This window comes from Anastrepha obliqua, chromosome 4 (genome assembly GCF_027943255.1).
Source record: "Anastrepha obliqua isolate idAnaObli1 chromosome 4, idAnaObli1_1.0, whole genome shotgun sequence".
Classification (NCBI taxonomy): domain Eukaryota; kingdom Metazoa; phylum Arthropoda; class Insecta; order Diptera; family Tephritidae; genus Anastrepha; species Anastrepha obliqua.
Genome location: NC_072895.1, coordinates 40,026,086 through 40,168,837, shown reverse-complemented (window position 1 = coordinate 40,168,837; position 142,752 = coordinate 40,026,086). Strand labels below are relative to the sequence as shown.

At 37.1% G+C, this 142,752-nt stretch overlaps 7 protein-coding genes and 3 non-coding genes across 12 annotated transcripts; 4 read left to right on the top strand and 6 right to left on the bottom strand.

Moving 5' to 3' along the window:
• The first annotated feature begins 23,808 nt into the window (after positions 1–23,808).
• On the top strand, positions 23,809–27,018 carry LOC129245484 (antigen 5 like allergen Cul n 1). Its single transcript, XM_054883664.1, has 4 exons — positions 23,809–24,005; positions 24,096–24,245; positions 26,344–26,588; positions 26,744–27,018. Exons 1-4 carry the CDS (start codon positions 23,847–23,849, stop codon positions 26,994–26,996), a joined length of 807 nt encoding a protein of 268 aa, XP_054739639.1. The 5' UTR covers positions 23,809–23,846; the 3' UTR covers positions 26,997–27,018.
• Positions 27,019–37,805: 10,787 nt separating this feature from the next.
• On the top strand, positions 37,806–38,714 carry LOC129244097 (antigen 5 like allergen Cul n 1-like). The gene is made up of 3 exons (XM_054881715.1): positions 37,806–37,898; positions 37,988–38,379; positions 38,459–38,714. The coding sequence occupies exons 1-3, from the start codon at positions 37,806–37,808 to the stop codon at positions 38,712–38,714; spliced, it is 741 nt and encodes a 246-aa protein (XP_054737690.1).
• Positions 38,715–43,240: 4,526 nt separating this feature from the next.
• On the bottom strand, positions 43,241–49,346 carry LOC129244096 (antigen 5 like allergen Cul n 1-like). Its single transcript, XM_054881714.1, has 3 exons — positions 49,194–49,346; positions 43,571–43,965; positions 43,241–43,496 (listed from the first exon to the last, which is right to left on the bottom strand). Exons 1-3 carry the CDS (start codon positions 49,344–49,346, stop codon positions 43,241–43,243), a joined length of 804 nt encoding a protein of 267 aa, XP_054737689.1.
• A 5,460-nt stretch (positions 49,347–54,806) lies between these two features.
• LOC129246201 (protein PTHB1) lies at positions 54,807–67,936 on the bottom strand. Its single transcript, XM_054884801.1, has 10 exons — positions 67,489–67,936; positions 67,040–67,408; positions 66,866–66,973; positions 66,645–66,778; positions 62,444–63,111; positions 62,111–62,376; positions 61,820–62,045; positions 60,886–61,052; positions 55,692–55,821; positions 54,807–55,607 (listed from the first exon to the last, which is right to left on the bottom strand). Exons 1-10 carry the CDS (start codon positions 67,767–67,769, stop codon positions 55,080–55,082), a joined length of 2,877 nt encoding a protein of 958 aa, XP_054740776.1. The 5' UTR covers positions 67,770–67,936; the 3' UTR covers positions 54,807–55,079.
• Positions 67,937–72,095: 4,159 nt separating this feature from the next.
• LOC129243415 (helicase domino) lies at positions 72,096–117,863 on the bottom strand. 3 transcript variants are annotated; one of them, XM_054880393.1, is made up of 16 exons: positions 117,755–117,863; positions 100,695–101,484; positions 98,971–99,268; positions 98,405–98,699; positions 97,807–97,908; positions 94,448–95,332; positions 93,756–94,390; positions 93,097–93,680; positions 92,611–92,797; positions 92,404–92,540; positions 92,143–92,329; positions 87,571–89,772; positions 85,462–85,680; positions 78,307–78,342; positions 73,731–76,784; positions 72,096–73,010 (listed from the first exon to the last, which is right to left on the bottom strand). In XM_054880393.1, exons 2-16 carry the CDS (start codon positions 101,471–101,473, stop codon positions 72,549–72,551), a joined length of 10,062 nt encoding a protein of 3,353 aa, XP_054736368.1. In that variant the 5' UTR covers positions 101,474–101,484; positions 117,755–117,863; the 3' UTR covers positions 72,096–72,548. The 3 variants fall into 3 exon arrangements, with proteins under 3 accessions (XP_054736368.1, XP_054736367.1, XP_054736369.1); XM_054880392.1 differs by lacking the exon at positions 117,755–117,863 and adding an exon at positions 106,402–106,734; XM_054880394.1 differs by lacking the exons at positions 97,807–97,908; positions 117,755–117,863 and adding an exon at positions 106,402–106,734.
• LOC129246629 (small nucleolar RNA Me28S-Am2589) lies at positions 91,993–92,098 on the bottom strand. The gene has a single exon (XR_008582498.1). It is a non-coding gene; the product is annotated as a small nucleolar RNA Me28S-Am2589 (small nucleolar RNA).
• LOC129246628 (small nucleolar RNA Me28S-Am2589) lies at positions 98,804–98,910 on the bottom strand. Its single transcript, XR_008582497.1, has one exon. It is a non-coding gene; the product is annotated as a small nucleolar RNA Me28S-Am2589 (small nucleolar RNA).
• LOC129246631 (small nucleolar RNA psi18S-841/snoR66) lies at positions 101,572–101,701 on the bottom strand. The gene has a single exon (XR_008582500.1). It is a non-coding gene; the product is annotated as a small nucleolar RNA psi18S-841/snoR66 (small nucleolar RNA).
• LOC129243417 (DNA repair protein RAD51 homolog 4) lies at positions 107,285–108,948 on the top strand. Its single transcript, XM_054880396.1, has 4 exons — positions 107,285–107,710; positions 107,772–108,181; positions 108,248–108,373; positions 108,460–108,948. Exons 1-4 carry the CDS (start codon positions 107,457–107,459, stop codon positions 108,702–108,704), a joined length of 1,035 nt encoding a protein of 344 aa, XP_054736371.1. The 5' UTR covers positions 107,285–107,456; the 3' UTR covers positions 108,705–108,948.
• Positions 109,670–114,814, top strand: LOC129243416 (kynurenine 3-monooxygenase). Its single transcript, XM_054880395.1, has 8 exons — positions 109,670–110,048; positions 112,040–112,349; positions 112,422–112,509; positions 113,342–113,510; positions 113,575–113,826; positions 113,986–114,216; positions 114,303–114,464; positions 114,539–114,814. Exons 1-8 carry the CDS (start codon positions 109,959–109,961, stop codon positions 114,614–114,616), a joined length of 1,380 nt encoding a protein of 459 aa, XP_054736370.1. The 5' UTR covers positions 109,670–109,958; the 3' UTR covers positions 114,617–114,814.
• Positions 117,864–142,752: the final 24,889 nt, after the last annotated feature.

Below are 142,752 nucleotides of genomic sequence, written 5' to 3'. Positions count from 1 at the left end.
AACTTTGTCGACCAGTTTTTGAAGGCCAGCCAAGCTGTCACATAGTAGAGTTGTATCGTTGGCGTACCTGATGTTATTTATAAGGACGCCATTTACTTTGATACCAACCTCAATGTTTTCTAATACTTCCTGAAATATTCTTTCGGAGTAAATATTAAAGAGCAGTGGAGAGAATATGCAACCTTGTCGAACACCAAAAATGCCTGAACGGAATCGACTAAACCAAAATTGCACGTAATTATCATAGCTGTTACAGTATCGGCACCATAAATCCCATTCACAATTTCTGGGGCCTGGCTTGCATTTTCGGCTTGATTAAAGAAAAACTTTAAAATGTACCGAATTTTCTCTTTGTTGGCTTCCATTGTTAACACCCTGTAACTCACAGCTGAATGGAATCATAGATGGGCACACTGCATTATATACTTACTGCATTGCAAATAGTTCAGTAAAATTTAGTGATACTGAAATTTAATTTGCATTACCAGTAAACTTTTACTTATTACTGAAAAAAATTGCAGTCATTTTCAGTTTTTAAAGTCATGTAAAATGCCTAATTTTCACCCTGTGCTAGCTATTTTGAGCTATTTAAGGAGGGCAGCTCTTCCAAATCATATTTTGCGAAAAACTGAAATTATTTATTAACTTAAAATAAATGGCATATTAATATTCAAGCTTAAATGAGTATACAAAAAAATTTGTGAAATAAATAAAAACAATATGGTGGCGCTACAGCTACTCAAACGGGGCTCCTTTAATATGCGGCGTGGAATGAGCAGCCTGTTGTAATCAACTGAAATCAATCAGACAAAAATTTTTCATTAAAAAAGTTATTTCGCTTTGCACTTAACCATTTTTAAAGAAAAAAATTAAAATTTAAAGTGAAAAAGAAAAAAATTACACTTTTTTTAAACAAATGGATCAAAACAATATTTTTGTTGATAATTAATATAAAATTTGAGGTACATGCAAAGGCCAATATGTTAAAGAATATCCCTCTAAAATTTTAAGTTAATATCTTCATTACTTTTTGAGTTATATTCGACGGCGCGCAAAAAACGTATTTGGAGAAAAACGCGATTAAAGTTTTCGTTCTTACTCATCTTTCGTTCGACGCTCCTCACTTCACTGACTTTATAGGGACTTTTTAGACTTTCTATTAAGGGGTTATAGAAACTTGTAAGGCTGAAAAATCACGTTTTGTTTAGAAGTTTTTACAAAGAGCGATTTTATTAAACAAATATAATTTTTAATTATTCAAATAATGTCTACTTTAAAGTTAATTATAGCACGTAAAGTTAGTGAAAATATTGAAGTGCACGGCTCCTGCAGATGTTCCCCCAAGTGCCCTCCAAAAAAAAGCGTTCGGCGGTTGACAAAATATCTCCAGTTTGGATTATCTGAAATCGAAAAACCAATTAGATTCTTTTTGTGGGCAAATAAAGCTGGGTATTAATCGAAGGAATAGTCAAAATTTTAATTTTTGATAAAATGGCGGCTATAGGAAAAAAAATCGAATTTTCTACAAAAATTTTCGCGAAAAATTGCCTAAAAAAATAGAAAAAATCATCAGAATTCTTATTCCTTCGATTAATACCTGAAGAATATATCTGAGAAAGATTTGTTAAAATTTCAAGATGATCGGTTTAGCCGTTTTTGAGAAATCGTGTCCACCGACTTGATGAGAAAAACGCGTTTAAAGTTTGAAAAGCACTTTACATAGGGTAAAAATTCTTTGAAACGGCTTTTTAAATTTGCGTGTAACTTCGAAAATATTCACCGGAACGATATTAAATTTTCTCTGTGCATTCTTAAATATATATACATTAAGAAAATAAAATAAAAACAAAATCGATTTTTTGAAAATTCTAACTGTATATAACCCCTTAAGCCTAAAACATTCAAAAGGTATTATTTAAATTGTAAGTGAATTTTTAATGCAAAAAAAATAAACAATGGAAAATTTGAAAGTGTTGGATGAGTTGCCCTCCTTAATAAATCCGTGATGCCTTCATGGAAAAACTATTCTTTTATTTCAAGGCAAATTCTAAAGAAAAAGTACTCCAAAGCATAGATATAAAAACTTTTGCTAAAAAGATTAGCAGGTAATAGTGTTTTCGTTGTGCTACAAAACGTGGGCAAAAGAAGGCGTTAAGTTTATTCAAGTCCCAAAAGGTAAAAAAAAACTTGCGGCACTTAATTGCAACCAACCAGGTAGAAAAGTTTGCGTGCATCACTTTTAGGCAACGGATTTCGAGATCAGACCAGATCGCAAAACGACGAAGTTGTGTAATGATGCTCCTCCGATAGCTATTGAAATTTGGTATTCTTTTCTTATTTAAAAAGTGTAATTATATGTAAACGAGTTTTGATTTAAATCATATACTAATTGTCGTATGCTTCACCTGGAAAAATAGCTCGCCCATCTTAAAGAACGACTTGTGAAACTGAATAAATTTAAATCCAATTTCAGTCAAATATTTTCTGATTGAAAGATGAAAAAATTGAAAGACCCAACCAAAAAACCTCATTGGGCTTGGGACTATATTACAAATTCAATAACCAAAATTCGTACATGGGTTGACATAGGTCCTCAGAGAATAAGAAATACCTCTTTTTTGGATGAGACTTATAGCTTTCAAGACATACATAGATCATCGAAGCTGTAGTGAAACAAAATTATAATAAGTACAATTCATAAAATAATATAAAATTATTCTATGGTTCACATAAATCTTTTTTCATATTCTACTGTTTTTAGAAAAATAATCAGTGAATAAGTTTTTCCCAGTAGCTCCCGCATACCGATTGTTGTACCATTAAAACTTTTGAATACTAGCTCCAATTTTTTAGTAATACTCAGTAAGCTGATACTGCGCTTCGCCAAGCCTCGTCAGGGCATTTCATCCACCCATGTGAAAGTAGGCTCATTGGGCACATGTTCCATCAATTCCAGCATCGAACACATCTACGAGTATGTCGTCAGATTGCCTTATACACATGGAACCAGCGCTTACACCCTTTTTGGGTGTTTGGCCGAGCTCCTCCTCCTATGTTCCACAAATGGAGGGACCTACAGTTTTAAGCCCACTCCGAACGGCAGATATTTTTATGAGGAGCTTTTTCATGGCAGAAATACACTCGGAAGTTTGCCATTGCCTGCCGAGGGGCGACCGCTATAAGAAAAATGTTTTTCTTAATTTTGGTGTTTTTCCGAGATTCGAACCGACGTTCTCTCTGTGAATTGCGAATGGTAGTCACGCACCGACCCATTCGGCTACGGCGGCCGCCTGGTCGATTGACTAAGTAAATATAAAAACAAAACAAAGTCTGATATAACCAAAGTAGATAAACTGCGGGGAATGAGAATAATACCCTTCAATATAAAATTTCTGCTAATTCATTAATGGATCTGGACTGTATGGGCGGCAAAAAACCAATAATCCTTAATTCAATTTTTACTCTAGCTCTGTGACAGCCCTCGCTCCGAAATAAGTGATCAAAATTATCAAACCCCGCTCTTGCCACCACACCATTGTTGAGGAAGTAATTGGGCTTTAGAGTATTCGACAGAAAATTATCAATGAGTATAACAAGAAATGCCTCAACACTACCGGAGAATATAACGGCACTGAGTATTGCAAGAATTGAGCCATCAAACGTGGCCGATAGAAGAGAGATCGCTTTAACCTGAATATAGCAAAGAGCCACGGGTCTTGCGTCGATTCCTCTTTAGAATATGAGAGATTTAATGCGTGCTGACAATTGCGGGGTATTTTTCTATGCTCTCAAAGAAGGAAGATGTTGCTGTTTATGAATCCAAAGTTATTTTTTACGAGTAGATACCGGCGGTACTAGTACAAACGCGCCGTACTATAGAATAGTAAATCGATTCTTGTTTCATGAGTTTAAAACCCAAGTGAAAAGAATTGCATAAATATACCTTTGTTTTAAATTATGCATCTTCTATATCGTCTTGAGAAAGGCGAATAAAATTATTAACAGAATGGCATCAACCCGCCGAGAGGGAAGAACAAACTTTTCGAACGACTAACTCTAGCAAAGCAGGCACCCAAGTTGTGAACGCTGCTGGGCAGCAACAAGACAGTTCGCACTAATTTCTTCTTCTATTCATCTTTTTGTGCGCTTGATTGAACACTTCCTTTCTTTCCTTCCTTTTCTTCTTTCGCTGCAGCGCCAGTGGATACAGTTTCGGTCATTGAAATCCGCGCGGGAAGGTGACATACACTTAAAACTTAATTGTGTCCGCCAGTTATAAGATGAAGCAGAAAAAATGTTTATAAAGCAGATTATTTTTTCATCAATGTTTTATTTTTCGTAAAAAGTAGTGTAAAAGTGTAATGAAGCTTTTTTTTGTCGGGACAACTTGCAAGTGCAGCACTCAGACATAAATTAAGTCCATTGTACTGCACTTGGATTCCCTTTTAATTTTCTTTAAATCTACCCGACCTCCGAAGAAATCTGAGTAGATCTTGTGGTGCCAAGGAGCCAAGAAGGTCGTGCCAAAGACCTCAAACCTGATTCGACGTACAGGAAGTGGTCCGCCGTCTCATCCTCCTCTTCACAAGCTGGGCAGAGTACACTGTCTGAGATGCCCAACCTTTCCATGTGATTCGCCCACAGAAAGTGGCCCGACATAGGTCAGCCTGGATTTACAGGACTCGACTACCCCTGATGTGGTTGGGGGGCTTTCTAAGGCCATAAGCGCAGCTTGGCTGTCGCTGCAGACACATATAGTAATGAAAGCTAAGGCACATTAAGTTTAGGGGGAATAACTTAAATGAAAAAGAACTAGGCTCTGTACTTCCGAAAAGAAAACCGGGCGTTTGGCAGATTAGTAAGTAAATTGGACTCTACAATCCTCTGGTTGGAATATTTCTTTTAAAAATGCTATTAATAAAACACATCAGACATTACATGAGCGTTTCAAAATGGCTGATCGTAGAGAGTTTATAAAATACTTTTCTTCTTCAGAATGCGGGTTTGAATGCTTGGAAACAGACAACAAAAATGGGTAAAAATTGCATGCGATGAACAAAAGTACACCAAAATTTTAACTAACTTGAATGGACAAAAAGGAATTTTCTTGAAAAAGTCAAAATTCAACATTTTCTGTGACAATCTGTTTATGTGGGCATTAGCCAAGCAAGATAGTTAATCAATGCCCACCATTCAAGCCGCCGATCTGAGGCGACTTCCTCAGCCATTGTTGGAAAAATCGAAAAACTTCTTCTGGAAGATACACCTTTGAAAACGGTACAAAGCAGTCTCATAAATGCGCGTTTAGAACATCCGCAATGAACAGCTGATGAGTCTAAGAAGATTAGGGCAAAATAGTGCAGTGTAAGCTAAGACTACTTTAAAAGGATTCAGGGACTAAAAATAATCATTATTTTAAAATTTTCAATAAAGTAAATCAGAAGCTTCCAAATATCGTATGACAGTTTCAAATATATTTATATGCGTATTTTTTATGTTCTTTACGAATATTGTTCAAAGGATTGTAGGAATATGTGTATGTATGAGCACAACTCTAACACCTGCAATAGAAAGATTTCTCGACTGCCAAAAAATCTGCATTTAGACTGGGGATGACTGGATAATTCTCATAAAGGCTTTTTGGTCACAGTAACATACAGGACATAAATAGAAGGTCAGACTACGTTATTCCACAAGTAAACTTTTTGCAAGAGGCCTTGTTTTCTAGTAGAACAGAATGGCTGACAGAAGGTTTTAGGATCCGATTACCACGCATAGAATTTCCTTACAGATGGATCCCAAATGACAGAAGGAGTAAGAGCGGTTGTCTTTTAATCGCAGTTTGATCTCCAAAAGTCTTTCAGGCTTCCTAATCACTGTAGCATATTTCAAGCTGAGATCTATGCTGTAACCAAAGCAGCTGCATCAGCTTTGACGAACTTTTCTCCACTCGACACTCGCACAAACATCATCGATCGAAAGACAAGCTGCTATTAGAGCAATAATGGCTGTAATGACTAGCCCGGTATTCGTGTAACACTGTAGATCTAAAATGGATGAGGTCTGCGATAATAGGCATGTTACAATTTACTGGATACCAGGGCACAAGGGAATAGAGGGAAATGAGAGAGTTGACAAGCTTGCTAAGGCAGACATTCGCTTGCCTAGAATGAGTACCTCGCACATACCTATATCGCTCCCTTTCAGTTTTAAAGGTGAAACTAGACGATGAACTAACTCTGGAGGCACAGTCTATATGGGAAGCCTCGACCTCCCACAGGATTGTCAAAATAATACTACGAACTTGCAACACGAAAACAAACACGGGACATTGTCTCAGTCCATAACACGCAGTTACAATGGGATTGGTCCAGAACGACGCGTGTAACTTATGCGAAGAAGAGCGGTACGTTAGAATACCTCCTTTTCCACTGCCCTGCTCTAAGCAAAACTCGTTGCCACTGTCTGGAATCGGTATAGTTTTCATCTCTGAAGCATATTGCTGACAAAAGTTTAAACGGTTTAATAAAATTCGCCAAGACATGTATCACGAACTATGTTTAACACGACTCCAATAACACTGGTAACACCACGGGCCCTCGTGGTCTATGTGCGATCTATTTAGTTCAGCCAGATATATGTACCTAACCTACCCTATGAATATTTTACGATTTAAAATCTTTTGAACACAAAAATTTAACTCAAAAAATAATCACCATTTTAATGAAATATTCAAAAATAATAAAAAAAAATAGTATTTCTGATCAAGCAAATAACAACTCACAAAATAATTAATATTTCAGACCGGGAAAATAACACTCGCAAAATAAGTTTTATTTTTGATCGAAAAAATATAATTCGTTATATGATTATATTTTCTGAACAATACAATAAAACTCAGAAATGTAATATTATCATTAGTGGCTCCGATCTTGGTGCCCAGTCCACTGGGACGAGAGATAAATTACTCACCGAAACGACGACACAGTATAAATAAATGCATTGTTTCACGGACTGTATGGTAAGTAACGTCGTCCGCCGTCCTGTTTGAACCAAATGTTGTGGAGATCACGGGCTTCATTTTCCAGCATCAAAAAGTAGTTTATTATGGCACAATAAGGTTTGCCATTCACTGTTACTTTTACGCCCGCCTCGTATTTAAGGAAATATAGGCCGATGATTTCATAGGCCGCATCAAACGGTTTTTTTCTTAATGTATGGAATGATTGTTCTTGAATGCCTTCGGGTTGCTCTTCAGCCCAAATACGACCATTTTGCCTATTGACGTAGCTACTAAGCCAAAAATGGGCCTCGTCGCTGAGCACAATAAGTTGGCCTAAGCACGCGATGAACACTTTTCACAGAGCGTCGATTTTCGTAATACAATTGTTCGATTTGCAAACGTTGTTCAGAGGTAAGTCTTTCCATGATGAAATGTCAATGAATACTGAAAAAATTTATGTATGTATATCCACAAAATTCAGAGACCGACGTACGTAAACAGTTCGATTCTATTGATAGCTTGCTGACCACATTGCCTCCAAATAAAAACCGCATATTCTAAATTAGACCTAACAAATGACGTATAGAGTGACTAAAGGGTATAGAGACAAGAGAACTTAATGGTATCCCGCCTCATGAAGCCCAACAAAGAAAAAGATTTTGAAGTAAAGTATATATGGTTATTAAAAGAAAATTTGTTATCAAAGACAACGCTAAGGTCATTAAGCTCACCAACACACGTGAATGACACAAGTCCAGATACTGTACTTAGTAAACACAATGTAAGATGGTTTCGAAGAAGCTGAAGGAAAGCCAAAACAAGCTAACTATTTAATTAAGATTCTATGAGAAACTTGGTCGAAAAGTCGACCTGGAAACCAGCCGAGAAAGAGTCAATGCAGTATTCACAAAAAACAGCCAGATTAGATACTGTAAATTTGCTGGCAACAAACCCCATGCTGGCTCGGGCAAATTAAAGATTTAAACGCAAAATAAACTTTTGCATTGACCGAGTGCTCAAAAATTGTGGAAATAGTCGATAGTTTTAAAATAGGCCTTCCAAAATTTTTGAGAGGTAACTTTGAAATAGGCTTATAATTTCTAATGTATATTTAATTGCCCCTCTTAAAGAATGGCGAGAGCTTCCATGAGTCAATGAAACTCCCGACGATAAAGATTTGTTCAATATGACTTTCAGGAGATAGAACAAGGACGGACAATTTTTTAATCAAAACTGCTGAAAGTCCATCAGCATCAGTTTGAGAGGAAGATTTCAGTTTAAGTAAAGCATTACCAATATCCTCGGGAGGCAGACAAAGCGCTCCAAGGTTCGAGACACAATCTATGTCAGAAGAAAAGTCGCACGGAAGAACAAGTTTTTCATCAACAAAATTAGATTTAAAATACTCTGCAAATAAATTTGCTACTTCACTTGAGCTTCATGCTTGACTATTATCGAAAAATATGCCGGTGGGAACACTGGCACTACTCCTTCTAAATTTTATGTATTTCCGAAAGATTTTGGGATTTGTTTTAATGTTCAACGCAATGTTCTTAATATAGGTATCATAGTGAGTTTATTTAAATAGTTCGAATTCTTTAATGTTCGTATACATTTAACAAAATACAACTGATTTTTAGTAGATTTCAACTTCTTGAGATTTTTACGCTTTTTCAAATCCTCAGAATACCACAACACCAGTGCATATTGCATTAATATTCAAACAATCTGTTGAAAAATAATAAAAACCAACATTTTTTAAGTGTACAGATTTTAATGCCCGCAGCTGTGTATGCACGTATAGCTGTCCAGGCGGCAACTTGCTAAACTTGTAATCATTATGTTAATTAGTTCAATTTTTTATAACCGCTTCTAAGAGGTTTTTTTGAACTTTTGTTAGTACTTTTTTCGTTATCTTTTTTAACTTTTTTCCAGAATTTCATTATTTATCAGTCATTTAGCAAGCACACGCGACGTCGTTTTTTTCCACATTACTGGTCATCTTTCACACGAGCCACAATACTAGGACTAGGAAACGCGTGGTAGCTTTCTTTTATTTTTGCGATGCCTTCCCTCGAGCATTTCTCTTCTACATCCCAACCATTCTGCGGAGTGGCCAATGTCTAGTGTCAACTTGACGATGTCGCCTTCACACAACTGGCAGATATTTAACAACAGCAGCAGCGTAAACGCTCTGACGCTGATTCCAGACAAGTACTGGGGCTTTCGGATATGGAAAAAAGAAGCAGCCCGAATTGTCTATCGACTCGCAATTAGCAATTCAACAAGTAAATTTGCATATTCGCAGTGAGGCAACAAGAAAAAAAGAAAAAAACTAACTAAAAAGAAGAAAATTAAATAAATACAAAAGGAAAGAAAGCAGCAAGAAATGGAAAAAAGTAAAGTAAATATTGAAGAAATATAATATTATATTGTGAAAAAAATATTATGAAAGAAGCAGAGCTGATTCTACGCACCTCACCCTCTCCGCTGTTCTATTCAACTCAGAATGAGTCCAGTATTGGATACAAAGGGGCCCGAAACAAATTGATTCATCGCTGGCAATTATCGAATCTATCAGGTTGTGCATTTTTAATTTTCGCTATAAATTTAACATACACCCATTGTATAAATTTGATACTTGTCCGTGTGTGTATGTGTGTACATAAGTGAGTATATTATGGACATTTGGAGAAATGATCGTTGAAGACGGCTTGGCTACAAGCGAATGGTTCCAGTTGCATTGTGTACATTTGTATATATGTATGTATGTATGTTTGTGCATGCGTCAGCCGGTGAATAACGTTAATCTGATTGTTGATATGCAAATCCACGCAAATTGTCACATCACAAAAAAGTAGTAATTATTGTATAAAAGTTGAAATAAAAACAAAAATCATAAAAAATTATAACTATCAGCTCTGTTAGCGGGATTTGACCAAATTTTAGACATTTATACTTATAATATAAAAATCAAAGGTTTATATGTTGGTTGACTTATGGCTAGGCCAATAACCGTGTAAATCGCCGTATCTGCATTAGTACACGAACCAGAGAGTTTCATATGTAAATAGCAAACGGATTAGTTCAAAAGTGCTTAAATAGGCGTCCATGTGCGTAGAAAGAACTAATTAATCATTTGCTTGTGTAAGCTTATGTCTTATATATCTCTCTATTCTGACCCAAATTTATGCACTTTTGATATTCATAAGACCGATATGAGGGTGGTTAAAAAAGTTCGTGGAATGAAGAGAAAGTAGGAGGTGACAATTAAATATGAAATTAGTTTTCCCATTCTGGATATTGTCAAACTTTTCTTTAACCTTGGGTCACTAAACATTCGTCTAATAGGCTACGCACGCCTAAAGGTTTGCCAATTCGATATATTCCCGTCCCACCACTCCACTAACAGAACTTTCATAAATAGTTAATTAGAAATAATGTAATGTCGCTTAATTTACATTCATTGTTTGAAATAAAAAAAGGAAATATATAAATACTAGATTGCTCAATAAGTTTTGCGGTTCGATAAGAGATTGCATTGCTAATAGCCTAAGTTTTTTTTATTATGTTGGTACACTTTTCATTTTAACGTGAACGAATATGAAGTGAATCTGTGAATTCATTCTTTGTTTACAAGCCATTTAGTATCGACGTGTCACAGTATTTTCTAATTACCATAGAAAATTTCAAGGTTCGTATATTGATTAAATTTTTATTTTTGGAAGGTTTAAAAGCAAAGGAAATTTATGAACGAATGTTGAAAGTCGCTATCAATTAGTACAGTAGAAAGATGGCTGAATTTAAACGTGGTCGTACAAGCCTTGAAGACGATCCAAAAACAGCGGCAACACCAGGATGCGTAGAAAAAATACAGGATATCGTATTGGAAAATCGTCGAGTGACTGAAAGTGATTGAGTAGAAGCCCTTGGCATCTCATTGGGCAGTGTAAGCAATATTTTGACTGAAATATTGGGTTTCAGAAAGTTGTGTGCACAATGAGTGCCGCATTCGCTTACAATGGAACAAACCCACAATCGAATGCAACTTTTTCAGGAACAGTTAGATCGTTTTCCAGTTTTTGAAAGGATAAAGTAAATTTCGTGCATCGATTAATCATTATGGATGACACTTGGGTCTATCACCATGATCGTAAATCAAAACAAGAGGCTAAAGAGTGGTCTGAGCCCGAAACGAGTTCGTGTCCAAAAATCAGCAAAGAAGGGGTTAGCATTAGTTTTTCGGGATACGAAAGGAATTTTCTTTGTCGATTACTAGCAAACTGGTGAAACAATAAATTCTGAATATTATTATAACCTTTTAGACCAGCTGAAGAAAAAAATTCGTGAAAAATACCCAGTTTGCAAAAGAAAAAAATTATTTTTCATCAGGACAATATACACAAGAGTATTTTGGCATGTAGAAGCCTAAAAAAATTGATTTTTTCGATCATCTTAAGAATATACTGTGAAATTTTCATGTCGAAATTCTCAATATTATAGCTTCTACAGCCCACTAACTAGGTAGAGAGCGGTCCGCGCTCTCCTGTACCTCAAACTTGAAACTCAATTATCTCGAAACGACTTTTTTAAAAACTGCTCGTGTTGTAACCCAAAAAGTTATCGACCCATTTGTTTGAAGTTTGGTGAGGGCGAGGGCTTTCTGTACATTATTATCGGAAGGATAAATCTAAAATTTCAGATATTTCGCGTTGATAAATTACTTTTTGGGGGTTAAAAATTTCAATAAAATAGCCCTAAATTCTGATTTTTTTCAAAAGCTTACACTGTGCGACAGTGATTTTATACTTTTATGGAGACCTAGTACAACTTGTAGGTATAGTAAAACTAAACAAAATGGTATAGGAGAAATTTCCAATACACCTCCAAAATCTCGTTTTATGGCCATAAAACCGATTTTCAGTAGGTTGATGTGAAGAATCACTCCTAACTTCGCCAATTACCATCCGATTTCGAATTTGTTTTTTTAGTTCAAAAGAACAAAAACAAGCCTTTTTGACAGTGTGTTGACAATTTTTCTGAAATGACAACTGACGAGACTGTAGACGGAAGTATTTGGAATTTTTTTATTTTTTCTCTATTTTTTCAACTTTGACATAATTTTTACGATATTATCCGATATTACGGATTTTTTAGTACACCACTGTTATAGTAAATTTAATTTTGTGTCGAATGAACTATATTTGACTGTTGATTGAATTAAAATTAAAAGAGTTGTGTGAGTTTTAAGATTTTATTTGTTTTTTTTTTTTACTATTTTATTTTATTTAATTTTATACTTGTTTTTTTATTTTATAGGTTCATCCTTCAATATGCTATAAATAAAACAACCAATTTCATTTTTTTGTTTCAGATCGATAGATTAAGAATAATAAATAGAGCAGTTTGGGACCTCGCGCCGTAGGCTGCCGACAAGAAATGATCCTGAGCTGCCGTTTTGGAAGAAAAAATATGAAAAAAAAATTTTTTTGGTACTTTTGAAAGGTTAAATAAAGTTGTGTTTAAGCTTCAAAATAATATAATTATTTCATCACCTTTAAAAATATGTTTAAAAAATGAGCGATTTTGAGGCTTCTACCCTTAAAGTTCGAATTGTTGGAGCAGTCCCTAGCGGACTGCATCTGTTTCCAGATCTAAACAAATGAATTCGTGGAAAGCACTTTCATCAAATGATCAGGTAATAACAGCGGTGGAAGCCCATTTTGCAGCCTTTCCACATTCTCTCTTCAGGGACGGAATTATTGAGTGTATTTAAGTGTATTTAAAACCATAAAATTGTGTTTTTCTTATCGAACCGCAAAACTTATTGAACTACCTATAGTCTGTGAGGCGAATGATACGTGACAGAGTAGATTAGATTAGGTGTATTAATGAGGTTTGCGCTCGTCCTCATGGTCTTTGTGCCCTCTCTTATTAAGCTTAGGATAGAGTTGGGTTGGATTGAGTGCATGTACATTTCTTCTCGCTCCAATTGGCAAGATGTCTCAACCTTCTCCGCGCAAGAGTCCGTAAACCAAATCCCGATCATGACAGAGTAAAACAGTGGTCTATGGTTAAAATAGGTAAATAAGTAACCATCTGCATTTCAAAACAATTTCATCAACTCGTGAGTCGTTTTTATCTCTTATTGTCCACTGTTTTCATCAAAGAAGTGAAAGACTACTAAAATTTTGCGAGGAAAATCTTTATGGAGCATTTTAGCCCTCCATCGACCCAACAAGTTTAATATTTTTCAGATTTTTTAAAATAAAGTTCAAAATGAAATATTGGTTTAAGATGATCCGCAGGCATAAGCGCTATGCAATTTTATTATAGACCCTTAAAGACAATATTAGTGATAATTGTGGTTTTATACGAATTTTTTCAAATACTTTAGATCAATTTGGGGCCAAATTAGGCAAACTTCAATACACTATAAAGAAAATTTACGTTTACGTTTACGTTTAGTGACAAAACGGCAGGTGCACAGTGTATACAGTGAGACAAAAAGCCGAAAAAATATGTAAACTCGCTTATTTGACAATTCGTTTGAATGTATTGGTTGAAATTTTGCATTAAGTGTTATTAGTTTTAACCCGAACAAAATTACTTTTCAATTGTGGAAGTTTTGAAAATAATTATTTTAAGCAACATAAAAAATAATCTTAAAAAAGAAGTTCCGCGAAATTCGTATTCTTTGTGCAGAAGCACTAAGTGTGCTGATGTGATGCTTTGTGTGTCACGCGACGAATTTGCAAAAAAAAAAAAAAAACAGTCGGATATTGTGTGTCGTGTCTGCATTGCCGTCCACAGCTCACATTTGTGGGAATCACCTCAGTCTAAATGACTTTTCTGCTTCAGGCATGAAACGAATACGTTTGAGTCCAGACGGAGCACCAACGCCATTTCTCCCGCAAGCGAACTCAAAAGCTGAAAATATGTAAGAAGTATCTGTAATACAAAATTAAGCAGAGTTGGATAAAGCTTTATATTGCCACATATTTATAGTGTTGAAAACTTAGTATTGGCCGATCCCAGCATGGTGCATTAAAATATTTAGAGTTTTTAAATATTTGTAAGAGAAGATTTATGCTAAACCACCTCCTCTTTAGGACTCAAGATCCAAGTTGCGACTTTGTTCAGGTTTCTGACGACGATAAACAAATATTTTCCTTGCGATGTGGGTTTAATGGTGAAACACTTTTTCTCTGATCAAGAACACAATTCATTTCCCGCATAAGGAAGGTTCATTTCAATAAACTTGTTTCGTAAATAACATTAAGTATTATAAACGGCGCTCCCGGGAGTGTGTAGGTTCAAATCTCCGTGCATGAAACAGCCAAATAATATAAAAAGTGTTTTCTAATGGTGATCGCTCATCGACAGTCAATGGCAAACCTCCGTGTATATTTCTGCCATGAAAAAGCCCCTCATAAAAAACCATTTACCATTCGGAGCCAGCTTAAAACTATAGGTCCTTCCATTGTATTAATCACATCAAGACGCACACCACAAACAGGAGGAGGAGCTCTATCATACACCTAAATGAGTGTGCATGCCAATTATTTTTTTTGAAGTGAAACTTCTTTTGTCTCGAAGGATGAAACGCTGTGAGGAGTAAAACCATAGCGTTTCATCTACATGTGACGCTACGCCAGCGCCATCTGTTAAAAGCGTGGCGTGGATGAAACGCTGTGAGGAGTAAAACTACGCTAAACTACGTAAAACTCACGCTATGCCAGCGCCATCTGTTAAAAGACTGGCGTGGCGTGTCGTCGTGAATGTAATGCGGTCGTTTATTATTGCATTCTTATCGAATGTAATTTGTAAATATGACATTTGATTGACGGCCGCCGTAGCCGAGTGGGTTGGTGCGTGATCGCCATTCGGAATTCACAGAGAGGTCGTTGGTTCGAATCTCGGTGAAAACAAAATTAATGAAAACATTTTTCTAATAGCGGTCGCCCCTCGGCAGGCAATGGCAAACCTCCGAGTGTATTTCTGCCATGAAAAAAATCTGCTCATAAACATATCATAAAACAAAATGAAATAAAAGTATAAAAAAAAAAAAAAAAAATTTTCTTGTGATTCGAACCAAGGATTTCGGATCGGAAGCCCACATTGCTAGCCTCTGGGCTATCGCGCTGTGCTGTCGCCGCAAAATAATGTATCATAAATCTGTTTACCATACCAAAGACCATACACTTTGCGAACGCATTTCGGTGGAAACAGTTGACAGTTATCCCAAACACAATATTATATTAGTAACGCGAGACGCGTCATAGAGTGTGTGTGTAGTTTTGAGCAAATCTTACAAACATATTTTGTTTTGTTGATTGATTTCTGTTAAATATGGCATCAAATCAACAAAAACGGAAACCGAAAACAGGTGCTGAACGGCAACGTGAGTATTTGGAGCGTAAAAAATTAAGAGCTACTGTTGAACACCGTGACAGTGAATCCTCCGGTTGTACGATAAGTGATAATTTGTAGTACCAACAACAAGATGCGGAACTACCATTGATGCAGTATTTCATCGATACCTTGATAGATTAGAATGTAGATCATTTTTTACGTATTTCAGTTACCATAAAGCCCTTGTTTCATTTTTGGAAAACGAATCCAATAATGATAATGACAATGCCGAGAACCAAATGTAATTGAGTACAATAAATTAATTTCTTTTTATATTAAAATAAATAAATAATTCTGTTTAATAAAATTCCATTCCATGCTTTCCATGACTTCTGCATGCATTATATTGAAATAATAGTTAAATTATTGATTTGTTGATAAAAGAAGTTTCACTTCAATCGTGCGGGTTCCGTGAACTACCACACACTTTCTTTTTTTTATAGACGTCAAGACAACAATGAAATTCTAAAGAGATCCATGATTTAAGAAAACTATTGTAGAAAACAAATTAAGGTTGATCTTTACTCGATATCAAATATGGAAATTAAGAGCTCAAAGAATATTCACTGGGAAAATGAAAACATAAGCTCTGCTATCACCCTAAATGCGGCTGATTCTAGGGCATATAGGCACCTCTTAAACAAAGGCTTTTCACTGCACTGCCTCCCAAGAGAAAATGTTATATACATATGTTTTGAATTCGACGAGTCAAGTCAAGTCGATAAATTTACGAAATGACTCCAATATTTCAATGAAAACCAGTTCAGCACCGTTTCAAAGAGGAATATTTGTCACGAATACGTCACTTATAGGTTTATACTACTACGTTCAGCAAAAATTCTGAGTTCACAGAATTTTAACGCATAATTTGAACTAAGATGGCTTGAAACACTTCTTGGGCGTCATGAGGTATGCAGAAGGTCCTCAGCCACTTCAATTGAAATACGTTTGCGGAAATATCTGTTTGGTAAACAATTTAATACAAAAACACACTTATCATGTACATTATGATTAATTTTTTCTTTTAGCAAAAAATATCGGAATACTGAGTACAACGCGTAATGTTGAAGTCAATAAGACAAACTGACTTGACATTGAGTTTGACAATAACTCAAGGAGTTATATGAAATAGTCACTCATATGACCAATAAAAACATTAAAGACCGTTTGGAAGCCGATGAATTTAATTGATTAACCCAAATTTCAGACGAGATTGGATAGTTATGGATGGAACGCAGGAAAAGGGAGGACATTTTATCAAACCAAAAGCCAAATTTTAAAATGAAATAAACATGGAACATGTATTTTTAGAAATTAACGGAAACATGTGAAAAATTAGTGATGTATTGTACTATAGGAAAAAAGCAGCAATGTCACAATTAACATAAACATAGATGTAGAAAGGTTATTTTTTAGAAGCAGGATTCTTTTTCGAATCAAGTATTTTATTTGAACAAAGTTTTTTGAAGCAATAGCAAAAAACAAACGATTGAAGATGAAAAAAAGATTACTGTAAATAAAAAAAACCGATTTTCCCAACGCAGAGGATACCTTCCTTTTCCTCTACCACCACCAGCTGATACCGCATCGAATACTTCCAGAGCCAGTGCGTTTGTATTCATTCGCATGACATGACCAGGTCAACGAAGCTACTGGATCTTTATTCGCTACACTATGTATGTGCCGTCGTAAAGCTCATACAGCCCATTGTTACATCGCCTACGATACTCGCCATCGCTAGCTTGCAAAGGTCCAAAAATCTTCCACAGATTCTTTCTCTCGAACACTTCAAATTACGCCTCATCGGATATTGTCATTGTTCAAGCTTCTGCGGCATACATTAGGACGGGCATGATGAGGGCCTTGTGAAGTGTTAGTTTTGTTCGTCGAGAGAGGACTTTACTACTCAATTGCCTACTTAGTCCAAAGAAGCACTTGTTGGCAGGATAGATTCTTTGTTGGGTTTCAGGGTTGACATTGTTATCGGTGTTAGTGCTGGTTGCTAAATAAACGAAGTCTCTTACAGCCTCGGAATCATAACTGCCAACAGTGGCGTGGGTGCCGATATGCGAGTGCGTCGACTGTTTGTTTGTCAGGAGGTACTTCGTTTTGTCCTCGTAAGCTAGTGAGTTTTATTACAAACGTATTTTTTATATTATTTTGCAAAATTTTAATTGAAATATCCTATGTTATTCTTAGGTACTTTTACCCCAGTTGTTTCCTATAGGTTAATGGAAGCAAACCACTAACTGATACAAATTGTCAAATAAGCATATTGTCAATGGCTGGCTCACTGTGGGCACTGGGGACAGGTGGTCTAATAATCCACAGCTCTTCTTTTTCATAATTGCTATACCGAACTCTTGTCTTTTTCTCGCCCAGTCATTTTCGACTCTGTCCCTGTAATCTCACTATCGTCGCACATAGATTTCTATGAAAGGCAGATACATTTGGAGCAAAAAAAGGTATTAATTTTCGTTTATATTTTGGCGCAATTTCATCCACATTATGTTATAATATACTTAAATGTCCACCCCACCACCCTCAATAAAAAACATTTTTATGTTTTAATTCATACTAGCAAAATGAGAACCAAAAAGACATCATCATCATAATTATTAGACTCACAGTCTTTGACAGACCATAGCTTCCGCAGCTCCATTCCTTCATTAAACTTTATCATTAGTCAGCTCCTTCCAATTAGCAACGCTCATTGCCCTTAGATAATTTACGACAGAATCCAGCCACCTTTTCGGCGGTCTTCCTCTGCTTCTTTTTCCCACCGGTGTTCTGTATACGCTTTGCCTAAAGCTCCTTTTTTGGCATTATGCCAATATGACCCTGCATCTTATTCGTTGACTTTTTATATATCTGACTGCATTTTCTCTTTCTATAAGTATATCCAGCTTTTCGTTATAACTTATTCGATACACGCCATCTGCCATGCCCGTCGTGGCCCATCTGAGTACTGCTTTCCAAATTTAATATTTGTGTTACGTCTTAAGGGTCCATACCTCGCAACCGTAGGCGAGGCTTGGTCTAATTAGCAAGTTATATTTATATACAAAGTTTCTGCACTCTTGTTAACAGTCGCGATTTAAAGAGTTTCATATGTAGGTAGAATGCTTTGTTCGCATAGTATATTCGATCACTTAGGACCACAGATGTATCAGCATTGCTGTTGATGATTATGCCTATGTATTTGAATTCATCCACTCTCTCGATGCATAGTGAAGGGATTTCTCGGCATTGAATTCATTGTACCAACAAAAGATGCAGACATTTATTTAAATACCATCAATACGTCTGAGTTTAATCTAGCATTTGTAAATAATTAATAACACACTAACATTCATGCATTTGCATAATTGAGTAATCATATCAGCAATTATAAAAAATTGTTATTACTCCATTGTAACACTAATTATTCCACCAACAAACATCTTCTCGATTTAATTGCTTTCATTTTCCTCAACATACTCAGTGCAACATTATGAAATGTTTAAAAGCTGTAAATTCATTGATGCGCCACTACCGCAAAAGTCATCATCATTTACTAATCGGACTCATGCCCACCATTCAATGTTTACATAGCTGCGAGTATTTATGCGTTTGTGTACATAAATTTGCATATTAATTCATTTATTGTCTACACATAAAGATTATTTTTATTTTTCATTCATTCATTGAACAGGTAAGTGCTCAGCTAAAGGCTCACAAGCAACTATGCAAATGATGTTTGTTCATTTTAATGTACTGGATTACATTTATTAAGCACAAATCATAGTTCCGTCACATCATAGCCACTTGTGTGCATATTTATGTAGTTTGGTGTTGAAAATGCCATCAATATTATTGAGCTATTAATTACAAAGCGGACGTACAAATGTACATATATATATACAAGTATGAATAATATATAGCTATTTTGGTATAATCACTTGATTGCATGACTGTTGAGTGGCATATGCACATACATTCACACATGAATACATACAAATATAAATTCATGTTTGGAATAGTACGCAGGGTGCCTTCAATATTTTGCGCCTTTGCTACACTACTTGTGATGAGCTATACGAGTTTTCACTTACGAGCTTTATTTGCTCTTTATTTCATTGAGTTGAAAAATTCACCTCGCCCAAAAGGTGGAGTTAACTCATGAAAATTTTCGTTGATTTATTTGATTTTGAAGTGCATTGATCAACTTACCAGTACTTCGACTTTTGGCACTGAAGCACCATACTTAGCCACTGTGAAACAGTGGTACAAAGAGTTCCAACGCGACCGCCGTTCTATCAGGATGAACTTTGTGAAGGCGATCCAAAAACGTTCGATGTGGCAGGAGCGACAGAAATCTCCGTAAGACACCAAAATAAAAATAATAGAAAAATTTTCTTCTAATAGCGGCAAGACAATAGCAACCTCCAAGTGTATTTCTGAAATGAAAAAGCTTCTCATAAAAAATATCTGTCGTTCGGAGTCGACTGAAAACTGCGAGCCCTCCATTTGTGGAACCACATCAAGATGCATGCCACAAATAGGAGGAGGAGCTTGGCCAAACACCCAAAAAGTGTGTGAGCATCAATTATATATATACATTCTGTCAAAAAAACATATCGGGAACTATGCATTTAAAAAGCGCACGTTACACATATGTAAAAATTTTCTTTGCTGGAATATTGGTACAACTGTCCTCTGAGCGTGATCTGTCAATTAGCTTGTTTTTAGCATTTAATTGTATCAGTCAACCGCAGGTGTGCTCTGCGATTTTCACTATGGATAAAAATATCGAACAAAGTATTATTTATCTTAAATTTTGCGTTTTGAACGGAATTTCGTGTGCCGAATCAGTGAAAATGTTGCAGGAAAGCCTATGGCGAGTGTGATTTATCAAAAAAGCGGATCTACGAGTGGTATACGGTTTTGCAGAGGGCGGAGAAGTCGTGGAAGATTTGCGCCGGTCTGCTCGCCCATCAACGTCTTCAACGGATGAAAACGTCGACAAAATGAAGGAAATGATGCTGGAAAACCATCATTTAAGTTTGAGGCATGTAGCTCGTTCTTAAATAATGGTTTTTCAGCAGCATTTCCTTCATTTTGTCGACGTTTTCATCCGTTGAAGGCGTTGATGGGCGACCAGACCGGTGCATCTTCCAAATTTTTTTTTTATTTGCGGAGAGTACATGTTTAAAGAATACCGGCATGCAAAATATGCGTTGAGTTTCTTCGTTTGTGGACAAATAAGAAAAGGAACAGATTGAGGTACTGCTAAGGTCTGGAAAAATGGATTGTGGTGTTGGAGCTGGTATATATTCTCATAGACTTGGAATTGAAAAATCTGTGCGTCTCCCTAATACCAGCAGTGTCTTCCAGGCGGAAGTACTGGCAATTGGGGAAGCTTGCAGGTTACTAATCACGGATTCCTATCGCTATTCTTTCGGATAGCCGAGCTGCAATCCAGGCACTGGACGCGGCTATAACAACCTCTAAAGTGATGGAGCAAAGTAGGAATAGCCTCACTACGTTGAGAGAAAATCATAAAGTAACCTTAATTTGGGTCCCGGGACACCGACACATAGAAGGTAACGAAAAAGCCGATGAACTGATAAGAGCGGAATCTACCATGAATAGCGTTCTTGCAGTACCAGTACTCACTCCATTAGGTGCGGTCAAGAATGCAATTTCCCTAAAATACCTTCGAATTGCAGATTGTAGATGGAGAGACCAGACGAAATGCAAAATCAGCAGGACGTTATGACCCACCTTCAACCTCAAGCAATCGTCGACATTGATAAACATGAAACGACGGGGCTCCTGTAGACTAACGGCAGTCATAACTGGCTTTTGGTCTATCCGAAAACAAGCCGCCAAAATGGGCATCCCTCACACACATACTGTCATAGTTGTAAACAACCGGAGAAAAAAGAAACAATCTTCCATTTCTTCTCTGAATGCCCTTCCCTATGGAAGGACAGAATGTTAAACCTGGGCCAACCGCTGTTCCAGAGTCTCGAGCAATTGTCTGGCTTAGACGTCAACAACCTAATAAGGTTCCTAAACCGCACAGACTGGATATAGTCTTGCTGTAAATAACTGTTAAACAAGTTGGTAACGAGGATGTGGCAACAAAATCGTGCGGAAGCGCTAGTTGGATTCTGGATGAATCACCACTCTAACCAATCAACCAAACATGGTCTGGAAGGAGCCCATCAGCCACGATGACGATTTGTATTTTTGTTTGGTTAACATAACTGGCATTAACCGGAAAAATGGAGCCAAATGGGAATATCCTTGCATACGGTCGGCACATAGACTTACCTCAAGCTGATCCATCACAGGAGGAGCTTATACTATACATTTGAAAGCGAATTCTGACTGTAGAGGTAAAAGCTTTCATTGTGACCTGGAAATGCCAAGACTATTCAAGCAAGATGATTTAAACGAGCTTATCAGAGATCTGGGTCAATCAAAGTCTGTTTCTCAATTTTTGCTTTTAGGCTAAAGGAATTAAACTTAAACTAAAATTGTTCATCACCGCACAAGAGAACAGAATCTTCTGAAATATTTTGCTGAAGAAGATGACTTTGTATTTTGTGAAGTATACCTTGTGTAATGTGTACAATGAGATTACAAAATTTCATTACCAATTAGTGGCGTTTATTCATAGACTCATCAAAACGGAGTCTAAAATGCGTTCTGTGTCACAATGGGATGTAACATGACCATCAAATAACACTTTCTTCCTAACCACCTCGACTATTTCCCTGCCAATCTTTTGGAGCTTAGTGAAGAATATGGAGAGCGGTTTCACCAGGACCTTCGTACGATGGAGAAACGTTATCCATGCTCCTAGACGCATGAAGGCAGACTATTGTTCTGGCATTCAGAACAGCTATCTGCCTTTAGCTTCAATTTAAAAACTAAATAAATATTAGTGTTTTTTTTTTTATAAAAACACTTATGTGTCATATTTTTTAACAAGAGCTGATTTGAAATTTCAGTTACAGATTTGAAGTACTCATAAAAAATTGGACTAAGATCAGGTGTCATAACCCAATCAGCAGACATGCTGTTGTGCAGTGAAATGTAGCGGTTTTCTAAATTGGTTGAGATTTTCTTGTGTTCTTTGCTCGTGCATCTGTTGGCAGTTCTTACTTGTAGTTCCAGTCAACGAGGTTTGCAAAGTTGGTATGCGAAGTAATAGTGACACAATTTTTATGTTATCCAAATTTTTAATTCTGTTTTGAATAAAATAAATCAAAGTCTATTTTTAGATTGCTGTGCTAATATTTTCAATTTTACTTTTTCAAATTTATTTGACGACATCTGATAACCAGTCAATATTTACAATGTTTATCAAATTTGAGTTTACCCAAACTTATATATAATATTTTTAGTTAGTTAGCAGTTCGTTTTGTAATCTATCATCTCTTTACTAACAATGCAACTCCTCAATATTTTCCTCAATAGAACTCGTCTTACCTATTACATATCCGACGATTGTCATTTTTTATTTACAATACCATTTAATAAATTAAAAATAAAAATAAAAAAATAGAAAGACAATAAAAAGATCGATGGGTGTGCTAAGCAAGTTAGCTGGCAAAATGGCCAAATGGATAGGTTTTATGGAAAAAAGTTGGCTGATGGGTTGGTCACCTGCTTGAGCGCGCTCCCCCCCATATTTATGCAAAACATGCAAGCGTATACACATACATACATACAATTGTATGTATTTATTATAAACTTAAACGTGTTCTTAACGACTGATTAAATGAAATCTCTTCAGCTAATTCTAAACGCTTTGTTATGTGACGCAAAGCTGCGCGGCTTGAGTTTTTGATTCCTCTTTAGACAAAGTGTCTTCATTTTCAGATTCATTTTGATTTAGCCGCTCGATAAAGACGCATTTCGCATTTCACATTTCGCTTGGCGGCGCGTGCACACAAAAATACAGACATAACAAATTTTTCAAAGCTCATGATTGTAGAGAAAGCATTTCACATATAAATGAACAGAATAAATAGATTTTTAATAGCTGAAAAAAGCGCCCAGATCTAAATGAATATCGGCAAATATATAATGCAAGTGATTAGCAAATTCAATTTTTGATTTGAGTTGTGAATTAAGTGACATTTATTTTTTCAATAAAATGGGCTTTATCTAAAATTTCATGGAGTGACTTTAAAATTTTTTACTGGCTTTTTTATGATCGTTTGAAAGTCGTTAGCTACTTGTACCTACTGTGAAATTGCAGCACTTATATTGAAGAAAAAAATATAAAAAAATTAAAAAATATAAAAAAATAAAAAAATAAAAAAATTGTAAACCAAACCATTTCACGCTTATTTCACGGCTGACACTGGCAATTAGCGAAATGTCAACAAAACATAATTTACGAGTTTGTATACACAAGCGTCAGCAAATGCCCAAATGGCAGTGGCAGCAGCATTCGACGATCACAGCAACTCTGTCACTGTTATTGCTGCTACTGCTAGTAGGACATGGCGGCGCACAGTACTCCTGGTGTGATCCGACCTTGTGCGAGAAGGGCGTGCGGCATCTGGCCTGCCGCAATAACGGCGTAAGTGCCACAATTAAAAATTTGCTATAAATTTAATTTGCTATTTTATAAAAACAACAAAAAAAATACAAATTTTTTCTCACTCTTCAGAACTTCGCCAGCCGCTGCGCCGCCGATGCCACAGAGCTGGACATTTCCGATTATAAGGATCAATTTGTGCATGAACACAATAAACGACGAAATTTCTTAGCGCTTGGTCTGTTGCCTGGCTACTATCCGGCGGCTCGTATGGCCACTATGGTACGTATTTTCACATTTACTTTGCATAAAGTCATCAGCAGTATATCAAGAATTAAATAGTCAAAGAATATCGTGTGATTATAATGAGAAAAAAGTGCAAAAATTCAAGAATTTAATGGTTAAATGGTTTCAAATTAAACATAACAGTGTTTTAAAACAAAAGACTCAAGCAGCAAACCCGTTTCACTTTCATTTGCATTTGAAACGTGTGCGCGTCCAGCATTTGGTTCGCTAATTTAGAAGAGGTAACTATGAAAAATGGGAAAACTATAAAATCCAGAATTGGCCACACCTGTTTAGCTACTTTGCGCACTGTGCGCATTGTGTATATCTGCTGCAGAACGTTTGACGCGCTACTCATCCATATGCAAGCTATAAAAGTACCATTCGATCAGAAATAAATCTTTACTACAAGCAATCAAAGAATGTGTTCGTAAATGTCAGTTTATCTTTATATTGACTCCTTTCAATAAAAAAATGATTAATTTTATAATACTGGGTTGAGGTGGCGCTTATATGCATCAGCGGCGCTCTTAGAAACACTACCCTTTGATGCTTTGAATACTCTTTTCTTCTTACCTCCCTAGACTTGGTAAACAGAATGCAGGTAACACTACTGCTCGGCCTGCCCTGACTAATAAATGGCGTGATTTAGGTGTTGAACTTTTTGGCTATAGCACTCGGTCTGAATTCAACTAATCCTGCTAAGAATTGTTCGAATGAACCATATTTTAATAGGTTATTTAGTACTGAAATTCTAGTTAGACATGAGTGGGTTGACAATATACCTAGTCCGAAAAACTGCTTACGGTTCCTTACTGATGGCTTACAGCTTGACGATAAGGTTTGCTTAAGCGTCTAATGTAAGAAGGCGTTTAATGAGGAAACTCCCTGGTTGGGTAAACATTTAAGTACCTTTAAATAAGTCAATATTTATTCTGATAGCCAAGCGGTGATTAAATTCCTTGGTGGGGTTGTCACTAAATCCATAAATGGCGCTAGCTACTCAGTCAAGAAAAACCATCTCCATGTTAGTTGCGTTGATCACAGACCACTGTCTGTTAGTTCGACGTAATCAAAAACTGAACGTACTTCATTTCGACTATTGCAGAAGCTTCAAAACTGAGTCTATCAGGCATATTCTCTATCATTGTCCTGCGGGGCATGCCTCTAGGTCTAGACACTTTGGCACATCGTTCTTGAATAATACTTATGAGTCTAGGGATATATAAGTAAGTGTCAGCCAGATCAATGGGTTTGCACTTAAAACCAAATGGTTTATTGGGGAGTAACAGATAAATTGCTGCTGTGGTATCTCAATGGATAGGCAACGGTCTAAACGAGTTGGTTTCGAAACCGTCACTTCTATCTATCTACCTATCTGCCATGCAGCGCGCTTAACAATCGATTTATTTGAAATATTCAAGCCATCCATGACGCGATTTAGCCAAATGTATTGAGAGAAGCAGTCAAAAATTTAACTGATCGAGCGGACCATACAACTCGTAGCCGCGGCGGAAATAGTCTAGATATCATATTTGAAAAATAAATGCCGTGAAATGATCAGATTAGAATAAAAAAATCAACAAAACATTATTTCTATTTTGTATTATCATTTTAAGTTCTCAAGCTCTGAAAAAACACTCGATACTCCTTTTACATATTTGGATACACCTGGCTAAAATAATGGCTAAATCATCATCATCAATTCCTTTTCTCCCTAATGGAACTTAGGGACTCCGGTTAAATATATTCAGAAGTTAGTGAGGATGACTTACCCATTCATTTTATGAAATTTTGCATATCATTAGTCCATCTCACAAAACGAACGGGCTTATCTCCCTTCGTCCAATTAGAGTTACCAGCCTTAACGGACGGGTTTCAAGTCCTAATAACTGAGGAAATGGAGAAAAAACTTGAGGACTAAGAAGTAATATTAAAATGCCTACCCCGAAAATTTTGCCTCAATTTTTATGCGAAAGATCTAAAAAAATATTTGAGCAATATTTTATTTTTTTATTTTTTTTTACATTATTTTTCATATTCATTTATCAGTTCAGTGTCGTTGGTTATAATAATAATATTTAAAATATTTTAGGTTTGGGACGATGAGCTACAATATTTGGCATCACTCAATCTACGCACCTGCATACTGGACCATGATCCTTGCCATACAACCTACCGTTTTCAGTATTCCGGCCAAAATCTTTGTGGTGTTGTGCGCGATCGCAATCCGAATGTGAATGTGAGTGGAATAATCGAGGAAGTGATGGGGCTGTGGTTCAATGAATATCCGCTGATCGATAGCAGCTACATAAGGAAATTCAGAGTCACAAAGTACTTGTAAGTATTTGAGTTTAAGTTTACATTTTTTCTAAGCTGTTTGTGTTTTATAGTCTTTAATTTTTGTTTCATTTGTTTTTTCTGTAAATTTTAAAATAGTCCTTACTTTTTGGCCAATATTTATAAAATCCATATAATCTCTTTTTCACCCTCAGCGAGGACTATGGCCATTTTGCCGAAATCGCTGTCGATCGTAATACTCATGTGGGTTGTGGTATTATACGTTTCACCCGCCCCGATGTACCCTTCGTCTATATCTATAATATGGTTTGCAACTATGCATCGATTTACGCTCTGGACACGCCAGTGTACACAGTGGGTCAACCGGGGTCCCGTTGCTTGTATGGCAAAAATCCATATTACCCTGGTTTATGCTCAGAAAATGAACCAATCAATCCGAATTATTAAAATTTTTTATGGTGTGATTTAATATAGTAGTTATTTACTCGTATTTGTTTATGTGTAATGCTAAGTTTATTTTTATAAATTTTTCCAATTTTTATTTGTGTGCAGATAAAAGTGCAAAAATTAATAATATATTTTTAAGCCCTTTAGTTAAAACATTATTGTTTTTTCTTAATGTTAATATATATGTTTTTCATCGTATAATTGGCTCATATACACGTAAATTATGCATATCCAATTAATGCAGGCAAAACTATTTATAGTATTTTTAATTTTATTCTCTTCATGGAACTTGTTATCAATGAAACCAGTTTGCAATGAAAGTTGCCATTTTAAAAACGGCATAATTATTTAAGAAAATATTTGTTTCGATTAACTAAGTGACAATGCTTGTTAGCAGGTTTCAATGAACTACGAATTGGCAAAAGTGATGAAGAAGCAAGCAAAAACAATTCGTTTTAAAGGTTATTGAAATCAGTTGCCATATTGTAGACTTATTAAATATTCAATGTCAAGGAAAATAAGAAATAAAATTTGCATTGGCAAATATTTAATCTGCTTCGAAGGTATACTGCAAATTTGGATATATTTTATTTCAACGGATAGCACTGGGTAGGAGCCAAAAAAAGGACAAAAATGCAATTTAATAATTATGAAAGCGAAATAACTGTAGAATATTGGATCACCGGCCGTTTTGTCACTAAACGTAAAATTTTTGCTAATAGTGTATTGAAGTTTGAAATTGTATATTAAAGCTGAAGTCGCGGCCGTAGTAACCGAATGGATGGTGCGTGACTACCTTTCGAAAGTGCATAAGTTCGAATCTCCGTGCATGAACTACCAAATGATAGAAAAGTTATTTCCATGAGCGGTCGCCCCTCAGCATGCAATGGCCAACCTTTGAGTGTATTTCTGCCATGAAAAAACTCCTCATAAAAAACTATTTTCCGTTCAGAATCGACTTAAAATTGTATTGTAGATACCCCTATTCGTGGAACAACATAAAGACGCACACCACAAATAGGAGGGGAAGTTGGGTCAAACACCCAAAAGTGTGTAAGTGCCAATTTCCTATATGCATATATATGTATTGAAACTTGCCAAGTTGATGTACATATAGTAAAGGGCTATCAGATTGGAGTACCTGTCCAATAGGGGTATTTTGATATATCACAAGTGACTGCTATCAAACTTAACACATAATTTTTTCAGTATTCATTGGCATTTCACCATGAAAAGGCTTACGCCTCAACAACGTTTACAAATCATTCCATTCTATTACGATAATCGATGATCTATGAAAAGTGTTTATCATGCGCTCAGACCAACTTATGTTGCACATAACCGTTCAGCGATGAGGCCTATTTTTGGCTCATTGGATACATCAATACGAACTCGAATTCGGGCTGAAGAGTAACCCGAAAGCATTCAAGAACAGCCATTATATCCATTGAAAACAGCCGTTTGGTTCGGTCTATGGGCTGGAGGAATCATCGGCACATATTTCTTCAAAGACGAGGCTAGCACCAATGTACCAGTGAATGGCAAACACTATAACGCCATGGTAAGGACTTCTTCATGTCGGAAATGGAAGCCCGTGATACTCATAATATTTATTTTCAACAAGACGACGCTACTTGTCATACAGTTCATGAAGCAATGGATTAACTGCATCGCCGTTTATTATATTTTCAACAGTTCTATGTAAAAATTATTGTGACATCTTTCTGTAAAATATTTTAGTCCTCTAACTCCTCAATACATGGGTATTTTGGTATCTTTTGTGGGAGGGTGTAGAAACTACTCTTAAAAAAGGACGAAACGAGTTAAAATGTACTACAAAAGTATTTGCCATAAAGTTCCACTATAAGCCTCTTAATGCACCAAAGCTCAAAATTCAGGTCTAGAATTTTCAAAAAATCGATTTTTTTTTTGGATATTTCGAAAGTATAGACTTTTAAGAATATACCGTCAAATTTTTCGAGGGATATTCTCAGTACTTTCGATTCTACAGCTGTTTTATCAGGTAGAGTCAGATTCGTCTTACGGTGGCATCAATGGTCGCATTATCCACTCTCAAAACTTTAAACTCAATTATCTCAAAACTACTTTTTTCGGCCTGGTGTTGTCAAAAAAAAGAAATTTATTCAACTGAACCGCCTGAAGTTTTAATATGTTGTTGTTTTTTTTTTTTTTTTTTGATTAAAAAACTGAAAAAGAAAACGGTTTTAGAGTGTCAAATTCAAAACCGCGCCATTTTGTCAAAGCTTTTTTTTATTCTAGTAAGGGACATAGCTACAGTCATACTGATTAATAAGATTTTTAGTTTTTGTGTTGCAGATAAATAGAAGCGCCAAAATGTACAACAGCGTGCAGGTCCAATTTTTCGAGAGGGTCAACTTCAGAGTCATTTTTAAAATTATTAAAATTAAAAAAAAAATTTTCGTTTTTGTATGTAAAAGTGACTTAAAAAGCCCAAAAAATGTAACTATCGTTTTTAATTTTTTTTATTGTAAAAAAAATTCCTGAAAATGCCCTAAATTTTCGATCTCTAGACCACCGGGACTGATTAAACGGCAGAAATAAATCAAAACGTAAAACTCCATTTAGCAAAATTTTCACAACAAAGTGAAGAAAACATCATCAAGTAATAACTACGCACTATATCAAAAATTTAAAGTATTCTTTCGTAACATTTTGTAAATTCTATTTATAGAGTTAAAAAATTTTTTTTGTTCGCTTTAAAAATAAAACGCACTGGCCACCAGATGTAAAGGAAGGCCTAGGAAACGCTGGTTCGACTACGTCATCGGATTCATTTCAAGAAACTGTAAACACATAACTGGTGCTTGAATCGTGTAACTTGGTGACGGCTAGTTAATGAAGCTTAAGCCCACACCGAGCTGTAAGGCTGCCTGATGATGATGATTTTTTCGCTAAGTTTTAAGCTATAAATAAAAAACAAAGAGCGGCAACTATGATATATATATTGAATTTTTTTTTTACTTTCTGTATAGAGTCTATATCTAAGACACTGCTTTTATTTACTCTTCCATTTTTTTTTTACTTTTAACACCTTTGATGGTCAGACAATTCCATACAATATCTGCGCCACCTCTAAACTTCAGTTGACGTTCCAGCTGGGCTCCGGTTTCTACCCAAGTATGTTAATAACTGTGAACTATTAATAAAGTGAATTATTATGGTCCCATATGGCCGTATAACCTAGAGAAAAATTACTCATATAGATTTTCCTGTGAATATTTTCGTACAAATTCTACCTGGTTTGAAAAGGTATGGAAAAAAGTTTGAAATTGCTGCCACAATTGCAACGAATGAATAAAAAGTTTGCAGCAAAATTACATTCATTATACATAACTGATATCATATATTCAGGGTTTCTACTTCATCTTTCGCCGCTCGAAAATTTTACTTCAAGAGAGATTCTTTAATTGATTATGAAAATATTGTTATGCACAGCATTCGTTATTAGTCACTCATACGCCCCGCACATCACTTTTTATAATGCTTTGTGTGTACGCATGGCCATATACTAATATAATTACATTCTACTAGTTTTAATTTTAGCATAATCCCTCAATAAATTCAATAATAATAACCAGTATCACAATTCACGCTAATCTAATATAGTTTGAAATACTTTAATGCGAAAATATTGATAATGAAATTATTGAAAAAAAAGACAAGATAACTAAGTAACCAACATAAATTATAAATATACTTATAATAAATGCAAACTAGTTTTTACTTTAAATATAAATTTTTCAGCTGAGAACCAGTTTCCGATATGTGCTACATATTTCTTTAAAGCAATTCTACAATTCAACGGCTACACTTATCTGCGCTGGCTTAAGTTGTTCTGGGTCAATGTCATTGTGTGGGTGGGCATGACGAAAAGTGATGTCAGTGAACTGTTTTTATAAAAATAACCGTAATACATGTGCGATTTTCGCTGCACACCTTAATTGAAAATGTATAAATACATTTCACTAATTAATTAAATGTTTTTAATTTGAGATCGTAGAATTGAGAGAATGATTTTTTTACTTAAGCAGAGCGATAGATGAAGTTTCCATTTACTGTCAAAAAAGTAACAGGGAATTGATCAGTTAAAAATACGGTTTAATATGATTATTAAATTTCAAAAAAAATAGCATAAGAAGCAAACAACAAATAAAGAATTTTATCTGGCCTTAATGCGGCATTTTCGCTGAAAAATGTATTTATTAAAAAAAGTCATATCATATATATTTAAAAAATAAATCTTTGTTTACGCATCACGAACATGCGTCGTCTTAAAAGTGTATGCATTATTTCTAAAAAATTATTCAAAAACTGAAACAAAAACAGTAGAATCCAGGTTACGTCATCAAGAGCAGAAGCATTAAAGTGAATTTGCTGCCAGAATTGAAGTCGATTCAAGCAAATGCGTTTGGAAAATCTTTTCATTGTAAGAATATCCTTTGGCGCCTATTTTTAAAGCGCTACAACAAATTTGTAGGTGTATAGTAAATTGTATTATATTAAACAATTCCTTGTACTTTTTTGACAGAATGTATATTTCGAATAATTAAATATTAACTTAAAATATTTTCAATGCCATTTTGCTTTAATTTTTTTTATGCAGTTTCACACTGGATGCCAATGCCCATGCAGTTCAAACAGCAGCAGTGAAGTGCGGCGTGAGCTATATTCTAAGGGCTGAAATGTTTGTATAGAATTTGTAGTATATTGTATAATATTTAATAATATCAATAGAGGTCCAAATCAAACCATAGGTAATAAGTATTAGCGATAGTGTAATGTACAAAGGGACGCAAAATTAATCACCCTATCGGAATATTTATAATTCGTGTAAATGGTTTTGCACGGTAATCATATTTTGCACTTGTGAACAAAAAAGCTACTCATCACTCAAAATCATTGTTTTCTTTTGTATTTAGTAAAAAAGTTAATCAAAACAATTTGAATCATTTCTTTATGAAAGTGTTGTTCATTATGGGGTGAGGGAGGTGTTGCCTGATTAACACAGCCCAGATCCAATTAGCACATACAATCTATTTTGATACCCCACAGGTAGAACCACTGCATTTTATTAGTCGAACCATCTTGATTTGACTATGAATCGGCCTATGCCATCTACTTTCTTTTCTGCAATTACTTTTAGGTTCTTCTTCTTAATTGGCGCGATAACTGCTTACGCGATTTTGGCCGAGATTAACAAAGCGCGCCAGTCGTTTCTTTCTCGTGCTAACCGGCGCCAATTGGACACACTAAGTGAAGCCAAGTCCTTCTCCACCTGATCTTTCCAACGCAGTGGAGGCCGCCCTCTTCCTCTGCTACCACCAGCTGGTACCGCATCGAATACTTTCAAAGCCGGAGCGTTTGTATCCATTCGGACGACATGACCCAGCCAACGAAGCCGCTGGATCTTTATTCGCTGCGCTATGTCTATGTCGTCGTAAAGCTCATACAGCTCATCGTTCCATCGTCTACGATATTCGCCGTTGCCAACGTGCAAAGGTCCAAAAATCTTACTCAGAATCTTTCTCTCGAACACTCCAAGCGTCGCTTCATCGGATGTTGTCATCGTCCAAGCTTCTGCGCCATACGTTAGGACGGGCATGATGAGAGTCTTGTAGAGTGTTAGTTTTGTACGTCGAGAGAGGACTTTACTGCTCAATTGCCTACTTAGTCCAAAGTAGCACTTGTTGGCAAGAGAGATTCTACGTTGGATTTCAAGGCTGACATTGTTATCGGTGTTAATGCTGGTTCCTAAATACACGAAGTCTTTTACAACCTCAAAATTATAACTGTCAACAGTGACGTGGGTGCCGATACGCGAGTGCGCCGACTGTTTGTTTGAAGAAAGGAGGTACTTCGTTTTGTCCTCGTTCACCACCAAACCCATTCGCTTTGCCTCTTTATCCAGTTTGGAGAAGGCAGAACTAACAGCGCGGTTGTTAAGGCCGATGATGTCAATATCATCGGCATACGCCAACAATTGTACGCTCTTATAAAAAATTGTGCCTGAGCGATTAAGTTCTGCGACTCGTACGATGCTCTCCAACATCAGGTTAAAGAAGTCACACGACAGCGAGTCACCCTGTCTGAAACCTCGTTTGGTATCAAACGGCTCGTAGAGGTCCTTCCCAATTCTGACGGCGCTGCTGGTGTTGAGCAACGTCATCTTGCATAGCCGTATTAGTTTTGCGGGGATACCAAATTCAGACATAGCGGCATACAGGCAACTTCTTTTCGTACTGTCGAATACAGCTTGGAAATCGACGAAAAGATGGTGTGTGTCGATTCTCCTTTCATGGGTCTTTTCCAAGATTTGGCGTATTGTGAATATTTGGTCGATGGTAGACTTTCCAGGTCTGAAGCCACACTGATAAGGTCCAATCAGTTGGTTGACGGTGGGCTTCAGCCTTTCACACAATACGCTCGCTAGAACCTTATAGGCGATATTTAGAAGACTAATCCCGCGGTAATTGGCACAAATTGCAGGATCACCCTTCTTATGGATTGGGCAGAGCACAATTAAATTCCAATCGGCAGGCATGCTTTCATCCGACCATATTCTGCATAGGAGCTGATGCGTGCACCTTACCAGCTCCTCGCCATGTTTGAATAGCTCAGCCGGCAGTCCGTCGGCGCCCGCGGCTTTGTTGTTCTTTAGCCGTGATATTGCTATTCTCACCTCGTCATGGTCGGGTAACGGAACGACAATTCCGTCGTCTTCGATTGGGGTATCGGGATCTTCACATTCTCTATGACATGCGCAGCTGTCACTGTTTAACAGGTTCGAGAAGTGTTCCCTCCATAATTTAAGATTGCTCTGTACGTCAGTCACCAGATCGCCGTCTTTGTTCTTACAGGACAACGCCCCGGTCTTAAAACCTTCTGTAAGCCGGCGAACTTTCTGGTAAATTTTTCGGGCGTTGTTCCTATTGGCCAGCATCTCAAGCTCCTCGCACTCACGTATTTCGGCCTCTCCTTTCTTCTGTCGGATAATACGTCTCTCTTCCTTTTTCAGCTCTCTGTAGCGATCCCACATGGCTCGCGTTGCGCCCGATCGCAGCGTGGCTCTATAGGCGGCATCTTTTCTTTCTGCGGCAGCATGACATTCCTCGTCGTACCAATTGTTTTTTCGGGCTCGCCGGAATCCGATTTCTTCTTCGGCGGCGGCACGTAGGGAACGAGAAATGTTGCTCCATTGCTCGCGCAATCAATCTTGTCTGACGATTTTTGAATTGTTTATAGTGGACTTTAAAGCTATGATGGCTGCTTGACTATCTGAAAAAATACATATTTACCGATAGTTGTTGTGGATGGTTTCTAACTATCCTGCAACCTTCCCTTATCCCGAAAATTTCCAATTCCCCAGGCGAAAAACTTGGATGTTTCGAGGTCTTTCGAACGAACACTGGCGCCAATGCCACAGTTCATCTTGGATCCGTCAGTGTACAGTGCAGTTGTATTCTCTTTGACTACTGAATGCCAATCCCATTCTTTCGCATGTGGAACTTTACCTTAAACTTTAATCTAAGGTCTAGGGCAGCGGTAGTAAAGTCTGATGAGTTGCTATTAAGCCTTTGGCTGTCTAAAATAAAACTATAACCAAACATCCATTCTACTCCCAAAAAAAAAACGAACAAAACACATATAAATCCAATTTTCAAACTTTGAGCAAATTCATATACTTTATTTAATTTTAATAATTTTTTTATGCAATGATAGTTTATTCTAACATTTATTTAAAATTTAAAAATTAAAATTCTACAAATTTTCATCAAAACTTCAACCTTTTGAAAAATTTCGAGAATTAATGAAATGCAAATTTGAGGTGGCTTTTAAATCGCATGAACTTTTTTTGTTTGTTTTCCTGACTGTGTTTGGTGTTTTCTTTTATACAAAAAAGTCTCGAGGATTTGCTATAGATTAAATATATGAAAAAAAAATGTTTAAACCAACTAAATTTTTGTGTCACTTAAAAATTGCACTTTGTTCTACCAAAATGCACTGGGATGTGCACAAACCGCACTGGAAATTTTTCTAAAAATTCTGTTTAAAACGTGGACAATTTTGATAAAAATTTGATAAACTTTTTTTTATTTAAATTAAAATGGACTTTTATGATTTTTATAGTAGAATTAACCAAAACTAACTAAATAAACTGCTAAAACTTGTTGGCAAGTCCCTATGCTATAGTTATGAAACGCATTTTATATTATATTACCTGAAGATATTAAGCCTGACCTGATCCTCCGTTTTGAGGTGTGCACATGGATTTCTTGTTCTCAATTTAAATTTAAAAAATAATATGAATAAATACTTCTTCTTAATTGGCGCGATAACCGCTTACGCGATTTTGGCCGAGGTTAACAAAGCGCGCCAGTCGTACCTTTCGCGTTCTAACCGGTGCCAGTTGGACACACTAAGTGAAGCCAAGTCCTTCTCCGCCTGATCTTTCCAAAGCAGAGAAGGCCTTCCTCTCCCTCTGCTACCACCAGCTCGTACCGCATCGAATACTTTCAGAGCCATAGTGTTTGTATTCATTCAGATGATGTGACCTGGTCAACGAAGCCACTGGATTTTTATTCGCTGGGCTATGTCTATGTCGTCGTAAAGCTCGTACAGCCCATTGTTCCATCGCCTACGATACTCGCCATCGCTGGCGTGCAAAGGTCCAAAGATCTTCCACAGAATCTTTCTCTCGAACACTCCAAGTGTCGCTTCATCAGATGTTGTCATCGTCCACGCTTCCGCGCCATACGTTAGGACGGGCATGATGAGAGTCTTGTGAAGTGTTGGTTTTGTTCGTCGAGAGAGGACCTTACTACCCATTTGCCTACTTAGTCCAAAGTAGCACTTGTTGGCAAGAGAGATTCTTCGTTGGATTTCTAGGCTGACATTGTTATCGGTGTTAGTGTGGGTTCCTAAATAAACGAAGACTTTTACAATCTGGAAATCATAACAGTCAACACTGACGTGGGTGCCGATACGCGAGTGCGCCGACTGTTTGTTTGATGACAGCAGGTACTTCGTTTTATCCTCGTTCACCACCAGACCCATTTTGTTTGCTTCTTTATCTAGTTTGGAAAGGGCAGAACTATTAGCACACAATACTCTTGAACATCAGGTTAAAGAAGCCCCACGACAGCGATTCACTCTGTTTGAAACCTCGTTTGGTCATATTGAGCAACGTCATCTCGCATAGCTGTATTAGTTTTACGAGGATACCAAATTCAGACATAGCGGCATACAGGTAACTTCTTTTCGTACTGTCGAATACAGCTTGGAAATCAACGAAAAGATGGTGTGTGTCGATTCTCCTTCATGGGTATTTTCCAAAACTTGGCGTATTGTGAATATTTGGTCGATGGTAGACTTTCCAGGTCTAAAGCCACACTGATAAGGTCCAATCCGTTTTTTAACGGTGGGCTTCAGCCTTTCACACAATACACTCGCTAGAACCTTATAGGCGATATTTAGAAGACTAATCCCCCGATAATTGGCACAGACTGCAGGATCACCCTTCTTATGGATTGGGCAGAGCACACTTAAATTCCAATCGGTAGGCATGCTTTCATCCGACCATATTTTGCATAGAAGCTGATGCATGCACCTTACCAGCTCCTCAGCGCCTTATTTAAATAGCTCAGCCGGCAGACCGTCGACGCCCGCGGCTTTGTTGTTCTTTAGCCGCGTTTTCGCTGATCTCACCTCGACATGATCGGGTAGCGGAACGACAATTCCGTCGTCAACTATTGGGGTATCGTGATCTTCACATTCTCTGTGACATGCCCGATCTCAGCGTGATAGGCAGCATGAAAAAATACTACTCAATATTTTTCAAGCTTTAATTAATTAGTAAGAGTAAACCTTCCGATTAATTACGGTATATAACTTCATTCAAATGGCCGCACCTGCTAGCCCTACAATAGTACATCCTGTCAACCCAATTTCGCAATAAATTTTAAATGCTTTCCTACTCGGCAGGCTAGCCATTGCCGCCGTTTAAATGCAGCTCGTCATAGTCCAAAATTAGTTGAGACGCCTACTGTTACTTGTAAAATCAAAATCGTTGAAAAATATTTAACTACATTTTTTATATAAAGAAACCATCTAATGCTCCACCCTCCAATATATATTTCCCTTTACTGTGCATGCATATAAAATATGTGAATGCGTTGAGGTTTGACGAAGCTTGATTTAAATTGATTTCGATCAAAGGAAATAAAGAATTACGAGCTCATTACTTTCAATTTTTTGCACATTACAGTTCTCACGCTTTTACATATATGTACGGGTGTATAAAGGTGTATAAAGCAAGTATGCATGTATAAGTGGAAACGTAAATGTTGTAATAAAATACGAATTCAGCACGCGTTGAATTTCATATACCTCTGCCTCAAAGTTTCTTTACCATCTCACGTGCACCTGCGAAACTTCTCTCTCCTTCGCTCTTCGCTTTTTTAATTTCTTCGTCACCCCAACTTGCTTTTATTTTAATTGTCATTTATCGCCATTTTTAGCACTTTTATGAATTTTTAAGTATGAAAAGATTTTTTAAAGCCAACACATAAAAAAATTGAAGCTTTAGAATTTGCGCTCTTCATTTTGAGTATAAATTACAAGCAAATTTTGGCAATGCATTTAAACACTTTTCGCGCACAAACTTACGCAGACATCATTACCTTACATTCATAGTTTACATAGTTTTAAATTAAAATGCTTTTGGAAAATTATTTTAAAATATGTTTGCTAATTTTTGGTTTCGCTACTATGGCGGTGGCGAAATCAAGTAAAAAATTATCTTGGTGTGATCCGCAATTGTGTCCGAATGGGAAGCATCATATTGCGTGCGGCCATGATGGTGTAAGTATATTTGCATTTGTGTTACATTCAATCTTCCATGCATACATCCCATACATTAGTTAATAACAATTGTCATTCATCTTCGCCAGAAATTCACGGCCGCCTGCCCAGATGATGCTGTCATGATCGATTTACGTTCTTACAAAAAGGAAATTCTCCACGAGCATAACAGACGTCGCAATTTCGTAGCGCTCGGCGAGTTGCCCGGCTATTATCCCGCCGCGCGCATGGCCACCATGACGTGGGATGATGAGCTGGCCTTTCTCGCTGCACTCAACATGAAAATGTGTTATGTCGAGCACGATGATTGCAATAACACGCCACGCTTCAAGAGTGTTGGACAAAATTTATCTGGCGTGGCTTACGAAAGGGAGGGAGTTGACATCAGTGAAGTCATAAGCCGTTCGATGGGTTTGTGGTTTGGTGAATACCCGCTGATCAATAGTAATTATATAACAAAATTTCGGGTCACATCGAATTTGTGAGTATGGAAGATTGAAATATTATTGCGCATACGAGTCTAAACTAAGTTTTACTTTTTTATTATTTATTTTTTGTAGCGAAAAATATGGCCACTTTGCGGAATTTGTTGTTGACCGTAATACACATGTCGGTTGTGCGATGATTCGTTATACCAATCCTTCATTTCCTTTTTACCATATCTACAATATGGCCTGTAATTATGCCAGCAAATATGCACTGGATGTTCCGGTCTATAGCATTGGCGCACCAACTTCGGAATGTGTAACTGGCAGTAATAGTCAATATCCTGGTTTGTGTTCTGCGAAAGAGATATACAATCCTAACTATGAATAAGACAAAACATAAATAACTGAAATAGAAAGCTTAAATAAAGACTGAATTAGAGATTAGTTTAACACTAAACACAACTTTTTATTAATTTTGAAGTATCTTCGAAAAATAGAAAACTCTGAAATTACAGTTGATTTCATGTAAAATGGTTGAAGTATATTATATTCAACATGATCTTAAATATTTCTAAAAATTGGTTTATTTTATGGCTGATTATAATAAGAAGTGAATTGAAAAAAAAATTTGATAGTTTTGAGATTTATTCAATGTCGAAAATTTTTGTACGGAAGTCAAATATCTTCGGTTCTTTTCATAATTTGTTTACTTTTCATTTTTTACGATATAGTATACTTAAAAAGAATTTTTTTTTTTTTGGAACAAAAATTAAACATAAAAAAATTAATGTTTAAATTTAGTTCGAGTTAATCTTTCTCATATTTCTTTAAAATACATATTTAAAATTTAGTTTTGGGCAAAAATTATTATCATTATTTTTTCTTATTTTTCTTTTCGGATGAGGAGGTTTCTAATGCCTAATGCATAATTTAAGCTGCCGCCACAGCAATAGTATGTCCGGAAACTAAACACATCCCTCTCGTTTCGAATCGTCGCCCACCCTGGTGCCGCTTTCGTATTACTTCAGAGTGACATTATGTTTTCGTCATTACAAGGTCTATGATTGTGTGCCTGGGACCTTGTATTCAGGTCCAGCTTGTTCATATGGAGAGTTTTTTCCGCGAAACCGCTGATGGTTTCCCACGTTTCCTCACTGCTTAGCAACATTTTCAGTTCATGTTCCCAACGCTTGCTTTGGAAATAGGTTTGTTCATTGCATTTGTCGGCTGCATAACCAAGGTGTTTGCATTTCCCTATTTTGAACAGGTATATCTGGAAATACCCGTGCCAAAAAACATTTGGGTTGTATAAAAATTGACTTGCCCGAAGTTCCTTCTTCCTTAACAATTTCCCACCGCTTCTCGACTCTTTTACAGAGCCCGACAAGAATATTTTTACCTTCCTTTTGCATTTCAAACGCATCTCACAGCACATTTTATAATATGAAATTAATGTCGAAATTGGGGGAGTGCGTAGGTTCGAATCTCCGTGCATGAAACAGTAAAGTGATAGAAAAGGTGTTTTCTAATAGCGGTAGCCCCTAGGCAGGCAAAATATTTGTCGTTCGGAGTTGGCTTAAAACTGTAAGTCCCTCCATTTGTGGAACAACATAAAGACGCATACCACAAATAGGAGGATGAGGTCGCCCAAGCACAAACAGATGTGTACGCGCAAATTTTATATTTTTTTATTTAATTTGCCATGCACAAAACTTTGTCAATTAATTTTCAAGACATGAAAGTACACTTTAAATTAAAATAATAGTTTGGCCTCAAGTCAAATAATTCCGTACGAAAAACTTGAAGTGCGAAGCAGTTGTCTTCATTGAGACCAAACAATTGCGATATCGAGCAAAGAAGGTTAAAGATGAACTCTTGCAAGGGCATTGTTAAAATTTAAATTTTTTACTAACAGACATCATCAAAACAATATTAAAAAGAAAAATCAATGCGGTTTTTGAGCCATTTGAACTTTATTGTCCCAGAATTCAATGGGCTATAAAACGGCATACCCAACAATTTTCTAAAAAATTCTAGCTAAAACACGTGAATTTTTCATGGAAATTTGTAATATTTTTTTATTGGCACAAAGTTTAAAATTGGGGCCTATATGTATTTATAGGAAAATTTTCATAAAAAGATTATTAAATTTAAATAAGAAACAAGTAAACCATAGTGATATAGTTATTGAACGCATTATAAGTTTTTAAGCTGGATCGTATTTTAATCTCCCATTCTCATTGTTATTTTGTTATAGTTATAACTCTATGAGGATGAAATTCAGCTGCTGTTGTAGAATAATCAATCAAACACATTAAATTTGTATGAAATAGTTAGAAGAAAAGTAATTAATTACCTCACTCAACTTCAATAAACTCGCGCGACTGAATGCCCACTTTTTTACTGCTAATTCATACTACCGATTTTCTCACAATGGCAATTAATATTTGACAGATGCATAATGAAATAAATGCACAACAATCCAAATGAGTAGACAAACGTACATACTTACAAACTTACTTACTTAAAGCACTTAGCGGGCTTACAAATTTCCAATAAATCCTTTCAAGTTATTCCATCTTAGCTTTTGAAGTGTGGAGTGAATTAATTACTCGCAATTAATTGCATACTAAAGCGTATGTATGTATGTGTGCACACACGCAAATGCATACAAATGTTTATTTTTAACTGTATTTTTAAGAAGTGTTATTATTGCACAAGCAAGAAATGCATTAAGCACCACAAATGGTCAGTCACATTACAATTCGAACAAGCGTACGACTGTTAGCCTGCTAATAGGTATGTGGTTGTGCATGCCAACAAATACACGTGCATATAAAGTTAGCGTCAAATGAGAGTGCACACCACATATTGACAAGTTTTGACTATTTATTTTGTTTTTGTTTTGTAATTTCAATTATTTTTTATAGAAATATAGTTCATACTACCACAAAAACCATATAAAGAAAAGCATAAAATTTTGAAAAATTAGAAAATTTTCATCAACATTTAAAAATAATAATAAAAAATAGAAAATTTTCATCAAAATTTAAAAATAAAAATAAATAAATATAAAATAAAGTACAAGTTTCAAGTGGTTAAAAAATCGCGTTGATTTTTTAGAAGTTTTTCTTCTCACGGTGTTTTCTTCCGTATAAAAAAAGTGCAGTAGGCGTTAAAAGGAGAAGAAGCACAAGACCGCGACCGAAAGTCCTACAAATCAGTGTGATTTTTGTCGAATTGTTTTTTTTTGTAGTACGAACTTTATAAAAAAATAATTAAAATTAAAAAGCAAATAAGTAAATAGTTAAAATATGTCACTTGTCCACTTTCTTTTGACGTTGACTGTATGTAAACCTGCATACATATGCTGTTAGATACCGTCCAAGTAGGGAAATTCGTTGGTTCTGACCTCTCTCACTTCTTCTATGATCTTTTTCAGTAAAAGTAACTGCTTTCCATAGATTTCGTTGTTAATTTATTTGCCTTTATTTGGCCTGTGTCGGCAATTCTTCACCGTCTTATGAAATTGTGCTTCAGCAGCATTTTGTAATCAGCCAACTAAAGAACTGCTCACTAACAGTCTCAGCAGACGCTCCCCTTTCATTAGCTTGTTCTAATATCTACAATCCTCCACAGCCTTGTATGTTATGTCATCTATATTATAAAGGTGAATGATTGCACGCTGTCCGCGTATCACTACGAAACGACAACACCAAATGACGTAAAAATTTGTATACATTCATATTTTCACCCAATGAAGGTTATAGGCATGTTTTTATGATGGAACTTCCTTCCCACCACATCAAAAATACCTTAACGGAATCGGCGAAACTAAAATTACACCTAATTAGCAGTTACAGTAGCGGCCCCATGAACGACCTTCAGGCTTGCATTTTCGCATTTATCAAAGAAAAACTGTAAAATTTATCGAATTTTCTCTTTGTTGACTTCCATTGTTAACATCCCGTAAACCCACAAATATGGAATGGAACAAACAAAAAATAGCAAAAGGATTTTTTTTCATGTGGAATGTCCCCTTGACAACGAGCATAAACTTTAATTTATTTGATGGATAGTTTACGAGATATCGAACACTACAGCCATCTACGAAAATATAAAGGATTTCTTTTCCCCAATGCCTTAATCGTTAATATAATATATTACTAACCACAAGAACTGTAATGGTGCTCACACTCACCAACGCAGACGTACGCCCGTAATATAATATGTCCTTTCGGACATACATACGAGGTGCATTCAAAAAATATAGTAACTATTTTTATTTAACTCGAAAAATATTTATTTAATCATTTCCATATATTATGACGCCTTCAAAAAAATTCCACTCAAATATCAAAAATACTGGTTCAAAATTTTCCTATAGGGATGCTTCACTTTGTTAGGCATGCAGAAATATACTTCCTCTCAATGGCTTGAATAAATCTTCGGACGGATTACCTAGCAAGTGCCGGTTTAAACTTTTCCGGCAGGCATGCTTCACTCTTATAGGCGCGCGGGCGTGAGTGATTTTTTACACATATTAACGCGCATGCAAATTAATGAATTTAATTCCATATGCAGTTCAATTCGCGGCTTCATGAGCGCAGCGGAAGCGTCAATTAGCACTCACATTATAAGTCCTTATACTATACATGATTTAATTTCTTTTGTTTTTGTAGTATTGCTGTATTCATTTTACTTTTACATTCGTTTGTTTCCTTGTACCTTTTAATTGCTTTAAAACAGTAATTGAGCTTTAAGAGCGATCACCTTTTGTTTATTTACGGAAATCTTACGCCTAATGACTAAGCAACCGGGTGGCAAGTAAAAAGAAAACAGTTCATAAGAAATTCATCAATTTATTTGGTATTTTTTGTACTCTTTTCCAGGCGAGTATACAGCAGTGACTGATTATTCATAATTCGGATTAAATTTCTCTTTCAGCGCGCAGAGGCCGGGATATTTTGGATTGGGGCCAGTTGTACATTCAGAAGCGGGTGCACCCACACGATAAACCGGCGTCTCCAGTGCATACTTGCTCGCATAATTGCAGGCTGTGTTGTAGATATAGAGAAAAGGGTAGGTGGGATGTGTGTAGCGCGACATAGCGCAGCCGACATGTGTATTGCGATCGATCATCATTTCCGCAAAGTGGCCATACTTTTCGCTGTAATAATGTAAAAGAAAAAATATTTAAATACTTGATTATATTTGCTAAAGCTTTTTACTTTTATCGCTTACAAATTTGACGACACGCGAAATGAGCTAATGTAATTGCTATTAATCAGTGGATATTCGCCAAACCACAAACCCATCGACATATCTATTATATCCGTGACATTGGCCTCCAAGTCATGACGACGATCGACACCCGAAAGATTTTGTCCTACATTTGGAAAGCGATAAGAATTGTTGCAATCGTCGTGTTCTACATAGCACATTTTTATATTCAGTGATGCGAGATAAGCAAGCTCTTCGTCCCACACCATGGTGGCCATGCGTGCGGCTGGATAGTAGCCGGGTAGCTCGCCAAGCGCTACGAAATTGCGACGTCTATTGTGTTCATGTAGAATGAGCGCGCGATGTGGCCGCAGATCGTACAGTGTGGCATCTTCTGGACAATTTTCACCGAATCGCTGCAATAAGTGAAAACAGGGATTAATTAATTAATTGGCCGAGAAATAATTAGAATTGATAACTAAAAGAATTTTATTTTACTATTGCGTAGACATACGAGCATCTGTGATTCAGTTATTATTTCTACGGTTTTTTATTAGAAATTACAGCTTAGGCAGACGGCGGCGTAAATTTTTATTACCAGCGTAGTTAATTCTAATTAAAATCGTAGTGTGACAGACGATTGTTACGCGGATTAAACAGCTGATTTGTTTATTAGCTGTCCTGATACTAAAAAATAAATATTTATTTAAAAAAATCTTAAATTGCTATTTCTCAAACTGTTCCGCAAGGTCATAATGTTCCAGAGTTTTAATGCTGCAATGATTGTTTTCAGTCTTTCTTGTTGTTGTTTTTAAAGTTTCATTACTTTTCATTCACAATAGATATTAACTGTCATTTTTCGGCACTGTTGGCATCCTGAATAACCACCGTCGATTTAAGCCAGAATACAAAAAATTTGGCGTAAAATTTCATCGTCAACCCATAAAATTTGCAGTTCGTTGCAAACGCAAATTCGATTTAAGTAGTATTCAATTGTGTGCGAGGCAGTTTTGCTTATTACCATTGCCACCCAGATGAAAATGCGTTTCGTTGGGAAATATGATTTTTCAAGAAAAAGTCCTTGACCATTTCGAGCTGCAATATTTGCAATACTTTCCAACGTTTTTGAAACATAAAGCTATTCTTACTGACTTTCTATCAACATTTCCAGCAGGTAAAAACTGTAACTGTCAAAATGACATATGTTCCAAAAAACCACTATATGGACTACCCTGAATAGCAATGCGCATACTAGCAATAAACCAATAGATATCTCATATATTTGAAAATAATTTCTAGTGTATTAGTAAAGTCTAAACTAGCACAATCATCCTAATTACTGTTCGTTCCAACGAGAGTCGATTCTTCCTTATCGGAATGACCCGGATTTTTATCCGGCCAAGGACTGTCACTCCAGCAGCATTCTACGCACATGTATGGAATATTTATGCTACAACAACAACTGTTCTTAATGTCCAAAGATCTAATGGCTGTGGGGCCTCTACATTATTAGCGCAAAAGCTGCAGCCAGTAAAATAAAAGAAGTTTGAACTTTTTTCTCAGTTGAGAAGAAATCGGAAGCTTGACCTGAAACCATTGAAGAACAAACCTTATCATACACGCTGGTTGGTTCTAATAAGGCTCCTGCGCTAAATGGTACCAAAACAACACTCGCGATTTTTTCCGAGTTTCGTTTCTTCTTGTGCTAACAGGAGCCAGTTGGACATACCAAGTGAAGCCAAGTCCTTCTCCACCTGATATTTCCAACTTAGGGGTGGCCTGCCTTCCTCACGACTAAGCCAATGAAGCTTATTTATAGCTAATTTTATTACTCATTATTCTAAGAAAGCCGAAGACTCCAGTTGCCAGTGCTTTGGTTGTTAAGTATTATAATTATTTTACTTCCAAATAAATAAGTAAAAAATAAAATTAATCTTAGTATTTACAAAATTAAATTCGCTTGTGGACAGTCATATGTATAGAAAGTGTCAGTATGTTTGTGTCATCGGTACAAAAATGAGTTTCGAACAATGAGCCGCTATCCAATTTTGTTTCAAAATCAATCAAAAATTTGAATTGATAAAAAAAGTTTATGGCGATGATTGTCTATCTTGTGACAAAGTTCATGAGTGATTTACAAGTTTCAGAGATGGTTATGAGGACATTAATGACAATGAACACACGGGCCGCCCAAAATCAGTAGTCACCGAAAACTCCATCGAAATTGTTCGTACATTTATCAAAAATGAACCGAAATCATGGTTGAAATTCATAGAATCGGAGTTGAATATCTCCAAAATATCGATTTATCGCATTTTAACGCACAAGTTAACTGAGGACCAAAAATTGCTCAGAATTCAACATTCGAAAGACCTCATTAAAGAGGCGAGAAAAGACGATAACTTCCTTTACAACATTGTAACTGGTTATGAAACGTAGTTTTTCCAACATGAACCTGAAACTAAGTGTCACGGTGCCGAATGGAAAGCCCCAGATGAGCCACCATATATACATATATATATGGCGCGTACACACTTTTTTGGGTATTTTACCGAACTCCTCCTCCTATTTATGGCGTGTGTCTTGATGTTGTTCCACAAATGGAGGGTCCTACAGTTTCAAGCCGACTCCGAAGGGCAGATATTTTATGAGGAGTTTTTTCATGGCAGAAATACACTCGGAGGTTTGCCATTGCCTGCCGAGGGGCGACCGCTATTAGAAAAAACTTTTTCTTCACTTTGGTCTTTCACCGAGATCCGAACCTATGTTCTCTCTGAATTCCGAATGGTAGTCACGGGCCAACCCATTCGTACCAACCCACTGTTCACAAGGAGTTCGTGCCAATGCGTTTTGAAGCGTTTGTTGCATCGCATTCGTCGAATTCGCCCTGAATACTGCGAAGGAGGAAGCTAGCGCTTATTGCATGATAATGCATCATCTTATCGATCCACTCTTGTGACTGATTTTTTGACTAGAAATCACATTTTAACCATCAATCATTCACCGTATTCGCCTGATATGGGCCACTGTGACTTCCACCTATTCTACCTACTCTACCGTCCGTAGAGGCCATCCAAAAGGTTTGTACCGACATCCTGAAGGACATTCCGGTCAATGACCTGAAACACTCTTTCGAAAAGCTTTTAGATCGCTCAAAACAGTGTATCGAGACCAGATGAGACTATTTTGAATAAATAAAGTCGAAGTTATCAGAACAAAGCTCCTGCCGTTTCTATTTTAGCGCAGGCTGGTTTATTTTGGATTCCGCCTTATACATATCTCAGGAATATCGTGTCAAAATGTCAAGTCTATCGGAACAAAATTGACGAAGTTGTAAGTATTTGAACGTCTGGTGGTACAGTTGCGAATTTTAAGCCGTTTCATAATTACTTTTTATTTTACTGAAATTGAATGAGCTATAAACTGCGTACTCTAAAATTTTCTAAAAATTCTGATTAAACAACTTTTATAAAAAATTTGACATACAAATTTTTATTTCATAGAATTTGTTGCAAAGTTTGTGTGAATTTTTTAAGACGTAAACTTTTAGTTATATGGTGTATTTTATTGAATGAATTATACTTTTAATAAAATAACGCAATACGTTTAACATAAAAATACTTTTGAACATTGTGAAAATAACAATGTTGTAGTTGAAAAATTGCTCAACCAAAAATAAATTTACAAAAACATTACAAAAAAAATTACAAAGAAATAAACAAAAAAACCAACGCTAGTTTTTATAAATTACACTTCTTATATAAATAAATAGCAAGAGCCGTGCAAAAACAAAAAATATAATATATTGTTTGGGGAAAAAGAAACCCATTATTTTGTGATCGATATTTCGTAAAGTATTGATGAAAGAATTTAAAGTTGATGCTCGTTTTCGCAAAAATAGTGGTATTTTTCCGATTAAAAATGTTCAAAATTTAGATGAACATTTTTTAAATTTTTGTAAATTTTTATTAAACGGACACGTAAAGGACTGAAAAATGTTTGCGCTTATGGGAGGGTTGTCCGCTCAAGAGAAAAAAATTTTTTTTTTAAGATTTGTGATTTTTATTGTATATGGTTTTACCTTAAGCATGAACAATATTATTTTTAATAACAACAAATTTTAGCTCGAAAAATATTAAAAAATTTTCAAAACACAAACCTTGCCGATGAAATAAATTGTTTCCTCTAAAATGGAATGACCGCAAAAATTATGTGAGTTTTTATAAAATGGTAAACAGGATCTTACTTAAAATGAGAAACGAAGGACCAAAGTCAACTGCTTATATAGATGACCTGGCCATTATCATCTCAGGAGGATGCTTAAACATTATGAGTCTAATTTATGAAGGGGCACTTAAGGGAATCAGCAAGTGGGCAGTTGAATTGGGAATAAAAGATTCCGATCTGGACCCCACCTTGACTGGCTACCATCACATTAAAGGTTAAGACGTACTCTAAGTATCTAGGACCAATATTGGACAGCAAACTAAAGTTGAAGCTCAATGTGGAAGAACGATCGAAGAAAGCACCCAATGCCTTATACGCCTGCGGAAAAATGGTCGGTAAGAAATGGGGATTATCTCCACTTTCACATTAGATTTACACGGCGGTAGTAAGACCAATAATGCTCTATAACATTCTAGTGTGCTGGACAAATTTGAATAAGATAACGTACGCTAACAAATTGGAGAAAGTACAAAGAGTTGCAGAGTTTCTGTGTAACGGGTGCAATGCCGCACCACTCCTACAGCGGCACTGGACAAAAAACGTGACCGTCGTCCAATAGTCTTAATAGTCCGCAAAATAGTCCGCTCTTTGGCTGTTGACAATAGTACGATTAGGTCAAAGACCACATGGCCACAGACGAATATGCAGAGGCTTAAACGCTAACTCACACTACCTTATTCCTCAAGCTAATTTCAATAGCGAACCAAGAGTAGTATTAGAAACAGACGGATGGCGGAAGGGACAATAGGATGATTGAGCTAGGAACTGAGGAACAAGCCGCCATTTCCCCATTTACGCAGTTTGCTTAAAGACAAAATATAAAGTTCTAAACTCTCCTACTGCGGCCGCCGTAGCCGAATGGGTTGGTGCGTGACTACCATTCGGAATTCAGAGAGAACGTAGGTTCGAATCCCGGGGAAACGTCAAAATAAAGAAAAACATTTTTCTAATAGCGATCGCCCCTCGGCAGGCAATGGCAAAACCTCCGAGTGTACTTTTGCCATGAAAAAGCTCCTCATAAAAAATATCTGCCGTTCGGAGACGGCTTGAAACTGTAGGTCCCTCCATGTTGTGGAACAACATCAAGACGCATGCCACAAATGGAAGGAGAAGCTCGGCCAAACAACCAAAAAAAAGGTTGTACGCGCCAATTATGTAAATAGGTGGTTTCACTATGGTATGTGCGATCTACAGAAGCAGCCAAGTCCAACCCAACCTCTTACTAGTTATTTCTCAGTTCAATGTGAAGTCTTTTTTGAAGGTTTTTCTAATTTCTTTTTCACTTAAAAAAAAAAAAAGTACTTTACGCTGAATTGTTGTGCCAAAATTTTGCTCCTACTATGGCACCTTGTCACTGCATCCTAAAATCACTATTGACCACATACTTTTCCGGAATATTTATTCGCTTTTTACTCACCCCATCGTTATTACAAGCCACATGCCATTTGCCGTTTGGACAGAGCGTCGGATCACACCAGTCCAGATTCTCTGTTCCATAGGCGGAGGATATCCACCCAGATATGGCAACAATGAAGAGTAACCATCTGCCGTTAGTGTGTTTCGAAAACATTTTATTTGAACTCCAACCGCTTAAACCCATAATTTGTCTTTGGAAAGTGTTACTGAAAGTGCAAGTGTAAGTTTGACGACTTATTAAACTCAATTCGTGTTCAGCTCAAACATTTATACTCATGTAATCGAAATCGTAAATTGTGTACTTGTACGTTTGAGGTGCTAACGACATTTATGGCTCACGCAGTAAAATGTTGATTTATTTTTTTTTTTTTCGTTTGATTTTTATTTGCCATCTCACAGCAGAACCTGCTGTTTGTGGATGACACGCATGACACACTCTCAATCAATCGTCTATATCCTTCACTCATATTGCAGAACTGCATAGCAACACATGCATATCACACACTCATATAACTTGCTTTTTAAAGAGTTTTCAAAATGAACTGATTAAAATAAAAAATTAAATTTGTTTTTATCGTTAAATTATTTTAGTGTCAATTTTTATTGTAATTTGATTTTTCTTATTTTTCCGTAACGGATATACTCGTAAATTTGTATATATGTAAATATATTTTCTCAACAATTCTGTGTGCCCATAATTATTGACCAGGTTATCAAAGGCACAGCTGGCGATAATCGGGTCATAGTTGTATATATGTAAGCGAAACTACACTGAAAAAATAAAAAAAATTGAGAATAGCGAATTATTATGCTAGGTATGTTTTTGTTCTAGCAGACCAAGATTTATTTTCTATTGATGCCATACAGACTTTGATGGCATTCAGATTTTTTAACAGTTCTCGTAAAAAATCCAAAACAATTTTACTCTAAAATAAAATTTGTACTTAAAAAACCAACAGTATTACTTCTAAATTATGCATAGCACGCACAGTTATCACTAAGAAATATAAAACAAAAGTAATTTTCCCGGATTTTTTTTTTTAATATTTTATTATATTTTTCGAGCTTAGTACCTTATATACGTACTTACCCAAACTGCTAATTAGTGTTTTAAGGAGCCCGTGTTATAGATTACGCATGATTGGATTTTTAGCCTATTGATACTTTCATACCTAACATTGTAGCAGAAAACAGTTTAGGCGAATACTGAGGTGGCTTACGGACAGACAGGTCGTTCAACAACAGACCCAGTTTTCTTGCTTAAGCAAAAAATTGAGAAAATGCTATGATTGCAACACAGATATCCATCTGCTATTCATGGATTTCAAACAAGCGTTCAACCGCGTCCACTACTGTAAAATGTCTGAAGCAAAACTGGGCTTGAGCAGCAAACTGTCAACTTTGGTTATGGCCTCCCTGACAAACACTGCCGGAAAAGTAGTAGTCCAGCAGTCCGCCTCGCTTCCCTTTGGAGTCAAACAAGGGATCTCTTTCTCTCTCCAACCGTTTTCAACCCTCTACTGCATTTGCAATTAGAGATGAGTTAAAATTTGGCAATCTCTTTAGCCAATCCGCTAACCATTGTATATGCCGATGACATCGCGGTAATCGCGCGAAAATAACAAAATGCCTGGCCGAACTGTAGGATTCAAAATAAATGCAGAAAGAACCAAATATCTCAAGATTTCACGCCATGTGAAGAGAAGACAGCCAGAAGAATTAGTAATTGGCACCTACCGCTTCGAGACCGTAGATTGCGGCAGGAAATAGAGCATATTTTGCTCATACCATGCTATTAAAATCTAAACTTCTTACGAGAGATTGAAAACTACCGCTGTGCCAGCGAATAATACGACCAGTTTTTGCAGGCGGGCAATGATCTCTAAAGATGAATTGTGTCTAAGAGTATTGGCGCGAAAAGTACTGCGAAGAGTGTTTGCTCCGCAACGACTGCAAGATGGTATCTACCGGATGCGCTACAATGAAGAAATGCTGCACTATGTTATGGTGAGGACTTCGTGATATACGTGAATACCCAAAGACTGCGGTGGTTTGGTCATACAAGTATTACGCGCATGAGAAATCAGAAATCAATCGTGTCATACAACCCCTTAGCGCCTAAAGCACGAGGACGTCCAAAACTGACATGGTTTGAACAAATTCTAATGGACCTAAGGACAATGGGTGTTAGAAACTAGAGAACTGTTATCGCAGATTGAGATGCATGTAAACGAATCGAGAACAAAGCTACAGCTAGCTGATGATGATGATACCTTCATTATTTTGTAAAATTAATCATCCAATTTTGTTTTTGAGTTACTTTTTTACTAAATAAAAAAATAATTTTGAATTATTAAAATCTTTATTTTGACCTTTACGCGCTTCATTGGTTGTCATTACTTCATAATTTTCCGCAGAAAACCATAAAACCATTTTTCAGCCTATGGAGTAGTCTAAAATCTTAAGCGACAATCGGGAGATGTGACGTTTAAAGTGACGTTCAGATCATCTCTCGGCATTTGGGTTTGAGCGTTTCATTTCTGCCCCTCCTTGGTGAATGTTAATTTCGAGATCACCTAAAGCTGGTAAAATAAAAAAAATCGTATATCTCTAAATATAATATATTTAAGAAAAGTTAACAAACAAAATTTAAGTGTACGAACAAAATTAAGAATGCCTAAAGCCGTTGACAACGAAATTCTGATACGGAATTTTAAAGTTCAATAAACGCATTGATGCGTTCTACCTAATAATACACTTTTTGACCTTAAGTAACGTGAATCAATCAAAATAGCTGCTGCTGAAATGATGAGTCAAACGATGGACATATTGATTTTTTCGAAAACTACTTACTTCTGATAAAAAGTAACTTAATATATATATTACCAGTTTCCTTAAAATCCATATATACATACATATATATTACACATATTCGAATACATTTACATTTTTGAGATAAGCTTTAAATAAAGTATTTATTAAATTTTGCTTAATATAATAAAACAAACTTTATTTGTGGGTTGATGCACGAAAGCGAGCTTTTTTCTCCTTTATTAATTTGGTTTGAAGGAGTTGTTGTATCATAGCTCATTCAACTGATGAGCTTTCAAGGGAGGACTTATGTATGTACATAGTAGAAGCTTATGCCATTTATATAATATAGTATAATATAAAGTAATTTTATGTACTAGTAAATAAAAGATGGTTCTTTGATTGCTGTCGGAGAACACCTTCGCATATTTATGGGCCTGGCAACAGAGTTTTTTTCTGAAACATTTAATAAAGTAATTAAAAAAAAAACTGCAGCAGTACTGTCTTAAAAATTGTTTAGGCTTCAAAAAAATTTCGTGAATACAGTGGATGCTCCAACAATTCGAACTTAATTCGTGGATTTTAGCCAATGTCAAAATGCTCTTGTTACACGGTGCATTGCCCTGATGAAAAAGAACTTTTTCTTTTGCAAACCGGATACGGCTTATCTAAAAGGTTACAATAATATTCATAATTTATTGTTCCGCCAGTTTACAAGTAATTCACAAATAAAATTCCTTTCGTGTCCCAAAGCACTGATGCTAACAAATTCGTTTCAGAGCCGAGGATCCAGGATAACACTACTCTTTAGCCTCTTGTTTTGATTTAGGATCACGGTGATAGACCCAAGTCTCATCCGTAGTGATCAATCGGGGCACAAAATACTCTTTATCTTTTGGAAAACGCTCTAAATGTTGCTGAGAAAGGCGCTTGCGAATGTGTGTTTTCTTCCATTGTTCGCGAATACGGTACCCACTGTGCACACAGCTTTCTGAAACCCAATACTTCAGTCAAAATATTGCTTACACTGTCCAATGAGATGCCTAGGGCTTTTACTAAATCACTTTCAGTCACTCGACGATTTTCCAATACGATATCCTGTATTTTTTCTACGATTTCTGGTGTTGTCGTTGTTTTCGAAGAGGTCCTTGACGTGGATCGTCTTCAAGGCTTGCACTAATTGATAGCGACTTTCAACATTCGTTCATAAATTTCCTTTGTTTTCAAACTTTCCGTCCTTTATTTTCAAACCTTCCGCGTTGAGTGGCGCTCCCCGCCTTTAAGAAGGCGTTCGACACTGTCAAACGAAATGCAATGTGGCTGGCACTGAGTAGAAAGGAAGTTCCCGCCGAGATAAGTGCTTCATAAAAGGGATATCACCGATCCATTCACTACCAACGCAGGCGTAAGGCAAGGTTGTCCTCTGTCGCCCCTTCTCTTCGCCATCGTCCTTGATGACTTCATCAGCTAACTGACCCTGCCCGAAAAAGGCATCGTATGAAGTTTCACCAGACATCTTGAGGACCTGGACTTCGCCGATGAAATCTACATCTTCTCTCACAAACTCTCTGACATGCAAGCGAAGGCGTCCAGACTAGTCGCGCTGGCACGCACTGTCGGACTGGAAGAGAGCCAAGACCAAGGCTATTAGAGTTAACCACAATAACGCAAGGCAGATATTGGTTGATGGATGCCCGGTGGAATTTGTCAAAAGATTCTGCTACCTCGGCTGCATCATCACGGCAGGTGGTGCAGCAGATGACAACAAAGCAATGGGGGAGTTCGCAAATCTCCAGGCGTACTAAACTACGAATATTCGGCTCATGCGTGAGGTCCGTATTGTTATACGGATGCGAAACATGGCTGGTCTCTAACACCATCACACAGAGGCTACAATTCTTCGTCAACAAATGCCTCCGCATCATCTGCAGAATATTCCGGCCAAACACCATCAGTAACGACGCACTGTGGAGATTAACGAATGAGGAACCCATCTTTAGGCAAATCAAACTATAGGTCACACGTTGAGAAAACCAGATAGCATCACGAGAATAGGACGGTGCAAAAACAACAGCACAGACCCCTGTACGATGGAAGAATCTTATCGAGGCCCTATGCTCCCGGGAGGAGTAAACAAGGAAAAAAATGGCTCTTAACAATTATATATGAAAAATTACCACCTCTACCGGTAAAATCCCCCAAAAAATCGCCGTCGATTAATGAATACCTAATTGTTGCGAACGTCGAGGTATCGAAATTTAAGTTTATTCAGCTGCACTTTGCTCTACAGCTGCAATATTACCAACGGAACGTCCTGTTTTTGGTCGCCGATCTGTCAGTCCTTTTTCTATCTTCGACAGAATCAGTTTCTTAACATTTTTCCTCCAACCTGTGAATGGGCGACTCATTCGGATGATTATTTCCTTAAAAAAAAATCAGGAATTTTGCGAAATGTTGCCCTCAAAGATCGATCATTTTCGTAATAAGTTTCAATAATTTTAATACGTTGATCTATCGCGTAAAATGGTACACCTTCCTACTTGACAAATCTCAAAGACGGCATAAAAAAACGGCAACGTTTAGGAATTATTCATTACCAACATGTAGGCGTCACTTTTGAATGACTTTTCACAAAATTGTTTGCGCTATTGCGGAAATAGGCGAATATTCTGCCAAATTGGCTAGCCAGGATGAGCTACTTTAGGGCCAGTAGCCATTTGGAAGAGCTACTATTCCAAAACCTATCGGAAGAGTGATATTATTTTAATAATTATTTTTTTTATTAAAAGAAACCATCCAGTAAGACACGTTTTGCATTAGAAGTGTGAAAAAAACAATTTTGATAAACTAATTATTATGCAAATGAACAAGCATCCACTGTTTGTATCTACAGATGATCGTAAATTGTGAGCAGTTTAAGTAAAATAATAAAATTTTACTGTCGAAAGCGTCATAACAATTTCGGTCGCATATCAAATACCTGTATTAATAATCGAAATAAAAATAAACATTACTATAGATTCTAAATATTAAAACACATACGGCTACACACACACAAACAAAGTCATGCCACTCTCTACCACCAAATGCCCAAATCGCTGAATAACTCCTCTGACGAGGGCAACTCATAATTCTCATTCACCCACTCAGAATTTTCGCCCGTCTTATGTTGTTTGCCGCCATACTCTTTTCTATAGCCAACTTTACGCAAATCTTCCTCATCATACTCTTCTTCTTCATCATCCTCCACCGCCTCCAATGTGCTACGCCTGACCAAACGTGATTTGGCAAAATTGGACTTTTGTTCGCTGGGCATCACCTCAAGCAGCTCACTGAGACCACTGATATCGACTTCTTTCTCTATCTGTCGTTCGTCTACCTTAGCCACGGGCGTTTCTTCTGTTGTCGCCTCCGTTGTGGCAGCGATACGTTGTATGCGTTCCAATATGGAGAGTATATGACGTCTAAATCGATTATAGTCGAAATTTGCATGCGTCACATTTGTTTCGATTGCATTTATGCCCTCGCTATTATTCTTGACTCGATTTAAGGGGCCATAATGATAGAGCATATCGATGCCGGGTGACATTGACTCCTCCCAACTCTATAAAATAGGTAGGTAAGTAAAGTTGGTGTACCATTTCTATAGTGGTTAATTTGTAATGAGTTAAAGTATTGTATAACTTACCAATTCCGTCCAATCTTCGATCGGAGTACAAAGTACCGCACAAATAACATTTACCAATTTCTCCTCCATGCGTAGCGCGCTGATAAGTGAAGTGGCTGTGGAAATCGCGCAAGTAAGGTCACAACGTTGGCTATAAGAGACGAAAAGGAGTTCCAATTAGCTGTACACATATTGCTTTGTCTTACAAGGTAAACTGATGGCATCAGCTACCAGGTCGCAAATCTGGTTTAAGCTCATTCTAGGAATTTATTTATTTATTCATTTATTTATTTAAAGTACAACTCAAATAGATTATTAATACTCAAGCTTAAATCTAATATATGGTAAATAATATGGTAAGATAGAAAATATATCAAAATCTTTACAAAATTCTTTTACGACGAATTGGTCTTGTAAATAGGTAAATGGATCATATTGCTGAGTCTAAGCCTACGAGTAGGAAAATTAAAAAGTAATAGCTGCAGGAAGTAGTGATATTTGATATGATTCGTGGATATGTGACTTATAAACATTACCGATGAAATTCTGCTTTGCATTTCTGATGTTGACAATGCTACTTTTATATGCACGCAAACTACAAGGCCAATGAAGGGCATGAATGGAAAATCTAGTGCACCTTCTCAATTCTAAAAGACGAACCCAAATAGAATGGATTCCAGGAAATGCTGCAATATTTAAGGTTTGATCTAACAAGAGAAAAATTCAAATTTTCCAGCGTAGAAAGATCCTGGAACTCCTTTGAATTCTTTACTATAAAGCCGAGCATAGATAAATATGTTCACCAAGTCTTTCTTTACATAAATTTTTATGAGGGTGGTAGTATCCAACTTGTAATCAAAATCAATCGCAACTTTGCGTCTACTGCAGGACAAGTGCTGGCATTTACCGGCATTATGAGATAAGGACTTATCATCACACCAAGCTTAGCCCTCTATACGACTATAAATTTTCAAGTCATCTGCATACATCAGACAACGGGATATCACAAAAACGTCTGGAATATCATTAACAAAGATTAAGAACACTAGTGGCCTGAGATGGCTACCTTGAAGTACACCTGACGTAACTTTGATGGCATCAGATTTTATATTGTTAATACGAACGAATTGACAGATAGAAGTCTAGGTAAGCTAGGGTGAAGACCAACTGAACACAGCTTCCTAAATAGGATACTATATTTGACTCTATTGAACGCTTTCGAAAAGTCGTTGAATATGACATCGCCTGTTTCAAATTATGTAAAGACAAAATTTGGCTCTACACAGGAGTGGTATGGTATTGTAATATGGAATTCCCTTGAGAAGGGTGTGAACATCAAAAAAACTTGACAACGTTCAAAGACTAGCATCTGTTCTGTTAACCGGTGCGATGTTAACCACATCATCGAAAGCATTATATGCGGCATTAAACTTCCTTCCACGCACGCAGTGCAGCAATAAATCTGAACACTCTAAGTAAGTGGTCAAACACGGGTCACGGTAAAATCCTGGCTGGCACTTTGGGGCTTTCCGGACTGGTGGACTATGCACTCCCGCCTATACTTGCCATTACAGGGAAGAGTGGAACGGGAGGATGTAAGACAGGCGAGTCTATTCATGTATGCACAGACGGCTCAAAGCTCGAGGGCAAGGTGGGTGGAGGTGTATACTCCGAACATCTGGGGACCTCCTTCAGTTTTGGGCTCCCCGACTACTGTAGTGTCTTTCAGGCTGAACTGATGGCAATAATGAAAGTCACGACACTGATACGGTGTGATGCGATATCCGGAAATGATATCTACTTTTTCAGTGATAGCCAAGCGTCGATAAAATCCCTCACAAAACAGTCGACAACCTCCAAGGTAGCCATGCGTTGCCACACATCTCTTAACGAAATGACTAAGTCATTTCAACTAAAACTAGCATGGGTTCCTGGCCATCGTGACATTGAGGGTAACTGTAGAGCCGATGAACTAGCGAGACTCGGCACCAAAATGACCGATGAGTGCATAGACAATGATATAGGGATACCCTTACAAATATGTAAGCTACTCATCCCTGAAGAAATAGTAAGGAAAGCAAACGAAAGATGGCGTAATGAAGCCACCTCCAAAATCGCCTGTCAACTGTGGCCGACTCTCAATGCTAAACGCACAGAATCTGTGCTAAGCCACAGTCTTAGCACACTGATTTCAGTAATAACGAGGCACTGCCTAATAGGTAGACACACCCAAAGGATGGGTGTGCAAGCACATGACTTCTGTACAAGCTGTCTAGATGAGAATGAGGAAGTCACTGTCCTGCTCTATCCAGACGTAGATTTACTATTTTAGGTAAAAAAATGTTTAATGAGTTGGAAGATCTCAGTTCTGCAGAAATCAGAAATATTCTACAATTTTTGAAAAGCGCACACTGGTTTTAAGAGAGTTAGGGACAAGCTCCCCACGCGGCATCACAATGGGCTATGAGCCTGAGTGTGTCCCACGGGATAACCGCTTCAACCTAACCTAACCTAGGTATACTAGAGAGAATTTGGCATCAGACTTGCTTCCAGACTTATGTGTCGGTATGATAAAAGGTTATTTGTTGAAATATGTGTTTAGTTTCTCCCATCGTCATCCGAAGATACCGCCACAAATTGATTTAGGATAAGTAGATAGATTATACCTACTTCCTGATTATACTCACACCGAAAGTGATAAATCACGATCACCGAAACAATTAATTTTCGGAATAATTTTTTTAGAAAAAAAATCACAGCGCACGGCAGTACGGACGAGTGAGCTCTAGTGCGGTGAAAGCAGACTCGCTACATATAAAAAGACATGCGATTTGTAGTCACTAATCCAGACATCGAATCGGTGTACGAGGGGTGCCTTTTATATTTGGATTTGGCAACCCTGGTGTTGCAATCTGGCAACTGACAGCTGTATCGCAAAGTTTGACATTTTTTGGTTTTTGCGTACTCAGAAAGTTTTGAAATACCAGCGCTATTTGTGTTGTTTACAGTAACTTAAAAGATTCATTTCGGCCCAAAAATGTATTATAATTAAATCGTGAATATTTTCGTGCGATTATTTTTTACAACTTTCGACGTGGATTAACTCAGCAACATTGCATGGATGAACTTAATTCATTTTTTGGCAATGAAGCTCCACCAAGGACCAGTGCTTATCGATGGTATGGTGAATTCAATCGTGGTCGTAGTTCACTCCAAGACGAATTTCGTGAAGGTCGTCCAAAATCAGTTGTTGTTCCGAGAACCATTGATGCTGTGCGCGAACTGATATTGCAAGATCGTCATGTGACCTATCGTGAGATTGAGACAATCTTAGGCATTAGTGGGACCAGCATACATTCAATATTGCATAAACATTTGACTGTCAAAAAAATTTGTTCGCGTTGGATCCCACAAAATGTGTCAATCGCTCAAGAAAAGGCTCGTGTCGATTGGTCGAAGGAAATGCTCAAAAAATACGATCGCGGGGCTTCGAAACACGTCTATAACATCGTGACAGATGATGAATCATGGATTTACGCGTATGAGCCCGAAAGTAAACAGCAGTCGACTGTATGGGTGTTTCAAGATGAGCCAAACAAAAGTTGTTCGCGCACGAAGCACTTCCAAGCAAATGGTCGCCTGTTTTTTCGGAAAAACTGGACATGTCGCAACCGTACCACTAGAACAACGCAGAACAGTAAATTCTGAGTGGTACACAACCATTTGTTTGCCAGTTGTCTTCCAAGAAATTAAGAAAACCAATCGCCAAAGACGGATCACTCTTCACCAGGACAATGCGAGCTCTCACACATCGGCTCAAACAACTGCATTTTTGAGCACCCAAAACATCGAATTAATGGGTCATCCGCCGTATAGTCCTGACTTGGCACCAAATGACTTCTTTTTATTCCCGTACGTAAAAAACAAACTGAAAGGTCAACGTTTTTCGACACCTGATGAAGCGGTTGCGGCATTCAGAATGCATGTTTTGGAGGTACCTCATTCAGAGTGGCAAAAGTGCTTCGACAATTGGTTTAAACGCATGCGAAAGTGTATAGATCTTCATGGAGAATATTTTGAAAAACAATAAAGTGATTTTCGATGATTAAAATTTGTTTTTGTTCTCTAGTCCCAACATATAAAAGGCACCCCTCATACATAAGATATAATTAGAACGGAATGAAAGAAGTATTCCGAAAATATAAACTGGATACATATTTGAGTTTTAAGAAATAGTCGTTCAAATACTGCGCTAAAAGCGACTTTTTTTCGAGGACAGTGTTTAGTAAAAAATAAACGAGGACGAAAAAATTTTAAAATTTGATTTTCTTTCGAAAGCAAGAATCGGACTATGTATAATTTTCCGAATATTTTTGAAAAGTTAAATTCAAGCATTTTCGTTTATATTTGAGGTTATGTAACATCATAAGATATTTTTTTCAAAGAGCATAATAGTATCTCAATACACACCTCTTTCCATTTTAAACCATTGTAATAATTTTAAAATATTTTTATATACACTAGGGTTGACGCTATTTCCGAAACTGTTGATTTTGTTAGTGAACACAATTTGTTACTAATTTCCTTTATTTTTCAAACAACAAAGCAGGGAATGCTTAGATCTTTATATTTTGAAAACTCAGTTTTTAAAAGTTGAAGCAATTCAGGGAGTCGATGAAATGGACTACTCTAGCGACGCAACAAGTTTTTTCGAGAATTATTATACTAGGTTTGTTCAATAAGTTGTGCGGTTCGATAAGGTAGGTGATTGCTACTAGACCAAATTTTTTTTGTTATGTTGGTAAACTCTTCATATGAACCTTTGTGAAAAAAATTCTTTTACATCAGGACAATACACCGTGTCACAAGAGCATTTTGATAATGTCTAAAATCCATGAATTGGAGTCCGAATTGTTGTTGCTTCCATCGTATTCACCAGATTTGGCCCCTATCGACTTCCATCTACATATTTCCAGACCTAAACAATTGCAAGCGTGGAAAGCATTTTTCATCAAATGATGAGGTCAATACAGCTGTAGAAGCGTATTTTGCAACCATTTCAGATTCTAACTTTGGGATGGAATTCTTAAATTAGAAAGAAAGAAAAAAAGAAAAAGAAAAGAAAGAAAGTGTCTTTCAAAGCATAAAATTGTTTTTTTCTTATCGAACCGCAAAACTAAATAATTGAACAACCTAGTACGTATGTTATACTTACATTTTTTCTATCCTTCTTATTTCCATTAATTTATCACCCTCTGCTATCAGATGATCGTAATTTTCCTCAATTTGCATAACTAATGTCTCCTTAGATTCATCCTCAGAGTGATCCTGAAGTTTGCGCTGTAGAGTCTTAAATTGTTGTAATAGCATATCCAATTCAATCTGTAGAAAAAAGAGAAGAAAAAAAGTGTAGCCACAAACGAAGGAAAACTTAAGGACATCCAGAAAAAGATGTGTGTGTGCAAAGGGCTTTTCAATAGGGCACAACATATCATTGGTAGGACTCAATCGATGAAGTTTTGAGAATCCAAATGATCAAGAGGTTTCACTTATTGAACTGACTTCATCTTTTAAGGGAGTAGGCCAAGATCTTTATATAAAATTCGCCTCAGTGCAGATTGTGAGATTCCCAATTTATGTGAATGTCATCGGAACAACTTATCGCGTGCGGCCTCAATATCCTGAGTACTTCAACCGGTGCGTTGCCTTACAGGCGCAGTGACATTCAATACTTAATATGTTGACTCGGCTGCCCCGGACTCGAAATCCTTTGCAGGCGTAATACATCAAATGATAGGAAAAGTTTTTTCCAAAAGCAATCCCTACTTAGTAAGCGTTGGCAAAGGCATATAAAAACCATTTGCCGACTGTAAATTTCTTCACTTTTACGACAGCCTGAAAACGCACATAAAAAGTTGAAGCGCAAACTCGCCCGAATATGAGTACCTGATGCACAGCATGGGTATACCCGTAATTTTTATTAATTCATGTGCAAACTTCGCCATCACACAAATTTAAACTTTGTATGGCGATTTGACTTTGCCAGATCATAAAAAGATAAGCGTACGTTTTTATTCAAGTATAGAATTGTTGTGCTCCTATTGAAACCCCCTATCTACTTGTTTGTATTTTTTTTCTAAGGCTACTACCGTTTGCTTGCGTATGTTATCTTGTGTTTCACGATGTGTATCGATCTTATGCAAAATAGAGTGGATTGGTAGTACGGGGTTGGCCATAATCGTTTTCACTTTAGGATTCATCCCATTTTTAACGCGTTTTTCCCTCGATGCATTGGCTTCTTGCGCATCCTCCAAAGCTACTTTCATTATGCGTTCCAATATCATTGGAAATGTCTCCAACGTATCTGATTGTATTCTGAAAAAAAGTTAGCAGGAAACATAGTTGAACGGTTTTAAAACGCAGTACGATGATAAACCAACCTCAGACGATTGGAATTCTTTGCCAGAACTATAGTCACAACCTCTTCACTTTTCTCGTCACCAGGACAAAGCAATAGGAGACCCAGCGCCTGCGATTCACTTTCCGGCATTATGAACTCAGGAAAGAATGTGGATAGCTTCGGTGTAAGTGATTTTGATATAATATTGTATGTCAGTTTAATGTCAGCAGTCTTCTGTGGCGGCTTTGCTTTAAAGAACATGCTAAGCGGTAAATAAGCGGACTGCTGCAATACGCGTGGTATACCCTAACAAAATCCAAATATTTTAGAGATAATCAAATCTACTTAAATCAATATTCGTCAGTCCACTCACTTTGTTACTGATGAATGATATAATCACATCAACACGCGTCGAGTGCACATGCAACAGATCATCCACATAAAAATCCAATTCCAACGTCTCTGCCTGTCCTGCTGTCATTTCCACATAGGTGAGTGTATCTTGACTGCAGCGTACACCTTCCGCCATGCTGAAAACGACCTGCAACTCAGCCAACTCCAGCTTACATCTCAACTTTAATGTACCCGTACACGTGGGCAGCTCCCTAACAGCCACATGAGCAGGCACATCCAATAGAAGCACATCCGCATCTTCACTAATCTCAGAGTTGATAGTGAATTGTATGCGTACATCCTCGGCGGCCCGTTTATCTATGTCTTCTAAATCTGTCATATCGACAGCTGCTTTAATCTCCTCCTCTAACTGTTGTAACTCCTTGTGGGCCTGTGTAAAACTGAGATCTTCCATATTAACAGACGGTACTTTGAAGACAAATGGCTCAGAGCCGAGATAGCCTATACGTAGTTGACCCGTGGGACCGAGCGCAACAATACCACCGGCCAAACCATTTAAATTGGAACGTTGAATCGCCACCGGAGCATCATCTTTGTACTGAGAAGCCCAAATAATATTAGCACCCTCGTAGATAAAAAGCTTACCTGAGTCGGAGACGATAGAGGTAATTAAGCGTGCATCGGGCTCTGAGTGAAAATGAAAAGAAAAAGTGGGTTATACATATCGCTGTTGTGTGTTGTATGAGTGCCATAGTCCAAGCAAAAAAAAAGTGATGAAATGCAGAAGTGACCCACAACGCTTCAATTAAACTGTGTAAAATATTCATAGTGGTATCTAACACATGGGGTGAAAAGTCCCGGACCCTAGTTTTATTGCATTCACCTCTTCTTCCGTTACTACTAACCTTAAAAAGAAAGCTGTTAAAATTTCATGATATTCTTCATTAGTTCGTGAGTTATGGTGCTAAGAGTGACACTACTTTTTTATTTTCAAAAAAATTGATCAAAAGGAATTTCGTGTTTTAATTTTACACAGCTTTTTGATGGGAAAAATTGCCGATCAAGTAAAGCATTGGCTGGAAAGGTGTTATAGGTTCTCCGCTTCATCAGAAACAACAATAAAACGATTATTTGCTGACTTCAAAACGTGGTCGTAGAGACCACGATGATGCACAACGCAATGGGCATCCAAATGAGGCGGTAACACCAGAAAACATCACAAAAATCCACAACATCGTTTTGAATGATCGAAAAGTGAAGTTGCGTGAGTTAGCTGGCATCGTAAAGATATCAAAAGAACGTCTTGGCTTTGTGTTGCATGAGCATTAGACTATGAAAAAGCTTTGTTCAAAGAGGGTGACGCGTTTGCTCACTGTTGGCCAAAAACTAGAGCGTATCATAAAGATTCAAAACTACATTAATTGAACTGATTTGGTTCCCAGCAACTACTGACTGTTTGCAGACCTAAAAAATGTTTGCCGCTAAGAAATTTCTCTAGAATGAAGAAGTTATCGCAAAAGTGGTATTGAAATGTGGATTGATTGCATTGTTCTTGATGGAAATTACGTTGATGAGTAAAGCTAATTTTTAACAAGAAAACATGTTTTCTTTGTTAGGTCCGGGACTTTTTAGCTCATGTGTTATTAACAGTATCCCATTATGTCAAAATGTGTCCTTACTTTTAATTAGAGTGAATTTAAAACTGTGAAGCTATTTTTATCCATTTTTAGGTTATAGTTTTTTGTGTTATAAATGAGCATTTTATACTTGTGTATAAGTTCTGCTTTCCCAGTATAAATAAAGGCGAGCGACCGCATTATTATTATTATTATTAGAAGGCCATTACGCACTGCGACCAGAGCTGATCAGTTGTAAAGGCCTATTTTTGTAACCCTAAAGTTTTAGCCTTTTTAAAAATTTTTGCACAATTTTGGGTTTGTTGTTCCAAAGATTGCATGGAGATACTACGATACCACCAAGGTGATGAAGTCTCTGTCTGCCCAACGCAGGACATTCACAAAGCACATGTTCTGAGCTTTCTATGTCCATTTCGCAAAAGCGGCAGACATGGACAGATAGACCAATATTATTTAGATGATACCTCAAGCTGCAGTGACCTGTAAGATATCCTGTTAAAAGACGCAGATCTACTCTGCTTAGTGAGAGAAGCTTGTCAGATATTCCTTTGTTGGGAGTTATTGATAGTTTGGCTTGACGCTGACCGGCACAGTTTAGCCAGTGTGCAGCAAATTTTCTTTCTTCCCATTTCCTAAGGAATTCATTAATGTGGCCTTTTGTAAGTCCACAGAAAGGCTCAGGACCAGTAAGTTGCATATTTGCCCCTTGTTTTGCAAGGTCATCAGCAATTTCATTTCCCTCACGTCCTTCATGTCCCGGAATCCAGCCTAGTGTTACTATGTTGAGGTTTCCCAACGTGTTGAGAAGGTTTAGGCAATCATTTACCAATTTAGAGATGATAGTTGTTGATAGAAGGGCTTTTAGAGCCGCTTGGCTATCTGAAAGTATGTAGATGTGAGTACCTCTCATTTTCCTGCTAAGGTATTCTCTCACACATATTTCAATGGCATGTATTTCTGCCTGGAATATTGTTGGGTGGAGTCCCATCGGAATCGATTTTTTGAATTTAGGCCCATTGATTCCTGCCCATGTTCTACCATTTTCCAATTTGGACCCATCAGTAAACCATAGCTGGGAGCCAGGTTTGAAAGTGATAGAATTAGTTCTCCAGTCTGTGCGTTCATTAATTATAACTTGGAAGTTCCTGAAGAGTATTGGTTTGGGTGATAGTATATCATCCCTATGAAGAATGGGACTATGTAGGAAGTCTTCTAAGATCTTTAAATGTCCTTTCATATCCCCAATTTCAAGTTCAGATATACCTTTTAGTCTTAAGGCACTCGAGCGAGCTTCCCTTTCAATCAAAATTGGAAGCGGTGGTATGTTCAGGAGCGATCGCATAGTCTGGCTAAGGACTGTCACTTCAACCGCACTACTCAAAAATTTATATGGGGAAGAAAAAATTAGTCGTCTGTAATTTCGATAAGTCATTTTCGAGCTTACGATATTCACAAGCTCAAGTTCTTTGATGGTAGAAGCCGCAAATAGGAGGCTGTCCGGTCAAGTGCTATTAGTCTACAGACTTCACGCGCCTTCTTTTTTCTCAAAAACTCCAAGAATCACACCACAGCTCTAAAGAAAATTGGATTTGAAAGTATAATAACTTTACGCATAATTGCCTATTCGGAATCTGCGTTTGGTTTCAAGCCTGTTGATATTTTCGAAAATTACGTATTTATTGGACGCAGCTCTTTACAGTCTTAAAATATCTTTTTACTGCAAAGCAGTAGACTTATTATAACACCAAAGAATTAAGAATCGATATTAGTGCTCTTTGCTTGGTCTCATTTATTTATTATTATAATTCACTAGGAAATGCCTGGCGGCCATCGTAGGGGAGTTTATGGATGCGTGCTATTCGATGCACCCGGGTTTGAAACCCGTTGTGGGCATGTAAATCACCAAATCCTAGAAAAGGTTTTCTCTAATGGCAGTCGCCCTGCGGAAAACAAGGGCAAAACTCCAATTGTATTTCTGTTATGAAAAAGCTTCTCATAAATCTCTACTTATAAGAAATCATCAGGATGTGCAAAGAAATCGAAGAAGACGCATCATATTTTCTGACGAAGCGCATTTCCGTCTCGGCTCCTTTGTTAACAAGCAAAACTGATGCATCTGGGGGTCGGAAGGCCCGCAGATCCAATGCATTCTCAGAAGGTAACTGTTTGTTGCGGTGGCATCATTGGTTCATTTTTTTCTTTATCTTGGGAAATGCCGCTGGAAACGCCAGTTCGGCCACATCGAGCAAGCCATGTATGAGATTAGACCAAAAACCATCCACAAGATCACTAGATCAAGAGGATGCGCTACTGCGAAGCGAGCCGAGACAGCCACATTAATGAAACCGTCTTCCACAAATATTGAGGATAAACCAATAATATACCGAAAAATATACCGACTATACACAAATTCTAATAAACCCAAATGTCGTGTCCTGTTTGAGGGAGGAGTTCTCGGACATGTCTTTCATTTCCTTGCCTGATACTTGAGTAGCTCTATCAGTAGCCAGTGCACTTCGGCACGTCTTATACATATATCACTAATACACACACGTACATATGAATTAATGTTTTATATATTACCCCAGTAATAGCCGATGACAAACGAATGAAAGCATCTTGGCGTATAATCCAGCTTCAGTATGAAATCCACCAATCCATCATCAGTTAGCCTAATAAAGTTGCGTTCGCCTAATACCATAATCGAAGCTGAGTTTCTTTTGAATAAAAAAAATTATTTCTCTATATAAAATATAATATTCAATATAATGTATATAAAATAGAATATAATAAAAAATACTTACGTTTTCGTCTGCATCACACAAATATCCACAATACCTTCGCCAATACACACCGACCAGGAGGGCTTGAACTCCGAACGATTGAGTGAAGAGTGTGAAAGATCCTGATAGCTGTTCAAAATGATTTTGGAAATAAGATTTAAACACCATAAACCCCCTTACATTCATTTTACATACGTAAAGCACTCCAAATTCCAACCTGCTGTGAAGCGGAAAAAACTATCGGTTCTCTCACAATAGACCACCGGTACGGGTAGTGCACGATTTCCCGGCAATTGGCATTCATATAAAATTCCATCCTGTTCGTGAAAGGTTAATGTGCCATCCAAATGAGTAATGCAGAAAAACTCTCGCCCCTTGACGCGCCCAAAAGCGCCCTTAGTTAACGCCAATGCGCCACGTTCCAATTTATAATCGGCTAGCAAATGCAAACGCAACTGGGATCCATGCTCAGCGACACCACCAATAGACTGTAGCTTATAGATTGCCACGGAACGTGGATGCAGCACAGCTAGTTGATTGTGTTTCTCATCAGCCAATTGCCCACTAATTTGAAGCAGTTCATAAACGGAAAAGTTCATGAAAGTAGCAAATCTTTAAGCATTTTGCAACACATTTCAACTTACCCACTGAACCGTCCTGCGTATATGCCTAATATTGGCCTTTTGAGATTCACTTCCAACAACAAATCTGTCGGTCTGAAAGCATTCTCGTCGCCTACACGTCGATTTTGGTCAAAGCGTGGATAAAAGATGCTTAAGTTGCCGCTATGTGAACCCACCACCAAATAATCCTTTTCATTATCCTCGAGTCCGAAACGGGCGACTAACAAACTGGCCACATCGTAGTTTTCCTCCAAATCGGAGCACTGGGTGTGCCACCAGTTGCAAACGTTGAAGAGCGACATGACGTGCGACGGCTTTGCATAACGCTTTGTGAACTGGCTCAGCTGGTTAAACGTGAGAGGAATTGAAGTGAAAATTTTGCTGTGCTTTTAGTGCTTCCTGTAGAGAATGTATTTGTTGATTTGTTTACGTGGTCGCAGGTGCGTTGCTATGACAAACTGACGTCAGCTGTTAGAACTTACACAGGCAGGTTTTAACACGGCCACCTCTAACAAAGTCAATAACAAAGTATTATATGACGCCTAATATGGCTGAATGTGTGGCTGAGCATGTCATAGCACCGGAGGGACGGAGAAGCTATACTTATTACGGGGTAGAATGCGGATATTCAAAAACCTGCAAGCTAACACGGCATGCTGTTTAAAAATTATCCTGCCGATTTGAAGGCTACAAATTATAGCCATAAGGTTGGGAACGTCTAACTCGAAATGTGTTGAAAGTGTCGAAGATGCTTATAATATCTTCGGCAGCACAGCTCCAATATGTACTTTGATCTCGATAAACAAGCAAACTTGGAACTCACTGAGTCTGTCAGAAATGAACATACGGCTTTCCATGGGAATACTAAGGAACTATGGACTAAGCCAAGGTCCAATATCAACATAACGAGTTCTGTATGAGCTGCAAAAATAAGGAAGAAGTGGAACTTAATTCTGCGCTAAAAGTGATGAGCCTGAGATTTCCCACATTCTACTGACAGAACGCGCGACATTGGCATTGTTGCACAAATTTTGTGGCTCAGAGTGACTTAACTATGTGAGCGCAGGTGTATTTTATTAGCTATTCGATTCATTAACACTTTCATTTTACTTACTGCAGCATATAGAATGCAACCAATCCTGATGCATTTCTCATGAATCCAGACACTCATTACTTTTTCATTTTGAGACCTCAAAACATGGCACATAGTCATACAGTTAAGGGCTTAAGTCTACATACAGCAGCATATTTTCTTATTTCCCAGAAGGTATAGAATAATTGAAAAAAAGTTGATGAAGTTTTTTGCGCAATTCATATTTATTTATAAATTTATTGGGTATGTGAATCAGTTTACGTCCTTTCTTAGCCAAAGTTACGAATTATTTAAACAATTAAATAATACATGATATTATGTGAAGTATGGGCCGTTGGAAGCTACAACTTTACTCCATCTTTCAAGCAACATACGGATTCCTCTGACAAAAAATTCGAGTTCTTTCGACTTCATCCATTCATTGATTCAGTTTGCGATGGTCTTGTAAAAAGTGAGCCGCTCTCCAAGAAAAGCTGACTGCATTGATCGGAACAGATGGTAATCGGAAGGTGCATTGTCTGGGGAATACAACGGGTGGGGCAAGTTTCCTCAATTTAGTCCCTCTAAATATTTCTGGACCGATTTAACAACGTATGGCCTGTCGTTGTCATGCAGCAAAATCAGTTTGTCATGTCTGCCGTGCCATTTCGGCCACTTTTCTTTGAGAGCTGGATTCAAACGCATTAGCCGCACTCGGTTACGATGAACCAGTGATGGTTTCAGATGGTTTAAGGAGTTCATAAGAGATTACACCCTTCTGATCGCACACGTCACCAAACGACTCTCGATATCCCTCTTCTTCAATTGATATGGCATCCAGTTACCTGCTTTCTGGGCCATTCCCATCACGTGCAAACGTTTACCGACGGCTAAGCTGTCAACATCATAGACATATCGTCAAGGGTTCGACATGTGTCCTCATCCAATGACTGTTGTAGTTGAGTATCTTCAAATTTTTTCGGTGCCCATTCGCGATTTTATCACGCACGTCAAAATTACAACTTTGTAAGCGTCGAAACCACTCTTCCCAAGTTGTATTTGATGGAACGTGATTACCGTAAATATTGATCAATATACGACACGTTTCAGCTGCACTTTTCTTTAAAAGGTAATAATGAAGCATGACTTCCCCCAATTGCTGTTTTTTTCGGGACGAACGTAGACATTTTTGACGTCAGATAAAAAAGTATCTTTACGCTTCAAACGAATTTCAACTACTGCAGTCGAGACCTCACATATACCTACTCCTTCAAATCACCAGTATATTACTAGAGCGAACACAAAAATAGTATCACTCAAGCAAAGCAAACATTGAAAAAGTAGCTGCAAAGTACCGTTATAAGAAAATTTAAAGTGATAAATCGTTGATGTTATTGCATGTGATAATGCGTATGAAAATAAAAAGTGAATCGGCAGCTTAATGAAGCTGTGCAGAATGGGTGTAAGCCCAATTTTAAGGGAAATCGGCCAAAATCCGAGATTTAGTGCTCCGAAAATAATCCAAAATATTGTTGTTGTTGTTGTTGTAGCAGTATCTTCGCCCTGTCAGTGTAGTGTAATTACCGGTCGTCTTCGTCTAGCTCATCTAACGGTAGGCCCAACTGGCTGTTTCGACGGGTTGGGTCCAGAGGGAGAGGGGTGTTAGATGAGTGGGTTTGTTGGGACATGTGAAAAGGTGGTTAGTGTCGTGCGGGGTGCCTTCACATGCTGGACATATGTTTAGTATGTCGGGGTCGATTCTGGATAGGTAGGAGTTTAACCTGCTACAGTATCCAGAACGTAATTGTGCCAAAATATTGTCGAGACGTCCGGAAAAAGAACGATTGACAGATATCTTAATAATAGCGGATATTCCAGCAGGATACCACGTGAAAAGCCTCTGATTTAAGAAAAAACGTTGCCTTCGGCTTGAGTTTACAAGGAAATGGATTTCTGGTCTAAAGTTTTCTTCACTGAAAGATTGAATTTCAATATATTTGGAAGTGATGGCCGGGCTAAAATATGGAGGAGAAGAAATGCTGATATGAAAGTGAAAATTGTGATAGCTCCTGTCAGGCACGAAGGTGATAGCGGACCGGGTTGGGGAGCTATAGTTACATCTGGCGTGGGAAAGATGACCTTTATTGATGGTACTATGGACCGAAATAAATATAAAAACATTGGAACAACATTTGAGGCCTTTTCCAAAAAGACAATGAGCGTAAGCATATTGTACGAATTGGCAAAGAATGACTCTTATATTACACACCCAGACAAATAAATACACCGTCGCAGAGTCCGGATTTAAATCTGATAGAGTATGTTTGGGAGTTTATAGAGAGAAAAATTAAGTTAGTATACTGACAAAAAATTAGTAAAGAGAGAGTTGATGGGTAGGTAGGTAGGTGAAATGGTTGAAGTGCCTGTCTGGCACTCATCAAGTAGCACTGAAGCGCCGTTTTGGTACTATTATGAGACCTCCAACAGGCAGATATATACAGCCAGCCAGAGCTGTTAATATTATATAATGGAGAAGATTGATGGGATTTAGGTTGGCGCACTGCCCAAGGCTGTCGAAGAAAGGAGCACCCAGTGACCTTAGTCGTCTAGTTGCCAAACAGAGAAAATGCTCAACAGTCTCCTTCTCTGAAAGGTCCCGACAGCTTCTGCAATGGAGGTTAAATGGTAACCCTAGCTTTTCCGCGTGTATGCTACGAGTTTTGAAATCGAATGGCGAGGAGTTCAAAAGACACTCTGAGTCCTTTGTATATCGTATTGGGGCCAAAGTGTTTTCGAAATAGCTCATGAAGAAATGGAGCTCTATCTTTTCTGCGCTTTCCTGAGAAATAATTTTTACAGTTTCCCTTTAACAACTGTCAAAGGGATGCCGATGACCGGGTAGGAGGTATCTGAGGCCAATTCAGTCCCCTTCGTGGCAAGCTCATCAGCAATTTTATTTCCCTTTATGTTCCTATGTCCTGGTTGATGGAGGCATGGAACCAAATAAAGCAAGAAGAGCTTACTCAACACTAGATCAATACCCGACGCCTTCAAGCAATGATTGATGACGGTACAGCCAATTGAACTGTATGTAGACTTTTGTCATACCGCTTTTTTGTTGTTTTTTTTTTTTTTGTTAAAAAGCAATTGAAATAATTTTTATAAATTTATGAATATGAATTCCAAAAATACTACATAAAGTTTCTTTTAAATGTTGTATACCTTCTGGGAAATAAGAAAATGTGCAGCTGTATGTAGACTTAAGTCATTCACTGTATGTTCGCTATCTGACATGCGTTTCCGCCACAGTGGGTTCTACGTTATCGTCATATCCGGCGAAGGGCTGTCACTCCAGCAGCATTCCTCAAACATTTATGTTGAATATACATACATACATATACATATATGATGTTATAACAACAACATGACAGCACTTGACAAATATGCACGAAGATTGGACCCTCCTCCTACAGTATTGAGGTAACATTTAATACCCAATTTGTTCAACCCAAAGAAAAGCGTTAACATTTTTTGGAACATTCTCTCTATTTATTACACATTTAATTAAATTAGTTTGGGAATAATTATGTACTGCTTACCACATTATGCTATTACAAACGCTTAAAATGTAATTTTGAATTAAAAATTATTAGCTTAAAATTATAAGTACAGTTTATGAGCGATTTTTGTTTTTAATTGTAAATATTATTATTAATGTTAAATTATGGAAACATGAGGAATTTATGATAGTAGATAATTAACAAGATACAAATTACGTTAATATCATATTGATTAGCAGTATATTACACATACATACATCTATATTCTACTCCATACAAACGTATTATATTACGTAGTTTAATTATTAATATTTAGAACTAATAATAACGATTAAGAATATAATACTCTTAGATTTTTTAGGGCCAATTGTAGACGCTGTTACAATCAGCACTTTCTTTTTTGTAATAACTAAAAGAAAGATTACTCTTCTTCCATCTATGGTAAGCATTCATTCTTTTTCACTACGTATTTGCATGATTTTCTTCTTCACCAATGTGCGCACCTGTTGCGCTGTAGCCTGTTGTGTTTGTTGCTGTTGCTGCTGGCCGCCACCGCCACTGGATGTGGCAACCGTTTGTGTTATGGTCATCACCTCGCCCTGCGATGCCCCCGACGAGCTGACAATACTGGATGAGGCAATATTTTGTTGCTGCTGTTGTTGTATGTTTTGCTGTTGCACGACTGCAACCAAATTTCCACCAGCTGTTTGTAGTCGCACTGGACTGGCATTCTGCCGTTGACCCTGTTGTGCGGCTACTTGTTGTTGTATGAGATGAATAGCCTGCTGGGTCTGCGACGGATTGCCGCTGGTGGTGCCCACCTTAATGGTACCGGCAATGTTCTGACCACTGGCAACGTGTGCGCGCAGATTGCCAGCTGCGAGTGCTTGAGCCGAAGCAGCCGAAACCACCTATTTGAAGAGAAAATATGAAAAAATTATTTTTATATATTTTTCTTTACAAAAGGAAAAGAGAAAATTAAAATTTTTTAAATTTGTTTAATATAATATTTATTTTAATTTTTTTTTAATATTTTTTTAATTTTCTTATTTTTTTTTAATTTTCTTTTAATTTTCTTATTTTTTTTTTTAATTTTCTTATCTTTTTTTATTTTTTCTAATTTTTTTTTAATTTTACTTTCTGCTTTCGTTTTTTTTTTTACATTTATTTTATGTTTTTTTATTATTTTTTTTTTACTTTTATTTTATGTTTTCTTTTTATTAATTTTTTTTTTACTTGTTTTCTGTTTTCTTTTTTTTTAATTTTTTGTTTACTTTTATTTTCTGTTTGTTCTTATTAATTTTGTTCTTCTATTTGTTGATTTCTTTTTTTTTATTTTTTTTTTACTTGTTTTCTGTTTCCTTTTTTTTAATTTTTTGTTCACTTTTATATTCGTGCTTTATTTTTTTTTTTTACTTTTGATTACTGTTTTCTTTTTTATTTTATTGCTAGTTTTTAATCTTTTGCGATTACTAAACTTCTTATTAAAATGATTTTGTTAATTTTATCGTCAACAAGTTTTTACTTTACATCTTTTGTTTGTTTTCTGGTCGCTAAATCAATTATATTTGTTGTTCCTAATCCTATATTTATTTTCCTTTTTCTAATTATATGCATTGATTTTTTCTTACCTGTATGGTTTGCCGCTGATTCGACTGCGATGCCACAGACACGGGTATTACACGGCCCACACTAGTCTTGCTCAGCACAAGCCCTGTGGCGTTTAACGATCCCTGCTGCCCTTGTTGTCGCATCACCTGCTGTATTTGCTGTACTGTCACAGAACTGGGCAGTGATTTGGTATTTTGTATATGCACCAACTGTGTCTGTACGCTGCCGGGACCTTTGGGCTGTTGTACCACCGTTGCGCCGGATGAAGACTGCCCCACCGAAGTGGTCACTTGCTGTCCAGCCTGTGCAGCCGTCGCTATCTGCGTCATGCGATTGATTTTGCGCGGCATATTCAGTGGCTGCATATGCAGTTGTCGCATTTGTGCCTGATTCGCCATAGAGGTGGTCACCTTTATCTGGCCGCCTGGTTTGATGTGCGATAACGCCATATTCACAGTGCCTTGCTGACCGCCTCCCGTTGAGACGGTAACACTGCCGCCGCCGCCGCTACTTGCCTGCTGTACAACACCTGCTCCAGAAGATGTTTTCACAAGTGTGGCTATTTGTTGCGCAGTCACCTGTTGCACTTGTTGCTGCTGAGATTGAATCTGTTGCTGGCCACTGCCTTGAGCTTGTGACTGTTGTTGTTGTAGCTGGACTGAAGCTTGAGCAGAACTGCCCGTGGTGTTGAATATCTGTCCCTGTTGTAACACTTGCGCTTTTTGGTGTGCGCCAATCACCTGACGTTTAACCAGCACCATATCGTCGCCCACTTGCCGGGCTATCGTCTGTTTCCCGCCGACTTGCTTGATGAACTGTGTGCGGCCTTGGTGCGCCACTTGCACCGTGGCCACTGACGTTGAATTACCGCCACTTGACCCCGCCGCCATGCCGGTCGAGGATACTGTGGCTACGGCGACCTTTTGACCTTGCACCTGCATTGTAGCCTGACCGCCGGCGGTTTGTACGAGACTGCCCTGTATGATCGTGCCAGCGGCATTCACCAGAGCTGTTTGTCCACTGGCCGTTTGTACGAGAGTTTGACTGCCGCCTTGAGCTGGCGTGGCTTGCAGTACCTTTAGCTGTTGACGCTGGCGATAGAGTTGTATGTGCGCGGGCTGATTGCCTCCGACGTTGCCGGCAATCTTGCCGCTCTGTTGCAAAGTGTTGACAGGCACCTTTGTGACCTGTTGAGAAGATCCTGCCATTGAGGCCAGACGCAGCTGCGCTGCTTGAAATTGTGCGGCCGCTACACTCTGTCCCAAATTGGACATGGACACAATCGTTGGGCTGGGATTGCCGCTACGCTGTTGAAGTACGACATCCTGTAGTGTACCCGCGGTTGCCGCAACAATGCGTTGGGCACGTAGCGCCGAAGTGTTCAGTGTTGTCACCGTAGCGCTGGGCTGCAAGCTGGCCGATGTGGTCAAAACAGTGCCCACTGTGGCGAGTTGAGATACAGAAACCACTTGTGGTAGTGATTGAGATGGAATTGTCTGTACAATGCTGCCGCTATTCTGTGACCCACTGGACACTATAGTTTGTGGTGATATCGATACTATTTGCGCGGTAGATGATTGTGCATGTTGCTGCGCGGATTGCACGCTGGACGGCAGCGTTTGCACCGGCGTGGTCAGCACCACCGAAACGGACGACGACGTACCAACGTTTCCTTGCTGCTGCAGTTGGACGTGCTGCGCGCCTGCAGCAGCCGCCTGTTGCGTCAATTGCTGCATTTGGCCAGCTGTGAGCAAACCTGATTGTGGCGCAACTATCGCCTTTACAATCTGCGTATTGCCCATGCCCGTGCGCAATATTTGCTGCTGAGATTGTGTTGATGTGGAACCGGCCGATTGCTGTTGATGCGTTACCGGCAAGGCACCGGTATGTTGCAATACAATCGCGGTGGCCGTCGGCTGCTGAGCAACACCTTGCACATTGCCGCTTGGTATGTGCTGGATTTGAAGCTGTTGGGTGTGCAGTGCGCCGGCTTGTTGTACTGTAGTTGTGCCTGTAGAGGCGTTTTGCTGTTGCTGCTGCACTACCATTTCTTGTATTTGTACTTGCGCAACTGAGGCGGTGGACTGTTGCTGAGTCTGTTGTTGCTGCACCGCCACCGCTTGTGTCGGCGCTGGCGGTGGTGGTGGTGGGCATTGATTGCGCTGCTTCTCGCGTATTTTATTTGCCTTCATGGCGGCAATATTTAGCGGTGAGATCGGTTGATCGTAGTTCACAATTCCGAACTCTTGTAACACTTCCATGTGCTTGGGATTCATCAGATTAGGTGTACTAAAGTGACGCTTTGGTGGTGGCGCCTTCTTAAGGTATGCCGCTTTAATGCAATCGAAACGCGAACGCATTAATTTCGTAAATGTGGTGTTATTGTCGTTAGCATACAAATTCGTGGTGCGTAAATAACGTAAAGGACCCTTGAGGTATTCCGATTTCAGCATCGTCTTTAATTTCTTCTGCTTCTTCGGACTCTCCACAAATTTGCCCTCTTCACGCGGCTGTATGACCATTTCGTAACGCCAACGACACTGTTTCGGCGAACGATATGTTTTTGATTGGAAATTCACAATCTCCGAAACCAAATCCCAATTGGGTGTGTGCCCCGGTGAGAGCACCATCAGATTGCAAGGCAATCCCTGCAAATTGACTAAAACGTGCAAGATTACAATGTCCTCGAAGATGGTCCACTCGGCCATACCCTCCGGTTCGACCAGCTGCTTCTGTGGCGTTTGTGGTTTCAGCCCGGGTATTTGAACATTCGGTTTAAAAACACCACGATAACGTAGATTCTTTAGATCTCGACGAATACGCGCTATGGCCGCCGATGGACGATCGAAGAGTGAACGGGGCGCAACATAGTTTTCCTCGCGGCGCATTTTCAAAGGACGCCGACTACCATCCAGTGGAAAGCCGGCATCGCCACGCGAACGCTTGTAGTCTTTCTTAATATAGACTGGCGGTAACTCTGATTCAGGTATTGGACTCATCTCGTACATGAACGTTAGCGAGTAGTCGATGTAAATGTCGTTGTCATCTTGCGGTGGAGTAGGGGGACACCACATCTACAGAGGATTGAGTGAACCGGAAGAAGGTAAATAGTGAGAATGCAAGTGTCTATTTGCATAATATTTTTAAACTTAATTACTTATAATCTCTACGAACTTAATCTGACTACAATTCACCTGCGTCTTCTGATTTTGTGAAACTTTTTTTGAAATACGAAATACTTCATTTTGAGCTCATATTTGGTGTTTAGGATAATCTTGCTTTTACATTTTTGCGAGACATAAAGTGTTGAAGTAAGGAGATAAAATAAAAGGCAATGGGGGAGAATGTGCTCTTATTTAAAAATGGTCGATTTGAATATTGAATTTAACTTCAAAAACATGCCAGCGTATTTTTAATGAAAATTACTTTAGAATTTAACTTCAGATAAGGTTGTTAATATATATTATCATATGTAATACATATAGAAGAAAGCAATGAACGATTTTGTTTTTTTTTCTCAGAACTAATTTTAAATAGGATCGATGCTTTGTGAAAAGTGTTCATCGCGCGCTCAGGCTAACTTATGGTGTTCAGCGATGGGGACCATTTTTGGTCCATTCAATAAGAAAAGTTGCCGTATTTGGGCTGAAATTGAAAACAACCGTTTGGTGCGGTCTATGGGCTGGAGCGATCATCGGCCAACATTTGTTCAAAGACGAGGTTGGAGCCAATGTAACAATGAATGGCTAACGCGCCATGATAAACGACTTTTTATGCCAGAAATTGAATCCCGTGGTCTCCACAACACTTGTTTCGAACAAGACGGCAAAAGTCGCTACTTGCCATACAGCCCGTGACACAATGGATTTACTGCGGCGTCGTTTCAGTGAGCAAATTATCTCTCGTCTTGGACCAGTGAATCGGCCACCAAGATCTTGTGATATCACAACTTTGGACTTTTAATTGTGGGGGTATGTAAAGTTGAAATGCTTTGTTGATAAACCAACTTCGATTCAGATATTGGAAGCTTAGAAGCCAACATTACTAAAGTTATTCACGTAATACCGAACGATTCCTCCAGCGAGTCATTCAAAATTGGTGTTTACGGATGGCCGAATTACGACACAGTTACGGCCAACATTTGAAAGGGATTATCTTTAAAAATAAATGCGATTAATGGTTCTACACAAAAATAATAAAGGTTGCCCGCCCAATCGATATGAATTTTCGTCGCCTTATTTCAATGTAAAACGTATCGCTTGTCTAAATTGATCAGCCTTTAATAAAATTGATTGCGATGTAACTCTGCATACCTTGAAGTTTTCTAAAAAGTTTCTTTAAGATAAAAATTTTTATAAATTTACAATATTTCAAAACTTTTAAACTTTTGTGAATTTCGTACAAAGTTTGCAACTTTGAATTATATAGTTTTTCTTATAGAATGCACTATTCTTTCATAAAACATATAACAAAAAAAATACAACTTGGTAATTCATCGCGCTATTATTTTGAACTCAGGTGTATGTAAATAAATTGGCAAAAAACGAAAATAAAAACAATTACTATATAAAAAGTTATATGTGCATTTCGACTTACCGGCATTTGTTCCATGGTATTATCCGATATCCAAATCTATGGAGTTTCGTAGGAAACAAGGAAACGAACACGCAAACGCCAGAGTGGAATCAAAGGTTTTTTATTGGAAAAATTTCGAATTTTTTGCACAATCAGCGTAGCAGTCACAGAAGTGTCAGTGGATGCGGGAGACAGATGTCAGTCAATGAATGAATTGAGGCGTACGAAAGAAAAGAATAAAAAATATATAACGATGAATATTATTTTCTTCAATAAAATCTGTTTTGGTGTTTTTTTTTTTTGCTTAAATTTCTATTTGTAAAATTTTGCCTTAAGCAGAGCAGAAGAGTTTATTAATAGAACGCGCAGTTTTATGCTTAAAATACAACACATAAAATATAGAAGAGCAGTGGCGAGAAGGCTTCACTTTGTTGTATTGCTATTTGTTTTTGAGTCCTATTTTTTATGATTTTAGGCAGTTAACAGTGAAAACAATAAACAGTTGCGGGCAATTTATTTATATATAGCAATTTTATTTGTGCTTTGCATTGTTTATGCTGCAGACAATTTTTTCGCATTTTCTTGTGCGTTTTTATTCATTTATTTATTCTTTATGGTTTTGCGAAAATCTAAGAAAACAATTAAATAAAAATCTGTGGCCGTTTGGAAGTGGCAACGAAGTTGTTTTTCTTCTTTTTTTGAATTGGGAAAAACACATACACATCATACATACAAATATCAGCTGTTGCTTCACTTTTTCCGTGTTTTTTTTTTGTTTGTTTGTTTGTGGTGAGTATGAGCATCTTTAAACTAATTTCTGTTTTCTTCAAACCGTAAGCGAATTTCGGTTAAACGTTTTGTGGTGCAACTGTTTTGGTGCCCAAGCAAAAACTAATGAAGTTGTAATAAAATTAAGCTATTTGCACAAATTATTGATTTTTTATGTAGGTTTATTGATTTTTTGAATAATCAAGAACTATTCAAGTACTATTTTAATGCATAAGTACAAATGTTGCAGCAGTTGCCCCGCTTTGTCTTTGCCATTTACCAAACCCAAACCAAATATTTAAGTGAATTTTAATTTGCTATGCCGTTTTTTTTTTTTGTTTTTATCTTGTTTTTAACGTTGTCAAAATTAAATATCTAAGCGCGCCTAAGCAATACACGTTTCCGTGGCGTTGGACAAAAAAAGTGACCTAGACACCAAAACAGATTCTAAAAAAATTGCAAGCAGAAAATAATATTTATACGAGATATATTTTTTATGTCACAAATTCGTATTCATCGTCTTTTTCAATTCTTGCTTAGTTTATCACTACTTAGTAGCTGCGTAAGAGAGGATTGGGTGCGTGGTTATTTCCAAACGATTTTACAACGGGGCCAAAGATTGTTATTGTTTTTTGTCTCCTTATGCTTTCGACAAAATCAGAAAGGCAAAAAAATAAAAAAATAAGAAAAAAAACGAAACCATCTCAAGAAAGAGAGTTGTACGAAAAAATCGACGACAATCGATCGTCAAACACAGCAAAAGTTAAATAAAATTGCAATAAAACCACAACAATTTCTTTTGATACTTGATTTTTTTTTTAAAAGCATATAAATTAGTTTTTTATTTCCTTTTGTTCTTCATCTTTTCTCTTTAGCTCTTTCAGTTAAACGGTTATTATTACCTACTGCTTACATATACATATACATACAATATAAATACAAATATGCATTTTACGCTCTGTCATTCGATTCTCCACCCAACATAACAACAACTACAACAATTGTGTTGCGAATCGCACTATTGAGGAATATTATACTCCTACTTGATTTTCATTTTTTTGTTATGAAATTTTAAATCGACTTTGATAGAGAAAATATTAACTTACGGCGAGAGTAAACATAGTCATAAACAATATGTTCTGCTACTAATTCCTGGTTAAATAACTTAACATTAAAGCTTATTGCTTACAATTTAAATAAAATGCTAACTAATGTTACTAGTTATGAGTGTAAATAATCCGACCGGGTCGTGCGGAGGTTGTTGATATGAGTAGGATGATTGCCATTTTGAGAGTATAAAAAATAAAAGCTACAAATTTGTGGGACTTTTGACAAAATATCTTTTCTAACTATAGCGGTTTTTGCTTTTCGAGTAATAGATGCAAATTATTTATAAAAAATTTATCATTTCAATTAAATTTGTATTCCAGATGAGCAGCGTTTGAACTATGAATGCATCGATGAATCAATTTAAGTTTTTTTGTCAAAATATCACGAAAATTAATGCAGCAAAAGAAAATGCAAACTATTTAATTTACAAAAAAAAAAAACTAATAATTTTATTTTTTTTTTTTGTTCAGAGACCTATGTAGAAATAATTCTCTTGCAAAATGGAAAATCAAAATTAAAAAAATAATCATAAAAATATTGGTGATTGTGCATTAGTAATGAAAATTGTTTATTCTTTGATTTCGCTGCGTATGAAATGCGATTTGGGTGCCATTGAAGCCATGTGTACTACATAACCTCAATTATTATAATTTTTTTTAATAATGGCATAAAACTAGTCAACAACGTAAATGAATACCAGTTATGAAAGAAGATAATGAATACCCGATACGGATATATGTACATCATATATGCCCTGCAGTCGTAGCTACACTTTCTGCATAAAAGTACCTAGCAGTGCGTAAAAACTAACTATCGTTTTATAGTAATTTTTTCCTCTTTATTCGTTTTTTGTAAGTGTATCAAATAAAATTTTACCCTTAATACTTAACGTAGACTACTAATAAAAACCTCTATTTGGAACTATGGAACGCACAGCGGGTCGTTACTTTTTCTCCATTCTGTTTCTTTTTTTCTTTCATGGGAATGTAGCAGTTTTTGCTATGAGACGCAGCGGCAACTAGCAGCTAAAAGCTTATTTTTTTTGGTATTAAAAAAAAATAAAAAAAAAAACATAATACCGCATAAAATATTTAGTGGTTGTGCAAGTTTGCCATCGCAAGTAGTTCCTGAAGTAATTATTCATCAGTAATTTGCGTTTAATTTCAAAATCAAGTCGATTACTTAGCGAATTTGATTTTTAGCTCAATTTATTTTATTAGCCCAATTTCGTCCGTCGTTATAATTACCTTTTCAGTGGACTTGCAAGAAAAAGGCTATCAAGTCGATTGCGTTGACTTCAAAGTTAAAATAAATACACGCGCAATTGGGCCATCTTAGGAAAATTTGAACATTTGAGTGAACTTCCTTTTGCAAAGTGCCGCCAACAAGTTTGGACTCACTTTATTAAAGCCGGTACTTTTTTATTGTCTCTGATTTTACATGCTTTCAAACACAGTTTTAGGACAACATGAACTATTCTAAGAAAATTGTGATAAATGGACTCACACTACTTGAATGTCAAGTAAAACTAGCTTTAGAAATAACACAAAGAATCAAGTTCTAAGTTATGTCGTTCGAATGAATCAAACAGCTGCAGCGCGTAGAAATGATAGCAGAGAAGTGGCGATTGTTTCTATAAAAATAATGCTTAGCCTCACATCTGTTTCAAATTGTGCATTTAAATTGCTTTGAAAAGTAGAAGAAATTCCGACATCATTCGGGTCTACACCACCACAAGTACTCGGCTACGGAATAATACCAGTAGAACTTATCTAAATTACTCGATAGTCAAATCTAAGCAACACGAATTCATACACGCCGACAAGGATTGCTAATCCTGCAACATTTCACTAAGCTCCAATTTTTCAGTGCAAATTTAACGCTGCTTTCTAGTTAAACTAAGTTTAATCGCCAATTTTGCAGGGTTACACTCAGTTTAAAAATTCATAACAGTTAATCTAGCAAGCAAAACTGTCCCAATGCTGCATGTTAGTCGTTTTAAGCTTTACAACAACAGGAACAAGCGTGTTTAGCATATAAGTTATGTGAATAATGTTGATTTATATTCGACTAAAGTCTGCTACAAGAACCACAACAGCAACTTGGGAATAAAAAACAAAATTAGTCGGCCAATTGTTGACGCGAGCACTTATATTTGAAATACAATAGTCTGGTAATTAATTCACTTCATAAATAAAAATGAAAATAGATACTTTATAAAAGTTGATGCAATTCATTTTCTAACATCGATTGCGTAGCGTCTCGTAGAAAATGCTGCACTTATCAATAATCCATTCACTCCCCTTATGCTACACGACCACCTTCGCAATTTGCACACTGTTATATGATAATTTCCATACCAATACTATTTCGTTAATTCCTAAAGATTTATTTCTCTTCTTATTCGTAAATTAAGAGTGTCCCCTAACTAACTACCAGTTAAACATACATATTTACAAGATTTAGTATTTGATTCCTTTATGTGGTTTGTGTTTTTGTTTACAATTAATTGCATTAACTTGTATCTACTTGAAATATTGTGATTCTCTCAATTTAGCGTGTGCTTTGTGTTGCACGTTTATGTTTTATCTTTCCATAGCCCGCAACCAACTAACTGCGCTCCTCTACCAAGGGTAGCTGCTAAAGCTGGGCATGCAAAACTTTCAGTCGGCTGAATGGCTTCTCGGCATTCTTTACCCACTCGAGCATGCGCATGCCGATTTGGTGTGCGTTAGTGTTGCTTGCCCAACAATCAGTGGCAGACAGCAAGCATATGATAAGTTATCCTATTAAAAAGACCACAACAAACGCACAACAATGCACGACAGCGCAAGATACAGTGCTAATAATACTGTCTCAGTACTTGAGTCATATATTTAGCGCGCTCCAGCAGCATGACATGACACTCGTCTCTAGTTACAATAGTTACTATGTGTTACCAATCGCGTCAGCAGCAGCAATGTGGCATCATGTCGGCCCATTGCTGTTTCTATTTGCTGCCATTTTCACCAGTGTTATCGACTCTGTGGAATCCATGCTTGAAAGCGTGCTATTGTCTGCGAGCGGATCGAGCAGTTCACTCACATTCGCTTCACGTTCCTCGTTTTCCGAGTTTGCGTCCATTTCGGCCACTCTAGTGGCTTTCGGCGTTTTGAGCAGCCAACGATGTAGCGTTGTTGCGCCGGTTCGTATATTCGCAGCTGAAACCCGCGCCTTTGGAAACCGACGTCCTTGCGTCCCCGTTACACTTACTTTTGCCGATACCGTGTTCGATGCCTTACTATTCGGCGTACTTGCAGCTGTCGTTTGCGGTATCGTATTGGCCAATCTGGATTTGTGATTGGTGGTGGCATTCTCGGCATCGCTGTCTATTAAGTGCTCTTCTTCGCCCATGTCTTCGTCGCATTGCTCTTTGTGGCTTGTATGCGTCGCTGTCGTTGTGCCTTTCACCGACGTCCCCACTCTACTGCGTCGCTTAGTTGCTTCCTTTTTTAACATCCGCGACGCTGCTGAACGCACATCTGGCAGCACTGGGCTCACATCCAATGTCCATAGATTGATTTTAACCGCACCACGTGAACGCGTTCGCGGACTGTTCACATCGACATGATTCTGATGCGCTGCAGGTGTTGGTGTTGCATTGGCTGATGTCGTTTTCGTTGCGGATGACAGACTCCCGGCAGTTGCCGCACCGCGTTTTGTCGGCGATGCGTTCAAGTGTGCGAGTGGAGTTTCATTTTCTTCGGAGTCAGATTCGTCGGAAACGTTATAATATGTCGAATTGGTCGTCGTCGTGTCTTGTATCTGTGTATGTGCATTCCACACGTCCAAACTGTTTGAATTAGTTGGTGCCTCTGAATCGTTACGACGTCGTTCATTTGCAAACGTATGGGATTGTGCGTTAACTTTTGCATTTTCACTTTCGCTATCGTTGCCGTCATTATCGTGGTCATTGGCTCCATAGACTTGGTCTTGGTCCTCGTCCATATCATCGTAATCGTTTTCGATAGTATCCAGCACTGTTACATAGCTGGAAGCATCATTCTGACTCTCATTCTCAGCGGCATCGTCACTATCGTCCTCGGCGACTTCAGCTGGGGGAGGAGAAATATTGCTAGCGCGTGATTTATTTTTTTTGCGTGGTGAGTAGTATTTCGTTGGCATTCTTTTTCGCACCATCTTAGCCTTTTCATCCTCACTCACCTCCGCTTCGCTTTCTTCTTTATTCCCTTTTGTCTCATCATCGCTGTAATGGCTTTGCGCACTGTCGTATTGGTTGTTGTCATTTTCCGAATTGTCTTCCGCACTGATCGCCGTACTAGTATCTTCAGCAGCTTCCTCTTCACTATCATCTTCATCAACTTCTGCTTTATCACTATCAGCCTCGTTATACTCGTTTTCGCTTGCCGATTTCTCACACTCCTCCCCATCTTCGTCGGCTGACTCTAGCTCTTCCTCCTCTTCATCATCATTATCGCTCTGCTTGCTGCTAAATCTACGGGAACTGGACTTATTTGCACGCGTATTTTTCTTCGGAGTATTGCGCAGTTGCCGGCGCTTCGCTGTACCTTTGTTTGTAAACTTTTCAACAGATTTTCTTTTAGCAGCCGGTGGCTTTACCAGAGCATCACCACCGCTTATTTTCCGCTTTCGCATATTTGCTGCAACAGCATTTGCTTTGAGCCGTTTATGTTGCAGGAGGCGACGATTCAATAACCTTTGATTTTTCACGCCAGTCGGGTTTCTCTTCACCCCCACCACTTCGCGTTTATCATTTTCCGTCACAACATTCACTGCATCGCCATCTGTATCCGCTGTTGATGCGGCTGCTGCTGCCGCCATTGAGGTACGCGTTGTCTTTCTAGTGGATTTTACAGTTGTCGCCATCTCCACAGCCTCTTCCGATGCTGTTGGTGACGACAACCTTTTCGCTAGTCTACCCTTAGCAGAACCTTGCACCCGCTTTACTTGTGCGCTTTCAGGCTCAACGCTATTACCTCTACTTCTGCTAATGACATTTCTGTTTCTAACACCTACTGAGGCTACTCTACCACGTAAACCACGATTACCTCGCCCCCTTCCCCTTCGCCTACTTACTGGCGCCCTCTTCCCTCGCATACTACTATTCTGTCGTGGTCTTACTGCACAACTCGCGTCTAATGTACCAATAGCCTCACTGCTACGTCTACGTCTACCGAATTTACCGCCACCTCGCCCTAACTGTTTTTTAAGTACTCTTCTATTCGGCTTAATCATAGTGTTTGTTCTAATTGTACACCCTTGAATTTTATTATTAACCTGATTGTTTGCATCCTTGCGGTTGTACGTAAGCATTTCATCAGCTTCAGCCTCCTTTTTCAGCATCTCCTCCTCCTTTTGTAATGCAGCCAAACGATTCGCTTCCCATTCTCGCTTTTGCGCTTCGATTTCCTCCTCGGCTGCACGCAACTGTTCGGCAGTCCATGCCGCGCCGGTTTCTTCTACGAAGCGCATTGCATAACGTTCGATTGGCGAGAGCTGTGAAGTAGAATAATTGCTTATTAAACATTGGAAAAACAACAAACAAATAAACGTTACACCGTGTTTGAATCGTCATCATCGCTAGTGGTGACGAACAACACTTAATAGTTGCTTTATTTGTAAATGTACGACGCTGAGTGATATAACCAAGCGTTTGCAATCGCTTTGACTATGTCTGAACGTCTTTGAAGATTTATATTGGCACCAGACCACCGCGTCCAAGCAAAAATGGAAGTACTTGAATTGAACATTTGGAAGTCTAATGCCGTGTAGGAACGATAAATAAAATAAATAGTTTGGTTTCTCCTGATGCATACACATGTGGTCATTAAAATAGGTCACTGCCTTTATATCTCGATTTCCTTGAGCCGGTCCAAAAACTTTAAAGCTATTATTAAAGTTTCACCTTTTTACAAATGACATCACTGCTTCTTTGTGAATTTGAAGGACCCCTCATATTAAGTTGCGTTATTGCGGGCGGCCGCCGTAGCCGAATGGGTTGGTGCGTGATCACCATTCGGAATTCACTGAGAGGTCGTTGGTTCGAATCTCGGTGAAAGCAAAATTAATAAAAACATTTTTCTAATAGCGGTCGCCCCTCGGCAGGCAATGGCAAACCTCCGAGTGTATTTCTGCCATGAAAAAGCTCCTCATAAAAATATCTGCCGTTCGGAGTCGGCTTGAAACTGTAGGTCCCTCCATTTGTGGAACAACACCAAGGCACACACCACAAATAGGAGGAGGAGCTCGGCCAAACACCTAACAGAAGTGTACGCGCCAATTATTTATTTCTTTTTTTTATTGGTTGCACAGATTCGGTTATTTCCATAAAATGTAATTTTGAGTGACCGATAAATAGGTACTTTGCGGATAACTCTTACATTTTGACGAATTAAGTGAAAAATGTTGAATGTAACGAATTAGATACTACATTTATTAACTAATAATTAAATAGAATAGCTCGTAAAGTTCCTCTGTTGAAACAAGCAAATTTAAGACGAAAAATTTTGCTGAAGAGCACAAGTCATGGAGTGGACCAGAGGGTATGAAAAAATAGTATAACCTACTTTGGAGCGATGAAAGAAAAATAAATTTATTTCAAAATGATGCTGCGCGAAATGTCTGACGTCATAAGGACAAAAATTCTCACCACGGTTCACAATAGAAAAAGCCATCCACGGTGGTGGCAACATAATGATTTTGAGATGCTTCTCTTGGTATGGAGTAGGACCTATTCACCTCATAACCAATAAAATGGGCAAATTTATTTACAAGGACATACTTTAAGAAGTGACTTTCGGTGACTTTTTGTGCAAGCTAATGACCCAAAACACTCCTCAATGTTATAACAAGAATGGTTTTAACAAAATAATGTTAAAATTATGGACTGGCCAAGCTACTCACCTGACCTAAACCCCATTGAAAACATTTGGGGAGTTTTAAAGAATCGAATCGGGAAGAAAACATTATAAAATAAGAAGGATTTATCGCAAAAAATCAATGAACTATGGTATTATTATGCTAAAACGAGTACTAAAAGTATTTTAATGACCATATGAGTATAATGAAAGTTTTTAATGGAACTTTTTTTTAATAATTCTAGAATAGCCATTTGATAATAATAATGCTAGAATGACCATTTGTTTTTTTTTTTTTTTTTCACAAAAGGGGCAGGGCTTTTTTTCTTAAAATCCAGAAAAAGAAAAGCAAGCAAAAAAATTCAATTTCGTCTATTTTCCGTCAGACGTTCCGGGATCAGAATTTACACAGTGGGGTACAAATGGTCAGACTGCTCTAGATAATATCTTGATCTAATACTAATTATTTCAAAATTCGTATTTTTGTTCAGCAGTTTCTTTTATAATTGTAAAATATTATAAAACCCACCTGTTTTACAAGATTTTGCATTTCTAAGTCGGCTCTACTCATTTCCGTCGCTGCTGCGCCGTCTACCGTCGTTGCCTCATCAATAGGAATTGTTTCATCGAATTCTGCCAAATCGGCCGCTGCCTCTGCCTTTGCCGTTTTTGTTGCCTGTACATCCTGCTCGTCCTCAGCAGCGGCCAATGCGCTCTCAAAAGCACGCAGAGACTGTTTCTCCGTTTCAATTTCAGTGCCCAACTCACTAACTATTGCTGCAGCCCCAGCTGACGAAGTCGTTGGTTTCTCCACGCGACTACCATTCGCTGCAGGTGAGTCATCTTGCTCAGCTTGTTCCAAATTGAAGAGATCTTTGATGGTGGAACTCTTGAAATATGTTGTTGTAAAGTTGCCACCTTCGATCGCCATATCACTGAGCATCCGCTTCTGATTCGCTTTCTTGAGGATGTTCACTTCGATTGTCTTATCCGACACCAGCCGATATATATGTACATCACGTGTTTGCCCAATACGATGGCAACGATCTTGCGCTTGCGCATCCATTGTTGGATTCCAATCGGAATCGTAAAATATCACAGTATCTGCGCCGGTTAAATTAATACCTACGCCACCGGAGCGCGTAGACAAGATGAAGCAGAAAATGCGTTTGTCACCGTTGAAGCGCTCCATTAGTACTTGTCGCTGTTCGACACGCGTCGAGCCATCTAGCCGCAAATAGATGTGGCCGTGATAGTTAAGAAACGCCTCTAGAACATCCAACATTTTTGTCATTTGCGTAAATATTAGCACACGATGCTGCTCGGACTTCAGTTGGCGCAATAGCAGATCGAGCGTTTGCAATTTGCCACAATCGTATTGAATGAGACGGGGGTCCGGAAATTGTGTGGTCATCGCTGAGATGACAGGATGCAGCAATGAAAGCTTTGGTGAGACATATTGCGTAACCATATTTTCAATAGCATGATCGCGCTGCAAGCGTCCCGATGTTAAATGTTGCACATAGAAGCGTATACGCGGCGCACACGCCGATGGTACGTATATTACAAAATTGTTGAAGGTTTGGCGAAGCTCCTCAACGCGCTTCTCATACGATTTGAGTATCTTGCTGAGTGTCCAACTATCGCGACGTTTCATGGCCGTACAGCAGTTGGTATAGCTGCGCGTTTGCCAACTAGAGTATTCCAATGTCTGACTCGGATTGCTGCATTTGGCCAACGCATCGCGACAGTCGTCCCCATAAATTGGCACGCCCTCGATGCGACGTCTATTTACAGTTGCCACCAGTTTTAAGCGCGCCATGCGCTGCTCCTTACGCTTCTCCAGTATTTCATGCATATTATATATTGGATCGGACTCGGATGTTTCGGTTGCTGCAGTTTCAGACTCATCGACATCCATCGCCGCGTTTGTCACTTCGTCGGTGCTACTTTTTACCTGTTGCGCAATGGTGGACAACAGCTTGGAATTTTCCGGTTTCGGCTTTATGCTAACAGCAGCAACGCTGCTTTTTGCGCCACCACTAACGCTTACATTAGCCATATTCGAGTTGCTGATGCCACTTTTGCACACCAAAGTCAGCCGGCTACCCGAAGAACTACTTCCAGATATGGTGTCACTCAGTGAACTGCTACCAGCCGAGGATGTAACCAGAAAATACGGTTTACCATTGCCATGTTGCATCAGCTTGGCGATTTTCGCTGGCGGTGGTGTTAAATTTGTATTCGATTGTGACGCGACCTGTACACGCGTGACTGATATGCCTGAGGCGGTGCGTATATTGCCAACACCACTGTTAGCCAGAGCTATGGCGGCTGATGTGGATGTTGAAGGCGCCATCGACAACGCGGGCATTTTGGACGTGTTAACAGGGTTTATATTGTTCAAACGCTTTACAAGTCGTATATTCGCAGTATTCGTTTCGCGCAATGGCAACATCTTGCTGCCTTCTGAGCGCATAGCAGGACTAGCGCCCACACGTACCGAGGTCGTATTGTGTTGACTTAAATTCTGCTGAACTTGCGGGTCGCGCACGCGTATGTAGAATTTAAATTTCCCACGCGGGCAGTGTGGCGGTGGTGCCGGTGCACTGTCGATTTCCTCAATGAGCTTACGTGGCGCTTCAAGCACGCGTGACTTGTACGATACATAAGCGGTGAGTGTGATCTCCAAATCAATAAGAATTAAATTAAGCGAATGTAAATCGACGTGCTGAAAGATAAATAGAGGGGAGAACATTCAATTGTCAAGTTGGGTAACTGATTTGAATTAATTATTAAACAAATGAAATTGTGGTAGTGCAAGTAGTTCAAGATATAGTTCGATATAGTAGGGAAGGCGTAGAATTTCAAATCCATAAATAAAAAGAAACTGCAGGGTATGGCACAATGGCGCTGAATTCTTTGGTATAGGGTTTTTTAATAGGTGCGCTTCAACTTTTTTCCGATAGGGAGGGCGAACGACGCAATATTTTTTATTTTTCGCTTGTCATTTGTAAACTTCATTAGTATACATTTCATCATGGAACGCTACACACTTGAGCAACGATTGCAAATCGTGCAAATTTTTTATGAAAATAATCGTTCTGTTGCTGCTACTTTAAGAGCATTACGGTCATTTTACGGTCCATTTAACAAGCCGTCCCGTTTTGGGGTTATGTGAAGTCATTGGTCTACAGTAACAAGCCGGCGACGATTTGTGAGCTCAGAGCCAATATTGAACGCGAAATTCCTGGAATTTCGGCCGATTTATGCAAAAGAGTGGTCGAAAATTGGGTTCAACGATTGGACTTTCGAAACCTTCACGCGGTGATCATGCAAAAGAAATCGAGTTTCATACTTAAATGTATATGTTCAAACTCGATAATAAAAAAAAATTAGTTAAAAAAGTCAAACCGTTTGTGTTTTATTCAAAAAAGTTCAAAAGTTGAAGCGCTCTTACTGAAAAACCCTATATATTAGTATAGAAAATTCGATTTCATTACCGTATTGTTGTTTTAACAACATAAAACATCCACCCAAAGTCATATTCACACAAATCCCATCTCCATCAATTTTTTGACGAACGCTTTTGGTACAACAATCTTTGCTTCGACTTTCCAATAGAGTAGAGTATACACGACTGTCTTGGGAACGAGTTCAATACCGGTCTGTCAACTAATTAAATACCAACAAGATTGCGGAAGTGGAGGAAGTTATGTGGAAGGTATATAAAAACAGTTACAGATAAAAAAAAAAAGAACTGCCAGTAAGTTAAGTTATTGGAGCGTAAGGAATCGGAGAAAGAAGCTTTAGGAGCCCAATCGAATAAATAACCAACCTAATTGTCGAAGAACGTAACGCAAGGGTGTAGGGAGTCCACCAAGAGAAGATTCGGTACATTTTAAAGTTTTTCTTTAATCAAGAAGAAAATGCAAGCCAGGCCGCTGAAATTGTGAGTGGTGTTTATGGTGCCGATACCGCAACAGCTAATTACGGGTAATTTTGGTTTCGTTGGTTCTATTCAGGAATTTTTGATGTTAAAGATGCCCCTCGCAAGGCAGGCCCGTCGTTGGAAATATCGATAAAATAACAGAAATAATCGAAGTTCACCAGTATGGAGCTAAAAATTTACCATAAAACATGCGCAGAGCTTGATTCAAAATGAAACTCGATGTTTGGGCGACACACCAATTAGCACCAAAAGCATGATGAATCGAGCTTTTATCTGCGAAACCTTAGCCAAACGGAACGAAAGCGACCATTTCTTAAACGGATGACGATTGGGGATAAGAGATGGGTCACAAACAATATTATGCGCAAACAATTGTAGTCCAAGCGTAATGCAGCAGCTCAAACGGTGGTCAAACCACGACTAAAAGGAAGGCCAAACCAAGACTGAAAGGACTTGAAAGGAGTACTTTATTATGAGTTGTCTCCGTATGGCTAAACACTAAATTTAGATCTTTACTGCAACTACAGTGCAAAGCCACACACGTCTATAGTGACTCGCCAAATCTCCGGGAACTTACAACTTACCATATAATCAGGACCTGGCACCAAGCGACTATCACCTTTTTCTCTCCCTTTCTGAGTGATAAGAAATAAGTATCAAGAGAAGATTGTGAAAATCGATTACTACATTTTTTCGGCAAAGAAGGACCAACACTTCTATGAAAGAGGCATTAAAAATGGCCGCAAATTATACAACAAAACGGTGCACATTTGACCCAAATCGGGCAAGCCGAAACATCTTAAATAAAGTTCTTAATTTTACACAAAAATAATGGATTTCTTTTCCCCCAAAGGAATACTAAAAATTATTGGGGAAGTTGGACTCATAAAAATACTCTGAATCGATGAAGGGGACACAATAGATCTTTGAAACATAAGTAAATGAAAAAAAAAAAAAAATTGCGATCAGAAATATTCTTAAAATATACTGCACTCTACCATTTTAATCAGACAAATGCCTCGCAAATGCGAACATCCTTTTTATTCCGATCCGCTCAATAATAGATTGGATCAGAATGTCAGTGACATTTTATCATCAGTGAAGTAAATTGCATAACTTTTTTTTTACCTGACTGAATAATAAACATACCTTTAATGGTTCGTAATCCAGTAAATCGTACACAATTCGTGGCGCTTCGTAGGTTATGCCCTCCATTTGAAATGGCGATATTGTTGGACGCACTTCAAACATATTTGGATGATTACAAACTTTACGCAGCTGCATGAGTACGTTGATGACGCTCAAAAGATTTCCCGTTTGCAGCGTTTCCTTGGTCCTAAAAGAGAATAAGATAATAAATAAGAATTCAATACCGCAAGTACGGCATAAACACTTTGTCTACAAACTCACTTTGCGCGGCTCATAAAATCATCGTACAAATAGCGCTGACGATTGGACAAACGACACATTATAACATGTTCGTACTTCTTCGGCATTTGTTTTTCAACTTCTTTTTTGAGACGTCGCAGCAAGAACGGTCGTATAACCTGATGATAGGGAAAACATTGAAACTTAAAAATATATGTCACAAATGTCAATGTTTTGCGAGTGACTAACCTTGTGCAGTCGACTTATGAGCGTTTCATTATACTCCATATTGCCCTCAATCATACCGGTCATGGGATTTGAGAACCATTCTTTGAATTCACGATGCGATGAAAACACATACGGCATAAGGAAATGCATTAACGACCATAATTCCATCAAATCGTTTTGAAGCGGTGTACCGGTGAGCAGGAGACGTCTAGGGGGAGAAAATAGTTAATTTACTAATAGGTATATATGCCACGCGATGCAAGTGAAAGTCAAAATTTTATAAATATTAATCAAATTTTCGTTTATTGTCTTCAAAGCATTTGACAAGTCAGCGTAGAGAGCTTGCAGTCTCTAAAGTAAACATGCTTCAAATGATTGATTTAAGCACCTAAGCGTAGTTCTTATTCTAGTTAGCAATTCGAATAAGCACTGATTACGGTGCTTCATGTCACAAACATACTTTTTTTATCCTGATTAAAATAAAAAAAAACGCGTAAGTCAACTCACCTTTCAGTTGAGAAGTTCAGCAGCAATTGCCAGCGTTGCGACTTAAAATTTTTGATATTCTGCGCCTCATCCAATATCAGATATTTCCATTTTTTCCTACGAAAACTCTGTTGATCCTGTACCACCAATTTGTACGATGTTATGCATACATGAAACGCATTCGGCTTCGTCCAGCCTACGCGTTTAAGCTTACGCTCTTTCTGCGTACCATAGTATGTGAGTATTTTGAATGCAGGACACCATTTTTTGAATTCCATTTCCCAATTGAGCATCACCGACGATGGCACAACAATCAGATGTGGACCCCAATTACCTTTGACGCATGCCAAATGCGCCAGTAGTGCAATTGTTTGTATGGTTTTACCCAAACCCATTTCATCAGCCAGTATGCCATTCAATTTACGTTCATTCATGGTGACAAGCCAATCCAAACCGATGTGCTGGTACTCACGCAACGTATGTTTAAGTAGAAATGGTACAGGCGTGACCACATTCGTTGAGGACAGCGTATTGCCCTTGGGCTGTATGCTTTCGGCAAGTGCAGCGGCGTCTTTGATCATGTCATCCTTGCTGTTGCCCTCAGTCTGGAACCGTTTAAAAAGTGAGAAATAAATATAAATATTTAAATGAATTGAAATATGCCACCCGTTTCCACTTACATCCTCAAGCAGACTTTTCAGTCCATCTTCTTGCTCATTTTCTTCGCTCTCGTCCGATGAAGGCGCCTCGACAATAGTGGCTTCATCTGACTCACTTTCAGTTTCCACCTCCGTACCTTCGCTGCTAGTGTCTTCATCCACTTCATCATCGTCTGAATCAACCATTTTAGCGCGTTTCTTTGCTGGGGTCGCTAAACCACTTTTTCGCGCCGTTGTTACTGTTGGTTCATCAATTTTACCCGATTTGTACTTTTCCAGCAACTGTTCGACCGTCAAGTCATTGTCCGCTTCTAAGTCATCTATTTCTTTCTGATGATCGATGCCCGTTTCTTCCTCCTCTTGCTTACTAATCGTATTCTCATCGTCATCACTATCTTCATTCGCTTCGAATTCAGCGTCGTCTGCATCATCTTCTTGACTACTGGTTGCCATTTTGGAGTCATCTTCTTCTTCAAGTAAAATTTTATCGCGATTTTCCAAATAACCTTTTGGCAGGTCTTTGAGAAAATCATCAAGATCCATTCGAGATTCCTTTTCCAATGCTGCAACCTCTTCTTTGACATCTGCCGCCTCCTCTTCTGCTTTAGCAATTGTTTCCTCGTCATCCTCTGAACCAGATTCTGGACGGAAATCATCTAGAAAAAAATGTATATATATTAGCATATTACTGATATTTTGTCTGCTACACTTACCATCAGACCCGTTGCCCGTTATTTCACGTTTGGGCGATGATATTCTGCTTGATTCCATGCTAGGCGCTCCACTAGCAGCACCAGCAGCTGTGTCCATTACGCTCTTATTCATGCCTTCGGCGAGCTGCTGTGAGAATTTCTCTGTCTGATCGACAATAAAACTTAAATGCTGATCAAGCGCCTTCTTACGCTTCTCCTCTAGCTTGGTATGATGCTTGTATTCAACCAATTTCTCCACATTCGACCAAAACATTTTAACCTCCTTGGAGAGAAAGGCAGCTATCCGCTTTAAATGTGCCTCATGCGCCTTCTCTGCTTTCTGCGCTGCATTCGCCTTATCCTGGAAATACTTTTGCACCATTTTAGCGCATTTCTTAGCAGCATTCTTTTTCCATTTGCGCTCTTGCGCAAAATCCGCTGCCAACCAAACCATTTCCTCCAGCAAATAGTCCCAATGTGCCTTCGGACGGCTGGGTTCTTGTAGTTTTGGCAAACGTTTTTCAGTCCATAATCCCTCTCGTTGTAATTCCGAAATGCGCTGCAGCACATAAACCTCCTGTTTGGCTTTGAATGAAAACTCTTGCACGTTGTTTGTAGCAGCTCCACTGCTGCCGGCGCTGGTCGGTGTACTTAAGCTACTGCCGGATGCACCGGCCAAAGCCGTAGTGCCTCCACTACTGCTTGCAGCAGTGACACTGCTACCATTCGCGGAGGCTGGCACCAACACCGCATTGGGAGTTGGTGAATAGAGCGGAGGAGGCGGGTTACTGTGCAAAGTGTTGCCTGCTGTGCCAGCTGACGCAATCGCGGCGCCATTACCATTACGTCGCAATACCGTAGGAGAACCGCTGCCACCACCGATAGCAGGTACAAGCGGTGTGCCACCTAGAGAAATCCGATTTGAATTTCAAGGAAATTTAAAAAAACAAAAAAGAAAAGAAAATTATTAACGCATTTTAGAGAAGTAAGTTAGAGAAAGTCATATGGTTCAAAGACACAACGGCACATGCGTTGGAGAGATGCAAAAAAAATCATACGTAACCAACGACAAACGAGAGGCGATACAGGCAAAAACCAATATTTTGTATAAGAAATCCAATATTTTTAATTGGGCATTAGTGCCGAAGCTACAAATTAAAAAATGGGTTCAATGAAAATGGTTGGGACTTTGAAAAAAAAATTAAAAAACTAAGAATTTAAATAAAATATAACAAAACCAAAAAAAAAACTGTGTTGACGCTATTTAGAGTACTTTAAAAATAATATTTTAGCTCTATCTACCGAATTCATTTGATTTTTTTTTTTTTTCATATTTGTATGCGATAATCTAGAATGATTAGGCTTCTGGGTTGTAAGCAATCAATTGGCAACATCGCACTGAATATTTTTATAGCACCTCATACAAATAAACACCACGTAAAATAATCATTCAGATTTTACGTGATTTGGAAAAGTGCAGCTTTTAATTTAATAACTCGTGCTCGAAGACTGTACTTATATTATATATCACAATAAAATAATATGCGAATATTTAATTAAAAATTACAATTAATTTATTATTACACAGAACAACGAATCATTTGTTGTTGCAACATAAAAATACGTTCATAATTATTCTTTTTGTATGCGATAATCTAGAATGATTAGGCTTCTGGGTTGTAAGCAATCAATTGGCAACATCGCATTTAAGTTTTATTTAGCACTTATTAATAGTAAAGTCTTGAAAATGTAAATTTTGAGCATTGAACAAGACTGCGAAAAGTGCGGAATAATAAAATACCATATGAATGTGGAAAGAACTAACTCCAAATGTCAAAAAATACAGACCACCATCTGAAAAAAAAACCGAGCTTTTTATAAATAAAATCTATTGTAACGCAAATTAGCCAGATGTGATTGTGCGTTCCTAGTAGATTCAGTTGCTCGATACACTCAAGGACCAGTGAAGACTTGATCTCACAGGACTGTCGCTCAGAATGGCAATTCAGTCATTAGCAGTTCAATTCTAAACTTCATTTCGAATTTGATGACTTAAGTGATATCATCTCTGGGTAGCTTGGTAACTGGGAGCTACAACCTCAAAAATTCCATGTACGGCAGGTCCGCATCGCCCCCGTAGGAGCTGAAGTTTTGTTAGCACTGCCCGCGCTGTCGATGCACAAGCGACCGCTCCATGTCACCACAGCCGCAGGAAATTTCCTGCTAGACGTTAGCAGATCATGAGAACCTTTGTTGCTTTGGACAAGGTTGCGCCAGCACGCCTGTTCCAGCTAAGCTTGGCATCGAGGACAAGGACAAGATACTTAACCTCGCTGATCAAACCAATAGCAACCCCGTCCATGCTGATCTCTCTCATTCCTGGTAAAATTCTTTTCCAGATCTACCCGCCTTTATCAAAAACTGTAAACTGTACCCTAATTTTCTCTTTATTGACTCCCATTGTTAACACCCTGTAACTCGCAACTGAATGGAACAAACAGAAAAACACAAAAAAAAGTTTTAATGTGAAATGTCACCTTTGACCGATACTTTGCGAGATATCGAGAAAATAATAGAATTTAACTGGGATCGTGTCAGCTATTAGCTGAAGTTTTTTTTTGGACACGGATATCAAAAGTGCTTTCACATAAGACGGCCCCGCTAAGACGGAAACACATTTCTAAATAAACTGGCTGAGCAATCGAATTAAAGTCAAACTTTAGCTTTGACAAAGGAAAGGAATTATTAGGCAATATTTTTTGGCGTCTGATTTAGAAAGATTAATATGGAGATAGAAGTTTGCACTTCGCCCTTAAGATCTATTACACCCTGTATTATCTGCCTTTTATTAGCTGTGTAAAAACAAAAAAAAGAAGAATGTTGCCATAATAAACACTTCAGGTTACATAAAATAAAATAAAAATGGATTTTTCTTGACATATTGATTTACATTCTTCTAACCCAACTCTTCAAATGAGAACATAATTATAATTGATAAAAATGGTTTGTACTAAAGGTTACAAATTACTAAAAATAATGTTAAAGAGAAGTCAATGATTGTGGCAGGAAATTAGAATAAGTAAAAATAATACAGTTATACTTAGAAATTATCTAGAAATCCAAATGAACCAATAGCCAATCCAATCATTAATAATCAAAAAATTAACTTTACAAGAAGCATGAAAAAGCATAAAAAAGTTTACTATACTCCAATTGCATATGGAATGCACACTTAACTACCTCAAAGAAAATCAAATCAAAATCAAATTATTTATTTATATTAATATGTATGTATATCGGCAAAATGTAACTACATAACTGAAAAACTATTTAATTGATAAAATAAAAGAAATTGCTTGTTCTGAAAAAACGATAAGCACCTGGCACCAAAGGTAAGGTAGAATTTCCTACAGCTGGTGGGGTGGGTATTTGACCAAATACCATCCCGTGCCGACCTCCTAAAGGTCTACCGGGTATGTGACCTATATAATGATACAATGTAGAGATGATACACAACAGAATAACGTGAGAAAGTGTGAGTGTGTTTGTGAGATTGACAGTATAATACAAGAAAAACGGGAACAAAAAAATAAAAAATTAAATATTGGCTAAACTAGATGATGTGGCCAAAGATGTCTAAATCTTATTATTTATCTGAAATATTGATGTATTTAGTTTAGTAATATTGTTATGCCTTTTCGCCAATTTACAGTTATATTTCATATACACAAAACTAAATAAACTAAGTAGGTGATATTGGTAAGGGTAAATGAAAATTACAGAAATTTCCTTTAGGAGGCGAAAAGGTTTTGAGTATGTGTGTATGTGTGCACAGTCGGGAAAGCAAACGGAAGTGGCAAATTTTACATTTTTGTTGTTAAACTTTTAGCACTTTTGTTTTAATAAGGAATTCGTATGAAATGTTAGAAACGAAATAATTCAACTAAGAAAGCTTAATCATAAGATGTGGACACATACCTTGTTGGGTCAGTTGTACAACAGCTGCTGGTAACTTTGTGGAAACAGCCACAGGCGTTGCACCTATGGCGGGAATTTTGATTTCAGCACCTTGTGGCAGTACGTCGCTAGTCGCATCAGTGGAAGTTAAATTACCACTAACACTGCCACTACTGCCTGGCGTTGAAGTTGTTGCCGTGGCAGTAAGCGAATTACCAGCGTTCTGTGTAGCTGCTGATGAAGCTCCACTGCAGCTGCTGTTGCTGTTACTACCACTACTACTACTTATATCTGTTGCTATTTGAGATTGCGTACTCTGCAAAGTAAAAAATGCAAACACAAACAAAAAAATGTATTAAAATAACAACAAACAATTGTAATTTATCGCACAATTATTTTCTTTTGAAATAAATTTGAATGGTATGAATCAGACAAATGCCTCGCAAATGCGAACATCCTTTGAAAGCTAACTTTTTCAAAAATAGAGCCAGTTAACTTGTTCAGTGACATTTTATCATCATTTTAAGCTCATACCTTTCAAGCTGAATTTCAAATCGGTAAGTTTTCTGAATATTAGTTTTACTAACCGTTTTATTTGTGATTGCAGCCAAATAGTCTTGTGTTTGCTTTTGTGATTGCTGTGATTGTTGTTGCTGCTGATTCACTTGATTGCCGCTGGCAACACCAATTATTGTTGCTATGTTATCAGTAGTTTTTTGCTGAACTAATACAGCAGCTCTGTCCTCGCTAACCAACTGATCTAGACGATAAGCATTGCTGAAGGTGACGAACTGCGGGGTTGGTGGTTTCTTACGCCACGTCGGGTAGTCCATCATGTTGCCACCGCTTTGTAAATAGAATAATTCGGCGACATTTTCTGTGTGTCTGTAAACAGAAAAAAACAGTTTTTATTTAAATTTAAGTAAATTATGAATAAGCATAAGAAACAGAAAATTCGAAAATTATGCGAACAGATTAGTATTTAGAACGCTATTAAGAACACAATTTCATTTTTATGTTAAGTTGACTTAAACTACTGTGGCGTACCGTCGCAGAAATGATTAGATATAATATATTTTTTAGGGAAAAATAAAATTATTATTTTCTCGGTTATTAATGTAAGTAAGGTGTTACTGGTGCTGCCAGTGCACTGCAGGTACCGGTCCAGCTCATCTAACGTTAGGCGGCCCAGGAACTTGCAGTTTCGATAGGTTGTGTCCAGAGGGAAAGGGGTGTTAGGTGAGTGGATTTGATGAGGATGTGACGTAACGTACAGAACACAATTGTGCCAAGGTTAGGCGGGTCTCTCGGTGTAGCTGGAGCCCTTCATCTGCTGTGGGTGGTGGCATTCGGGGATCGGGAGTTTAGGAAAGTGGTGTCTCCCGATGAATGCCGTTGAGTGTATGTCTAAACACTGTCCGGTCAAGTAGTTATCGGTTAGTTTTGCCCTAAATCTCGTCGGAGTAGTTGAAGAGATGCCTGCTGACGTGCCAGTGAGGCGGCTCTGGTTCAAGCAGGTGTCTACAGGGGTGAAACCTGCAGTAGCAACCGAGTAGAAAATGTTTGCTGAGCAGTTTATTGTGCTCCTTGAGGGAGCATCTGTGCCTCATTATGTAGGTGTTGTAGGGAGACCTTAAGAGGCATTCCGTGGCTGTCCTAATAGCACTCTTTTGATATGTCTGGAGTTTGTTCACTGCCTATCAATAGTTCCAGGCGACCAGACAGGCGCAGCGTAATTTAGAACCGGCCAGCCAATTGTTTTAAATGTCGCCAGCATTCTGAGTTATTCTTTTGGGTAGATGGCTGTAGTGATCGATATCTCGTAAAGTATAGATCAAACAGTTTAAATTTCAATCTTTTGCTGTTTTTTGTTTGTTCCATTCTGTTACAATGGAAGTCACCAAAGAGAAAATTCGGTACATTTTAGTTTTTCTTTGATAAAGGCGAAAATGCAAGCCAGGCCACTGAAATTGTGAATGGTGTTTATGGTGCCGATACTGCAACAACTAATTACGTGCAATTGTGGTTTCGTCGATTCCCTTCAGGAATTTTTGATGTTAAAGAAAAGGTCAATAATGTCGAAATGTCGATAACATTACAGAAATAATCGAAGTTGACCGGCATGTTACTAGTCGTACCATCGCCCAGAAACTAAAGATCGATCATAAAACAGTTTTAAACAATATGCACAAAAATAATGTATTACTTTTTCCCCAAACTAATATTTTTTGTAGTTTTAGTTTTTTAAATTCAGGTGAGCAGTAATTGATTCTAGTACCCAATAACTGATACAACAACAACAACAACATACCTTTCTGTAAGACTTCGCAAACGGAGATTCTTTTGCTCCAAAATGCGCTTCTTGAGCGCATTTATATCCTGTGGTGCACACAATGCCGTATTGCCGTTGTCCTGCGTACTCCCACTTGCTGGCAACAACGAAGCAGTCAAGCTACTGCCGACACTCCCCCCAAGTTTGGGTCGCTTGGGCAGCGGTGAACCGCTGTGTATATCTTGCTGTCCCGCCTCTGCAATTGAACCGGGTGTAATCGTTGAGGATACGAAATTATTAATTAGACTGCCGGACGTGTCCGTCGTTAACACGTGTTGTGTGATCTGCGCACCAGTTTTGTTATCAAATTGATTTTGTGCTTCCGAAACGATATCAGTTGCTGCTGTACTTATTGTTTCCGCTACTTGTGTAGTTTGCGGCATAGGCAATTGATGCGCCTGCGCCACCAGATGTTGCAATTTCTTTTGGTGTACCGATTTGTTTTGAGTACTTTGATTATTAGTTCCTGATATTTTTGTTGTGGAAACTTGTTGTTGCTTCTGCAAATGTTGCTGAGTAAACGCTTGTTGAAAGCTGCGAGGTGTAGTGGATGTATTCACAAACGTTGTTGCCACGGCGTGATAGGAATCAGATGTGACAAATTTTAAAGTTGCGGGTATGGTTGCACCGCTACTGGTGGTCGTATTCACCGATGTTGTTGAAGTTGTTGACGATAAAACTGATCTATGGTCGGATACAGCAGGAGGGGCTGGGCTAGCCCGTTGATGCCCCCCTCCTGCTGACTCACCTTCATTCATGTTTGATGCATCTGTAAATGGGGAACAAAAAATTATTGATGAAAAATAAATACTCATTTTTTAGTGCAGGCATCGTAGTGTACTAATAAAAGTCGTCGACTGTTGCAAAATTGGATCACTTTTGAAACAAGGGAGCAGTTTCAGAAGTGTAAAGCAAATTTTGCTTTTCTATAGCAAGATTACAAATTGTTTTATCACAATCGAATGATAACACAGAGTGCTCTTGCATGAATAAATTTAATTATATTCAGATCGTAACGTAAAATACAAAAAACCTTTGTAAGTTTTTTGCAGTTAGAATTAATTTTAGTACTAATCGAAAATCAAAATGTATTCAATATAGTAGTTATTTAGCAGTTCCCTTTTGTGTTCCCGAATATAATGCCAAATAGGGAATAACTTTTAACCCTTTACAGGTTGACGTTTTCTATTTTTCATTAAAAATTCAATTGGGTGCTGTGGGATAGTTTTGAGCACAGTGTTTACAGTGAGCCAAGTAGCCTGAAAAACAGAAATGAAAGGAGCAGGAACCATTGCGCTGTATGCCAAGACGTCAAAGTGGTGCGCCCAGTTGCAAATTTAGAAGATTTCTTTCAGGGCGAATTGTTTTATTATGTGCCCCTTGCAGCCAGATATTTTATGCACATGCTTTTATACCCAGTTCCTGTAGTTCCCATGCCCTGGGAATTAAGCATCCGAAATCTCTGAAATGACTGTACCACTTTATTTGGATATCTTGAAGCGGTGCTGCCATTAGCTTACTATCACAACTTTGATCAAAATCTTGGAATTAAAACAAAACCATCAAAGAAATACAAATAATAATTGCCTGTTCAGCTAAAATGGTGGTCAATGATTTAACCTGTTAAGCGATTAGTTTTTCTTAGACAGCTCGATTTCTTCTTCTTAATTGGCGCGATAACCGCTCACGCGATTTTGGCCGAGATTAACAAAGCGCGCCAGTCGTTTCTTTCTCGTGTTAACCGGCGCCAACTGGGCACACCAAGTGAAGCCAAGTCCTTCTCCACCTGATCTTTCCAACGCAGAGGAGGCCTTCCTCTTCCTCTGCTACCACCAGCTGGTACCGCATCGAATACTTTCAAAGCCGGAGCGTTTGTATCCATTCGGACGACATGACCCAGCCAACGAAGTCGCTGGATCTTTATTCGCTGCGCTATGTCTATGTCGTCGTAAAGCTCATACAGCTCATCGTTCCATCGTCTGCGATATTCGCCGTTGCCAACGTGCAAAGGTCCAAAAATCTTACGCAGAATCTTTCTCTCGAACACTCCAAGTGTCGCTTCATCGGATGTTGTCATCGTCCAAGCTTCTGCGCCATACGTTAGGACGGGCATGATGAGAGTCTTGTAGAGTGTTAGTTTTGTTCGACGAGAGAGGACTTTACTGCTCAATTGCCTACTTAGTCCAAAGTAGCACTTGTTGGCAAGAGAGATTCTACGTTGGATTTCAAGGCTGACATTGTTATCGGTGTTAATGCTGGTTCCTAAATACGATTTACTGTGCTGAATTAATTTCAAGCGAAGACCGGGATGCAAAACCAGTTTTCAGCCAAATATTGGATTCACCGTGCGCGTTGGCTGAACGATTATGATAACGACTATCAGGAAATTCAGTGTTCATGCTTTCTTTATAATGTCAAAATAACAGGGAAATTTTCGTTTTTAGCATCAAAAAAGTAAAACTCTATTAACTCTTTTTACCCAAAATACCGAAAAAATGCTTTACAAAATGTTTGACCAAATTGAAATATGGGTTAAGTCTTTTTCACATATTTTGAGCTATATCCTGAAGCATAAGATTTCGGAATAAAACCTCCAAGAAAAATATAATCGTTTTCAAAATGGCAACGCTTTAATGCAAGGTCTGTGATTACAACAATAAAAAGAGTTAGCATATTCAAAACCAAAAAGGACCGTAATTGTACATCTGGATGGTATCAATTACTAGCACTTTAAGCCTGCACGCAAATAAAATATGCTTACGTGTGTAAAAACACAAGCATATTTCTGTCATTAATGCAATCATTTCACAACAAAAGCAATAACCTCTTCCTTTCTAAATTTTAATTTAGGAATAGCTGAGAAGATAAGAGTAAAGTATTGATGAGCCGAGACAAGTCAAATAGAGTAGAAGTACTCCTGTATACGAGTGAGCAAAATATAGTATTCGGATAAAGCGACTCAAGTGCGGGACTTAAATAATTAGAACGAAAAGAAAAAAAAAAACGATTTAGCCAATATCTACAAGCATATGCCATGTGTATATCGTCATCAGTCTCCCAAGTTTTTCTATGAAAAGATTTCGAATATACTCTGTGTGTTTTAAAATTCCGCTTGTTAAATTTTCTTTGACTTCGAAGTTGCGTCGTTTTTGATTCGATTACATGAAAATGTTTGCCGGGAACAAAACATCAACAGAAAAAGGTGATTTCCGTTTTTAATCTATTTTATGCGAAGTTGGTGTGCTAATCAATAGTTGAAAATTCTTAATGAATAATATTACATTTGCGAGGAATACCTAAAAGTAAGGTCACAACAGCACCTAAAACTATACTATACTATACTGAAACTGCACAAGAAGTTTTGCATTACACATTCTGAAATAAACAGAAATCAACTGAGTAGTTGTAACTTCTCGTACACTTAGCACTGGCAGTTGCCTTTTTAAACCCGCGGGCGGGAATTATAATTTCTACACATAACGGTTGTACGTAACGTAATATTTTACAAGTGAATTGTTTCAATTGAATAGTGAAAAAGCGCCAAGATCAGAACAAAAATGCAGTCAATTATCAAAATTTATTTGAAGATGAGAATAAAATTTTACTAAGGCATTTTGATCAGTATTGATAAATAGGATTTTGACCTTACTCATGATTGAGATGATATGAAAAATCGTATCCAAATTTTAAGAAAAAGAAAATATGTGTATACAAAGTCCCCTTTTTGCCTTGCACATAATATGTATATGTAATTGGATTATCTAAAATCGAATAAAACATTACAAAAAAATTTACGCTTTTTTTAACTCTACATTAACGCATTTACTTTTAAATTAAGCATGTACGCTTCCAACCGATTGTTGATTACTAGCCGATTATAGCGTCAGATTTATTGCTACAACAACAGCGTCAGATTTGGTTATCATTTCTCAAAATTACCCTTAAATGATAGATTAGAAAATGAGCTCGTTGTATTATCACTGATTATATTCATCATTACGACTATACCGATGTGCAATTCAAACTTTTTATTAGCATTCTTTAAAATTGATTATTTTACTTTTGTATAATAGGCAAGATAGAAAATTTTATAAAAATCTCCTCAACCAATCTCAGTCATTCACTTGTCCCTACTGTAATATCTATGAACTTATCATAATTCATATATTGGAAAATTGTCCAGAACTTGAATGTATTCGCCAAGAAATCAGCACTAACAAAAGAAATATTAAATTTCTACGAACTAAAAATATATTTTGAAGCTTGATATTCTATTATGCACTCTTAGATAAGTAAGTAGTTGATAAATATTATTAATTCTGACTTAGCAAGACGAACCCAACTATAGCCTTTGTCGCTAGTGCTTAAACATTGTTTAAGTTTAATTCATTAACCTGTACATAAGTAAATATAAGTAATAAAATTTTATAATCATGTATATAGACTTCATTATAATGAATAATTTTTGTCGCAATTTTCTTCACTTATGAATATAGAAGTAATCCAAAAGTTTTTGAATATGCGTTAATTTTGCAAGATTTCAAATTGTTTTATCACACATTGAAATGATAACACAGAGTGCTCTTGCTAAATTCACGAAATATGGAACATAAATATCTATTTCGATTTCATTCAAACATTTCGTCTAATTTGAATTGGTTAAAAGAAATTATTAATAATCCTTTTTCGGCTACTTATTCCGTGTATGCATATGTATATATGCAACAATAGCAGACGTCAAGGAAAAAACTTTTAAACGTATTATTGGCATTTAAAACACAAGTTGTTTTTGAATTTCAAATAATTTTTCATTGAAAATTAAAAATAAATCCGTTATAACTTTTTTCTCACAGGCTTTTAAACTATTGGAAATGATATATTTTTACATGTATACGAATGTTTTTATTATATGGTACTTAGCATACACATACTTACAACAAAAATCATAACAAGGGATAGAGATTTATTTAAAATAAAATATTTTATAGGCCCCTAATATTAAAAGATGAATATGCTAAGTTATCAAATTACTTTAAGGGTTGGAGAAGGTTGATGAAATTATAAATTTTTTCACGAAATTACATTTAAAAAAAATATATGGTTAATGTGCGACGCAACTTTATTAAATAAATATATTTTTAAAATAACACACAAAAACCTTTTTAGGTTACATGAAAAACAAAAATATTCAAATCGAGTGTTTTAACTGAAAAATTAGCACATAATTTATAACAATATAATTCAGTAATTTTTCACTTATAAGAAAACTACAAATTTTTCATATCACAAAGACAACACTGCAATGAGAATGACTGAACAACGAAACAATATCGCGAACTGTGAAACGACTTCCCTGTTTTTGTGCAGCGGCCATATTGATATTTCATTTGCCGAATGCCACATTGAGGGTTCCAACTACACTTTTTGCAGTACGCCATTCCGACGACAAGCCAAGTAATAAAAAAAAACCCCCCAGTCCAATACACAAACCTCATACAATGTAGCAAGCTTTGTATAATTTTAAAAACCACACCTTTTTAATACACTTTTTTGTTTCTTAATAAATAACTATTGCAACTTTTAATTCTTTCATTACTTGATACTCGAGTACTAAAAATACAACACTGCGACAATCGAATTTTCTCTACCCTGATCAAACGAATGATTTGCAGCCATTTCCACTTACCTCAGACAGCTTTTTTCAATCACGAAATTTCTGGTTTTCCTGTAGACATCTGTTCTAAACTCAATTACTATTTCAATTTTCCTAATTAGTTCTCTATTGAGACACAATAATTTTTAATATTTTCGTAATATATTCCATATAAATCACTATTCAAATTTTATGTAAAATCTGGACAATTTTCTGCGCTTCACCGGAATTCAGCTTTCACTGTACTCTTCACTCGCACATAAAACCATATGTTCCGTCTCATTCAAGTTTATAATTTTTCCATAAACATCAAGCGCACCAATGAATTTACATCCAAACGCGTTGAGAACATTACGGAAACTGAAACGGCGAACTCAAAACTCGACAAACGAACCTGCCATTTTGCTACTTTCCCACTTTGCCATTGTGCCATTGTGCCATTGTGCGTTCCGTCAACTAGCCCGGCAGCCATTTTCCCACAGAGTTGCATTAAATTTCTTCAGTTCACTAAATGAAACCTCAATATTATTGATGAGAGGGTCGGGTGCGCAATAATATGAAACAATTTTTTCTTTCAAATTGGTGTTTATATATTTTTCAATTGAATTGTAAGATAGCTACATAAATGGCATATTTAATTTTTTTTTTATCTATTGTCAATTGCGGCAAGCATGTTTATGTTTAAATTGATGGTGGCTCAATCAGTATCGATATACATTTATAGTCACGGATACCTGTGTTTTATTTTTTAAATTTGGAATTATGGAAAAATCCATACATAAACATTTATTTCGTTTATTATTATTTACTTAAACTTCTGTTCATTTGCTGCTTGTTTTCTTGTGGATTAACATGTGAAAATATCAGTTCATAGCGAAATATGTGGATTTCATTTAACGAAATTCCGATAATTAAGAAACTGCAATATCGATTTATCGAACTAGTATGATTCTCATATTTTGCCACTATTAAGTTATTTATTTGCGGTCGATATACAATTCGGCAGAAACATTCTGTAAAATTTATTGGTTTGCTTTACTAAGCAATTTAAACAAAATTTAGTGATTTTGTAAGCCAAGTAGTTTACAATGGCAAATCTTGGACAATTCAATGGCCTTGGACTTTCTACATATTTATTGAAAAAACTCCATCGCAAATGTATTACCACAAAATATGAGTTGTTCATTACTAGCAATTCAGAGTTAATAGAAATCACAGGTTTGCCGGAAGCCGCTATATTGGAAATGAAAGAAAAATTGGGTGAGGATTATTTCCCGCAACAACAATGTATTTGGCATAAACAGAATACGCGAACTAAAGTATACAATACTGGTATCGAAAAGTAAGTACTCAACGTGAAAAACAATTTCTTCTGCAAAGATTATCTCTTCCTGATATAATAGCTTCGATATGCTCACGGCTAAAACACCACTCAGAACTGGTAGTGTATGGGAAATATGCGGAAAGTCAGGCGTTGGGAAATCGCAACTATGCCATACAATTGCCGTAAATTTTGCAACCAAATCACAAGGGGCAGTCCTGTATTTGGATACCAAGACTGACTTCTCAGGTTCACGCATTATGGAAATGCTGCGCTGTCGAAATGTACTCAATAACGATTGCGGCCGAATAATGCAAAATATTTTGGTGGAGCGTACAAGTTCTGCTGAAGGCATATGCAATATATTGGAAAAACTGCACACGCAATTGATGGCTGACGAAAATGCTGAAGGAAGTAACGTAAAATTAGTTATAATTGATGCACTGCCGGCCGTATTTTTCACATATCGCAATGAAGCAGATCGATTGAAAGGTTTGATATCTTAAATTTATTTCAAATTTTAATTACCAAATGATTAAAATGTAATTATTATGCTAGGAAAATATTTGTTGGCGACATTGAACAATTTGGTGTACAAGCTATCGAAGGAGCATCATGTCGCTTTTATTTATGTCAATTTATTAGTGAATATTGACGAAGAACAACTAATAGCCGAAGACACAGGTACGGAATATTCCCCTTAGATTTTTTGACTTTGTTGTGGTTGTGCAAAACTGCTTTGCAAAGCATACAAAACGTTTTTCCTACAGATGTGGCCGAAAATGACGCAAATGTTAATGAGATTACTGCCTCACCTAGTCTGATAGGCAGCAAAAGCATGCGTCCTGCATTAGGCGAATACTGGAATCGAGCGCCGCGTCTGCGTCTATCACTGGAAATGCCTACAGAAGCTTCTCGCAACACGAATGAGCGCATATTAAGAATAGTAAAAAGTTGTTTCACTGCTGTTAATGGAGTGTGTGCTCTACGTATCACTTCTGCTGGAGTTTCATGATTTGAAGATATTAAAAACGCATGTGCTAGAGATTTTCCATATGATAGCAGAGTTAAATAGTTTTTAATCCCAAATGATTAAACATATTTTACGAGCAGCTTATTTGCTTGCCAAACATAAGGTTCCTACAATGCCAACTTAAATTTGTGTGCGTGCGTCAACACATGTACAACATAACCAAAGCATGATCCAAATTACTGCGACTTGCAAATAGGAATTCAATAAAATTTAATTTTTTTTGCAATTTTTGTTTTTTATACACATCTCAGTACCATAGAATTATTGGCCATTGACTTTGGATTTTTTTCTGAATTGAATAATATATGCGTATACACCGTACATGCATATATGCATAAGCTGTTCCTCGTGGCCTTTATAGATTTGGGAGCTAGTGCCGATTAGATTAGAGCTGATCGCGGCTCAAAGTCAAAAAGTCTTTGCTGCAGTAAAAGCGTACATAGCAGCATTAATTAATAATCTGAGCTGGCAAATTTGATTTCGAAAATGCGGTCCATTTCTAGGTCGTGTATTGTAGATATGAGTATATTGAGTTTGGAGAAGAAATGGGATGTTCATTTTGCAAATATAAATGCATATATTTGATTCATGAGTTTGATTATTTCCATTCCAGCCACTGTTTGGCTGACTTACGCCGCCTCTTTCCTAGCAATGAGCGCACAGTTCGCTAACCATAATATCTTTGTTAAAAACGAAAGTAAATCATTAGTAAGGCTTCCGTGGTGGATTCATACACACAAATTGAGGTTACTTGTGGAATATTTGGCGATTTGCAATATGCAACTCGTGCCGCTTTATGCGGTTGCAGCAGCCTCGGTTGCTGTCACAAACCTCAACGAATTATCAAAAACATATCAAACTACAATACAAAGGGGTATATTGTATTGGCTGACTAGTAGATATGTTAAAAAGTGCGCACACAGCTATGTACGTACGTACAAACATGACGGTATCTGACTACTGCTACTTAGTGATACTGCTGCTATGCTCCCAATCACTAACAAATCTAAACAGACAATTCTACTTATACATCGCATTCGCTGCTCGCATTCATTCATTGTGCTTGCATCTTCCATAGCGAAGAGTTGCCCGCTTGGCAACGAGAGTTTTGAGTGGTATTAGCATATCAGTAGCACAGTGAGAATACAAAAGATTTGGTTTGCTGGCATTCCATATCAGATTTAAACTTTTTTCACTTTCAACTTTGCCAAACTTTTAGAAGTGTATAAAGACGAAATGTCGCATACGATACCCTTGTCGTCGGGAAATGGAAACGGTGTCAATTTTCGTGCGCCATTGAAAGTGGCAATAATTGGCGGTGGTTTGGTGAGTCTAAAAAGGAAAATCTAACCGGAAAAAAGTTATGCATACCGCGGCTTTGCTGGAAGAGTGTCAAAGTTCGTGAAGAGAAAATTGACCCTAACGATATGAAATTTAATGAAAAATCTTAAGTAAATAAAAATCTCAAAAATTAGCTAAATTCAATTGTGCAGTTTTTACGTAGCATGCAAGAAGAGTTGTTGCTATTTCTGCATACTTAAATATAAAAAAAGACGTTCAGCAAACGTGCGATGTACATGAAAAATGTTTTCATTGGCTGGATGAACTCCGCGCGTTTGCCAAATATAGCGAATTATGCACTTAATATAATATACAATATATTGAAATTCTAAACCTGATAGCATTTAATGAAAACGTGCTTTGAAATCCACGAAAAATGATAATCACATACCACATGGAATATTATGGCACTTATTGTATAATGCACTAAAATTTGCGCGATTCACTGACGAGTATTCTTAAAATGTTGCATTGTAGTTGAAAGTTTTCACTTACTATAGAATTCACCTTTAAGATAATTTTTTTTTGAAAGACTTGTAGGCATTCATAGTTTCAGCAAGGTCCAAAATGCGCTCTTACAGCATTAAATTTGATGTTTCAGCTCTTGACTGATATCTCTGCCACGCATTGTTGAACAAGGACACTGAGTATTGTCACACACAATAGGAAGTGGAGAATATAGTATAGTCGCATCCTCCATTGGTCTGACATTGAATAGTGTTGAACTTCTTTAACAAACATTTCACTGCTCGCAACTTCCAAATCAACCGCGCTAAGTTCTGAAAACAGTGCTTGCCAGCTGGACTAAGGAAGCCATGAAACCAACGAAGGCAACTAGATCTTTAAAATATGAATTCCGCTCTCTAGCGACACGCATTGTATGGCAAAATCATTATTTCCCGAGTTCTTTCGCTGAGTTGCAAGACTTTAAGCTCAAATAATTTTCTAAAATTTGCAGTTTTCAGTTGAAATGATAAATTGGAAGAATTACTGAGATAGCAATTGATACAAAGGCAGTTACTTATGTTAGTTTATTTGGCATGGAACGCAAAATAGCAAAGCGGATTAGAAATATCATTCCCATGGCAGCCGGTTCTACGTAACGGGAATGATCGGGGTTTTCCCGACCAAGAGCTGAAGTCCCAGTAAACTAGCCTTGCCTAGTGAACCGTTTATCACAGAAATATCATTTTGATAAGATTTGAGCAGGGGTTAATAGAGGGTTAATATTAGTAAAACACTTTCTACATCGCCATAATATGCACAATTATTTCTAGTTTACATTTACATGTGGAAATATATGAGAAAAGTGATTATTTTAAGAGTCAACTTTGGAAAAAAAAAATATATTTATATTCATAGTTTTTTCTTTGATCCTCTAATCTACATACATATTTGCGTAGATAATCAGAATATATTACAATAAATATGATTAAAATGTAGCTAAAGCATGAAAAATAAAGCGTCTAGAGGCAGTAAGTGAATTCAACCTGACTCTTCTTCTTCTTCAACCTGTTACAAGTGTAAAATAATAGCTGATAAGAAGCAAGAAAATTATCAGAATACTCTAATTAGGGCACTGACATTGACAAGCGGCTGTGCAGGAGGTTTCGCTCATAGTTGGAATTTCTCTGTAAATATTATATTTAAGCATACTCAGCAATATAATTTCAATCTCCTTAAAAAAACTTAATGTTTTTCATTTTTATTTATTTATTTAAAAAAAAAAAACTAAATGTTTTTAATTTTTATTAATTAAATTTTTTTTTGTCCCCGACAAGACATTTGTCTTGCTTTGGTTACGTTAATCTATTCGATTTCTGGCAGGGTAGGTAATTATCCTGCCGCTATGCATTTTTATTTAATGCATTAAAATTTGCACAAACATCTGAAAATATATATTTTTTAACGTTTCTAACTTGTTTTTATACGTTGCTTTAATTGTTTTTTTTTCTCGAATTTTCATTGCGTTTCAGGTCGGTTCATTAGCGGCGCTCAGTTTTGCTCGACGCGGCCATGAAGTGCACTTATATGAATATCGTGAGGATATACGCGGCGCTGAATTGGTGCAAGGGCGTAGCATAAATTTGGCTTTGTCGCAGCGGGGGCGCAGAGCGCTGGCCGAAGTTGGTTTGGAGCAGGAGGTGCTCGCAACGGCCATTCCCATGCGTGGCCGTATGCTGCACGACATCAAAGGCAATCGCACCGTAGTGCTATACGATCCCTGCACGCATCAGTGTCTCTATTCGGTGGGCAGAAAGTTTTTGAATGAGGTGCTATTGAATGGTAATGTTTTAGCGAAAGAAATACTTATTTATATACATAAATATTCAAGCGTATGCAATTGTGCCTTTGCAGCGGGTGAAAAGTTTCCCAATATTCATCGTCATTTCGAACACAAGTTGAATTACGTGAATTTAAATGAAGGCCGTATGGAATTCAAGCGGTGAGTATGAGAATTTATGATTCTGTTTCAAAAAATATTTTTTTGAAAGGCTTGAAGCGCGTCAACTTTCAGTGTAAAGGCCAAGTTTAAGAAAATTTTAACCAAGTTTGGCGATTTCTAAACTAAATTTGAGTTTAAATTTCGTGCATGAAAGATAGATGATAGGAAAACGTATTTTCTAATAGCGGTAGCCCCTCAGCAGGCAATGGGAAAACTCCGAGTGTATTTTTGTCATTTAAAATCTGGGTTTAAAAAAACTGTAGATCCCTTCATTTGTGGAACAACTCTAAGATGCACGCCACAAATAGGAGGAGGAGTTCGGCCAAACACCCAACAAAAGTGTGCGCGCCAATTATTTATTTTATTTTAATGTTTTAGAAATTATCTTCGTCAATATGTAGGTTAGGTTAGCCTGGTTGGCATTAAGCCGCGCATAGACCTTTTGACCCCTAGCGATTCGGCAATATGTAAAGATATGTACATAAAATATTAAAATTTAAAAGTTGTATGTGCGAGTTTGAGTGTGCAATCGTTTTAAGTTAGAGCCAAGAAATTCACCAAAAGCGCTACGAAACGCATCAAGTTGCTGGTTAGTCCCACGAGTGCAAAGTGTTAAGTGGGAAATATTAGCCGTTTACACTTATTTCATTATTCATTTATTTCCATGCCTCTGAACTTTTCAGCCAATCTGTAAAGCAATGCAGTTTATTCTTACCCTAAAAAGCAGACTATTAATTTTAGCACTAAAAACGCCTAACAAAAGAATTGCATATGACTTTTTATTCTCGCTCTTCTGTTCTCTTTTTCTCATTTTCCTTTTACTCCATTGCAGTTTGCACAGCAATGAAGTGATAGAAGACAAGGCGGATTTAGTTGTGGGCTGTGATGGCGCTTTTAGCTCAGTGCGTCAGCAAATGGTGAAGCGACCTGGCTTCAATTATTCACAAGAATATATTGAACATGGTTACTTGGAGCTATGTATACCAGCGAAAAATGGCGAGGTATGTTGATATTTTATTATTTTTTTTAATCCTACAACAAATCTAAAAAATGGTTTTAATTTAGTTTCAAATGCCTGAAAATTATTTGCACATTTGGCCACGTGACGATTTCATGATGATTGCACTGCCCAATCAAAATAAATCGTTTACTGTAACACTCTCGATGCCATTTAAAGTTTTCGCAACCATACGCACCACCGAGGATTTATTAACATTTTTCCACAAATACTATGCCGATGCCTTGCCACTGATCGGCGAGGAAATGCTAATCAAAGATTTCTTCAAATCGCAACCGCAACATTTAGTTTCAGTAAAGGTGAGTGGAAAACTTTTTTTTAGCTTTAATAGCTTTTGGCGTAAAAGAGCATGAAACTATAATAATAATAATAGCAAATTAAGGGGCTACTTGTAAAATAGCATAATTTCTTTTTTATTATTTTCAAATAAAATTTTTTTTTCATATTTTTGTTCTCAGTGCCATCCCTATCACTATGGTTCGAAGGCGTTAATTCTTGGCGATGCTGCGCATGCTATGGTACCCTACTATGGACAGGGTTTGAATGCTGGCATGGAAGATTGCACCTTGTTGATGTCGCTATTTAATCAACCAAATTTAAGCACCGCCGATGTGTTGGAGCAATTCACTGAGATGCGTTGGCATGATGCGCACGCTATTTGCGACTTGGCAATGTACAATTATGTTGAGGTGAAAATCACTAAGACTAGCTATTAAAAAATTAAAAAAGATTATATAATAATTTTATATAAATTGCACAATTTCTCTTCTTACAGATGCGCGATCTCACCAAACGCGTTAGTTTTCGCTGCCGTAAATGGCTCGATACTCTGCTGTTCCGTTGGTTCCCAAGCGCTTGGGTGCCATTGTACAATAGTGTGTCGTTCACCAGCATGCCCTACAGCAAATGCATAGCCAACCGTAAATGGCAAGATAAGGTGATTAACACAATCTAATTAAATTTAGTATCTGTATAAATTAACTAAGATTCTTAATTTTTTACACTTTGCAGCTGTTAAATAATGTGCTGATTTCGGTTTTGTTGGCGGTTTTGGCTATAATCATTGCCATTTATCTTGGCGTTTTTTAAGAAGTTACCTTTAAGTAATAAAATTCCTAGTTTGATAAGAAAATAAGCTGCTTAACATCTGTAGGTATTAACTGCTGAAGTTTTTTTGTTTGATGTATAATTTGAAATTTAATGCTGGCGTAAAATGTAGTGTAGGGGTAGTAGACAATTCATTTATGTACAAAATAAATACGAAAACTATATATACATATATATATATTTTTTTTATTACTGCCTTAAAGCCCAAAGGCATCACTTGAAGCAGAAACAAAAGTTGAAGACTTAAGTCTTGTTAAATTAGTGTTTAATAGCCGAAAAATATGATGTGTACTTTCATATTTTGCAAGGGTATCAAAATTAAAAAAAAAAACAAAAACAATTAAAAAAAAATAAAAAAAATTTAAAAAAAGGAGAAAAAAATAAAAAAGTGCAGAGAAAAATGGCTTCAAATTGTCGATTTACTAAGTGAAGACATATTTTCATCTAATGAGAAACTGGTAATAGATAACGCCATATTTTTTTACGCAGCATAAAAGAAGAGCTCGTGGTCATTTCCACATACTTATCTAAAAAAACCTCTTTTTGATTGTGACATTTCAAGTAAATGAGCGATGTATAGTATTTTTTTTTTTACCGGGAAAATATCACTAACGTCTACGTACTAATCCTTTTCGGCATCGATATTGGCACATCAACGTGTACCAGGACTCTTTATCATGCTGCGACTGTTGTAAAATATATTTTATTTATTGTAGCAGCATAAAAATTTCCCATACACGTGCAGAGAATGCGGCTGGAGTGACAATCCCTGGCCGAATATTAGTTCGGGTCGTTCCGGTAACGTAGAAACGACTGTCGTGGGAACGATATTTTATTTGTCAAAATTCCCTGCTTTCTAAAATATGAATGTGAATGATGATGATAAACGGTTCACTAGAGAGGGCTAGTTTTCTGGGGTGGCAGCCCGTGGTCGGAGAAAAATCTGAGCCATTCCAGTAACGTTGAACCGGCTGCCATGGGAATGTAAATAGTTGCGGTTGGTTTGCAAGTCATGAAGGCGAAATATCTACTTGAAAACCTCTTTGTTAATATAAGTTTAAAGCAGTTACGATTGATTTTCAATTCTAACTTTTCGTAAGCATTTAGAATTTCGACGCCTTTTGATCCTTTTAAAGTAAAAAAAATATCTTAAGAATTTAAAATTTTTGTATTTTTATTTTTTAATTGCACTTTATGGAAACGACGTTTTCAGCATTCACTTTTGAAGCACATAGTAATATTGTTAATAATATAAAGCAAATATTTCGTACAATGTAAACGCGCAAGGGCGAATTTCTTTGCTCATAGAAACTCTAACCTTCACTTCGCCCAAATATGGCCGAACATTCTTTCCTTTTTTGGTTAACAAATTGTGCGAACTGTGTTCTGTAGTTCTGTATTTCGGTTTAAATTTTGAAATCAATTGCGAAAAGTTTTGCATATTATTGTCGGTAATGTAACATAAGAAAAATCGTTAATAAAAAAGTGGATTAAATTACTTAGAATTGTTTACAGAGAACAACGGAGTCCTCATATTCCATAACAATATTAAAATAAATAAATGGCGCGTACACTTCTGTTAGTTGTTTGACCGAGCTCCTTCTCCTATTTGTGGCGTGCGTCTTGAAGTTGTTCCACAAATAAAGGGACTGCCGATTTCGAACGGCAAATGGTTTTTATGAGGAGCTTTGGCAGAAATACGCTCGGAAGTTTGCCAGTGCTGCCGAGTAGCGACCGCTATTAGAAAAAAGTTTCTATTATTTGATCTTCATGCGCGGAGATGCGAACATCTGCACTCCCGAATGGTCATCACGCACCAACCGCTTCGGCTACGGCCTCCGTCGTCCCTTCCTATTCCATATGGAACTAATTAGTTGAAAAAGAAAGATCCACAAAATTTTCGGTTCGGTTACGGCCTCAAAAGTGATGTGCTGTCGATATGTAGACAAAATATTTGTCATTTATAATTACACTCGGTTACGCCGACAGTTTAGTAATTAGCCCTTTTAACAATCTTTTCGTAGATTGATGTACCTTTTGAATTTTATAAACTTTTTTTAGCAGTCTCATAAAAAGCTTAATGAGTAGAATCAGAAACTAGGGAATATCTTATTATTTTATGATAGTTTCTAAGATAATGAGTTTTAAATATTAAAAAAATTTGTTTCAACAAAATTAATTCACCTGATATTTAGTTAGAAAAATAATTCTATATAAAACAATATTTTACGTTAATTTTTTTTACATATCTAAAAACAAAGCGAGATATATAGAAATCCACTTCGTTCTATAGAAATCCACCAACAACGAAGGTGACTCGAAAACAGCAGCATTTGGCATATTGCAAGTTCTCCAAAAAGCTAAAAGTTTCTGAGTAGACTGACTTCAAACTTACATAGCTTAAGTTTGTGTATATGCAGATTTACTTGCCTCAATAGTTCGCATTGTTCGTATTCAAAGCACATGTAGTTTGCGTTATCCAAATTTGACTGTATTGTTAGGTAACGCCATTGCGCTTATGCGTAAATGCCAGCCAGATCATAACCACGTGTCCACAGCACATGCATAAACGCTATTTGTACGAGCCGGATTTATATCGGGCTAAGTACTGAAATTGTAACAACTTTCCATGTGTATGAATTGTTTTATGCTGTTAAAAAACATTAACTAGCAGACCTGTGAAATTTGAGTTTTTAATACGCAAAGACATATTTTTATTCGACGATATTTTTATTACTTACTACTTAAAGGTATCAGATGTGAAATATTTTAATTATTATAATAGTTTCAAAAAAAGGTAGATGATTGCTCCAAATTAAAAAAAAATGATATTTCAGAAAGTATGAAATAAATTAAAAAAACTTGCTGCAGTTTATGCGATTAAATATTTTCCTTATACTTCCTCCACTTGGGCGATCAGTTATCAAGCAAAAATCACAAAGGTGTTGCCTACTTTTAGGCACATCAACGTATTGGTTAAAGCACGTGTGCGACAATGAATTTTGTCAAGCATGCTTTTATATATGTATGTATTTTTTGTTTCGCATAAAGGTAAAATATGTACATTAAATACTTTATTTCCTTAATCACTACCAAATTTATTAAAATTTCACCACTCACTGTAATTTCAGTTGCCGCCTCACTAAGAAATTCTCCACTGCCTTTTGCTATTGAATTTGAATACTTTGCTCACTAAACACATGTTTCGCCTCCTTTACTTTGCGCCGAAATGAATTGATATAGATGGCGTGGTTCACCTAGCACTACATATATATGTCTATATGTACTCATAAACCTTGAGGCAATTTTCATTCTCTCCAATTACGAACGACAGCCATGTGGTTTGTTAGTTTCTCTAGTTTTTCATATTTGCCGCCTGAAGAGCGCTTAGTCAAGAATCAAATTGGCGCTCACAGCAACAAAATACAAAAAACTAAATTGAGTAGAATGATTGGTTGATAGAGTATATGTAGGTAGGTGAGTACTTAAAAACAATAACAGCAAAAGGCAACTTCTGTTCTATATAATATATACATATGTATGTATGTATAAAAATGTATGTACATATACATAAGTTAACTCTACAACTGCCGTGTATTGGAAATTTACCAGAAAATTCTATTTTTGTTGGGTTTTTGTTTTGTTGGGATATTCTTTACAAAATTCGCCGGCTAGTCTGAGCATGACACAAAGCACGCACTCTTAAATGTGCTGTGTTGGCTACATATTTATTTAAATGTGAGTTTGTTTGTGCAATTTTTCTGTGAGAGAACCGCTTATAGTGTTACCGGTTTTGGACTTGCCATACCAAAAGTGTTAGGATTGTTTTCTATTGGGTGATTGCTAGGTCGGCAAGAATGAATATTGACAGATTTGGGCACTATCGAACAATAAAAGTACCTGCAAAAAAACAATAATTTTCTATGACGAAACAAACAGGACACCCATTTATGTGCATTTTTTTAAATTAATATTTAGCCATGCTACCAACGCTTTGAATATTATCATTAAATTCCAATGAGGAAAAAGCACTTTTCCATAATTTTGTTATAAAATGTTTACAGATCGATATTATTTAATCTCTTCTATTTAAAAAAATGTCATAAGCCCTTTGAGAAATATAATGATAAAATCGGCAAAGAAAATGATAAACATAACGCCCTGCATACATAGGGGCGGGGGGAAAATTCAGTGCAATTCGATTTCGAAATCACTTTGAGCTCCTGCGTGTTCTCCTTTACAAATTAAATTACTACAAAACTTTCCCTAAAGAGTTAACTTTAGTCACCCTGAGTACACTCAGGACTATATGTGGTGAATTTAGAGCTTTTAGAATGGTATTAAGTTTGTTTCTGGTCAAATAAACGCGTTCAAGCTAAGAGTTTTTTCTACATAGTTCAGGTCCCTTGCGGCGAACATTCTCCGTCAAACACATAAATAAACATAAAAAATAAATAATTGGCGCGTACACTTCCTCTGACCGATGTTTGACCGAGCTCTTTCTCGTATTCGGGGTGTGCGCCTTGACGTTGTTCCACAAATGGAAGGACGACTTCGAACGGCAGATATTTTTTATGAGGAGCTTTTTCATGGTAGGTGTAAACACTTTTAGAAAACAAAACTTTTTATTTATTTTGATGTCTTATGCACGGAGACTCGAACTTAAAAATACATCAATACAGTTCAAGAAATCCTAATCTTGCGACAACCTGGTCATATTTTTTTGAGTTTTTGCTCGTCGGAAAAGCACCCAAATGATTGTCTAGTTAACGTATAATGAATGAGGCCCTCGGTAACATTTTGGCCAAAGAAAGCATTTCTTATAAATTTCATTTTGAAATAAACTCAACGCTCTCCGCATTAGCCCCATAGTTTCAATTTGTCTCATGTCGAAAACATTCAAGTGAGACTCCGATATTGGCTGCTTTCCCTCTGGTACGATCTTCGAATTAAATTCTCTTAATTTATCTGATATTATTGTTGGTCACAGAGTTGGGAATTACACGACCGGTGCTAGGCAACGGTGAACTTTAAACTCGTTATACCTCTCACATGTTTGTATGCTCAACATTGTCGGGTCCCGTAGGCTACCGCTAACAGATTATTAGAAACACAAAATTTTAGACAGATTTAGCTCAACTAACTTTGGCATAGCGAAATTCGCAGAATACGCGTGCACCGAACAATAATTTGTTTACAAATATTAAATATAAATTTGACAACACAGAGCCTCTCTCTCTCTCTCTCTCTCTCTCTCTCTTAGTTTCACAGTCTGTGGTGGACCATAGCTTCATCAACAATCCTCCTCCAATTCAGTCTCTCTCTTGCGTCATTTCTCCAATTACGAACTTTCACGCTTTTAAGTCAGCTTCTACATCATCAAGCCTTCTCTTTCTTGGTCGGCTTCTCTTTCTTTCAAAGTTTTATACATCTCGATTTTCTGCATTCGCGATAAAATCTTTGATCTGAACAATTTTATATTTGCATAGTACGTCTTATTAGCAGATTTATTTCTTTCCTCCATTGCAATTGATGTGTCTTTACTCGCTGATAGTACGAATTCTAAGTATTTGAATTCATTTACACTTTGAAAAATAAAATCAGCAAAGAGGCATTTCTTCAATCTTGGAGTTCAATACTACTTATACTAAATGTTTTGCAATTTCTATGGGAAAAAATATTATTGAGTGGCAGCATTGGTCGCATTCATTAATATGTACATACATACATATGTATGTGTTTTAGTTTTTCGATTGAGTACTGCTCTCTCACCTCGTTTTTTCCGCAATATTTTGTCGGCGAAAAGCAAAATGATTAGTCAGTTTCATAGTCACAAGTTGGTTTCTGATTTAATATGCAATAATATTTTGTTTTTGCAATTGAATTTGATCAAACGTAGTTAAGAAGTTTATAAGTCATAAAAAGCACGTGGTGGCAGAGGTACACAGCTGTTGGGAGGTTCTTCAACTGGGTTAATGTTAACATACATACATACATATGTATGTGTACATTTTTTTAAGGTCATCAATCTCCCCTCATCTAATGTTATTGTTTGTTTATGCTAAAAACACATGTCTTCTACGTGGGTCGCAAACAAAAATATTTATTTTTGCCAAATAAATTGTGATTTTACATAATTTTTGTCCCTTTGTGATATATTCCTATAGAATATGAGAAGAATTAAAAGAAAGTAGAAAATAAAAATATACAAACATATGTTTGCTCACATCCTATGAATTTCACATTTAGGAGTGTTTTTTCAAGCAAGTTAGCCAATTTTTAATAGCTTAATTAATTTTTTATAGCTGGATAATTAAACAAGTTATTGAAAAATTTTATTTCCACATTTTTTTTTTTAAATCCTTCCTACAAATTTTTATTACAGTCATGTTTTTTCTGTTTCAATATCTCGAAATCCAAACGAGTTATTTAAAAGTTTTGTACCCACATTTAAATCTATGTATATCTTTGATTCTTTTTTAAGATTCCTTGCATGGTGAATTTAAGCATTTAAAAAAATTTTTTTTTTACTTCCATGCATCGACCACTAAGTGCGAATTTCAACAAATTTATTACATTTTTTCATTGCAATTTTTAAGAGTGAGTTGTACAACACCTGGAGGCGACAGATGGATGCAGAAGCGCAGAAAGCAGGCTATTTGTGGAGGCAAATCAAATCTCTAACTTCAAATAAATCAAATTATAATTCGTTTGTTGAGGTCATAAATATGTTCCACCAAGGAAGTATGGGAAAATATAAATATTTATTAAATTGAGCTTCTTGCATCGCATTAACCCTTCGAGACGGTGTAGGCTGAACTGAGATTCTGGGTTATATTCTACTTCGACTTTTCGGATGCAGGCGAGAGATGATGTTTCCGACTCCGAAAAATTCGGACCTGAATCGCAAACATAGAAAAATTATTCTTCACCTGGCTACACAATTGAGTAGTAAAGTCTTCTCTCGGCGAACAAAACTAACACTTTATAAGACTCTCATCATGCCCGTCCTATTGCATGGCGCAGAAGTTTGGATGATGGCAACATCCGATGAGTTGTCTCTTGGACTGTTTGAGAGAAAGATTCTGCGGAAGATTTTTGGAATTTTTCACGTTGGTGACGGTGAATATCGCAGGCGATGGATGTGCAAGGCAATGAGCTGTATGAGCTTTACGACGACATAGACATAGCGCAGCGAATAAAGATCCAGCGATCCAGCAGTGGATACCAACGCTCCGGCTCTCAAAGTATTCGATGCGGTACCAGTTGGTGGTAGCAGAGGAAGAGTAAGGCCTTCTCTGTTTTAAAAAAATCAGGGGGAGGAGGATTTGGCTTCACTTGGTGTGCTCAACTGGCGCCGGTTAGCAGGGCCAAAATCGCTTAAGCGGTTATTGCGCCAATCAAGAAGAAGAAGAAACCAAAAGATACTAAAATACTCTTTTATGAGCTCTAAACTTTTTATATCAGAAATTTGCCTTCAGAAATGAGCTCCAAATCTAATTCTGATTCGGCACATTTTCAGTGAATTTCAGAGCTCGTTTGGAGTCGCATTTGACGATTTTTTGGTTCATTTTTGATGGTTTATTGAAGCCTCTAATTCGAATACCTTTTTAATGTAGTTAAAATACATGCACGCGTTTTTTTACATATTAATTAGATTTTTTTTGTTTGCTATTAACATATCATGAATTATGATTATACATATATACATATGTGTTAATATTTATGAATAAGTGCATAAAATAAAAAATAAAATTTCCATTCCCATGGAAAAATATACTCAAACTTGTTATAGAATAATTTATCAAAAACTTTATGCTAGGAAAACAAAAATTAATATTCACCCTGAATTAATAAAGCGTTTAAAAAAATTATTTTATAGGGTAAATAACTTTATTTACTTATCAATAAGACGTATTAAGGAGAAATATTAAAAAGGTTTTATAGTTTGATTTTTATTTTCACGAAACTATATAGAGAAACCAGTTGTAAAATATAGAAAACAGTTGAAAAGCGGAAAAATTGTTATCCGTCGAGAAGGATGAGTATATCGACTCGTTGAAAATATATATTTTTTGTTGCCAAAAAGTACTTACGTTTTACTCTGTTATTGTTTTTCGAAAATGAATCACTCGCACTTCAATTCTATTTTTTCACCCACTTGCACAAAAGTGAGGTTATTTCGAAATGTCATAAAATCATAAATAATTTTGTTTGCGTTCTTTTATTGCTAGATATATATTTAATGGCTTAAAAAATTTGAATTCTTTTATAATGCTTAATTTGAGAATAAAATTGAATTCTAATTGCATAACATATATGGGCCCATATGCGGTAAAGAGTTGAAAAGCTCACGGATTGAGTATGAACTAGTCATAAAAAATTCACTTAGCAAGACGTAGCGGCAAATTATTTTAAGTTTCGATAGATGAAAGTTCTAAAATGCTACCATAAATAAGCATTAACGCTCAACAGTTTAAAGACCTTCAGAAAAAGGTGCATTTTTTGAAATATACAATAAAACATTCCAAAAAAGCTCAAAAAATAAGGCTGCTTTCGGCTTATCTGGATGTATGAAAGCATCCCTACAGTGGAAAACCAAACTATTCAGTCAATATTCTTGTTCATGAATTAAATATAATTTGATGGAAGTAATCAACTAGTTGGAAGAGTGACTAATTATTAGAATTGTAGCAGTTGTAAAATTACCAGTTATAGGTGCATGAAAAATCAAAAGAGGCATCTCTAAAATGTGATCAGATTGGGTTTTTTTTTTGACAGACCACGCGTGACTACTGTCAAACTATATACATATAGTACTTTTTTTCAGTATTCATTAACATTTCATCATGGAAAAACTTACGCCTCAACAACGTTTACAAAATAATACAATTCTATTACGAAAATCGATGATTTGTGAAAAGTGTTTATGACGCACTCAGGCCAACTTATTATGCACATAACCGTCAGCGATGAGGCCAATTTTTTGGCTTAATGGCTAGGCCATTAAGCAAATTTTCCGTATTTGGGCTGAACAGCAACCGCAAGGTATTCAAGAACAGCCGTCGGATTCATTGAAAATAACCGCTTCATGCGGCCTATGGGCTGAAGGAATCATCGGCCCATTTCTTCAAAGATGTGGCTGGCGCCAATGTAACAGTGAATGGCGAACGTTATCGCGCCATGATAAACGACATTTTGATGGCGGAAATTGAAGCCCGTGATCTACATAACATTTGATTCCAACATGACGGTGCTACTTGCCATACAGTCAAACATGAAACAATGGATTTACTGCGTCGTCGTTTCGGTGAGCAATTTATCTGTCGCCTCGGACTAGTTGACTGTTATGGATAAAGTTATTCACGAGATACCGCCCGAAGATCTCCAGCTGGTCATTAAAAATTGGTGCATGGCCGAATTACGGCGCAGTTACTGCCAATATTTGAAAGGGATTATCTTTAAAAAATATCGACTTGAATTTTCTTCGTTTTATTTCAATTTAAAAGCCGATACCTTTAAGGTGATCACCCTTAGGTTAAACGGTTAAAATACGAGATGGTGGTTAGTTAATTTTGCTTTTTTCTGCATGTTTGGGTGTTATTTTATTTTATTTATTTATATGAAACCTCTCTCAAGATAAGTACATATTTTCTCACAACATTAGGCATTACGTTTTTTAAGCTAAATACACACCAGGCAACCGTTGAAGCAACGGTTGCAGCAACGTGTTGCCTTTGTTTAAGAAACACGTTGCGACCGTTGCTCCAATCTCAGTATTGTGTGTAACTGTGGTGCAGGAAAGGTACAAGCGGAAGATACGTAAAATTAAATTTTTTAAATGATCGACGAAATGCGTAAAATTACTTCTCTTATTATAATTGACGAACTTTTGTACGAAAATGAGGAAGAAGAGATGCAACAAAAGAAGAGAAAAAAAATCTGGTCCAAAAATTGACTTTTAAAAAAATCGAATTTTCGAACTAGAGGCTGCTGAAAGAACTGAAGGAAAATGAGCCAGCGGACTATAAAAATTACATGAGGATGGACGAAGCCCTGTTTAGAAAATTGTTGGACTTCGTAAAGGCCAAAATAACGAAACAAGATACCATAATGAGAGAGGCAATATCAGCAGAAATTAGACTGGCAATAACTTTGCGGTATCTTGCAACAGGAAACGCTTTTGCGGACTTGAAATTTTTATCAATTTTATTGTATTCATTTTTTAATTGTTCGTATGCTTTTTTTTCTGAAATTTTTATTTTTATATTTTTCACTACTTATATCCCACAGCTTTCTCAAATTTTTATATTCGTTAATAAAATTAACATAATTTTCATTATTTTCAATTGCCATTTTTTCCTTTTTCACTTTATTTTACTCCGCACGAACCTTCTTCTTTGCTTGTGTTCAACGAACTGAACGAGTAAAAGCAGTAAACAATGATACACACGAGGCAACGGTTGCAGCAACCTATCCCAAAAATCAAATTTATTTGATATTTCAGGCAACGGTTGCAGCAACACGAAAATCATTTGGCAACACAGCTACACACGAGGCAACGGTTGCTTCAACATGGCCGAGTTGCTGCAACGGTTGCCTGGTGTGTATTTAGCTTAAGGATGTTTTGCAAATACGAGAAATCATTTTTCTGTAGCCCAAGATCAAATAATTCTATCGAGAGAACTTTCCGAATCTACTAATATCCGCTTATTACTTAGCAAATTCATAGCATTCATATATCACTAGCGCTACATACATATGTACCTACATACATGTACGTACGTGTGTATGTTGCTCTACTTTAACCGGAAGTCAATATAAAGTATTTCCCTAAGAATTTTAACACGTTTTTAAGTAGGCAAGAACTAAATAAGAACTTACAGGAAACTAAATTTAATCAGATAAATTTTATATATATTTTTTAAACTACTGCATGAAATGTAGATATGTATATATATATATATATGTTTCCCTTTAACTCCTAGTGGCATGTTTAAAGCTACATAATTCGGCAGAAAATCGCACATTCTTCAAATAACAATAAAACCGTATTTAGTGTGGGTAAAAAAACAATGCGTGTACTTATACATATATACAAACTTGTATGAATATAAGTAAATACTTCTGTTTTAATGGCTAGCATCGGAGACCATATGAATGTTTGTATGTAAATAATAGCAACAATTTTTACGCCCACTCTTAACAAGTTTATGGGTGATCTGCGCACTTGAACCGCACGACAAAGATTCAAGGTGTTACATACATATATGTACATATGTATATTTTCTTAACTTACAAACTAATTTATTTATTTTGTTTAGCGACACGCTGTATGACTCTTTCCTATCCTTCTCTTCTTATTTTCCTAGTGATTATTATTCAATTTCCTACCTATTCTTCGATTTAAGTATTCAATGCCGATCGTTGATGAGAGGTGCACAAATCAGCTGAGTTGCCGTGTAACTGAATTATTTTTTTTTTTTCATTTTATTGCACGGAAAATCACCAGTGTCGTTTATTGATGCTTTGTAATTCGGATTTTTTTTCAGCATTAAAATTCTATAAATCTATAGTGGTGTGTGTGTGCTTATGGAACAACATCAGCCAATTTACAGACGATTATCAAAGGCTTTCAATTTTACTGGCTTAATTCTGATTCTATTATGTTCGTGGTTTGAACTTATTAAATTTTCTAACGATTAGAGATTAAAGGCATCAACATATTTTTTCTTTTGAAATTAACCCCTTGCGCTGGAAATGGCGTGCAAATTGGATTAACTGTAAAAAAGCTGTTGTTTATTTCGAAAAGCAAAATAAATTCCAAATTCTAAGAAATATTCATTTTCAAAATTTTGGCTGGACATTGCCTCTACAAATTGTTAATATTCCTGAATACCCAACACGCGGAAGGACTTCTTTAGATAACACACCATTGCGCTTGCAGGCAAAACGGTGGGGACTTTTCCCAAGAGAAATTCCTCCAAAACAAAGTAAACATAAGCCTCAAAAGCCTCAACGAAGATGTGAGGTACATATAAGCGAAACAGAATAAACGCAGTGGAACTGTATGGCAATGTATGAAATATCTTGTTGCACTTAACATTCCTGATGGTTTTGAAATATACATCACCGTACAAAATTATTATATTAACAAAATTCAAAATATTATTAATTTTACAATATTTATTCAAATATTGTGAGCAAGTACTCGTTATAAATGGGTTTACACGATACAGTTACCGGCTTTTGAAAATGAATTTCCAGCGCAAGAGGTTAAAGCAAAAAGTACATGTAATACCTGTCCGTACATATATGGAATTTCAAAAACTACAAGTAATTGAGCTCAAAGAAGAACATTGCGGAGTCTTTCATACATATATCGGACTCCGACTTGTTGGCATCTCTGTCTAAATCGGAAATAAAGACGGAAAATTTTACACAGTTTCGTATTCTATGCGCAGTTTTTAGAGGTGCCATACCATAAGGCCATAACCTTAACCGTAGTTTTAACCATAACGACACTTACTGGCATCTATTATTGTTGTCATAGCAATAAGCACCTGATATTTACATACATTGTCATTTATCTGTTTATTTGGAAAGTGCAGAAAGTAAAGAAAAGATAACAACTTGAATAGTGACGAGGAAATTAGTAATTTATTCATTAATATGATGGTTTTATATAAATACTACAATGCAGCAAATCAACAATCAATTGGTTATAGTTGCGGCGAAAAACCAAAATTCTCTACGGCTATGGTTATGATTACGGTTTATGGCATATCATCTCTAATCGGTTAATGTATTGCCCATAGGTTCGTTCGATCAGCAGATTTATGTGGTTATGGTTACGGCACCTCAAACTGGACCTTAAACATTAGCTGTTTTGCCGTTGTTCTCAGTTAAGATGTTCGTAAACTTAATTCTTTGATAATTATTGCGCGCCGTATATGAAAAGAATATAAACGATGTCGAGTTTCTTTTTACCGGTAACAAAATTTTCCCTTCCGTTGCTTAAACTGTAAGTTGGCGACCTTAGCCATTATTCACAACCAATTTGTTTCCGTTTCCAACCGGCTTTAGCAACACGATCTTTCCAAACATTTCGTCAACGTACTTCGTGCTCTCTTATGTTCTCTGTATTTCTCACTCTTTACAACTTAACGCCGTTTGTTGTTTGTTTTGTGACTGATCAGCTGTTATTCTCTTCAGATATAATATTTGATTTTTTTCAGCCGTGTCTTCGGGTTTTAGTTAATTTCAAACGAATCGTTTCCTTCTACTTTCTTTATGTAGCCTCTCTACTCTTTCTCTCTCTCTCTCTTGATCTATCATTATTACTTAGCCATTTGTTGTTCTTACTCGCCAGCTGATGCGATGACATTTGCGATTCCTTTGCTAATATTGCGATTATGGCACGATTGCTAATTTTCATTCCTATGCTTACTAAATTTTTATCGCTGTGTTTGTTGTTGCTCTTACTTCAAATATTTCGCATTTCGCTATACATAAGTACGAATTTATATATTTACATGTTCCTCCTGCTTTCATGTATGAGTAAATATGTTTGTGCGTGTATGTGTGTGCCATTGATTATTCTTTGCGCTAATATAATTTGTTTGGTAGCTTACTGATGACGAGCTTGTGGAATCCGCCAGAGGTTGGAGGGTGCGGCTAGTAGGCTAGCAGCGGCGAACGCTTTGCGTTTCGGCAAACTGACTGCTGTCGTGCAGCAAACGTCTTCGTTCGTGCATCAGTTGTTTGTCACATGTTCGACGTGAATGTTCATTATACATACATATGTACGTTGTTTGTTACAAATTTCCAAATTAGCTAAGCAAAAAACGTTTTTTTTCTGTGTGTTATGCAGCATTTTCACTGCGCCAAATACGATTTTTCACGAAAAAAGCAATTGTCATATAAATAAAAATCAAAAAATTGTGCAAAATTAATAAGTTTTAATGCGAAATAGAAGACCAACCTTAAGTAAAGGAACTAAATTGTTTATTGTTGTTCGATTCGTGTAAGTGCGTATTGTTTATGTGTTTGTAAAACAACAAAACAAGTAAAAATAAATAAAATCATATATAAATAAGTCAAAAAATGCACACACGTTGCGCTAGTCTTTTCGTAGAAAAATAAAAACGTGCGCGCGTGCTTCACCAATAAGTTCAAAGCCGAAAAAACCAACGCTACAAATAAACTCTCGAAGTTTAGTTCGGCGCAAATCGAAAACAATAATAAAACATTTCGGCTGCAACAAAGGCAGTGAGTGCGAGTTCGGAAGATAACCTTCAAGAAAAAAGTATGCACCTATTTTTTATGCGTGAAATATTTCAAATAAGTATCAAAAATATTAATAGATAAGTTAACCCACTGGGTATTTTTTTCTTCTGTTGAACGTAAATTAGACTATGTTGGCTTTTTGTTACTTCCGTTTCGCCCTTGTTTGTTATTGCAACGGTATCAGCGATTTGCTTACTAAATTAGTGGATTTTCTTGTTTTCAAATCAATTAGTTCAAGCATTTGGATGAAGTACACTTTAAAGGCTGCGTAATCTACCGGCAAACGCCGAATTCGAACAACACAACATCGTTTGCCAGGACACCTTACATACTGAAATACACGCGCGTCAGCGAACAGGTGACAGTTTTCAAAAAAGAGCACCTAAAAACAATAGGGAAGGTCCGCTCCAAATATTGTTTTCGAAATTGTATGTTTTTGTTTTTTGAAAATGGAAAAATGTACGTTGAATAGTTCTAAACAGCTTTTCAATTTCATCCACCTCTTATCTCCATGACTACGCCTTACGATGGAAAAAAGTGTGCATTAATGTTCGCTCAGTTAAAAATGGGGGCTTAATGGAACTAACAGACTTCCAAGTTTCATCTTTCATGCGTAACGAATCCATCTGCAGAATTGCCCGACAATTGTGGCCGAGTCCCAATGCTAAACGCACAGAATCTCAGCTGAGCAGAAATAAGTGCAGCTTAGCATACTGGTTCCCCTTATAACAAAGCTCTGTCTATTATGTATGAAATGGTTGAATGAAACTCATCCTCAAGAAAAATTTGCGTCCAAGTATACTAGGTGGGTCACCTTAAACACGTGACTTTTCTAGTCTACGAATGGCTTTTATATAACTGTAAGCAACAATGTTCTCCACCACAATTAACTGACATTAATCCCATAAACCAGATTTGGGACTCCAAAACAAACTTCTATCGAAAGAAGAGTCCAATAATATACCCTAAACTTATATGTATAAAGATGGCTCGAGTATACCTGAGGCCTTGGCGCTGAATTATATGATCCCAGCATCTTCTAAAGTGTATGTCATCTGTCTATTTGTTGAGATCCACTTAGATAGAAACCTTCGGAATGAGCGATAGAATGGTACTTGAATGCATCGATAATTGAATTTACTAGGAATGTATAATCACATCCGGCTCATATGGGTCCCAGCACCTGGGAACGGTGTCGCGGACGCACTGGTCAGAGAAGCTCATCATTAATGGGACCCGAGCCCTTACTTGCCATGGGGCAGCACAGCATTAAATTAGAGCTTAGAGGCGAAGAGCTAAGGCTTTGAGACATAAGCTGACATCTAACTATGGGGCTGCACCAGACGAAATCGTAACCCTTTTTAAGGACAAACTGAGAATGTTTATGGGCGTTCTCCCCGGGTTACTGCAGATTGCACAGCCATATGCATAGGCTGTGGATATGCTCCACTGACTGCTGTCGTTTCTGCGACCAAACCGCGCAAACCCCTACACACCTTCTTCTCGAATACGATGACATAGCGAGAAGGAGGAATATACATCTCGGCCTGGTGTGACCAGAATAAAGGTCATCCAGTTCCTTCTCAGGTTTATTGAGGGGTTTGATTGGATGAGACAGTGTAAGTGCGGAGCGCACAAAAGACTGTGGGTTCGAAGTGCATACCTCATTTATTTGGTGGAAATAATTGTCCGATTGAGTCGACAATTCAAAGGTTGGTGAACAAATTTCAAGAAACTGGTTATGTCGAAGATAGAAATAGGACTGGTAGTCCAAAAACTGGTTGAGAATATTGCTGGTGATGCGCAAGGTGTTGCTGAATAATCTTCAACATCGATATCTCGACGTTCTCAAAAACTAGGCAAAATGACATTCATGAATCGGCGGCGACTATTTGGCGAAGTTGACTTGTTGACGTGCTGGTGGTGGACATTTCATCATCATTAGCTTCACAGTCTTTGGTAGACTATTGCTTTCGCATTTACATTCCTCCATTTAACTTGATCATTAGTCAGATCCTTTCAATTGGCAACGCTCATTGACCTTAGATCATTTACGACAGAATACAGCGGTCTTCCTGTGCTTCTTTTGCCCACCGGTGTTCTGCGTTACGCTATGCTAGTAGCTCTATTTGTTGCCAATCTGATAATATGACCCAACCATCTTATTCGTTGAGTCTTTATATATCTTACTGCATTTCCTCTTTCTATAAGTATATAGAGCTCTTCGTTATATCTTGCTCGATACACGCCATCTGTCATGCAGAGACATTTAAGGGGTTATACGCAGTTATGAAGCAAATAAAAGACGGGTTGTCAAGGATTTATCCTGAAGAAACTTCAGAATATTTTAATTTGAAAATTTTTGGCGGTTATAAAAGCATCCTTCAAGAACGTAACAAAATTTTTTATTTATGAAAATGTTGATTATAGAGCGCGCTGCAGGCGATTTCTGGAACCTCCTTTAAAAAAAGACGATTTACGGTGTACATCGTAACTCAGGATTGAATTATCTGAAATCAAAAAACCAAACAAATTTTGTTAATATATTAGATTATCTAGTAATTAATCGTTCGGCTAATTAAAATAGTGAATTTTCACAAAATGGCAGCTTTTAAAAGAAATGATTTCGATTTTTACGTAAAATTTTGGCCGTAAATTGATTATAAAATGAAAATAAGTATCAGCTTTACAAAAGGAATGATTAATTACTAGAAAATGTATCTTTAAAGATTGAGTTAAAACGGTTGACCGATCAAACAAGCCGTTTTCGAGATATCGTGTACACCGACTTGAAAAATGCCGTTTTGAAAAAAAACACGTTTAAAGTTTCAATACCTACCTTAAAACGTGCCGAGGCATCTCTACATATTTAGGTATAACTCCGAAAGTATTGCTTAGATCTACTTCAAATTTCGTGCGTATACTTTTGAATATATGTATGTACATTACAAAAATGCAATAAAAAAAAAATCGATTTTTTTGAAAGTCATAACTGCGTATAACCCCTTAAATGATGTAGTTTTTCACATATAATTGTGAAGAGCCGTATTTTGAATAAAAATAGTGGAACCTAAAAGAACCTTATTTTTTTTTAGATTTTGTTTCAAAACAACAGCTAGGCGCGTCTTTTGGCAGACCCTTTATATGTTTCTTTGAATGTATGTTTTGAAAATGCAACTTATGTAAAAAAGTCATAGATTTTCTTTGAAATAAATGAACACATGAAATAACTGTGAGCCACTGTACGTGCTAGTTAAAAATTATGCATCGCTACTTACAGCCAATAATTGCAGCCACAGATGGACATACAAAATATATATATATATATGAATTCATTGAGTTTTTTTTCGGTTATTACATTTGAATGTTTAAAAATATTTGTTACTTGAAACAACAGACAAAATATACTTTTTAAACTGTAAACTTTGTTGTTTCACTGTGTATTGTTTCAAATTGTAATTTGCTATATATTCAATTAATGCAATTAAATTTTTTGGGGCAATTTATTTTCCCTGCCTAATCTGCTTTGTCCTCGACTGCCAATCACCTGGTTGCATATTTGAAATTTTTTAATCATTTCTTTAAATAATTTAGAGGAAAGAAGCGGTAAATCAACATACAAAAAAAATAAATAAATAAAAATAAAACAAAATAAAAATATATGTGAGATAAGTGTTTTCAAGTAATCCTGATAGTAGCCTGCACGCCGATAAAAACAAAGTGCGTTCTAAAATACATTTTGAAACGCAAATACGCAAACACTAACAATAGATTCATATAAACATATGTACATGTATAGCATTGCTGAAAAATTATTATAAAAGAAGGAAACGTTTAAAAGACAAATAACAATGAAATGCCAACTAAAATTCAAATCAGTTTACCGTAAAAAAATATGTAACAATTTTGCGTAAACGAGTTGGCGCTTGCAAAAAGTCTGTAACGAAAAAAAAAACAGAGAAAAGAAAAAAAAAATGTATAAATATATACGTATTTACATCGTTGCCATAACTTCTCACCTAACGCCGCTAGAAAAAAAGGCGGCCGTTGATTCTTCAATGCACCCACTCGGAAATTTCGTAATGCATCCCTGCTTTTGCATCTCTAAGAAATTATAATGCCATTTGCCAAATAAGTTCCATAAATAATAAATATATATGTACACTGAGAAAATATATTTTTATTAATTATTTTTAATTTTTACAATAAAACGTAATCACTATGTCAGTTAGTATAACTGTAAATTTTGCACTTAAACTCATATTTTCCTAAATGCCACCAAGAATCTTGGTAAATAAATAATTGAAAACTGTGTTTATTTTGCTTTTGGCCATCGAAATGTGTGTTGTATTTAATTCCGGCTGTGAGTTCAATGTTATGTTAATAATAATTTTTAAAAATTTTAATTCATATTCAGGAGTGCTGTATTGTTAAATGATGAATTCAAAGCGGCGTTGGCTTCGATTGGTTGCAAAAAGGAAAACTTTATAATCTTTGTACTCTAGTGAGAAACTGCAGTGGAAAGTTAACACCGAAATTAGAAAAGAAAAAGATTCCAAAGTGTTGAGTACTGATGAACACACAGGAAAAATGGAAAATGACGGAACTGAAGAAATTAAAATAAATTTATTTCAGAAGTTAAAAAAAGAGTTATAAGGCTCGTAACGAGGAAGTGCTTTTATAGTTCGCTCAGAAGGCTGTGATGTTTCATTGTCTTCCAAAGCTATTTGGAAAAGTGTCGCTACTGCTACTAGAACTGTTACTCCGGGTTCTTACAAGGGTTTTTTTCTTTCGCCGTGTTCATGTGGCTGTCAGCTCTGAATGAAACAAGGCGAATTCATTATTTGTTTTCTAGTTTCTCAATACTTTGCTTTGACAATCAAACGTATAGAACATTGTTGTTGGTCTAGTGCCACCACCTTTAATGAATGCGCCTTGAGGTTCTTACTTACCTATTGGATTTGAATAAAATTTGTGTGTCTATTGATATAGGCAATATTTGTTTCTAACTTTTGCAGTGTATCTTCAAAAAGAGGGATTCACAAAAGACATACATAAAAATGAAGTACAAGAAGCCATTAAGAACTCAAATGTCGAATTTAAATAAAAAAAAATATATACATATTTGAAGCAAGAAAGTTGAATTGCAATGAATTTGTAAACTACATTTTATTTTCCGTGTATTCATATACAAGGTGAAGTCCAAAATAAACAAGACTGAGCTAAAATAGAAACAACAGGAGATTTGTTCTGATGACTTCGAGTTTATTTATTCAAAGTAGTCGAAGATTTTCGAAAGAGTGTTTCAGGTCATTGACCGGAATGTATTTCAGGATGTCGGTACAAGCCTTTCGGATGGCCTCTACGGACGCAAAACGTTTTCCTTTCATGGCTAAATGCAATTTTTCGAATAGGTAAAATAGGGAAAATTGATTGATGCTTAAAATGCGATTTCTAGTCAAAAAATTAGTCTCAAAAGTGGATTCATGAGATGGTGCATTATCATGTTATAAGCGCCTGCTTCCTCCTTCGCAGTATTCAGGGCGACTTCAACGAACGCGATGCAACAAACGCTTCAAAACGCCAAGATAGAAAATTGCATTGACGGTTTGGCCCGTTGGCACGAACTCCTTGTGGATTATTCCCTTGGAATCGTAAAAACAAATGAGCACCGACTTGATTTTTGACTTCTCCAAATGCGATTTTTTGGGTGGTGGCTCGTCTGGGGCCTTCCATTCGGCAGTTTGACGCTAAGTGTCAGATTCACGTTTCATCACTAGTTAAAAGGTGGAACAGCAAGTTCTCGCCTTTTTAATGAGGTCTTTCGAATGTTAAATTCTGAGCAATTTTTGGTCCTCAGTTAACTTGTGGTGAATGAAACGTGCACAGACCTTTCGTAAGTCCAAATGATCAGTTAAAATGCGATAAATCGATGTTTTGGAGATATTCAACTCCGACTCCATGAATTTCAACGAAGTTTTCAGTTCATTTTTTATAAATTTACGAACAATTTCGATGGAGTTATCGGTGATTACTGACTACCGTTTTACACTCATTGACATTTATGTCCTCATAACCATCTCTGAAACGTGTAAACCACTCATGAACTCTGGCACGAGAAAGACAATCATCGCCATAAACTTTTTTCATCAATGCAAATGTTTCGGTAAACGTTATACCGATTTTCAAACAAAATTTGATATTAGCTCTTTGTTCGAAACTCATAACTTTGAATCTTACCAAGTTTTCACTGGAAGTCAGCTAGGGATGTAACTTCCAACGCACTGACTCATTAAAAAGGATGGCGCCATGAAAAACATTTTTAGGACGCCAGTCTTGTTTATTTTGGACTTCACCTTGTACAGTCAAGGACTAAAATTTACTTACAGCACATACAGTGTTTTTAATAACTATAACATAGATACTAATTCACAAGTTTTGACAATTTAATTGTGTCTTATTTAATCTTGTCCTTAAGTCTTTGACTGTATGCATTAATATAAATAAAATATTCAATAAAGGTAATCTTAGAGGCCCTATGTTGCACCTTGAAACTACGGGGAGATATATGTATATGATCTTGGATAAAGTAACAAGGGAATGCATTTGTGCAAACATGACAATGGTTATATATTTTAATGCATTCGACAGAAGACTAGAATGCATAAACACGCTCAATCAAGAGAGGTAATGAGATTGTATAGAGAGAAACTTAGAGGGTAGGTAACGGAAAATGAGATTACAAATGAGCGAATGATGGGAATGTTCATTTATAGTAAACAGCATTTCCTGCCTCACCCTGACAAGGATCATACTTCATAAACGGTAACATGATTTCCTAAGACATCGCCATGTGGAAAAAGATGCATCCTGGAATGTAAGGCGCTAATTTCAATAGCATATAATTTCAATGGCAATATTAACAATATTTTCAATGTGGGCATTGCCCTGTTATGTTATTGTCAGTTTGAAAAAGTCCCAAACTAAGCCAGTGTGGTGTGTCCGCGCTCTTGATTGTTTGAGAGGATTGTTTGATTTATACGATGATGAAGAAAGAAGGATGCTAAGAGTCTGCGTGAATCCTCTTTTGCAAAAAAGAGAAATACACAGTCTGAAAAACTAAAATTATCAAAGATGCTGCCCATGTGAGCGTCATAAAAAATACCAATTGGCTGTTGAAAAATGCATAATGACACCCCATTACTTCATAGATGTTGGTAATATATGACTTGAAATATTTCATGACAGGAATTGCAAACTGCATACAATTTGCTCTCCCGATTGGCAATTTCATTGAAATTTAGCATTGGATGTCATCAAAAATTTAGTATCGAGACGTGAAGTTAGCGAGCTGTTACTTGCTTTCGATTGTCATTTTTGTAGTCTGACAGCAATTTTCTCATTTCGCCGTATCTATCGTCGAGTGCGAGATGACGGCACTACAAAAAGAAGACAAATTTAGAAAGAATTCGAGCTTATAATGGAATGGGCTGGCGCATTCAGCATATTTTGAAATTAATTGATTTATACCAGTAATATGAATGGCTTTTGAAATTAAATGATTTCTGCCAGTAATATGAATGGCTTTGGAATTTCAAAAATGCCAACTACAAGCGGACGCTCTTTCCTTTCTTGCCTCAAGAGACTTTTGAATTTCCTTAAACATTGAAAATGAAAAAAATTATGCTATAAAATTCCTATCCATTGAAGCTGTATCTCGTTTGCGAGCAAAAAAAAAACTAAAAATTTAGCGTCTCACGCAAATGACTACAACCAAAAAGGCCGATACACTTATGGGTACATGACTATGCATGACCACTTCCGACTGGGCAGCTGCGCTATCTAATACAATTGCACATATACATCTACATATTCATATGTACATACATACATACATATATATGTATACAAACTATGTGCGCATTTTCGCTATATACATTTTTTTTATTTTTCCGGCTCTTTACCATGTTTACTTATTGAATTGCTTTCCTCGGCTTATTTTTCTTAAGCATTTGCTCTTATTTCTTGCCTTCCTCTTTGAACGTCCCATAGCTATTTTGCCGCCTTTAATTATACTGAGACATCGGCACCATACATCCACCCCTTATTGCTGCTGATCCTATACCTTTTCTGACATTTCCTCTTTTTATTTCTTTGTACACAGCAATCCACTTACTTATGTACTACAGTGACTTTTAAAAGTTTAATTATAAAATACAATTTTTTGTTTTTTGGTTTCATTTCGCATTATTCTTTGTGTTACCATGTGCACATTTGTTTACTTTAACACTTTGATGAACCGAATTGCAGTAGCGCACAAATTCGATCGACTACAGCGAACGTTCTAACTAAATAAATTAAATTAGGGCATCTCAGAATCGAATGCCTTTTTAAATCTTTTCATGTCTCTTTCCTGGGAATACACAAAAAAAACTTCCGACTGCCTTGTATTTTAAGAGGAGAATATATTGAGCCGTTTAACACTAAAATTCGACGCGATCCAATTCAAGGGGTTAGGGGTAGTCAGAGGCCTGAAAAAATGATGATTTTCAATAACTTTTTTTGCTAGTCAATTGCTTTATTTTACAAAAATAAAAACATATCATTAATACATCATATTCCGACTTGACTTTAGCAAAATTAAAAAAAAAATTAATAATTGTAAAAGTTATCGCGGTTTGTGTAGAGCCCGTTTCTCCAGAAGTCCCTTGCAGTGATCATCACAAGTCCTTGGAGATTCATCTAAATTCAATCAGACGAGAGAAATTAGTTTTATTAATAGATAATCTTGTGCCTGATCGAAGCTTTTTTTTTAAATTAAAATATGGTGGCTTCAGGAAATATATTTCAGATTTTCGAGAGAAAATCCAACAATTAATTGTTTGAAAAAATCGAAATTAAAAAAAAACCTTCGATCAGGCACGAGTTTTTATGTTTTTCAAAAACAGTATAAATTTTATTGAAATCTACCAAGCGGGTTTTAAGTTACAATGATCACCAGTTCAAAAAATATCTTCTTCTTCTTAAGGGGTTATATACCTTGTGAGCCCGAAAAAATGGACGATTGTCATACTTTTTTTTTTAAATATGTTTTAGAACTTTGAATACTGAAGGGTAACTCTCGAAGAATACATTTAAAGTTTTGCTATCGATTTATGTAGAGTTATACAAATTATTTAATTACTTACACTGCCGTCATAGTAGCTTCCAAAATATCGATTTGCTGTTGCCTACGTAGCATTCTACCTTCCCAAATGTGTTTTCGTTAGCGCGCTAATCTGCCACTTTCACACGTGCAGCATCCAACTACTTGCTCCCGAACGCTCCGGAGCGCCCGTGCGCCCTTTGTTGCTGAATAACTCGAAAAGTATATTATTTGTCTATAACCACATGTATATAACCACATGTATATAACCACATGTAGCCACTGGCATTTCGAATACAATTTTAATGGCGAAAATTCGTGTTACTACATACATACATATAAAATCTACCGATCTACCTGATTTTGCATCAGACGTCTAATAAAGAAGTTTCTGCGTGAACCACCGATATTCATGTGCTATATGGTTTCTTTATTTCGTAATCTCCAATGCCGATTTGTGGATTTTTGGTATATCCTAGCTTTATTTCGCTCAAAAAGTTGTGATTGATAGAGATAATTGTTTGTAACAACTGTTTATAGGCCTGTCACAACGGCTATGTAGCGGCAACGCATTTGACTGACGTGCGATATAAAACGTACCGCCGAGTCACAATGAAAGTACTGCGGCATACTAACAAAAACTAAAAACAGATGTGCTTGCGAAGGCAATTTTATATTATTTCGTTGTGTATAAACAAGTTTTTGTTCATGCTTTTGAAGCTAAAGAGGGGTTTAACAGAATTTATGGTAGTCGTAGACGATGGGTGCGACCATAACTTTGAGTTCGGAATGCACATTCATTTTTCAGGGCAACTCGGTTAAGCCTAGCCTTTTGTCTATTCTCTTTTTTACGTTTTTATCGAAAAGGGAAGAGCGCATTTGAATTGACTCAACTAACTTAAATTACATTTATTTTCTGCATTTAATTTGATGCAATAAAAATAACCATCGATACAAATTTTCGTGATCCAAATTATTCTTTTTTAAGCAGTTGTCATTTTCGCTGCTGCAAAAGTAGAAAGTTGCCAGTTTTTGTGCCTTTCGTCATGGTGTACGGCACGTTCCTTCGACTCAAACACATTATTTAGTTTGCTGTCAGTCAAATTCGTTGCCGCAACGGACCCATTGTGACGGACCAATTATTTGCCATGTTTTTGCTCTAAGCGACAATAAATACTGGTCGCGAAAATATTGATCGCAACTTCCTGTTAAGAGTCAGAATTTACTTAATTTACGAGTGCATGTCTCTAAGTCGGATCTTTCTTAATTTATATGCGCTCTCGATTATTGTACCTGCATCTGCCGCTAACAAACGAGAAGTCTGAATCCAGGTTTCTTCCCTTATTAATAGGTCTATTATTAAGTTCGTGCGGTTTTACAACAGATGGCGTAACTTGATTATTATTCCATCGATCCACATTTCCAAACATTCATTGGAGAGCTACTGTCGTAAGGCACAAACGTCAGTATAAGTTTTTTATTTGAAGCGTAAACAACAATATTTTTACCACACTTGAAAATGTCGAATTTCGTGCCAAATAATGTGTTTTTGCGGGGAATTCTTTAATATGAAGAAAAAAGCAGCCGAAAGTCATCGTATCTTGGTGGAAGTTTATGGTGAGCATGCTCCAGCTGAGCGAACGTGCCAGAAGTGGTTTGCACGCTTTAAAAGTGGTGATTTTGGCTTGGAAGACGAAGAACGCGAGGGTGCGCCGCCAAAGTTCATGGATACCGAATTGGAGGAATTGCTCGATCAAGATCCGGCTCAAACGCAAGAAGAGGTTGCAAAAACTTTGGGAGTTGATCAATCAACCATTTCCAAACGTTTAAAAGCCATGGGAATGATCCGAAAGGTAGGCCATTGGGTGCCGTATGAATTGAAGCCAAGAGACGTTGAACGCCGTTTTATGGCATGCGAACAACTGCTTCAACGGCACAAAAGAAAGGGTTTTTTGCATCGAATTGTGACTGGCAATGAAAAGTGGGTCCATTACGGCAATCCAAAACGTCGGGCAACGTATGGATACCCTGGCCATGCTTCAACATCGACGTCGGCGCAGAATATTCATGGCCTGAAGGTTATGCTGTGTATCTGGTGGGACCAGCTGGGTGTTGTGTATTATGAGCTACTGAAACCAAATGAAACGATTACGGAGATGTCTACCGACGACAATTGATGCGTTTGAGCCGAGCACTGCGAGAAAAACGGCCGCAATACGCCGATAGACACGACAAAGTTATTTTGCAACATGACAATGCTCGGCCACATGTTGCACAAGTGGTCAAAACATACTTAGAAACGCTCAAATGGGATGTCCTACCCCACCCGCCGTATAGTCCAGACCTTGCGCCATCCGATTACTATCTCTTCCGATCGATGCAACATGGCCTGGCTGACCAGCACTTCCGTAATTACGATGAAGTCAAAAAATGGATCGATTCGTGGATTGCGGCAAAACCGACCGAATTTTTCACAAAGGGAATCCGTGAATTGCCAGAAAGATGGGAAAAAGTAGTAGTAAGCGATGGACAATACTTTGAATATTAAATTTGTAACCATTTTACGTCAATAAAGTTTCAAATTTCGAAAAAAACCGCACGAACTTAATAATAGACCTATTAGATATACTCGTAAAGGACGATTTTCTGGAAAATATAAAGTTTTTGTTTTCAAAACTTGTTGAGAATGAACCAGATATCATCTCCATGAGCTTAGTCAAGGAGTTTCCTGAATTTATTCGTATCGTTCAATTACAGAGAGTATTATCAGGGAGGCTCCATATCTACATATGTATGAATTTGCGCTTTTTTTCGCGGGAGTGGAAATGGATACCTTGTACATTAGTGACAAATTAACAATAATAAAACTCGATAATAGCGAAGCAAATCACTCAGGTTGAGTAAAAAAATTGGAATGTTACTGTTGTTGCTATTTATTGTACTAATTATTAAATAAGGAACTTTTTGTGGAACAACATCAAAACGCACACCACAAACAGGAGGAGGAGTTCGGCCAAACACCTAACAGAAGTGTACGCGCCAATTATTAATTTTTATTTTTCATAAAACGAAAATAGTTTCATTCAATGTTACTTGATTCTAAGAGTGATGAAATTGCATAGATGACAGTGGATTTTGAGAGTAATTTTAACATGACGTCAATACTGACTGTCAAAAAAATAAGAACACACGCAACCTTCTGTATTTTCTCAATGATGACTTGGACGGGTTTTCATGGAGTCTGGAAATTTTAAGCATAACGTGTAAAGTTAAAAGGGAAAAAATTTAGTATAATGCATGGAAAAAAAGGTTTAAAGGGAGGGATAGACCGCATCTTAAAACTGAAAACCGCACCCTCTGGAGGCTTATAGCAGGTGATTGTTTAGCTATTATCTTTTTAAACAGTTGGTTTAAACAGCTGACGCACGTTTCGTGTTTTGTTTCACTGTCATACATCTTCAGTTTGGTCCATAATTTAACCATGAATCGTCTTACAAACGAACAACGCTTGCAAATCATTGAATTTTATTATAAAAATTCGTTTAAGATCCACTTTTTTATCGAAAAATTGTGTTCAGCGACGAAGCTCATTTTTGGATCAATGGGACCGTAAATAAGCAGAATTGTCGATGTTGCAGTGAATATCAGCCAGAAGAATTGTAAGAGCTACCAATGTATCCAGAAAATGTCACAGTGTGGTGCGGTTTATGGGCTGGAGGTATCATTGGACCGTACTTCTTCAAAGATGCTGCGAATCGTAACGTAACTGTGAATGATGAGCGCTAACGTGAAATGATATCCAACTTTTTTTTGCCCAAAATGCAAGAGCTTGACTTGCATGACATTTGGTTTCAGCAAGGCGGTGCCGCATGCCACACAGCACGCGTAACAATGGACTTGTTGAGAGGCGAGTTCGGTGAACATTTTATTTCACGTTCGGGACCTGTCAATTGGCCACCCAGATCGCCTTTAGATTATTTTTTGTGGGGCTATGTTAAAGCTCATGTCTCTTCAGACAAGCCTGCTTCAATTAACGCATTGGAAGACTACATTAAAGCATTTATACAGGGTTGGCCATATTAAACTGACCCATTGAGTAACCCTATAACTTTTTTACTGTAATTTGAAATCTAAGGTTTACGTCAACAAGCCAAAGACACTAGGCGCACTTAAGGCCAATATCCGACGGGAAATAGCCGCCATATCGGCCGAGACGCTGGCCAAAACTATGGAAAACGCCGAAAAACGGGCACATTACGCTATACGAGCTAAGGGCGACCACTTGCGCGATATCATATTCAAAAAGTGATGTAAACGAATCTCCTTGAACTAAATTAAATGTTTTTCACAATGAAACACAAAAAAATGTTTCTTTTTCCATATTTTTTTAATAATCACATGGGTCAGTTTAAGATGGCCAACCCTGTACATATCCAAATACGTGCTAAGGGCGACCACTTGCGCGATATCATATTCAAAAAGTGATGTAAACGAATCTCCTTGAACTAAATTAAATGTTTTTCACAATGAAACACAAAAAAATGTTTCTTTTTCCATATTTTTTTAATAATCACATGAGTCAGTTTAATATGGCCAACCCTGTATTATATGTGAGATACCGGCCGAAACATTGGAAAGAGTATGCCAAAATCGGACTAAGTGGATGGACCATTTGAAGCGCAGT

Bases quoted from the DNA above. Each gene is read 5' to 3' on its own strand.
- LOC129245484 (XM_054883664.1), top strand. From the start codon at position 23,847: ATGCCCAAATGGCAGTGGCAGCAGCATTCGACGATCACAGCAACTCTG. The intron at 24,006-24,095 runs GTAAGTGCCACA...CTCACTCTTCAG, and splicing joins TGGCCTGCCGCAATAACGGC to AACTTCGCCAGCCGCTGCGC. The intron at 26,589-26,743 runs GTAAGTATTTGA...TTTCACCCTCAG, and splicing joins TTCAGAGTCACAAAGTACTT to CGAGGACTATGGCCATTTTG.
- LOC129244097 (XM_054881715.1), top strand. From the start codon at position 37,806: ATGGCGGTGGCGAAATCAAGTAAAAAATTATCTTGGTGTGATCCGCAA. The intron at 37,899-37,987 runs GTAAGTATATTT...CATCTTCGCCAG, and splicing joins TTGCGTGCGGCCATGATGGT to AAATTCACGGCCGCCTGCCC. The intron at 38,380-38,458 runs GTGAGTATGGAA...TATTTTTTGTAG, and splicing joins TTTCGGGTCACATCGAATTT to CGAAAAATATGGCCACTTTG.
- LOC129244096 (XM_054881714.1), bottom strand. From the start codon at position 49,346: ATGTTTTCGAAACACACTAACGGCAGATGGTTACTCTTCATTGTTGCC. The intron at 43,966-49,193 runs GTGAGTAAAAAG...CACTTATTGCAG, and splicing joins TGGCTTGTAATAACGATGGG to CGATTCGGTGAAAATTGTCC. The intron at 43,497-43,570 runs GTAAGCGATAAA...ACATTATTACAG, and splicing joins TTTCGCGTGTCGTCAAATTT to CGAAAAGTATGGCCACTTTG.
- LOC129246201 (XM_054884801.1), bottom strand. From the start codon at position 67,769: ATGTCGCTCTTCAACGTTTGCAACTGGTGGCACACCCAGTGCTCCGAT. The intron at 67,409-67,488 runs GTAAGTTGAAAT...GCTTCAAATTAG, and splicing joins TACGCAGGACGGTTCAGTGG to TGGGCAATTGGCTGATGAGA. The intron at 55,608-55,691 runs GTAAGTTATACA...CCTATTTTATAG, and splicing joins TCGAAGATTGGACGGAATTG to AGTTGGGAGGAGTCAATGTC.
- LOC129243415 (XM_054880393.1), bottom strand. From the start codon at position 101,473: ATGAATGAAGGTGAGTCAGCAGGAGGGGGGCATCAACGGGCTAGCCCA. The intron at 89,773-92,142 runs GTATGTTTATTA...TTTATCTTTCAG, and splicing joins TGGATTACGAACCATTAAAG to CACGTCGATTTACATTCGCT. The intron at 85,681-87,570 runs GTGGGTTTTATA...TCTACTTCACAG, and splicing joins TGCAAAATCTTGTAAAACAG to CTCTCGCCAATCGAACGTTA.
- LOC129243417 (XM_054880396.1), top strand. From the start codon at position 107,457: ATGGCAAATCTTGGACAATTCAATGGCCTTGGACTTTCTACATATTTA. The intron at 107,711-107,771 runs GTAAGTACTCAA...CTGATATAATAG, and splicing joins TACAATACTGGTATCGAAAA to CTTCGATATGCTCACGGCTA. The intron at 108,182-108,247 runs GTTTGATATCTT...TTATTATGCTAG, and splicing joins TGAAGCAGATCGATTGAAAG to GAAAATATTTGTTGGCGACA.
- LOC129243416 (XM_054880395.1), top strand. From the start codon at position 109,959: ATGTCGCATACGATACCCTTGTCGTCGGGAAATGGAAACGGTGTCAAT. The intron at 114,217-114,302 runs GTGAAAATCACT...CTCTTCTTACAG, and splicing joins CAATGTACAATTATGTTGAG to ATGCGCGATCTCACCAAACG. The intron at 114,465-114,538 runs GTGATTAACACA...TACACTTTGCAG, and splicing joins ACCGTAAATGGCAAGATAAG to CTGTTAAATAATGTGCTGAT.